The sequence below is a fragment of the Mytilus edulis genome, chromosome 13, assembly GCF_963676685.1.
Source record: "Mytilus edulis chromosome 13, xbMytEdul2.2, whole genome shotgun sequence".
Classification (NCBI taxonomy): domain Eukaryota; kingdom Metazoa; phylum Mollusca; class Bivalvia; order Mytilida; family Mytilidae; genus Mytilus; species Mytilus edulis.
In genome coordinates this window covers 72,969,857-73,093,879 of record NC_092356.1, presented here as the reverse complement: position 1 = coordinate 73,093,879, position 124,023 = coordinate 72,969,857, and the positions used below count along the sequence as shown (strand labels likewise).

The 124,023-nt window shown below is 32.2% G+C and overlaps 4 protein-coding genes and 1 pseudogene across 5 annotated transcripts; 4 read left to right on the top strand and 1 right to left on the bottom strand.

The window, feature by feature from the left end:
* The first annotated feature begins 3,474 nt into the window (after positions 1–3,474).
* Positions 3,475–26,708, top strand: LOC139501779 (putative leucine-rich repeat-containing protein DDB_G0290503). Its single transcript, XM_071290928.1, has 9 exons — positions 3,475–3,580; positions 8,168–8,866; positions 14,279–14,387; positions 16,310–16,396; positions 17,196–17,516; positions 18,137–18,182; positions 20,692–20,727; positions 22,841–22,876; positions 25,500–26,708. The coding sequence occupies exons 2-9, from the start codon at positions 8,183–8,185 to the stop codon at positions 26,386–26,388; spliced, it is 2,208 nt and encodes a 735-aa protein (XP_071147029.1). The 5' UTR covers positions 3,475–3,580; positions 8,168–8,182; the 3' UTR covers positions 26,389–26,708.
* Positions 26,709–34,458: 7,750 nt separating this feature from the next.
* LOC139501830 (uncharacterized) lies at positions 34,459–38,499 on the top strand. Its single transcript, XM_071291053.1, has 3 exons — positions 34,459–34,564; positions 35,567–35,697; positions 36,920–38,499. The coding sequence occupies exons 2-3, from the start codon at positions 35,571–35,573 to the stop codon at positions 37,099–37,101; spliced, it is 309 nt and encodes a 102-aa protein (XP_071147154.1). The 5' UTR covers positions 34,459–34,564; positions 35,567–35,570; the 3' UTR covers positions 37,102–38,499.
* A 7,705-nt stretch (positions 38,500–46,204) lies between these two features.
* On the top strand, positions 46,205–57,810 carry LOC139501828 (uncharacterized). 2 transcript variants are annotated; one of them, XM_071291051.1, is made up of 3 exons: positions 46,205–46,226; positions 55,912–56,049; positions 57,444–57,810. In XM_071291051.1, the coding sequence occupies exons 1-3, from the start codon at positions 46,220–46,222 to the stop codon at positions 57,689–57,691; spliced, it is 393 nt and encodes a 130-aa protein (XP_071147152.1). In that variant the 5' UTR covers positions 46,205–46,219; the 3' UTR covers positions 57,692–57,810. The 2 variants fall into 2 exon arrangements, with proteins under 2 accessions (XP_071147152.1, XP_071147153.1); XM_071291052.1 differs by lacking the exon at positions 46,205–46,226 and adding an exon at positions 53,692–53,832.
* Positions 46,479–49,802, bottom strand: LOC139501851 (uncharacterized; annotated as a pseudogene).
* Positions 57,811–72,995: 15,185 nt separating the features above from the next.
* LOC139501826 (histone-lysine N-methyltransferase PRDM9-like) lies at positions 72,996–94,361 on the top strand. Its single transcript, XM_071291049.1, has 6 exons — positions 72,996–73,215; positions 79,381–79,448; positions 81,755–81,946; positions 82,207–82,507; positions 84,480–84,650; positions 93,804–94,361. Exons 1-6 carry the CDS (start codon positions 73,131–73,133, stop codon positions 93,947–93,949), a joined length of 963 nt encoding a protein of 320 aa, XP_071147150.1. The 5' UTR covers positions 72,996–73,130; the 3' UTR covers positions 93,950–94,361.
* Positions 94,362–124,023: the final 29,662 nt, after the last annotated feature.

The following is a 124,023-nucleotide window of genomic DNA, read 5'->3' as shown; positions in this document are numbered from 1 at the left end:
TGATAAGGTCAGTTCAAGGGAACCATAATGTAGGCCAATGTTAATTGGTATTCAGTCGTAAAAGCATAAGCAAATAGCACATCTCATTTTTATGGAGAATATTTTTCCCTGGTCTCTCAGTCATTATTTAGTTCAATATTTGCATTATCAAAATAACAAATAAGCAATACATATCTTTGTGATAACAGTTTATCCGACCAAATGTCACTGATTCTTTTGGAGCATTCTTACTTTCTCCACCAATAAAAACTTAACACCATGAAATCGCCCTTAGAGGACCTTTCTACCCATCCAGAGCACATATCACCCCTAGAGGACCTGTCTATTGCTGAATGGGATGTTAAACACTATTCAATGTATCAATCAATCTCCGAAATGTGATCTAGAACATATCTGAAATGTTGATAATAAGCGCTATGAAAGAAACATGAGCATCAATAGAAACTCAGAAGATGAAGGGAGACCAGCAAAATCATAGCAAAAATTGAAGAAAAAAAAACAACAAAAAACAGCAGATGAAATACAATATAAAAAACTAAGGAATTAACAAGAAGTTTAATCAATCAACAATCTTAGATACAGGTCCTCTAAGGGTTATCTTAGGTGCTCTGGATTGGTAGAATGGTCCTTATATTTTGAAAGACTTAAAAGAGGGACGAAAGATACCAAAGGGACAGTCAAACTCATAAATCTAAAACAAACTGACAACGCCATGGCTAAAAATGAAAAAGACAAACAGAAAAACAATAGCACACACGACACAACATAGAAAACTAAAGAATAAACAACACGAACCCCACCAAAAACTAGGGGTGATCTCAGGTGCTCCGGAAGGGTAAGCAGATCCTGCTCCACATGTGGCACCCGTCGTGTTGCTTATGTGATTACAAATCCGGTAAATAGTCTAATTCGGTAGGTCACATTCATGAAAGGGAAGGGGATTGTAGTTACGACGTAAGGAACATATCCGATATCATTTGTGAAACGGTTATTCCATAACGGTCAACCAACTCGTGATGGCGTCCGTAAAATTTACGAAGGCTTCAAATTAAAAACTTAAAATAGATCTTGAATTATATTTATTATGACATATCTACCAACTTGAACTTTGATTTTGATTATTTGCAAATTTGAAAATTCGGTTTAAAGTAATTATTTAGATCTGCATGTGGTGTGTACATCAATTTTTTTTAAGATTTTGCCAAAATTAAAATTCTCTGATATTTGCATTTGCTACTTAAAATTGCCTGCGTTACATACAGTATAATATTCTCCTTGGGTCCATAACATTTGATTAGTAGCTGCAACTCGGACTTAATTGTGTAACTATGATCAAATTACTCCTATTAATGGTATACTGGTTGTATAATGTTTTTGTCTCGTCTGATTTCTTCCACTGAGATGCGAGACTTACATTTTTGAATATTATTTTGTATAAAGCTTTATATATCAGATGATAGAAGAGCTGGCTATTTATATCTTGTGTACAGCTCATGAGTTAAAAGGGCCCTTTGGTATCATTTGACTATTTTTTGCAAATGCCCTGGCCTATGTCCTAATTTCTCATTTGTCTGCTGTTTATTACTTTACTTCAATAGTCCTAAGATTGCTTGATATTAACAAAGTTTGTTATGTGATTTCGTCTGATGTGTCACAAAAGTTGCAGAATTTACGACAGAGTGAAACTAATCCAAGTGTGATGACACATTATTCTCCACTCACTTTCATGCTTCAGCAGCTGTCGAAAACATTTGGTGTATGGAAGGATTGTAAGGTGTGCATGTCTGCCAGACAGGTATTATTCGTCCTTGCCATTATGTTTATGGTTCATTTAAAATTTCTGTATTTTATCTCGGATACTAAAAGTTATAGGCTAACACCATTTGGTCTATGGGATGATATTGATGTGTCCATGTCTGTCTGACAGAGACCGTTTAACCTTGACCGATATCATTGGTCATTGGTTGATGTTAAGTTTCTGTAGTTTAGTTCTTTTCTTCTACTTAGTTATGCTTCAATGAACAAGGGTGTAGCTAAATTTAAAGACTTGTCTCATTTCAATCTTGAAATCCATTGATGATACTATCACTCTCAACATATCCCCCCCCCCCCCTTCCCAATTGACTTTTAATTCCATGATCACATATATAGTTTCCTATTAACTTTTCTTTCCCATCAATTTATTTTTGATATTTTGGCTTCATGTGACCTTGATTCCTTCACTTTTGTTTTCCAGTAAAAGTAGCAATACTCTTTTGATCTGAGCGTCACTGATGAGTCCTATGTAGACGAAACATGCGTCTGGCGTGTCAAATTATAAACTTGGTACCTTTAATAATTACAGTTAGTATTGTACGTCTTGAGTCATTTATTTTACTCTTTTAAGCGTTGTACTATTTTCATTTTTGGGTTTCCAATGATTTTTCTATACTTTTATATGATATACCGGTAGTAATTATAATTTGGCATGATATGTGATATTCAAATCGTTTCTCTTTACAACATAGCTATATAGGTTTGTGTCATAATTTGAGCTAATATTGGAAGTCAATAAATTGTAATAGTGATTTTTGCCGTGCAGGTTTTAAATAGTGTTTATCGGATTTCTGGTGTTAAATATTGCATTTGATGACGAGGTAAGATCCAGTAGCTAATAGACTAAAGCATGGTTTTGTTTTTTCTTCTCTTCAATATTTTTCATTCATTTGGATAACATCGATGTGTGCGAAATACCATTCTTTAGTTTAAACATATTTATTTATAGTGGATTGGGAAACGAGTTTGTCAATCTTATTTTACCGTATTTGCTATTCTGCTGTTTGTTGCTTTTAGGTTACCTTCTTCATTGTTGTCATTTGACTTTGATGCTAATGTATTTTGAAGCATTTCGGTCCGTAGCGTGTTTTCAATGGACTTCTCCATTCGATAGGTTAATCAAAAAGCAACAGATTTCGGAATTTTCTTGTTCTAGCGAGTTGACACACAGTTTTGCTTTGTTGTCATCCTTTAAGCACCATTCATTTGAGGTTTCTTCCGAGTAAACAATTGCATGGTATGCTCGATTGTACATCCAAATCATCATTTGTATCTCCTATGATAATTTCACGGATTTCGTTGTGTTTTTTTAGTGCTGAACTCTTATAACTGGTATTCTGATAGATAGTGCTTACTTCACTTTGCTGGAAGGTTTGCTGAAGTTTTAAATTTATTTCTATACCATAGTCATCATCTATTGGTTTTTGTATACTATTTTGTCATTTCTTCCATAAAATCGAAACTCCATTATATCCTCGAGGCAGGTTGTGGAATACAACTCGCTATTAGTGGATATTACAGCCCTTACATGTAACAAATTGTGAGACTTTAATAAAATATTTGTCTTGTTTTGTTAGGAGGTTTAAATCTATTTACCTGTACCGTCCGACTAGGAATATTATTTGCTACCAGATGTTATAATATAGGACTTTAATAAACGCTCCAACAAGCTTTAAAACGTCCACCTGTATTTCTATTAAATACTTCCACATACATAGCTAAAATGGCGTCTTCAGAAAGATATAATTCATAAGAGGAAACAGAGGTATGCAAATATTTTTTCTATTTGATTTTGTTTTGTGCAGGATGACAGTTTTATTTTACAACCTCATAAAATCGATTTATATTGGAAAACAATGATGTTAAATACTATAACAACATACTTAGTACATACACCTACATGACCATACTTGTATTGTAGCACCATTCGCTCAATGAATAAACTAAATCGGTGAAATGATACAAGGAACCAAGAATACCACTTTTAACAAAAATAATCACTAAAAGAGAGGGTTGTTAGGTAAAGAATAAGATATATGGCCTAGTCAGGTTTTGAACTATTACAATTTCATGGTTAGATGATTCCAAGTAAATATCTGAAATAACAAAATGTTAAAGAGTTCATAAGGTCAATTGTATTTTTATATGTCTTAGTGCATACGTGCAATATGATAGTTTAATATTGTCCTTGGTGACAACATAAAAAACCAATGTTTGAATATATAAAACATAACTTATAAGATCAATGTGAGAAAATTTGAACCTATATCCCATGAATTCCTCACTTTTCGTGAAATCATAAACTGATAAGTAGATTGTTAATATAAATAAATACAATACTGTTTTTTATGATGAATCTCAAATTGCTCAATCATTTACTTTTCAACTTGAAATTTCAGTTTTAAAATACAATACTACGATTAAAGAGTACAAGAGAAAGGCATTTTTGTTGCGTCTGCTATATTTCTGGTCTGAGATCAATGCTAATAAATAACCAAAACATGTTTTGAAATATTTCTCTTGATAGAAAGTTTAAAAATCGTGTGAATATTCGGTTTAACATATGTCTTTTGATCCTCTATGAAATTTAAATAAGGGTACTGTAAATCTTTGTGATAGGTTAACATTTTCGTAGGAGGCTAATACATAAATTAAAAATTGATACTCATATATCATAATTAGTCATGAAGTCTTTTATATGAATCAAATGAAGATGTATATTTGTCAACAAAAATTGTTTTGAAGTATGTTTACAGATAATTGTTTCTTAATAAGAAAACTGGATGTCACACTAATAAAAACTTGAAATTCGGCATGGAATTAGTTGTTTTAAATTTGTTTTAAATTTGTTATCAAAAGTACCTGGTTTATAATTTGTTGCACCAGACGCGCATTTCGTTTACATAAGACTTATCATTGACGTTCAGATAAAAATAATTTGAAAGCCAAACAGAGGAGCATTTAGGACCCAAAATTCAAAATAATTGTGCCAAAAGCTTGTTTATTTTATTTATTTTATTTATTGTGTTTATATGATATTGAGAGAATGTTTTGCCCTGCATTGTAGGTTTTGAGAAATTAAATTTATAGAAACTTATAAAAAAAACAGACGATGCCAAATGAACAGACATATAATAGAAAAGAAGGAACAACATACACAACAAAAGACTGAGCAACACGAATCTCACCAAACATGGGGATGATCTCAAGTGCTCCGGAAGGGTAAGCAGATCCTGCTCCATAAGTGGCACGCGTCGTGTTGAACATGTCAAAAAAATATCTTGACTTACATCTAGAAATTGTCAATGAGGGTCGGTTGAAAACAAACTTTACGACAAAAGAGATGATTTCAGCTTTCCAATTGTGAACTTTCCATTTCTAAGTAGCAACATTCCAGCAGCACCTGCATACGGGGTATATATCTCCCAGTTGATACGATATTCCCGTGCTTGCATTTCCTATCATGATTTTCTTGATAGAGGGTTGCTGCTCACAAGGAAGCTATTAAACCAAGAGTTCCAAATGGTGAAGTTGAAATCATCCCTTCGTAAATTTTACGGACGCCATCACGAGTTGGTTGACCGTTATGGAATAACCGTTTCACAAATGATATCGGATATGTTCCTTACATCGTAACTACAATCCCCTTCCCTTTCATGAATGTGACCTACCGAATTAGACCATTTACCGGATTTGTTATCACATAAGCAACACGACTGGTGCCGCATGTGGAGCAGGATCTGCTTACCCTTCCGGAGCACCTGAGATCACCCCTAGTTTTTTGATGGGGTTCGTGTTGTTTATTCTTTAGTTTTCTATGTTGTGTCGTGTGTGCTGTTGTTTGTTTGTCTTTTTCATTTTTAGCCATGGCGTTGTCAGTTTGTTTTAGATTTATGAGTTTGACTGTCCCTTTGGTATCTTTCGTCCCTCTTTCATTATACTCCCAGTAAATAGTTTTATTCGGTTGGTCACATTCATGAAAGTAAGGGTGATTGTAGTTACGACGTAACAATCATATCCGATATCATCTATGAAACAGTCATCCCATAACGGTCAACCGACTTATGAAGGCGTCTGTAAAATTTACGAAAGAATGATTTGAACTTACCCATTTGGAACTCTTTGCTTAATAGCATCATTGTGAGCAAGAAACCCCGATCAAGAAAATAATGATAAGAAATACAATCACGGGAATATCGTATCAATTCGGAGATATATATGGCGTATGCAGGCGCTACTGAAATGTTATTACATAAAAATGGAAAGTTCAAAATTTGGAAGCTGAAATCATCTCTTTTGTCTTAAAGTCTTTTTAACCGACCATCATAGATGTAAGTCAAGATATAAGGCAAACGTAAATGTATCTGTTGTTATCGTTTATCTCTATTTCGATAGGATAGAGGCGTTCAATAATTATCAAAGCTTAAAGGTATCAGGATAATAATTTGATACGCCGGACGCGCGTTTCGTCAACATAAGACTCATCAATGAGGCTCAGTTCAAAATAGTTCTAAAACCAAACAAGTACAAAGTTGAAGAGCATTGAGGACCCAAAATTCAAAAAAAGTTGTGACAAATATGGGTAGGGTAATCTTTGTCTGGGATAGGAAAGTCCTTAGTTTTTTTTAACAGTTCAGTTTTGTAAACAGGAAATTTATAAAAATGACCATACAATTGATATTCATGTCAACAACGAAGTGCTGGCGACTGGTCTGGCGATATTCTAGGGGACGAAACATTGTCACCAAATTTTAAATTATTCAGTCAGAAAACATCATTTCTGTAGCGGAACTCAAAGAACAAGGAAAATATTATCTTAGCTGTATTTGGCAAAACGTTTAGGTTTTTTGTTTTGTTCTTCAATGCTCTTCAACCTCGTACTTTGTTTAGCCCTTTAAACAGTTTTGATTCGAGCGTCACTGATGAGTCTTTTGTAGACGAAATGCGCGTCTGGCGTAAATATAAAATTTTAATCCTGGTATCTCTGATGGGTTTATTTTAGTGTTGTCAAATCGTACACTTTTGCCTAACCGGTTACTTGTATAATCGTTCGACCGATTAACCGGTTAACCGGTAGTTTAAGTTAATGTTTTAAGGCCTTATCAATAGTACCCTACACATCTATATAAGAAGATGTGGTATGAGTGTCACAATGTGACTATATTCCATCCAAGTCATACATTTACGTTTTTATAATACGATGAATTCAAGTTGGCCTTTGGGTTTATAAGGCTTGTTTGTGAAGATTCCTGTCGAAGTTTGACTTTTTATAATCAAATACACGGTATCAACTGTGGCGTATGTTCTAACTTCAAATTGAAAAAAAACCAAAACAAACAGTCTTAATCTCGTAGATTTAATAATTTATGAAACCGATGATTCTTCCATTTTGTCTTGTCTCCGAAAATAATGTGAGGTGTTTCAATTAAAATTGATTAATCCTGATATTCGTACCATCAAGTATACATTGATTATATTCACCTTGGTTTGCTTTTTACAGTTTTTGTGTTAGCATTTAGTTTAAAGTATGGCGAATACTTGTACGAGGGAGACTCAGATTGCTCATTCAGATGTAGGTCTGCACAATATAAGATCAAAAATGAAAAAATGAAGTTAATCGTAAAATTTAATCGTATTACTGATTAAAAATTACTGTTAAAAAAACATGAAACTAATTATGATTTCTTAAGATCTTGCCCCGAGCTGAGAAACGAGTTCTAATTAATTTTATATTTTTGGATTAACAATTATACCAAGCAATATACTGGACAATTGATCCATCAAATTAATTACCACGAGGACAATTTTTAAAGAAAACACAACTATTTAATAATTTTGATACAAATTTATATCAAATCTATTAAAATTGAAAAAAAAGTCCGGTTAACCGGTTAGCGTTTTTGGTATTCGGTATTCGGTCGTTCGAACGGTTAACCGTTGACAACACTAGTTTATTCATCTTAAGTAGTTTCTGTATAAAGTCAGCCTCGTAATGATAATAAAACAGGTCGACAAGAGGGGGCACAGTTGGTTATAATTGGAATGCCGACAGTCTTGAAAAACACGTCCTCAAACGTAACAAATATATCGCAATGCGCTTAATATCAAAAACATCAAACCCGTATAAAGCCGACTTGACAAACTGTTTTACTATTCAAATGACAAAATCAATCCAAAATATTAGAAAGCAATAACCGGTAACCACTCAAGAACAATTTTCTGACATATGGTATGTCTACAATATAACCAGATTTAAACTATACAATTATATTATCTAATATAAAAGGTGAAAAGCATTTAGTTTACTAGTATAGGTATATGTTTGCTCATTCAATGACTTATTTGGTTTCAGATATACTGTTGGAACATGAATACAAATGAAGAACGCAATTATTTGCGATTGCAGTTATTTTCAATCGATTTATCGACTGAAGTTGTTAGAGATTATGCAAAACGCAATTTGTTAGGAAAACAATCAACATTTAAAACTTTTCTCCAAGTCAACCAGCACGATATTTATCACATATGGTCATCAGGAATTGAGTGCTGCAAATGTTATACAAGTGGTCCCGGAAACGGCAAATATGGTAGATTTTCTAAAGAACAGTTCGCAAAATTGTACGATATAAGTGGAACTATCACTCGTGGACATATTAAAAGAGATAAAGGTGGTAAAGTCGTACAGACATGCTGTTGCAATATAATTGCTGTAAAAGAATGTTCTTTAGATGATATTGACATAAGCACCGTATTTCCCTTATTGTTAACGTTTGGTAACCCGTCGGCGCAAATTAGTAATTGGATAACAGAAATCAAAGCTGTAAGAAACAAGCTTTGTCATCCTTCAGGCACAAAAGATTTTGATGATATAAATTTTAATACTTTATGGGGAAGACTTGAAACAGCAGTTTGTGGTATTGCAATAAATACACAGTCCAGTAGCTGGGCAATAAATTTGCTAAAGACAAAAATAAATGAATTGAAAACTGAAGATCCAAATACAGAAAAGATGAAAACATTGAAAGATCAGCTTAGGGAAGACATCGAACAGGTATGTCAATAGGTTTATTTAGGTCGGCTGATATAGCAATAATATAGCAAACAACTCACACTTCAATACACAGACGATACGAGTCAAAACAGTAAAGATACAAATTAACATGGCAAGTACTAGTAAATAAACTCATCAAAGGTACCAGGACTAAATTTTGTATATACGCCAGACGCGCGTTTCTTCTACAAAAAAACTCATCAATGACTCTCGAATCCAAAAGGTTAAAAGGGCCAAAAAAATTACGAAGATAAAGGGCAGTACGGACCAAAATTCCTAACAGTTTTGCAAATACAGCTAAGGTAATCTATGCCTTAGAATTACAGAAATTCTAAATTTTGTAAACAGTTTATTTATAAATATAACTATATCAATGATAATTCATGTCAGCACAACAGTGCTGACTACTGGGCTGGTGATACCCTCGGAGAAATGAACCTCCACAAATGACATTAATGACAATAAGCCTACTATTGTTTTGGTACACACGAACTTCTTCAAATATAGAACTAGTCACTTCGAGTCCTCAACCCGAACCTTCGCAATAAGCTGTTGGAATGGTATTTGAGAATACATTTTTATATATTAGTACATACACAAAGATTGGTTTGTAATATTTCTTTGAAGACTGCTCGTGTAGTACAGTACTCACAATGTAAATACGGTAAGGTAAACCGTAATTTCAAATCAAGGCAACAGTATAATACAACTGTGTTCAAAAGTCATGAATCGATTAAGAGAACAAAACATGTGAAATTTGTCATGTTTATTTACTATGCTTATAAGCCAGACATCCCTTAATCTCGAATGAAATCGATCTATAAACCACACTGAGAAGGGTATAGGTTTACCAACTGCTTTTGAAAAGAGAGAGGTAGAGAGATACTAGAGAAAACGTTAGTAACATGATACCTTTTTATAAATGCTTCATTAGTGTTGACTATTTCAAATAGGCAAATGTATACGTGGATGCGACACATTACCTACTCTTTAGTGATTTTGTCACGTTGCCAGTTTGACCGTTATTTTGATCGGTTTAAATTCTTTTTACTTGACAATTCTTTTTCAAAAGAACATGTGATGCTTTTATGTTAATTCGGAGATAATACAATTATTATTATCGACATCATTCTTGATCGTTTAGGAACGTTGATTTATTTTACAAGATACTTGTTTGCAATAACAAAATCAATGACTGTTTTTTTTTTAAATCGGCAAAACATTTAGCAAATGTTTCACGACGTACCATAATCCTATTAAATGGGCACCAGCTACGAGATATATAAAAAACTAAAGTAAGATTTTTTTTTATCAATCAATAATGAAAGTGAAATAGTGAAATAATAATTCGCTTTTAGCAGCCAAAATGATCCCATTTTGTCAAATTAAGCGAAGAAACATTGATAATTACTCATTCACTTGCAAGTGAATTAGTCGACCGAATTATATCCGTATTCACGTGAACTTCAATTTAACCCCTTGCTAGAGATTGATAACGCATGCATTGTACGTGTACTGGTTATTTAAAGAAAAAGAATGTCAACAATGAAAGTGAAATAAAATTGAGAATGGAAATGGGGAATGTGTCAAAGAGACAACAACCCGACCAAATAAAAAACAACAGCAGAGGGTCACCAACAGGTCTTCAATGTAGCGAGAAATTCCCGCACCCGGAGGCGTCCTTCAGCTGGCCCCTAAACAAATATATACTAGTTCAGTGATAATGAACGCCATACTAATTTCCAAATTGTACACAAGAAACTAAAATTAAAATAATACAAGACTAACAAAGGCCAGAGGCTCCTGACTTGGGACAGGCGCAAAAATGCGCAAAAATGCGGCGGGGTTAAACATGTTTGTGAGATCTCAACCCTCCCCCTATACCTCTAACCAATGTAGAAAAGTGAACGCATAACAATACGCACATTTAAAATTCAGTTCAAGAGAAGTCCGAGTCTGATGTCAGAAGATGTAACCGAAGAAAATAAACAAAATGACAATAATACAAAAATAACAACAGACTACTAGCAGTCAACTGACATGCCAGCTCCAGACTTCAATTAAACTGACTAAAAAATTATGATTTCATCATATGAAGATCAGGCACAATCCTTCCCGTTAGGGGTTTAGTATCATACCATCATAACATACTGTGGATTCATTTATTTTCGTGGGTACCAATTTTCGTGGATTATAGAAGTGTTACAAGTTCGTGGATCTTTTATTTCGTGGTTTTAAAGAAGTCTGCATATAATCCTATTGAAAATCTGTTATTCGTTTAACATTAAATTCGTGGTTCACCTGTATCCACGAAATCCACGAAAATTGGTATCCAACGAATAATAATGAATCCACAGTATATGATGAACTATTTGATTACTGATTCGATTCATATTAAATCATTCTTATACGGTTAAAAACAATGAGAAACATCTATTTTTAATCTATAAAATAAACTCAAACAGACCTAAAAAAATCCAATTGCACGTGTTGGTTTAATCTATTCATATTTTTACTCATGTTTAGATCGCTTGTATAGTCATCTGAGGTCAAATCGATAGTTAATTAGATGACGTCTGGAATAAAATACACACGAAACGAACCTACACATTACCTGCCCCATGCTCTGTAAACTGTTTATTTAAGACTTTTGGTAGTTTGGATAAATATATTTCATTATTATAAATCAAATATGAAAATTTGAGTCAAATCGGTGACCACGAATTTGACAGCTAGTGCCCCTTTAAAATCAACGGATTTTTCTCGTATACATCTAGATACAAATGCAAGTAAATAGACTGAGTCCTAAAAAAACCGAATGAAGGTCTTGAGGGTTCTGAATGCCTCAAAGTTGAAGTTGAAATTTATAGTAATAATGCTAGATGATAGTTTGCACCATTGCGGATCAGTTGATTGACTTAACATTTAAATAGTATAGAGTTCAGCAAATGAAGTGAAATTTGAAAATTAAACAAAATTTGAAAAAAAAGAAAAGATAATTTATATATTACCAGTTATATATTTTATCAAATCATCTTTTTGATTATTGATATATGATAAATAAATCTTATATCAAAATAATGATCCTATCAACCAGTACATTACTTCAAAGAGGCAGCTTGACAATAAGCACTTACTAACGTAACAGCTGTTTTTTTATTTATTTTGTAAGTGTATAGCCCTTTTAGGTCGCGATTTGTAAATACAGCTGTTTCGCAAACCACGCCTCATTTAGGGAGATCTGGAATTTTCATAGAAAACTAATTTTGTGTACATACTGTTTCCCAGTTATGCTCTCAGTTATGCCAGCTGAAGGACGCCTCCGGGTGTGGGAATTTTTCGCTACATTGAAGACCTGTTGGTGTACTTCTGCTGGTTTTTTTTCTATGGTCGGGTTGTTGTCTCTTTGGCACATTCCCTATTTCCATTTTCAATTTTGTTTCTGTATTCCATCTCACAGAGACATAACTTTGGAATGTACCAGTAAATAAACATGTGCATATTGTTTATATCTAAATATATGGTAACTCTTCATTCGCGGTAAGGGAAGTTAAGAAAATAAGTGTAAGCTTTCAACTCTAAGAAGTTAAGGGCATATAAACGTTGAAAATATGCCGCACAGCCCTATATTTTGACCTTTGATGAAAAAAAATTGTAGTGGATATGAACTTTCAATTCGAGGATAAGATTTTGTTTAAAACATCATAGTAAAAATGGTACTTTTTTTAGCCTTAAAAGGGGTTTCTATGGGAAATTGCATTTTCAATATTTACAGAAATGCAACCTTTAAGTGCTGTCTTAGTTAAATAGGAACAGACAACTAATCATGTTCCGGTGAACTGTTAATTTTAATGAAAATTATATTAACGCATGTTTGTAAACAAAAAAAAAAGATGTGGACCTTCCTTCGTAGAACATGTATTTTGAAGTTGTATCCTCAACTTTAAATCTAGAAAGCACAACTCGTTTTATGTTATGACAAAGCTTTCAAAAGGATGCGCATAGACTGTCGGTTTCCAATGGGAACCAATTGTGTCCCTCTTCTTGTCGGCTTGTTTCTTTATTATTATGAGGCTGACTTCATACACTGTCAGGAACTTTTTGAGAAGAAAGAAGTTAGCGACATCCTTTAACTCTACTTTCCGCTATATAGAGGATACTAAATAATTCAAAATTGGGTGACTATGTAGACGGCATCTATCTCATCGAACATCGGGTTGCTGCTCACAAGAAAGCTATAAAACCAAGAGTTCCAATTGTGAAGTTGAAGTCATCCCTTCGTAAATTTTACGGACGCCATTACAAGTTGGTTGACGGTTATGATATAACCGTTTTAAAGATGATATCGGATATGTTCCTTACGTGGTAACTACAACTACTTCCCTTTCATGAATGTGGCCAACCGAATTAGACTATTTCTGGATTTGTTATAACATGAGCAAAACGACGGGTGTCACATATGGAGCAGGATCTGTTTTACCCTTTCGAAGCACCTGAGATCACCCCTTGTTTTTGGTGGGGATCGTGTTGCCTATTCTTTTGTTTTCTATGTTTTTTTTCATTTCTACTATTGTTTGTCTGTTTGTCGTTTTCATGTTTAGCCATGATGTTGTCAGTTTATTTTGGATTTATGAGTTTGACTGTCACTCTTGTTTCTTTCGTCCCCCTTTTAAGCAAGTCAGGGTAGACACAAAGGCTTATATATATTATTTTTGAATATTGTTTTATACTGATTGGTATTATAATTTATATTGTTATCAGTAAATTAAAAGCAACTAAATATAATTATTGTTACATACATATACACATTCATGGATCTACAATCTGTCGTCAATGTATATTGGCATTGAACAATGTCACATTTTTCTCTGACTGTTCATAGCGTCTGCTACTCAATGATGGATGCGTACTGATTGATAATTAACTCTTAGAAGGATTTTTTTTTATTAGTTGATAGTGGCTTTATACTAGCTGTCAGTATCTGCAAGTACTCTCAGATCAGTATTGAGTGTTTTAAGTTTTAAGAGTATACAAGTACCCGGCTAGGTCCACTCAGTGTATTTGTAAGTTGTATTTCTATTTGTATCCTTCTGACAAGTACTACATAAATTAATCCTTTAATTTTCATTCCGCAGATTAAACGATTTAAAGTTTAGAAGTTTAGTCCACACGATTGAAATTTTTGCAAACAAGATTTAAGGTCGTACTAACAAATATTTTACATTTCATTTGCTCCATAAAATTTATTGTTTGAATATCATTGTACAAAGAAGCATGCGAACTATACATGACTATACAATAATAAGAAACAGTTTATACACATACATCCCAAGTATATAATATATATACGATTGTTGAATATTTTAGTTGACTTAAAAAAAATTTCTAATTAATTGCAAACTTCCTTTCCAGATAGTTACAGAACAATCTTCTGTACAGAATACGGCTTTGCTGCAGAGTATTAGTGAAATGTGTAATCAAAACACGACTCAATGCATGAATACATTTATTTCTAAATTAGGTAACATATACTTATACTATCATATATAACTGTGTAACGTAAGACAAAAGCAGATGTTTTTCTATTCGCAATCAATGAATCTACTTGGTGTGTCCATGGAAGTATTATATTGACAGGAACTACAACGATTAATTAGCATTTATTTATAACCCGGATAGCCCTGTAGAAACGATATGGAAACTGGCTAATTAGTACGCTGTCGTTAATTATTTTTGTGACTATCTGCGATGCCGCGGTCATAAATTGACCAGAGATACTTCTTATCAATCACGTGGTTTTAATCGAGACAGCTTAACAATATTACCTGTCGGAAAACACCTTTACTTATTTCAATCGCGTCAATAGACCTTTATTCATGAACAACTTATTTACACAAATCGATTGATGCATAAAAAATGAAAATCGGCTCAGAATTAATTATTCTACAACGATTTGAAATAGTGAGTGACATTATTTTATTAGTTTGTGGGTGAAGTTTAAATCGCGATTGAGGTTTGTTACGGTTACCGCCGGTTAAAATTACATATACTTGATAAATATTAGAACTGTGAAGTTTAGAGTAATATATATGGTTAAGTTACTGGATAATCCTGGAAAGTAGAAATTTCCAGTTTACAATACAAACATTAATCGACCAAGTACCAATCAACACAATACAGCAGAAGAAAACAGAGATCTAACTTCGTTTTATAGCTATTTATATAATACATTTCGGTCCCCTAAAATATTTTATCACTATCCGACCAAACGAAACCGTCCAAATGATACTGGTAAATGTTATTGAACAATCGCACAAGTATTTGTATAATGTCACTATACAAATCCTTGAGTCGCAGTACTAAAACATATTTCAACACATCGGGGTTCAGCTGAACAATTCGTATATACCAACCAATGATCTTACCCTGGATTTAGAGCAAAGCTTAATAATTCCTACATTTATTAAATATCTCTTTGATCTTTTGATTTTATCAAAACGATCATTTACAATAGTCTTAAATATGCAGGAAATGTGTGCCACTCAATGGAGTAAACAGTAGTTATTATATAATCACAACTTGCGATATTTATTACATATAGTGCAATTTCTACCGAAAAAAAAAATCAATAAAAATGGGGTATTTATTCAATAAATTTGGTACAAATTTCCATCGTCAATGTGTTTTTCTATAGAATTAATGATGACTCTCATTAATCCATCAATCACTCAATCGGCACAGTTAGGTAACGGAATCTGCCGAGGTTTGCCGATTGCTGTTTCCTAAGAATTTATCACAACTTTCGATTTCTTCGTTTATTTCCGTAATCCCGAAATCAACCGAGAATGACAATATTGTAGGGCACCACACGCTGGTATGTAAATAACGTGCCATGTTTCAAGCTAATTAACATGTCGTTAAATTGGGCGCGGCATCGCAGATGAAACGTTTGAAGTCGGGTCTTAGTAGTTCCTGTCAATATAATACTTCCATGGTGTGCCAAAATAGAGAAAAAGGCAAAACATACGTATTTTTGTCAAATCTTTTCTTCTTAAGGGACATTCCAAATCTTCATAACAAAATCTAAAAACAGTGATTTCGTATTTTAAATCTCGGTTATCCTCACTGGCTAATGATAAAAATCACAGAATTATAAGAAACGAATAGGTATGTAAGTTTTAAATAAATAAAAAGAAGACAGCATAAATGAAAAACTAAACCAATGGATTACAGAAATAGAAAGAAGCAAACATTTTTTTCAGTTTCAAAAGGACCTAAAATAAGAAACCACATTTTTATGTGCGCTTAAAAATGAAATCTACAGATATAAGTTCTTAAAAGCTTATACCCAATCGCCTCGTAAATGAAAAAAAAAATGAAATATCTAATTGACCCGCGACCCGGCTATCCGACGTTTCAATTTGGTTTCAATTTGCTTTTCAGAAGAAATATCATTAAACTTTACATATGGTAAAAGCGTGATAAACATGGTAGGAGGGACACAGGATGCTTGTGGAAATGACATCGAAGGTAAATTTGCTAACTCACGAATTAGTTTGCAATTTCTGATTGTATGGCTTACATGATGAAAAATAATTTCGTTATATGCTTTTCATCGCAATTTGTAATATTGATTCTGCAACTGCCATTTTACATAGTTAATATGCCTGATCTTACCAAATGAGCTATGTTGGCCATTGGCGTATAAGCCTGGTATACGTGATACGTTCTGCAGAGGATAGTCAAGAATGTCGGATGGGAAAGAAAATTCAATTGTTTTTACCGTTTATAACGTCTTTAAATTTGGACACATTAAATAGTAGCACAACTTTTCGTTCAGTTGGAATTGATCATCATGGAGTTGCACATGCGTCCAGCCATGATCAGGTGGCATGTTTGACATTGAGTTGCGTTTTGTTCGACATTTAATGTTTTATTGCCTTTTTATACATTTTTACCTACGCTGTCTGTTTTGTTTTTGCATTGATGTCAATATAATTTTATTGTATGTAACTGTCAATCAAGTTTGGGGTTTTTCAGTTTTATGACAGTTGTTACCCATTCGTTTGTTTTAAGCTTTTGATTTTGCCATTTTATTATTGACTTACCATTTTGAATCTTGCATGGAATATGTTCTTTTGTTACTAGATTTGATAACTAAGATGTTTTTTCATCACATAAAAGTTGCAATATAACTTAAAAAATGTATGTAAAATATTAAGTTTTCTTATTCCTTTTTATCAAATAAAGACTCGGTATTCCAGGCTTTTAACAGCACGAAATTTTTATTATGGGTAATTCTACTTGTGCATACTCTAACTCTTTTCAGGGAACACGTTTAAATTTAAGTTAACAGTAAAAGCTAACAACATGGATTACAATGCTGCTGTTAAGAAATTACACGATGCCATTTCAACAATCAATGAGATGAAAGGATATTTCAATATAGAAGACGCCGAAACAGGAAGCATAATTATAACAACATGCTTGAAGGAAGATACAGTTTCACCCAGTTTTGATGAATTAAAACATTATCTGCAAGATTTTTTGAAAACAATTATCAGAACAATCGGATTACAGTACAAGAAGGCTGAGATTGAAGTGACAGTTTTGTTTCCTCCACGTGACAGATACCAAGATGTTGGCAATTGTAAGTGGTTTATCCTTTGGCAAATGTTTCTAACTGAAAAGTAATAATTTATTAAGGACAGACTTAAATGACTTATCTAAGAGTTCATTCTCTAAACAGCTTTGTCCAGTCAAGCAATCAACGCTTATTTTCAAAAGTTGTCATAAAGTTTCAGATTATGAATTTATCTTGATATAAACAAAAGTTTTTCTGTGTTTAGAAATCTATAAACATACATAGAACTTTTTACGTGACGATAAAGTAATATGGTAATGAGGAAAACGACCACTATACGTATCTTGTGACATAACAATATAGTATTTACAGTAGAAATTTTCATTTAAAGTTTGGTTAAATCTGTATGGTTCAACTATTTAACAGAGGATATAAAAAAAAATTAGTTGTTTTGGTAATCTGACTAGACACATCATTAGAAAGTTTGTAATGCACCCCTGGATTTTTGCATAGATACTTTCTCATTTTCTTGTTTATATAAGTCGCTCATGATCAATAAGTACCGGGAATGTTTTGCTGCATTGAAGACTATTGGTGACCTTCTGCTGTTGTCTGTTCTATGGCCGGGTTGTTGTCCCATTGACACAATTCCCATTTCTGTTCTCAATGTTATCAATCTTTTTCAGGTACTAGAAAAAGAAAACTTACTCATTCAAAAGACGAGAGTGAGAGGTATTTAAATATCATAGTTTGCAATTATAAGTGGGATGGAATAGTATCGTAAAAACTCTAATTTTACAAAACTGATGTCTTTAATTTCTAATTACACCTTATGTAAGAAACCTTGGTTTTGATTGGTTGATAGCCAGTGTATTTTTCACAAACTTACTGTTATCAAATGCATATCGTTCATTTTTTAACGCCGCCGGGGTATTTACAAAAAGGATATGCCTTTTTTTCCCTCTCTGCCGTGGTATTTGCCAAAAAATACTCTATTCGACTGGACGCTTGTAACTTCACGATCATCAATGCGTTTTTGAAAGTTAACATTCGGTGTAATTAAACAGATATGGTATACTACTGTTGTCTTTATATATCGGATCAAAAAGTTCTGCAATGTAGTAGAAAAGTTAATACAGCTTATAAAAATCAAAATTCATAATCCATAATTCACAATTCTTTACTACAATTATTAATTGTTATCTTCTGCTTATGATTCAATTATTATAGGATTAAACGCCTTTTTAAAGGAATAATGGGTGTATAAACTCGACCAATTCACTCACAAGCAAGGGACTTTAATGATATGTTTGTGAGTAACTTAGTCTAGTTTATACACCAATGCATTCCTTTAAAAAGACGTTTAATCCTCATTCATGAATATATTTGTTTATTAACGCAAAACTATGTACTCAATGAAATTTTCTATCTGATAAAGAAAAGATTAACAGCAAAAAATCTTATTATCAGTCAAAGGAAAGTTTTCTTTTTTTTTTCATTTTACTAAACGATTAACGTGCAGTGGAAATTAATTTTGTCATTGTCGATGTTACCATCGCCGCAATTTTGTTTACATTGGTTACGAAAAGAAGTTCTGTCAACGTCGTCTAATGAAAAATAACCAACTCCAAGATCAAATACCGGAAGTCCTATCGATCCATCATATCAATATTTTCCCTAATATGCAAATCTTATAAGAATTATGAAACTTTTTTTTATATGTAGTAGTAGTATATGCTTATTCGCTTTCCATCAATTCATGTCACATATGTATGCATTAATGTGTGACCAGGTGGAAAAGGCTCAGACGATTTTAATGCAGAATTTTCATATATTTTATTAAATATAACTTAGAAGATAATAACAAATAAATACAACTTTATATATAAATGCATATGAATATATCATTTTGTAGCAAATAATGTATATTATGTTTAATTACACAATTGCAAATAAGTAATAATGCAAAATACGATTAAATGACAACTCTGAATGTGAACAATTTGTTAATCAGTGCTAATGAAAACTGTTCACTAAAGTAAGTTGATCATACTACTATATGAAATACTATACAACATTGAAAGTTAATTACAGGTTAATCAGGTTAATCAGAAAAAATGTGTCGGTTAGTGTATAGAAAGATATATACTATGACAATTAGAGCGAGGGACTTGCCCAACTTGAGTAATAAAGGCAACAGTAGTATACCGCTGTTCAAAACTCATAAATCCATGGACAAAAAACAAAATCGGGGTAATCAATCAATTCATGATGAAAGAGCATCAATGGATCAAATTGTTTTAATTTTCCTTCACAAGGTTTCATGGTTCACTCTATTTTTGGGTACACAGTAATTACATGGAAGATAAATGATTACAGTTCTAGATGGCATAGTACTTTAATCTAGTTATAAAGAACTATAGTTGTTACTCTTTATTTAAATGAAGGAAACCTTTAATTTTCACACACATTTTTAGATCCAAAGATTAAATAATGGGATGTTAAAACATTAATTTGAAAACTATTTACGAACTATTTAGTTTAATTTGGAACACAACACTTTTTTTTCAAAATAGCCAGCAGCCGTTTTTATTTCAATATCTTGAATACGATACAATGACTTATTACCCTTGTGGTCATTCATGCGTAGTTACTTAGTACACGGAAAAGGTATGTACTATGAAATTTAGAAGGCAAATTTAAGCAATTTGATTGGACGAGAAGTTGTAAGTATGTGCTAAAAAAAATGATATACAATTAGTAAAGTAAATGAAACTAAATATAGTATTTAAGACAAAAACATTTAACTATAGACTTATTTGGAAAACCCTTAAATGTAAATACCTTATAATGCTGGCTACGGCTCTAAGTGTTATTTCTGGTGTTACCTATTAGACAATATAGTTGAAATATACAGTATATATAGTCAAAAAGTGAACTATTAAATTAGATAGAAGAAGATAAAACAACTATTAAGTTAAGTAGTTTGTCAAATAGCCAGTGGTGAGTAAATATCAAAGAGCCCACATAGAGTTTTGGGATTCATTGAACCATATAATACAAAATATGTTCAATATAGTAAGATCATTATAGTATAGGATAAACTAGATATAAACTAAGTACAAAGTTAGGAATAATATCAAATTGATAATTTGTATATAAATGATTGTGTTTACATGTATAACGTAAACTCTTTTTAATTTATTTAAAAAAAAACTACTTTTTTATATTTTTGTTTCAGACCGACAAAAGCGAAAAAATCCCCGAGTATTCAAAGGTAAACATAATTATGATAAGTCAAACGTACACACAAATATAACACCTACAAGAACATATTTTGAAAAGTTAACAAACCCACTGTTAATTTGCAGCTGTTAAATTTAATGCATCCGATTAAAATGTATACTGAGGATCTTCCGAACGACCGACGATAAATCAGTTTTATCTGTTCAAAAGCTTTGGTGTGATCGATCTGAGGTCACAAAGATGTCTAGGTGCCATGGCAAGAACACATTTGCTTTAAAACTAGAGGAAAAAAGGATTGCACACCAAGAGGCTTAATGTCTGTGTATTACTTAATCTGTGTAATTCACCTCATTAAACATCACACAAATAACGAAATACACTGGAAGATAATGGCAGACGGGATGACGCACTAATTAGTTATCAAAAGTTCCAGGATTATAATTTTATACGCCAGACACGCGTGTCGTCTACATAAGACTCATCAGTGACACTAAGTCGGTTGCAAGAAATATATGAATTTGAAACTCTAAAATTTAAATTGTGATTATGATGATCAAAATTTGCCTTTTATATTTATAAAACAGGACAGGTCTGATAAGTCAACTATCGAATTTATTCAATATGTTCAAAAGGCTATATGAACCAATATCTGAAAAAGTATAATTTCCATGTTCCATCTTTCATCAGCAATTACTTTTTTTTCTAGCATGTTTTTGGAAAATTTTAAATTTCAGTATTAACTACAGTATATCGTGCACCACCACTATTAACAATGTAATCATAATCTAAATGTTAACCCCCCCCCCTTAAATCATATTGTCCTGTGTTGTTTTCTGAAAACTAATTCATTCAAAGAATATCTTAATTAAGTAAACAGGCTTCTGATTTAACAAATATGATAGATTATATAAACAAAACCTGTTTCTAACTGGTTTGATTTTGTTATAACTAAAGCATGTGATAACATTTTGCCTCTGTACGGGTCTTTTTAATTTTATCCCAAGGGGTAATTTCCCTCCTGTTACCACTGGGGGTTTCATCTATGTAAACGTTTGAAAGTCTAAGATTCTATTTCTGGCTATGCAATGAGAAGAGCATCATTTCCTGAATGTATGACTCCATATGTAGGTGAATGGCAGCCAGTTTGTAAAAATTTGAACTCCCCAAAGATCAGAATTTAGAGAAAACATCTTTTGTTTTAATTTCCCTTCACAAGGTTTCATGGTTCACTCTATTTTTGGGTACACAGTAATTACATGGAAGATAAATGATTACAGTTCTAAATGGCATAGTACTTTAATCTAGTTATAAAGAACTATAGTTGTTACTCTTTATTTAAATGAAGGAAACCTTTAATTTTCACACACATTTTTAGATCCAAAGATTAAATAATGGGATGTTAAAACATTAATTTGAAAACTATTTACGAACTATTTAGTTTAATTTGGAACACAACACTTTTTTTCAAAATAGCCAGCAGCCGTTTTTATTTCAATATCTTGATTACGATACAATGACTTATTACCCTTGTGGTCATTCATGCGTAGTTACTTAGTACACGGAAAAGGTATGTACTATGAAATTTAGAAGGCAAATTTAAGCAATTTGATTGGACGAGAAGTTGTAAGTATGTGCTAAAAAAATGATATACAATTAGTAAAGTAAATGAAACTAAATATAGTATTTAAGACAAAAACATATAACTATAGACTTATTTGGAAAACCCTTAAATGTAAATACCTTATAATGCTGGCTACGGCTCTAAGTGTTATTTCTGGTGTTACCTATTCTGCATTGACAATATAGTTAAAATATACAGTATATATAGTCAAAAAGTGAACTATTAAATTAGATAGAAGAAGATAAAACAACTATTAAGTTAAGTAGTTTGTCAAATAGCCAGTGGTGAGTAAATATCAAAGAGCCCACATAGAGTTTTGGGATTCATTGAACCATATAATACAAAATATGTTCAATATAGTAAGATCATTACAGTATAGGATAAACTAGATATAAACTAAGTACAAAGTTAGGAATAATATCAAATTGATAATTTGTATATAAATGATTCTGTTTACATGTATAACGTAAACTCTTTTTAATTTATTTTAAAAAAAAACTACTTTTTTATATTTTTGTTTCAGACCGACAAAAGCGAAAAAATCCCCGAGTATTCAAAGGTAAACATAATTATGATAAGTCAAACGTACACACAAATATAACACCTACAAGAACATATTTTGAAAAGTTAACAAACCCACTGTTAATTTGCAGCTGTTAAATTTAATGCATACGATTAAAATGTATACTGAGGATCTTCCGAACAACCGACGATAAATCAGTTTTATCTGTTCAAAAGCTTTGGTGTGATCGATCGGAGGTCACAAAGATGTCTAGGTGCCATGGCAAGAACACATTTGCTTTAAAACTAAAGGAAAAAAGGATTGCACACCAAGAGGCTTAATGTCTGTGTATTACTTAATCTGTGTAATTCACCTCATTAAACATCACACAAATAACGAAATACACTGGAAGATAATGGCAGACGGGATGACGCACTAATTAGTTATCAAAAGTACCAGGATTATAATTTTATACGCCTGACACGCGTTTCGTCTACATAAGACTCATCAGTGACACTAAGTCGGTTGCAAGAAATATATGAATTTGAAACTCTAAAATTTAAATTGTGATTATGATGATCAAAATTTGCCTTTTATATTTATAAAACAGGACAGGTCTGATAAGTCACATATCGAATTTATTCAATATGTTCAAAAGGCTATATGAACCAATATCTGAAAAAGTATAATTTCCATGATCCATCTTTCATCAGCAATTACTTTTTTTTCAAGCATGTTTTTGGAAAATTTTAAATTTCAGTATTAACTACAGTATATCGTGCACCACCACTATTAACAATGTAATCATAATCTAAATTTTAACCCCCCCCCCTTAAATCATATTGTCCTGTGTTGTTTTCTGAAAACCAATTCATTCAAAGAATATCTTAATTAAGTAAACAGGCTTCCGATTTAAACAAATATGATAGATTATATAAACAAAACCTGTTTCTAACTGGTTTGATTTTGTTATAACTAAAGCATGTGATAACATTTTGCCTCTGTACGGGTCTTTTAAATTTTATCCCAAGGGGTAATTTCCCTCCTGTTACCACTGGGGGTTTCATCTATGTAAACGTTTGAAAGTCTAAGATTTTATTTCTGGCTATGCAATGAGAAGAGCATCATTTCCTGAATGTATGACTCCATATGTAGGTGAATGGCAGCCAGTTTGTAAAAATTTGAACTCCCCAAAGATCAGAATTTAGAGAAAACATATTTTGCTGTTCTCTCCTGTTGAAGCCTTTCTGATTAAATTGAGAATGGAAATGGGGAATGTGCCAAAGAGACAACAACCCGACCTAGAAAAGACAACATCAGAAGGTCACCAACGTCAATGCAGCGAGAAATTCCCTCAAAAGGAGGCACCTTCAGAATGCCCCTAAACCAATATATATATACTAGTTCAGTGATAATGATAATGATAATATTTCATTGTCAGCACTATAACAGTAAATGTGTTGGTATAGTATCTTATTAAACTGCTATGAGATGGAAGTAAACTTCTACATAATTCGAATAAAAGAACAAAAAGTTCTGCGTAATTCCTTTCTGTTATGTTCTATTATGTTACCTAAAACAGCACAATCATAATCAGTAACTTGAATGATGTTAAAGACAATTTCACTGGCGAATTACAAAGTTAATATAATCTACTATATATCAACCATTTTATTTAATATAAGTTATGATCATTTCATTGAATTTATCTCAGCAAAATATACACTATATTTAAAAGACAGACCGGGGTTTTACTTTTGATAACAGCAGATATCATTGTGCCATTCTAGTAAAGTAGATGGTAACAGAAAAGAATTTATTTTCATCTTGCAAATGCAGTTTAAAAAGTTAAATGACATTGTTTGTTATTACCTTCCCATTATGACCAATCTAAAATGATGTATTTTTCCTAAACTATGACATAAAGAATTTGTTTTGAAAAAAATGATTCCTTCCTATTACCAAGTCTGTCCTGTTACTTGTTCTTTTACTCAAGGTTCGTTCATGTAACCGACACATCGGACTATATTTTAGTATATTTTTTTAATCTTTTGTATTGCAAATACTAAAATGAATAATTGACATTTGATTAACTATTGCAGGATATACTAGTAAACCACATATAGTATCTTAAACATATTCCTTTTTACCATTAGAATTTTTTTTTAAATTGATTCACTTTGGTAACAGGAAAGAACTGGATTTTTTTCTTCCGTTTTTAATATTGCCATTGATAAAACATTCAACACGTGTTTGGATGACAGACAATAGTTCCAAGATCGCTTAATGTGTGTTCTAAAATACCGATTCTAAATACATTTTTGATGGTTTTCGTATTGACTTTTTCAGATATTGTCTCATATCTATTTGGAGCATCATTTAAGTTTTTAATTTATGTCATGTCTTCTGTATTTCAATGCAGATTTTAATCGTTTATTATATATAAAAACGATTAATATCTGCTTTGTTTGTATGATATATAGCGCTGGACATGAGGCTAAGCGATTGGTGCTGTAGTGTTACAAATGTGTGAGTTCTAATTCCGCTGATGGACGGACAATTTTTTTTTAGCCGAAAATCTAATTTTTTTACTGTTTGGTGTAATTTTCCGACAAATATACATGACTTGACATCAATTACTATGTGATTCCGTTTTCAATATATCTATTGTGTTTTGTAGTTATCCAGAAGGCAATGATGCTGATAGTTTTGAAAAGCAGATTCAACAATTAATACAAACTCATTATGAAAATGGTGCTGATAATATTGATATTGTATCGCACATATTAATCCAGAAGGAAAAAAACTGGGATAAACTTACTTCACAAGAGGAAAACGAAACTATAGCACCAACATTACAATTAGTTAACGCAGCTAATAACTCTTTTGAGTATGCTATTCAAATGTTCGCTGCTCTTGAGGAGCCACTTGAACTATCTTTAGATCAAGTTCGTTCCAAACAGACGAAGTTGTCGTCAGAATTAAGTTTGATAAAAAAACAGTTAGAAGATGAAAGGAAGTCGTTGAGTAAATCTGAAAGGTCGTTGAATCATGCATGCAATATACTCAAAGCAACAAACACCAAACTTGAAGAGGCTAAAATGCAACACCAGCGTCATTTAGATAAAAAGAAAAAAGGTGTTATTGGGGTAAGACTTCCAATTGTTGACTTCATAAAGGACAAAGTTTCGGGCATAAACACAAGTATATCACACGTACAAGACCAGTGTGTGAATTTAGAACAAACGGTAAATGAAGCCAACACAAATGTTCAAAACCTCGAAAGGGAACATGAGGCATTTCAGGATAAGGTTATATCTTTAACAAACACCAAGACGGAAGTAGAAAGACGTTTTGAAAAAGAGGCAAAGAAAATTGAAAATCTAGAATGCATAAAAGAATACCTTAAGAAAGTGGATCAAATACTTTCAAACTGCTCTGGTAAATGCCATGTCCTGTTCAAGCAAATGAAGAGTGAAAGCAAAATAAAATCGCTCCTCAAAACGGTTCAACAAATTGAAGGTGATCTAAGATCTTTTTGTAAATTAGAAATATTTGAAAAAAAATAAAAACTGAATTACGAACAGTTGAAAACTGCTGGATACCTGAGAGTTTATGAAAGAAATAACCATGGTTTCATAAACACTCTAAAAGTGATTCTGTTTCAAAACAAACCGCTAATTTACTTCCGAAAATAAATCAGGAAAAAATATTTTTGGATACTATTTATATCGTTCATCATAAACTGACTTATATCACACCCTTCTAGGGAAAAGAACTCTAGACAATCATTGTGGCCTGTTGTAAAACAGGAATTGATTGTTGTCAACAGATTTATGTATGGTGTTGTATATGTAAGTTATCTAATAATACTAATGACTTGTGTGAAGGTACATAAATAAAGAGAATAGATTTAACAAAAAAATTACACTTGTGTTTGATGTTATGAAAACAACATACACAAGTTTAAAAGATACAGTTTTAAGTAATTTTGAAAATTTTATACGCAATTTCAAATTGAAATGAAGGTCTCCCATTTTCATTAAGCAAAATTCAACAGCGTCTGTATATTTACTAGAGGTTTCATTTCATACTATATAAAAAAGAAGATGTGGTATGAATGCCCATAAGACAACTCTCCACACAATAAAAAAATGACACAGAAATTAACAACAAAAGGTCATCTAACGGCCGTCAACAATGAGAAAAGTCCATATGTTTTGTCGGATTAGGGTTTCCACATCCAATTCGGAAGTCATAATGACGAAATCATAATTTACTAAACTGATATGATGGTGGATATTGTGGTGACAATGAGTGTGTTCGAAAATTCATATTCACAAATCAGGTCTTCTTATTCACGATGGCAACGCCACAATAATGCGATTTAGTGCTGATTTTAAGTTGTAAGACGAGATAAGATAACAAATCTTATGCATAATTGTAGTTAATGATGTATTTGGGTTTAAGACATTATCCAATGTACTTTTATATAGAGTGTACTGCCCTGTATTGGCTTTCATTTTTTTGTGGTTTGTTTTGTATTTGCGACTTTTTGTATTTCTTTTGTTCTTATAACGTGACTCTGTACTTTAAAAGATCTCGTCAGTATGATATTGTTCTATTATATGTCATTATGATATATTTCTATTATGAATTACAATATACGTTGAACCACAAACGTCAAAATCATTCAATCGCGTAGTGGTATTAACTATTTTTGGATTCTTATAAATTCTATATATAACTTTTGGACTAGTTTAAATCTCGGTCTATTTCTTAAATTTATTCTTACATACTTTTGATTTTTTAACCCTGTATGCTAACATTCCCATGAAAATTTTAAAATTGTTTGTACGCACATTGAACGACAAATTTATGTGACGTATAAAATTTTCTGACGTCAGACACTCAATAAATGTGTTCGTAGATAGTAGATGTTTTTGTGTTCTGTTAAATTGTTCCTTTTAAAATTGTTAAACGATGATGACTGATGTACCCATATTTTAACTATTATATTTATTGTGTCTGTTTATTTAACGCATCAATGTAAAAATATCGGAAATTGATGAGACTGTCATTAAAGGGAGAGGGTTAGCGCTATAGAACCAGGTTTAATCCACCATTTTCTACATTTGAAAATGCCTGTACCAAGTCAGGAATATGACAGTTTTTGTCCATTCGTTTTTGATGCGTTTTGATATTTGATTTTGCCATGTGATTATGGACTTTCCCAATTGATCTTCCTCTAAGTTCAGTATTTTTGTGATTTTACTTTTTATATAACCTGTTTAAGTATTTCAAAATTACTTGTTACTGTTGTTTAACATGAGAAGAACATGACGAGTGTCACATGTAGAGCAGGATTTGCTTACACTTTAGTAGCATCTAAGATCAGCCCCAGTTTTTGGTGAGGTTTGTGTTGCTTATTTTTTAGTTTTATATGTTGTGTCATGTGAACTATTGTTTGTCGGTTTTTCGTTTTTAGCCATGGCGTTGTCAGTTTATCGATTTATGAGTTTTGACTGTCCCTCGGGTATCATTCGTCCCCTTTTGTGAAGCAGAGATGAGGACCCTCGGGTATAAGTTTGTACTATTAACGACATTTAAGCTAGACACATGTATACGTCTTATTAATGTTCTTTTCCACAACTAATGTAATATTTTGAATCTAAATCAACAGCGCAATATACATGTCTTTTTTATGAATTAAATATATTATCAATGTCCCTTGTCAAAATTTCCTCAAGTCTAAAAAAATGTGGGTTGAAATTGACTCTACCTAAAGAGATTTACTTATATACATTTCCCCTAGATATTAGAAATGTCGTGTATCTTTACAATGATAGATCTTTTAATAGCCTCAAGGGTAATGCCACTATGTTGATCATCATTTTATCTTCAAAGAAGTTAGCAGCTCAAAAGTCACCAAGTCCTGATTGACACCGATAGTGTTGATGTGGTTATTCGTCATCAATTTAATATTTATAATTTTGAATTAATTTATTTTGTTTTGCTTGTTTTGCCAGGATTGCATCAGGATAAGGACCTTCAATTTTTTTATTGCAATATAGCAGTGTACCGTATAGTGTTTTCTTAAAAAAAAATAATAAATCATATTCAGAAATTAAATCAAATAATAGAAATATATGTACTAATGATACAGGTCAGAGCTCAAAGACTCACGGTATTGTTATAAAATCTAGCAGTTGATTCCAGAGATGCATATGACACCGATACAGTGTTAAGGAGAAGACCATTTAATGTTCGGTGGTGGTAGCGTGTTTGTGGGGAGTGGAGGATTGTTTTGGATCGGTTATTTATTTTTGTTCAACAAATGGTCAAATCGTGCTATCTGAGAGTTTCCTAGACCCTTTCTTAATCTGAAAACGCAAGTTCTGTTTTAATCATTTTTTTTCCATAAAGCAAACAGTATAGATTCAGTGTAAGACGGACAACATAAAAACACCAATATGTAGGACAATGCATACATGTAATTCATATAGTTAAGTATGTGACTGCTGTTTATTGTGTTTCGGCTTGCAGATTTTTTATATTTTATACCTTTAAATTATGGTTTTTAAAAAAAAAAAAAAATCTAAGAGGGGATGATTATCAGTGATATAGCTATTTCAATAACAACTTAATGCAGCTCCTATAACTAGCATTAAATTTAAAATAGTTTTAAGGTGTAACATAATTTTGTAAGTCCTTATATAAAATAAAACGCATGATCCGATGATATCAGGGTAGAGAAAATGATTAACAAGATAATATGTATTCTGAAACAGGCAAGTCTGGTTGACTTAGAATCGCATCGTTTGAAATTATGATATATATCATGTGTTATCTTATATCATTTAATATACACATAAACATAACACAATATGAACGTTTCAAAGATGAAGAATAATTTTATGAACTATATTTAGATAATGTTTTTCTTTACAAAGTAAATATATTTGGACCAAAAAAGTATAACAATCTAATCATTTAACCAATTACAACTCAAAGAAGAAGACAGGGACGGAGAAAAACATTCATTAGAAGAGGTAAACAGTATACTCTATTTTATATTTTGTGAAGTATTGCGAATTTAAACAGATGGAAAACCTATTCAGGCCTTGACAGTTATTATGTATGGGTTATATGATTAAATGTATAGCTTTATAACGAAGAACCCATATCAACCTGTTAATTCCCTTCTGTAAATAGTAGCAACAGTAATTTCATACCTTACACATATCTTTAATTGTTCCTTTTAAAATTGTTAAACGATGATGACTGCTGTACCCATATTTTGACTATTTTAGTTATTGTGTCTGTTTAGTTAACGCATCATTTTAAATATAACTGAAGTTGATGAGACTGTCGTCAAAGTGAGAGGGTTAGCGCTATAAAACCAGGTTTAATCCACCATTTGCTACATTTGAAAATGCCTGTACCCAGTCAGGAATATGAAAGTTCTTGTCCATTCGTTTTTGATGTGTTTTGTTATTTGATTTTGCCATGTGATTACGGACTTTCCGAATTGATTTTGCTCTAAGTTCAGTACTTTTGTGATTTTTTAATAATACCAACTAAAGTGAAAAACAAAAGCAAACTGCAAGAGAAGCAAAATAAGTAACCTCGACAGGTTGTAACAATTGTAAATAAGAAGACTCTTCTGATATAAAAAGATCACAAACACATTGTGCTAGTGAGTTTAGACATACATACCGTATCGATCATCATATCTGTAATGGTGACTGTAAATATTCTGTAGTGTCGCTTTCAGTAATTCCTCCTAATAATAATCCGTGCAATTTATCATCCAACATTGTTTATTTTTTTTTTCACGCATTATTTAGACAATCTTTATGTTCGTATGAGCAAAGCGAGGTAGAACAGGATTCGTCCTATTGATTAAGTTATTTTTTTTTATAATCGGAGCCTCCCTCGAAATGAAGTCCATATAATGAAAAAATGTACGAGCGTAACATATCAAAGAATATGTGTAAATGCAATATGTTTTGCGAAATGGGTAGTTGACAATTGAAAAGATGAAATCATCTCGTTTATCTGTTAATGTCTGTTATTTCATGGTATAGAATATAGATGAGAGAATTTATAATATTATCATACACAGTTTTGGATCTTTTTATTTTAACATTTGGCCTCAAGCATATCAGAGAAAACTCGATCAATTATACAATTGGTTATGTCCGTAGATTTACGAATGAAACATTTTTCATGGCATACACTTTATTTTTATTGCTAACAAATAAAAAACTCTGATATATCTTAGAAATGGAATACATGAAAGTATTGTTGCATGTGTTTTCTGGAATGCCAAATCCCGAATGTAATATTGACAGCAAAGATCCCGATTACAATAGAATCAAGTCCATGTTACCAGAGGAAGGTAGTGTCCATCTACATTCTGGTAAATTTTTGTTATCATGCCATTTATATGAGTAAAAAATGAGGCACAAGTGACAAATTGGACATTCGAAACTAACTACACAATGGCTCAAAATTAAAGACTAAGAAAAGACAAATTATTCCACAAAACATTGCGTAAAAAACTTTGAATTTGAGCATGTTAATTTCATGTTTAGTTTTTTTTCGGAAGTTTAGATTTCATGACTGTTATTTTTTGTATATAGGGTTAACTCGAACAACATCTGATAAACAAATTTAATAATACTTTTAGATATTTGGATGATATTTTGGCTCTCAATAATGACGACTTCAGTATGTATATTAATGAAATTTATCCTGTTGAACTTACTTTAAATAAAGCTAATACTAACAATGACCACTGCCCTTTTCTCGATCTTGATATCTATATCACTAATGGAAAGCTGAATACAGTTTAATTGAAGTCTGGAGCTGGCATGTCAGTTAACTGCTAGTAGTCTGTTGTTATTTATGTATTATTGTCATTTTGTTTATTTTCTTTGGTTATATCTTCTGACATCAGACTCGGACTTCTCTTGAACTGAATTTTAATGTGCGTATTGTTATGCGTTTACTTTTCTACATTGGTTAGAGGTATAGGGGGAGGGTTGAGATCTCATAAACATGTTTAACCCCGCCGCATTTTTGCGCCTGTCCCAAGTCAGGAGCCTCTGGCCTTTGTTAGTCTTGTATTATTTTAATTTTAGTTTCTTGTGTACAATTTGGAAATTAGTATGGCGTTCATTATCACTGGACTAGTATATATTTGTTTAGGGGCCAGCTGAGGGACGCCTCCGGGTGAGGGAATTTCTCGCTACATTGAAGACCTGTTGGTGACCCTCTGCTGTTGTTTTTTATTTGGTCGGGTTGTTGTCTCTTTGACACATTCCCCATTTCCATTCTCAATTTTATTAACTATTTTGCTCAATATCCCTCACGTTTAATAGTAGACTTCAATGGCCCATAAAACGAAAAAGAAAATGAACTGACTTATAACAAACCAATAATCAAAAAACAAATAAGACTAACTATAACAAAGGTAACTGTTGAATAACAAACATCTGGTTGATATTAACACAAGTATACATGGGGTTCAACATGACATTGAGAGCTAAACCAATCCTTTAACCAAGGAGAGTGGAGCGACAGAGTTACATAAGACCAGTCTTTAAAACAGTTAAAAATGGCTTGATTCAAATTCGAGTGAACCAAACAAAAACAGAAATGGAAAATAAAACAAAAGAGCTTCCGACCCATGACTACTTGCAGTGATAGAAACCAGTCTTAGGTATTAATCAGTACACATACAAATGATTTAGCGGAAAGACGTCATGCCCGTCTGTGAAACGCATGACATAATATGATATCGACATTGTTTAGGACCATGTTTTTCGTAAATGTTACTTAAGCAATACATAAATAAATATATTTTAATTTATCATATACAGATGTGAATACATTGGTTCTATCTCACTGTACGTGTTTTAAAACCAGTATGTACAGCTTACTTTGTAACCAAATCAATCGATGAATTGATTTAGTAAACGTGAACATTTTTTTGTATGGTAACAAAATCCTAGATATTTCAGTTTCTCTAATTCTTCGTCAATTTATCCCTTTCTGCACCTATTGTATAAAAAAAAATTAATCAACGTGTGGTTCGTTTGATCTCAGTACTTCATTGGTTAAAATCCGATTATGACGTCGAATTTTCTTGCTTTCCGCTGAATTTCCTATTGTGACGGCTTGAAAAAAGGCGACCATACCTGACGACGTCACATCGAAAAAACACATCTTTTTGCAGATCTTTCGAAAAGAAGGAATAAGTTTGCCTGCATAATGTTAGAAAATCATTAGAGAAACAAATTCCACCACCAAATCTAGTGTAATACGATATTTATCCACTCTCGACAGTTAAATTATCAATTTTAAAGTCCTCGCCGAGGCGGCTCGGACTTTAAATTTGAAAATTTAACTGTCTCGGGTGGATAAATATCGTATTACACTAGATTCAGTGGTAGAATCTATATTTACATGTTATAGTTTATGAATATAATCTACTAGTCGCACGATATCTTTTTCAGCACTTGGATATCAAGGTTACATGATTTTTATCATGCCAAGTGGTAAAACGAAAATAAAGGAACGCTCTTCTATGATTGAAATTCCGCGTGGATATAATCCAGATCTTGAAAACTTGCTGTTTAACAAGGTGAATTTGATGAAGACTTAAGGAAATTAGTGTATGGTGATCAAGATGCAAGATCGGAATTCGATCAGCAATCAAAGAGACACTTACATAGAGACATATAGCATATATGATTTATAAAAACAAATCTTTATTAAACCTTTTTTCCTTTACCTTTATGTTTTGTACTGCTTTGTGCTTAAAAAACTGTTTTCAGTTTTCATCAATAAACTTGATTTTACTGCTCATTTTTGATTTTAAGTTTTCAAATTGAACATGTTGAACGCGCAGTACGGTATCTATTGTCAACTTAGCATGACATACTTTATCCATGAGCCTTTCAACACATGTGTTATAGCTTTACTTTGACTTTTAACACAATGCACTTGCTCCTATTGGACAGTGATTTATGTTGCTGTCGTTTAATTGATAATCAGTCTTCTACAACAGATTATCAACAAAATAGATTACTTTAAGTCGGCATATAAGATAACTCTATATCTCAGATCTGTTTATGGTGTCTTTTTGTGTCGGGATGTACAAGTACTCGGCCACGTTTATTTTTGTCCATCTGATGAGTTAAGCCTTTTTCAACTGATTTTTATAGTTCGTTCTTATGTTGTACTGTTATACAACTGTCCCAGTTTAGCGGAGGATTGGGATCCCGCTAACATGATTAGTCCCGCCATATTTTTTATGTATGTGCCTGTCCCAAGTCAGGAGCCAATTATTCAGTGGTTGTTGTTTGTTTATGTGTTACATATTTGTTTTTCCTTCATTTGTGATATAAATGAGGCCGTTAGTTTTCTCGTTTGAATTGTTTTATATTGTTTTATCGGGACCTTTGGTAGCTGACTACGCGGTATGGGCTTTGCTCATAGTTGAAGGCCGTACGGTGACCTATAGTTGTTATTAATGTCTGTGTCATTTTGGTATCTGGTGGACAGTAGTCTCATTGGCAATCACATTTTCTTTTTTATATATATTTTAGTTTAAAAGTAAGCTAGAATAGTACATTATGATAGTTCCGCAACTAAGCATAATAAAGAAAATCTACAAATACAGTTATACACTTTGAGACGATCATTGTTTACTTTCCATGAGGTGAAACCGAGGTAAGATATTATTAGATTTTGCCGCTACTGATTTCCCTTTCAATTCTTGAATTGATAAAGACTGAATTTTATTTATGTGGATTTTGTGGACTTTTGTTTATTATTTCATACTATGCACGAGTGTGAGTATCTCTAACTAGATGTACAATACTAAAATTTAGAATACTAAAATAGTTAATAATATATGACAAATAGTGTTGCAATCAGTTAACGAAGGGAACATTTCAAAGGTTAAAAACATCAATATACATGATACTCCTCATCATGATCAGTTAAAATTACTGCCCGATTCGTACGTTTGTGCTCTTTGGTAAAGCTGTTAATATATTCAGCTTAGTTTATATTTCCACAGGCATTTAATAAATAATCATTTACAAAATGAATTGTACAGGCATTATTTAAACTTTTATAAACAAGATCAAATGGAAAGAATAAGGCGTACACTTTCCAAATTATATCAATTGTAAATCATCTATTTTCATACCACGCAAGAGTGACTATTTGATTAAATGTTTCAATCTCTAAAATATTACAGCATCATAGTTTTCATGTGTCGTCTTTATCAGGTCGTTCTAAAGCAATAGTAGTTTTAAACACGGAACCAAATTAACAATACATTAACTCATGTTGGTTACTGGAGTTTGTTGTATATTTTTTGTAAAGAAATTATCAAAGAAGCTCGAGATCCAAAATAAGTGGAACGCTGTATAGCAGTTTTATTAGGTTCCGAAATCAACTAAACGGACCCACATCAATTGAACGGTTTGAAGCTTATTTCCTAAAGCTTGAAGCCACTTATATATTTCAAATTTGTCGTTTAAATAGTCACGATTAAAAGTAATGTGTAAGGCTCAAGGAAGAAAATCGAATTAAAACGAAAGCATGTGCATTTTTGCTTCAACACTTATTTAACGTAAAAATCTTTGAAAAGCAAGTATGAAACTCTCTAGCAGACCAAAACGTCGACGGATAAATTCAAACCATATCATTTAATTGTTTTAGAAATATGAATGTAACATTATGCGTGTTTTCTGGAATGCGAAATCCTGAATATAAGATTGAAAGCAATGATCCAGATTTCGAAACAATTAAAGCAGCATTACCAAAGCCGGGGAGCTTACAACTTCCGTCAGGTAAGTGTCTTTTTTTAAACCATAGCGTTGTCAGTTTGTTTTCGACTAATGGGTTTGAATGTACCTTTTGTATCTTTCGCCCCTCTTTTATGGAGAAATATATGTAGGAAAATATACGAATTGACATTGTAGTATGTTAAAAAGTAAAAATCACAAAAATACTGAACTCCGTGGAAAATTCCAAACTAAATTTAAGTTCCTAATCAAATGGAAAAATCAAAAGCCCAACCACATACAATGAATGTAGAACAACTTTCACATTCCTGACTTGGTACAGGCATTCTGCGTATGTAGAAAATTGGGGATCAAACCTGTGTTTTTTTCTCAATATACTCTGAATAATTTCAACCAATGTATGTGAATGTTCGGCTATTATTTACCAAGAAGTTATCATATTTGTGTTGACATGAATTATCAGTAGTATGTTCATTTTCTGTTGATTTACTGGTAGTATGTTAAAATATTTTAACTTTTTTTGAATTTTTGATCCTCAATGCTCTTCAACTTTGTATTTATTTGGCTTTTTAACTATTTTGATCTGAGCGTCACTGATGAGTCTTATGTAGACGAAACGCGCGTCTGGCGTATAAAATTATAATCCTGTTATTTTGATAACTATTAAACGCTGTGCAAGATGTGTCTATCATATGTTACGATTGCTGAATTTAGTATTACCTTTCTTAATGTTAAATAATTACACAATGTAATGCTCATCAACGTCATATTACTTCTATTTGATTTGAGGGCCATTGGTGAATCTTATGAAGACGAATCGTGAGTTTGGCGTACATTATGATTAGCCTGGTATTTTAGGAATATACTTAGGTGACGGTTTGGATTTTTTGTAAAATGTTCGGGCTCCTTTTTGCTTTGCCTACGATACTACGTAATTTTTTTTAATATTATGACTTCAATAGTACATAAAGTGTCATTTAACCAAATGAATGTAGATTCTAGATTTTATTTCTTCCAATTTGAAACCCAAAAACTACCAATGCAAAAATGAGGTAAAAGTCCGACTCGTTAATTTCCAAAATTAAAACGAAACACATATCTTGAAACAGAGATCCATAACCTAAAAATACTCAAAGCTTATTTTGTTCCTTAACTAATGCTCTTCTGCCTTATAGTATCAATTTTAACTTCTAGATTTATTTTTATTTTTTTCTTTATGAGTTGTCTCATCCGTGTAATATTAACTGTATTTTCTTTTTCTTTCCAGTTCTTGGATATCAAGGATATCTAATTAACATCATGGGTACTGGCAAATCGAACATTTCGCCGTGTTATTCTTCGATAGCAATTCCATGTCGATTTAATCCAGAACTGGAAAAAATGCTGTTTAACAAAGGCCCGTTTGGTGACACCTTGAGGAAATGGGTATTTGGTGCACTTGAATCGTAATCTGAAATGATCACAAAGTTAATAGGACACATTCAATGTCCATTTATTCAAAGTATATAAACAGTTGACATTTTGCTTAACCATTATCTTTTGATATGTTTTGACAATTTTTCAATGTTTTTTTTCTACATTCAAGTATACAGTGATGGGTACATATTTACCTATATATACAATAAGGAGTTGTTGGTTAATGTGACATCCATCCATCGATGAGACAGCACAAAACCAAAATGCAGTAATATACATGATATATCAATGTAGGTTTCGAAAATATTGAAATATGCCTTCTCGCCCAGACTAAAAGAAAGTTGTAAATCGATTTAAAAGAGGATATCATGATTCTGCCAACAAAGAGAAAAAAGAAAAAGAGAAGAGAAAAAGAAACAAAAAAGAAACAAAAAAAAGAAGAAAAAAAGAAAGAAAGAAAAAAAGACACATATCCATCGAAGTTCATATGTAGTGGACGTGTGAGCAATAGTGTATGCTATCGTCTTATCTTAAAATGTTATAACGTAACAAGTGAGTGTTTTTCAATAGAAGTATATAGTTTTCTAATTTTTTTAAATTGAAATAATTTGTTAACCTGCTATTAATCACTGTTACTTCTGTTATATTATTTTTATATTTTTAGTCAGAATGTATTGTTTATTTTTAGCTTACCTGGCCCAAAGGTGTCCGTCGTCCGTCGTCCGTTGTCGTCGTCCGTCGTCCGTTGTCGTCGTCCGTCGTTAACTTTTACAAAAATCTTTTCCTCTGAAACTACTGGGCCAAATTAAACCAAACTTGGCCACAATCATCATTGGGGTATCTAGTTTAAAAATGCAGTTTTTGGCGTATAACTCAAAAATCAAAGCATTAAGAGCAAATCTGACATGGAGTTCAATTGTTTATCAGGTCACGATCTATCTGCCTTGAAAATTTCAGATGAATCGAACAACCCGTTTTAGGGTTGCTGCCCCTGAATTGGTAATTTTAAGGAAATTTTCTGTTTTTGGTTATAATCTTGAATAATATTATAGATAAAGATAAACAGTGAACAGCAATAATGTTCAGCAAAGTAAGATTTACAAATAAGTCAAACGACCGATATGGTCAGTTGACCCCTTTAGGAGTTATTGCCCTTTATAGTAATTTTTGTACATTTTTCATAAATTTTTGTAGATTTTTAGAAAATATTTTCCACTGTAATTACTGGGCCAAGTTCATTATAGATAGAGATAATAGCAACAAGAATGTTCGGTAAAGTAAGATCTATAAACACACCACCATCATCAAAACACAATTTTGTTATGAATTTATCTGTGTCCATTGTTTAATATGCACATAGACCCAGGTGAGCGACACAGGGTCTTGAGAGCCTCTAGTTCTTCGTAATACAGGAAATAAAAGTGAAATAACTATTTTTTTATTATTTCTCTTCCGTACAGGAAACTGTCTTCACTAACTTTATTGAATAGACAAGTATAACTCTAATGATTGTGCATTTTTTTAAGCATAGGAGGGGCCAGGGAATGAATTTTTCAAATACTTGTATGCAAGGTTTCTAATTTGATACCTATTTTGACTTTGAAATTGAGTATTTTATAAATTTAATCATTGTTTCAAAAACGAAATTGGATTAAATTAAAAATTTGTCTGATATAAGAGGCAATGGTCGTCTCATTAATAAATGAAGACGATACACATTAAGGTAAGAACTTAACAAAAAGAATGGAATCGCATGGTAAGACTGGGTGCGTTCACATAGAATGCGTTTCTTGTAATGCATTTACGCAGCACTCAACAGTTAGAAAATAAAATTGAAAATGAACCACAAAATGTTATATCAACTCTTATTCCTGGATTTCTATTGTTGTACATGTGCATATGTATCTTCCATAGATTTGATTTTTAAAAGTTAAAAGGGTGAAATATTATTCCTTCTATGTTTATCCATTGCAACATTCTGCATTTATGTACCATACAATATTGCAAAAATGGGAGGGGGGGGGGGGGGGGTGCCAACAAGTGTGATCAAACTAGAATTTGCCTTTGAGTGTTACCTTTTTAGAAACTGTTACCATTAATCTTTATATTGATCAAATAAAAAGTGGGTGTCTTTCGCCTTATCTTTTTCTGTACGATTTAATCACAAAGGTCGTGCGACAGCTATCTAAAAATTAATTTTGTTTCACACTAACTCTCATATTTGAAAAATCCACAATGGCCAAAATGCGAAACTACACACCAATCTGTGGAGTGCTACCTCATATCCCAACATGCAAATTAACACGCAACCTAACATTCATATGCAGGTATAATGAAACTTTACGATACTTTTTAATCGAACTACTTACTTTCCATTTCGATAAGTAAAACGGGAGAGGGTTAGGTTTTTGCTTATACAAATGAAGTATATACGTATTGATGACTTCTTTTAACAACCGTTGGTATAGTTGATGTGACTCCGGTTAAACGTTTCCAACATTATCTTAACGGTCGTCATTTTCATGTATTTATCACATTGCTTTAATCTGATTTTAAGAAATTCAGAGGCCAAAGATGATTGATGGATTTGTATATTGTACGAATATTATTTTAAAATGCATCATCAGACTGCTCATTCGCTCTTATGACATGCTTGTGGAAAAAAACAACAACGTATAAAAGAGAGACGACATTTACTAAAAAGAACATGCAAGTTCATTTGTTGGACAATCAAAAACACTGAAAACATCGACAATGAAATGGCAAAAAGCACATTAAACGATCAAATGACTAACAACAGTATGTATATAAAACGATAACGATAGAAAATTAAACACTGAGCGACACGAAATCCACCAAAAAACATCGGGGTCTAGCTAAGGCGTTAAAGGGTATGTAGATCATTGCCAACATTAGACACTTTAAGAGCGCTAAAATGTAAAATGTAAGCACAGAAAGAATGCCAACAATAAAGACACACACCATGGGGTAAACAATACAGAAGGGATAGTCAATCATTATCATCTTTGGGAAGCCGAAAATATCTCTCAAAGCTTATTTAAAAAATGGAATTGAAAAACTATTGGCCTTCATTCTTTTTCTAAAAGAAAATAAAAAAATGGTGGAAGTGAACCTAGAAAAAAATGTATGTGTAAGGTCCCTTTCATTGGAAAGATACCTTTTCACGAGTTTTGTCGCATACTTAGTTGTATTCAAATTCGTAGGTTGGAGTGTTCCTGATGTCGTCAATCTGTATAGCCGTATCTGACTAATTGAAGAAATATTCCACAGATACCAATATAGTTGGATGATCTTTAATTTACCTAATTGATATTTTATTATAATATTATTCAAGATACTACGAATTTGCGCATTTGCGCACTTCGTTTTTCATTTGTGCTTTGTAATATTCTGCTTCTCTTTTTTGTCAAATTAACATTATTAATAAAATATACATAAAAATATCTCCTACTAAACGTCAAATGAATGCATTATCCCCAATCAACATTTCACGAATTCTGCATGTCGTTATGCCATTGTTCGTGAGACTATCTTCAATATGATAGCGTTGAATCAAATTGAGATTGAAAATGGGGAATGTGTCAAAGAGACAACAACACGACCATAGAGCAGACAATAGCCGAAGGCCATCAATGGGTTCCTAATGCAGCGAGAAACTCCTACACCTGGAGGCGTCCTTAAGCTGCCCTCTAAACAAATATGTATACTAGTTCAGTGATAATGGACGTCATACTCATTCCGAATTATACACAAGAAACTAAAATTAAAAATCATACAAAACTAACAAAGGCCAGATGCTCCTGACTTGGGACAGGCGCAAAAAGCGGCGAGGTTTAACATGTTTTTGAGATCTCAACCCTCCTCCTCTACTTGTAGCTAATGTAGAAAAAAACAAACGCACAACAATACGCACAGTAAAACTCAGTTTAAGAGAAGTCCGAGTCAAGTTGAAGTTTCTATTCTACGAAAGATAACTGTCGAAGAAATTTAGAAAAATAGATATTTTTACATTTTGAGACTTATATTGTTAACCTGCCTTCAGCATATTGAACTGTACTGAGGTATGTAGTACATGTACACATGTATTTTTAGATGTTATCGATAATAATGTTATTTTTATTACATTTATATATATGAAATTACTTAGTATAGGAATATATAAATGAAAATATAGTCAAGTTTTTGTATATTCTTCAAACATTTTAGCAGTTGTGTTTATTTTGTCAAAAGAAATAGTAAATATGATGATAAATTAGTAGTGGTGTATAACATTGATTGAAGGAACATTCAAAGATGAATATGTAATTAGTTTAGGTTCATTCACATCTATCGTATCTACGAATTTATATACTACTTTTAAATTCGTTATTTCTTTATATGTATTATTGGTTTTTGTGCTGGAATGCGTAAAATTAATTACCGATTCTTTCTGAATTCATATATTTTTTCGCTAAAAGAATCATTAAAAAATACAAAAATCCAATCTAGGGAATTACTTGATGATTACGTTATAGATAATGCATATTTTAAGGTTTTTCTTGTCGTAGAACACACCGAGGGGTGTCAGGATTGATCAAATGAAAGACCAACCGGAGGGAGGTCTTTCTTTTAACAATCCTGACACCCCGAGGTGTGTTCTACGACAAGAAAAACCTTAAAATATGCATTATCTGACTTATATACCGTCAAAAAAATATTAATTTTATTAAGATTTGTAAAATTTAGTATCCTATTTTACCGACAACACTTAAGTGGGATATTCCTTTCTTATGCGTTCATGTTTTAATACGCCCTGTGGCTCATTTAGAATGTGAAATAAAACTCACTAAATAATTTAAAACAAAAGTAATGCGGATGAATACCACGAATAACAACCCGGTGAAGTTAAATGAGAAAGACCTAGAGGATGTCGATACCTTCACTTACCTAGGGGGAATAGTTACAACAAAAGGTGGCTGTGACAATGATATGGACAACAGGTTCAAGAAAGCTAAAGGCCAATTCAGCAGGTTAAGAAAAATATGGAGATCATCGGTACTGTCTTTTAAAACAAAGGTCAGACTATTTAACAGCTTAGTCATATCAGTCCTACTGTATGGATGTGAAACCTGGAAAACAACTGAACAAGACAAAAAGAAATTAAACACCTTTCAAAATAGATGTCTCAGACAGATATTGAAAATAAGATGGCCCAATACAATTTCAAATGAAAACCTCCACATAAGAGCTGGAACAAAGAAGCTAAGCGATGATGTTATAGAACGGCGTTGGAGATGGATTGGCCATGTACTTAGGATGGATGCCAACAGTATATGTTCAGTTGCACTGACATGGAAACCAGAGGGGAAAAGGAAAGTTGGACGTCCCAAAACCACCTGGAGACGGACTGTAGAGACAGAACGAACATCACTTGGATGGAACAGCTGGGCTTCAGCAAGAACAGTAGCTTAAGACCGTGTGAGATGGAAACAATGTATCAGGGCCTTAAATGCCGACCGGCATGAAGAGGATAGGTGAGGTGAAATAATTTAGTTATAAACCTTTTAAAAATTATTATCCATACACAATACAAATATTACTGTAACTGAATAAAGTAAGACACAAATGTATTGTTACCATCCGATAACGGTGTATGACAAATACAAGACACATTGTAAGTAATTTATTGCACCACTTACCTTATAGAAAAGGAGGATTGGTATGTTTTTTTTCTATTTGTTATGTTTTTTCTATCTCGGAAAAGTGGTTATTTTTTTTAACAATTTTACTTGAATCGAATGAAAAATTCAGAAAGATTGTATTTTGAATAGCAAGTCAATTTTATTAAAAGATAATCAGGATATAAGTCTCGGTTATTGTATAGAAAGGTATATACTATGAAAATTAGAGCGAGGGGCTTTGCCCCAAGCTCTTATTTTCATAATATATACCTTTCTATACAATATCCAATTTAGCACATATTTACAACTTGAGTAATCCTGTAATTAGTCTATTGATATGTTTTGGCTGACTGGATGTAGCTCATTTACGTAGTTTTGTAAATCTACTCACTATAATATCATTGTAAAAATGGGATTTCAAAAGGCCCTTGACTTTAGAATGTAAAGAAGGTAGCTGCTGGTGTAAGTATGTTTTTTGATATGAACGAAGCGTTGTTTTACTATATATGTACTTATTTACATGGTAAGATGACAAAATGAATTGACCAAGAGCAGACAATTCTTAAATTGCAGTGAAAGCTTTACATTCTTGAAAATATTTTTTTTTGTTTCACATAAAACCTAAAACTATCACAAACAGTTGGATCCCCCTCCCACATCTTTGGTTGAAACACCTTTTAAAAATGGCTAGATCTGCCCCTGGTATGTATCCGTAGGTAGTCTAGTGGATAGTTTATATGCATGAAATATTTGTCACTGGACATTAGGCAACCAATTATCGACCAATTTATGACTAAATATATCAAATTGCTTTATTAATAATTTCCTTTCAAAAGATTCATGGTTGACTCTTTTTGTGTACAAAGTAATTGCATGGAAGATAAAGGATTACACATTTAAGATTTGGTTGTACTTTAATCAAGTTATAAAGCACCATTATTATTACTCTTTATTTAAATGAAAGAAACTTTTTTAATTGTCAAAACAAAATTTAGATCAAAAGATTGATTAGTAGGATGTTAAAAATCTGTTTGAAAACTAATTACAAACTATTTAGTTAAATTTGGAACACATCATTTATTTCAAAATAGCCAGTAGCAATTTTTGTTCTAATATCTTGATTACAATACAATGAACTCTTACCCTGGTGGTCATTCATGCGTAGTTACTTAGTACACGGAAAAAGTATGTACTATGAAAATTAGGAGGCAAATTCAAGCAATTTGATTGGACGAGAAGTTGTAAGTATGTGCTAATTATATACCCTCCAGTCCGCACCCGACCCTTTCGTGAGTTACGTTAATGTTATTCAATAGAATATAAGATTATCTTATTAGTTGATCATTTGATAGAGAAAAAGGTATACATAAATTTTAAATAGTTAAGAACTGACACGAAGACGAATATAAATACATGTAGGTCACAGTATGGTTTCCTATTCAGTGTGTATCGTTCTGAACATGCATGAAATCTTTACCACTGGACGTTAAGCAAGCAACCAAAAATCAATCAACCTATTCAGTTTGACTTAATAAGATTTTCAAAATCGTACACACGAATATGTTAAATCTGGATTTATTTTATGAAAGTCTACATTAAAATTTATCTGACATATATGATAACGTTTCTTTATTGTAGCGATAAATTAACGAAACTTCACGTACTTCACGTTATTTGTTTCTAAAATTAAAATGCGGGACTACAATGACGGTTTCTACACCTATCATCGATTGAACTTTAAAAAATAAATTTCCAAATCGGCAACAAAAAACTGTTAGACGAATTAAGTTTTGAAGTAAATCATAGATTGCATCATGTGCATGTTTATCAAGGAAAATAATGACCTCACACAGGTCATTTTTTTATGCCTTTGAGCATATTTCAATGAAACATGGTATCGTCCGGGTTGATTCTGAAAAAGAATGACCTGTCGTTCTGAAAGAAAATAACTCGATATAGGTATATAATTATAGTTATATCATTAAAATATGTAATGTTTCATTTATATATATTCTATTAAATATTCTCCGTGGACAAAGGATAACTAAAACACATGGACATTTAGGCTAATGTTGTTAGGATAGCATATTGTAAAACAGTATATAGTGCAAGACAGATTATTTCAATGTGTTAAAATTAGAATTTGAAAAAAAATGATAAAAAATGCAATTTTACTTCAAGACCATTGTCAGGAAACAACTGCCAACATTATGTTTCAAAGAAAGAGTCATTGCTCTTGAATTTATGAACTACAAAAACGAATACTTAAGCTGATATATTATTCGTAGAATATAAAATTAAATAACGAAAATAACATTTTCCGACTTTATGTGGAATCATATTGCTGTTGATTTTAAATTGTTCTACATATATGTCACAATAATAAATATTTAATATTTTTGCAACTCACATTAAAATATACTTTTTTATATGCAAAAATAATTCAGATCATATTGTTTTTCTTCAGCAATGAAATATATGAAAATAACATTGTGTGTATTTTCTGGAATGCCAGATCCGGAATATATGATCCATAGCAAAGATCCCGATAACAAAAGAATTGAAGGCCTGCTACCTACGGCAGGTAGTTTTCAACTTCCGTCTGGTAAATATTGTTTATATGATCCACATGTCTATGTCTGCCCCCCCCCCACACACACACACATTTTGCCTTTTTATGAACTTTTTATAAAATCCTTTTTACAAAAGACCATATATTGGTTATATTGGTTTCATATATCATACAAGTTAAATCATCAACAGTAATACAGAATAAATCGAAAAACAAAAATATTGAATCTGATACAAAAGCTTTAAACGAGTAATTTATGAACATCAGAATACGCTTTTCATATCGCGGGCATCTCCTTGGTGCTTATTTTACATTGATTTGAATATTAAAAATGGGTTAACGTGTTTAACTTCATTTTGTTATTTTCAATGATGATTAAAGATCACCTACGTTTGGAAAACATATACTATACCGGTTTATTTACTCTTTAGTTTATGCTTTCTATCTTTCCAGTGCTAGGCTATATTGGATATGTTGTTGAGATGAAACGGCCTTCCCTTTTAGCGTGCTGTTCATGCTATTCTAGGATAAAAATGTAATATACAAATGGAACAATTACTGTTTGATAAAGGCAAATTCGATGAAGGCTTGCGAACAATAGTGTTTAGTAAACAGGATCAAGTACCTAAATAAACTCTAAGAACTAGAGGACAATCATAATCATTTTAAGATGTAATTGTGGATGCGAGCATGTATTGTTAGAATGTGCAGACTATGCAGATTTGCGAACAGTATAGTTAAAGTAGAAAGTTTTTTTAATAATTTGTGTAATGAGGAACAAATTTAGTTTATGTTTCATGACGATACAATTTACTATTTCACAGCCAGAATCGTCCATGAAGTACTTGTAAAGAAAACGTGTATTTTATACTCGTAATGACTGAATATATGATGTGTTATGCTAGGTATGTTGATATATGTTATATATGAAATATACATGACGCCCGACAAGCAAAATCGACCCTTATGGCAAAAATTATGTATTATAAGATTTTATATTACGTCAACAGAAAATACTAATGCCAATCCAATGTAAAAAATTTGACAACGATCGTTTGAAAACTAGTTGAGAAATTTTAATTTTAATAACATATACAAATTTGTTCTAACGTAAATACAAATCAGTATAACGTTGGAATAATGTACTTGACGTCGATTTAAGTTTCAGTTGACATTCAAAAGTTTACTCTTCTCCTGGTGCTTGACAAAATGCAGCCTGATATTCCTTTCTAGCATATGGACGGACTTTTGAATATAGATATTCATGCCTGGTACGTGAAAGTCCGGCTGCAGGAATAACTTCAGGACGATCCAACGGATCGAACTCTTCTAAGGGACGGCGAAGAATGTTTATTTCTTTTTCAATCCCAACGCATTTTTCTTTAACGATAACAATACCCGGTTTGTCATGACGGAAGACGAAATGATGATACTTTCTGATACCTGGAACAGGTTTAAACAACGCAGATAAAAAAGATTTCTAATCTCTCCATTGCCAGGTTATTTCATTGTTTTCTTGGTTATCTTTTATATCTGGGCGTTATGTATTCGGGTTTAGTTTTCTGTAATTAGTTAATACTTCAGTTTCTTTATGTATATCTCTTTCATATTCATTTGATAAAATTTACTGTTTGCAATAGCATGAATTGTTCTATATAATAAAAATGTTCTTATCCCGGGCATAAAAACAATGCCGTATTTGGCGAAACCTTTTCAACTTTTTATCTCCAGTGCTGTACAACTTTGTACTTTTTTCACTTTCGATCTTGGCGTATTGAATTTTAAACCTGATGCTTTTTGTTATCTATTAATCATGTTTTTCTTTGTCTAATATGTTCTCCTATTTATTTGTATTGTAGTTCTGAAATATTATGTTGTCATTTCAATGTTATATTTAACTTTGCCATTAAAGTGCGAGGTTTGGCATGCCACAAAACCAGGTTCAACCCACCACTTTTATTCCCCTTTAAAAGTGTCCTGTGCCAAGTCAGGAAGATGGCCATTGTTATATTATTGTTCGTTTCTGAGTGTGTGTTGCATTTTAACGTTGAGTCGTTTGTGTTTTCTCTTATTTTTGAGATATTGAGATCAGACGTGGCACGGTACTTGTCTATCCCAAATTCATGTATTTGGTTTTCTTGTTATATTTGTTATTCTCGTGGTGTTTTGTCTGATGCTTGGTCCGTTTCTGTGTGTGTTATGTCGTTGTTCTCCTCTTATATTTAATGCGTTTCCCTCGGTTTTAGTTTGTTACCCCGATTTTGTTTTTTGTCCCTGGATTTATGAGTTTTGAACAGCGGTATACTACTGTTGCCTTTATTTATACTGAACAACTTCATTTGATGATGATGATTTTCGGAATATGTCCGCTAAATGAGAAACAGTATCACAGTTTGATCGGCGGAACAGTTTTTTTAGCTTGACCAAATCCAGCGTCTACCAAACATTTTGTATGACCAGGAAACTGCATCATTAGGCTTATTTTCTGATGTTGTCCAGTTAGCACACGCCAAGCAAGATAACCAGTCATATATCGATTTTTGTTTTCTCCAACAATAAAACAACAAGTATTAAACTACTTTTATTTGTTGGGTGTAAAATATATTTACGCTTCATTAAATTGGTAGTTTTATTTTCAATTTAATTCCTCTAAATTGCTTAGTTTTATCTTAATTAGAACAAATGTATTGAATAGCATGATCACCAAATACTCCCATAGCACTTTCGGTTTTTCATGAGGTTCGTGTTGCTCAATATTCAAAATTTAAATTGCAAGACGAAGAATTTCTTTTTTTTTAAATGGAACATATTAATTTTTTAAGTTGTGTTGTTTTATATTCTTTGTATCGGGGTCTTTTATAGCCGACTGTGCGGTATGGAGTTTTCTCATTGTTGAAGTACGTGTGTTGTCCTATAAATTCTTACATCCACTTTATTTGAACTTCAATGGATAGTTGTCTTATTTACATTCATACCACATCTCCTAATTATCCGATCGCAAACAATTTTGAGGTCGTATATTGCTAATTGGTATTATTTTTATATTGGTTAAGAGTTTAAAAATAAAAAAAATCAATGTACTGAAATATAAGTGAAAGTAACGTACCTGAACAATTATCACAATGGATTCCACATTCAGACTCATTCAGACCATAACACTCAACAGCATGGTCAAACATGGAAATTGTTGCGTTTGGACCCTTTGTATCGGCACAACTTTTAATATTCCCTCATCTTCATCAACCAAATAGTTATACTGTTTCCGTTTTCCTTCAATGCATACCCCAAAAACTTTAACCTTTCTAGATCTTTCTACCGGATAAAAAATACAGTTGACCGACTTGATCGGTATGATGTGGCAAACTAATACTTTGAGCAAAATCAATTGTATAGTGAACATTCTTTAAAACCTGTCCTTGATTATAGTTACTAAACTCGTCGCGCGATTTTGACAACCATCCGTTGTACAGCTCTCGTTCTCTACTTGCAGCTTCAATATGGGATATGTAATTTTGGGATGTTTCAATTTTGTCCTCCTCGGTTTGTGCTAGAGTGACAGATTCTCGTAACCTTTTACAAGTATTACACACATCAGAATGTAAAGACGCGAATCGTATGTGCGGACAGCAAGACGACCGGACATTTTTGAATGTTGTTAAGTGGACACTTCTAGTTCCATCTGCCTGACATGCTGATATATATGTGTCAAACACAGACTGTTTTGATTCACACGTAGGTAACAAAACATGAGGTTCTGAGTCATGTCTGTTAGGTGGGGCAGCTTGTGGTAAACCATGCAGACGAGCATAATATTTCAAGTATTGTACTATATTTGAAATTTCCTCAAATGAAAATGCATTTTTCGGACGTCTATTGCAATTTCCATGTTTTCGTGGAGCAATACCATTAGTATTCATGTGTTTGAGCAAAGAATTTAAATAGGACTCTCCAATATCATGAGTAAGAAGAAATACATCGCGACAAACCTCTCTGTCGTCAAAGGTATAAGTATATCTAGTTCGCTTTCGCTCTCCATATCTGTTAGGTGGGGCAGCTTGTGGTAAACCATGCAGACGAGCATAATATTTCAAGTATTGTACTATATTTGAAATTTCCTCAAATGAAAATGCATTTTTCGGACGTCTATTGCAATTTCCATGTTTTCGTGGAGCAATACCATTAGTATTCATGTGTTTGAGCAAAGACTTTAAATAGGACTCTCCAATATCATGAGTAAGAAGAAATAAATCGCGACAAACCTCTCTGTCGTCAAAGGTATAAGTATATCTAGTTCGCTTTCGCTCTCCATATCTTGAACGGGATTTATCGACTCCTTTTGATTTCAATTTACCCATTAAGTACATGTCTTTACCTTCTTTTGGTAGTTCACGCATAGAAAGTATGTGAGTTATTATTTCATCTTGTTCAAATTGGTTTATACATTTTGCAAGACAACCACAATCTCCAGTTATTTTGGCCATATTCAAATCTTCATTGTTTATACATATATTATCTCCATTTTGATGTTGAACGAAAGCTGCAGCTGCTTGTGCAATTTCATCAGTCTCGGATATATGTTCGACAGGTTCTGTGTCTTCAAGTTCTTGTTTTCATTATCATTAATATTATCATTGTATTCATCATTGAAGTTATTTGGTGGTACATGTAGATATTCCCGATAAATTTCATCTAAATCCTGCAATAAACATTTATTCATTTTAAAAGTGTTTACCAAACAAACAAAAATGTAAGCTAAATTAAATTATTATATACGAAAAATAACAGATGAACACTTTTTTCTCTAACTAAGAACAATGCCAATGTATCTCTTGTGCAAATTCTCAATCTGTTCATGTTCGTCATCAATATCGACTACTTGTATGGATTATAATAAAACGTTTCGCCTAGATATCCCTTATAAGAACATTTGTAAATCTGAATAACAACAAAATTATTTGATGTGGCCTGACTTTACATTTGTTAAGCTTCACTGGTTTCAATTATTTATTGCCCCGTCTTTAAAGATTATTTTATTATTTCCAGCATCATATTGATCAAAATCAAAATACGACATTATATTTTGTGAGTTTCTGTTTTTACATAGCGTAAACAAATACCATTGAAAGTGTATGATATGATTGTAAACCCGATCTTATCGGGCGCATTTTATAAAAGCCAATATTTGTTTTAATGCCGTACGGTTATCTATGTTAGCTTTCGTCCTCTTCATTTGAACTTTGGTGGATAGTTGTCTCATTTGCAATCAAACCACATCTTCGTATTTGTATATAGAGGAAATAAATCTGTAATTTTTTATGACCACGCATATGTTATCCAGTGGACACGAGTTCATTCGAGCCTTTGCTTACACGTCTTGTGATACAAACAAAATGTTTGGTTTTGATCCAGTGTGTATACTGCTTTATTTCAGCTCAAAGTTTATTCTCTCGTTATATAGTAACAGAACTGAGTCTGTGTTTTAACATTATTAGGAAAAGTCTCTTCTTATAAATGTATCAGTAAATAGTGCTTGTATTATGGTTACGATGACTGATTTTACTGGGAGGAATATTTTTAATATGCAGTAAAAAAAAAAAGTGTTTTAAAGTTATTATTAAAAGTATCTTTCGAATGAAACTATTTTTAAACGGTTTACCCGTATTTTGTCGAAAATAAAATGTTTTCTTTTAGCGCAAATGTAAGATTATTTGGGCGCCAAATCAAAGCGCCTGGTCTTACAAATAGTTTTAAAGAGCTTTACTACGGGTGTTACATTAAATGACTTTGATTCATTTAAAACACTAACTTCAATTAAAAATGTGTCTGTTTAGTAGTCGTGGTATCACCTTTTGCACTTTATAGACCAGAGTATTTATTTTAAACAAAATTAGATAATTGTTAGTCAAAATATATCCCTAATCTCTTTTATTCATAATCAATAAAAAGTTTTTGAACTGTGATTTATGACTGCTATATATAAAACATATATTTGACAACATTGTAACAGTGATCAACCAGCTGAAATAGTCTCGTGTATAAATCCAGAATTGTTCTTCAAACAATTTTCGAATCGGCACAACCCTCTATCATTACGTAATTCTAATAACTTGTGTTCTGATGGTTTGTCTTCCTTTCTTTGTTGGTTTGATTATGAAGGGCCTATATAGAACACAGACTGTTCATCTTATGTAGGGGAATCACTCAGTGGGTAGTGCATTACTCAAAGTATTACTTGAAGAATAAAGGAATTAGTGACCGAAAGAAACGATTCGAAAAAGTAAAGTTTGCATACTTGCAGAAAAAGTAAAGGAAAAACATTAATAGCAACAACACTTATTCTTTTAGTTTATTGACATTTTTTTTTATTTCATTTTTTTCATGTGTCCCGATACATCATTGCAGCCCCTTATCACTTTGATAATGAGTGACCGGCCCTCTTGGTGATTCGACTTAACTTCAAAAGGGTAAAACATTATGAACTGATATTTATTTGTGCACATTTTATATAATAACAGTTTAAGATGCACTGCAAACCTTGTGATATTATAAAATACTTGCAGAATGTTTTCATGAAATCGATTTATTATTTTTCTAATGCAGAAGTAAATGATTATTATCATCCGATAACGGATTTTGCATATAATACATACCTCAATTTCCATTATTGTAAAGTACAATACATGTAGTTCTTTCTTTTAGAGCGTGGTTAAAAAGACGAAAACATTCAGACAGGCCTTCTTCTCTGCCATATTGGATTTCTTTAAGCAAACGCTCTCGTGAAATTAGCCATGCACAAATTCCCGCCATAGCATGCATTATTTCCCGCCATATGTTAAATCATTTTTTGTGTTCATACAACAATTTGGACGTATCAAAAATAGAATAGTAATCTAGCTTTGGAAAATAACTAATAGTGTTTTTTCGTAAATATTTCAGATTTGTCATTGTTTATATATAGTATAGAAGAAAATACATTTAATGTATTGCAACATTTAGATATCGTGGTACTATGAGACAAACTTTGTGTTTCTTTTCTTTTGTTTGTTTGGTATTTTTGTTTGTTTTAATATTTGTACTTTTAAAAAACAAAAAAGACATATACATTGGACACACAAACAAGAAGATGAAAGGTTTTAAATGAACTTTATCACAAAATTCAAATCATTCTGTTTAAATTTCGGATCGTAAATAATACGGTATTTTTACAGAAAGAATGTACCATTAGACACACGCATTAGAACGTCAAGTAAACAATATCTCAATTCCAACGTGAAATTTATCGGTTTGTCGTACGTTACCTTCTAGCGTTAACTACCGATATCGACGTCAAATGCGATAAGGTTTGTTTTTGCTTGACGGGCGTCACATGTATTCGCATGACTCTTTTTATTATATTGTGTTTTATACTAAATTTTTGTTTTTAGAAGTGAGACTTTAATAAAGTATTTGTTATTAATTATAATGTTTTTTTTAATGAATCATCATAGACATGTATTGCGCCTTTTGTGTTTTCTCATAAAGTACTGCATATTTTCTTAATCTAATTGCCCAGTATTGTGTTCTCACCTCCACAAAATGTCATTATCAAAGCATTGGAAAAGTTGATTTTGTTGTGCGTAGAAAAGACTCAAACCCCGTTGTATATATTTAGGAAAACCTTATTTCCAGTTTGTGATAAATGAGTTCCATCTCTTCTGTATGAAGACACTTCACTTACCCTAATATTCTCATGACAAACAGCTTTACCCCTTTTTCTATTACAAATTTTTGACGTTAACGTAGGATACAACATTTGACATTTTCTATAAAACCCTTCCTTGTCAATTCTAAAACTGTCAAATCATTATCTCTACAGTGAATAATTATAAAATTAGGAGAAGGTAAAACTCTTCTTTTCACATCCAGTACGGAATCCAAATTTTTAAACTGTAAACCAGGTTGAACTTGTAGCTTGTTAGCATTTTGTAACTAGAAAAATTGCAACCTAATATAGCGAGAATAAGCATGCGATTTCCTAATTTCCTAATTACCTCTTCTGAGACCCCCAGAAAGTGCTCTTATCAAGATCATAGATTTATTTGTACTAGCATTAATTTCATAACTTGTTGGCATCTGGTAATGATTGTGTGTATAGTAATGAAACTCAAAATCGTTAACATTTCAAGTAAATTAACTAAATCTTCTAATATCCTTTAAAACATTGTACAGATATGTATGCAAAAGCAATACTGACAATTCCCAGCAATTGTATCGATTCAATGTAGAAAAATAAAACATGAAACATGTGTGCGTTCCATAGAGGTGTACAAGGTTTAGCCAAATAATCCTCTTCTGACATATATGTAAAACTCATTAGTTAACCATCATTGACCATGCTGTCTGAATATATTCAAGGCAGTAAGATTATGTTTTTATTGACATTCTACGAAAGACAACTGTAATACAAACTGAAATTACGCACATTTACACTTTGAGATGACCTTTGTTTACGTACCAGAGGCAGAAATAGAAGTAAGTATTTAGTTCACTTTCATCATTAATGTAGATATCAATGAAATTATTTTTATCAGGGTACAGATTATAATTATCAAGATGATATGTATTCTAAAGCAGGCGTCTGACTGACCTCAAATTACATCGTTTAAAATTATAAATATATCATGTGTTATTTTATATCGTTTTATACACATAAACATAAAACATAGAAGGAGCATGTCAAAGATGAAAGAATAATTTTACGAACTATATTGAACAATAAAAAACCAACAAAAATCCATCAATTAATCAACCAATCATAACTAAAAGAGGAAGACGGAAACGGAGAATAAAAACCCTTTTATTAGAATCTGTTAACATTATACTCCATTGATATTTTATAAATTCATGGAGTGTTTTGAATATATACAGATGGAAAACCTATTCAGGCTTTGCGTTGCCTTGACAGTATTTACCTATGGGTTATATGAATCAATTTAAAGCTTTATAACTAAGAACTCATATCAACCTTTTTTTTTAAATACTTTTTTTTTTATATAAGCCGATGTATTTTAGCAACTTATTTTTAAATGCAAAACAGTAGTAGTATTCAGGAATTTTAGAAATATTCAGTTAAGATAACAAGTATTGAGATTTTTACTTATTCTTCTATAATTATTTAAAGTCATTTTTATCCAAGTAAATGAAGTTTGAAGTTATGTTCCTTTTTATACGAACTTGTGTATATTTGTTTTAACAAGTAAAGCGCTTAGAGTAATTAAAAAAAAAACCGAAAACTGCAAGAGAAACAAATTAAGTAGCCTCGACAGGCTAGAGTAATCGTTTTCTGCTACAATTTAATGGGCCATAAGCAAAGCGAATCTTAACTCTATAAAACATCACAATTGGTGGACTTCTAAATAAGAAGACTATTCTGGTATATAAAGATCGAAAACATTGCGCTAGTTAGTGTAGACAGACACACCATATCAATCATCATATTTGTAATGGTGACCGTAAAAAAATTGTAATTTCTCTTTCAGCACTAGTAATTTCTCCTAATAATGATGCGCGCAATTCATCATCCCACATTAGTTTTTGTTTTATTTTACGCATTTATAAGACAATCTTTATGTTCGTATGAGCAGAACATGGTTCTTCCTAATAATTAAGTTTTTTTTGGTGTAATAAGATCTTTTGAATGAAGTCAATGTAATGGGAACATTTGAACATTGACGTCTTTACACTAAATCCATTGGATGTTGGATGTCAGATCTGTTCCTAGTGTCTTTTTTGTCGGGATGTACAAGTACCCGGCCACGTCCACTTGTTTGTATGTCAAACTGATGATTTAAACCTTTTTCAACTGATTTTTATAGTTCATTCTTATGTTGTACTGTTATACCACTGTCCAAGGTTATGGAGAGGGTGGGGAGACCGCTAACATGTTTATCCCCGCCACAAGTATGTGCCTGTCCCAAGTCAGGAGCCTGTAATTCAGTGGTTGTCGTTTGTTTATGTGTTACATATTTGTTTTTCGTTCATTTTTTTATATAAATAAGGCCGTTAGTTTTCTCGTTTGAATTGTTTTACATTGTCTTATCGGGGCAATTTATATCTGACTATGCGGTATGGGCTTTGCTCATTGTTGAAGGCCGTACGGTGACCTATAGTTGTTAATGTCTGTGTCATTTTGGTCTTTTGTGGACAGTTGTCTCATTGGCAATTACACCACATCTTTTTTTCATATGTACAAGCGTAACGTAGTAATACATATTTGTAAACGCAATATAATATGAGAAATGGGAAGTTGACAATTGAAAAGTTTAAATTAATTTGTATATCTGTAAATGTCTGTTTTGCATTATATAGAGTATAAAATGAAAGAATTATTAATATTATCATACACAGTTTTGGATATATCTTCTTTTTTTTATATTTAGCTTCAAGCATTTCCGAGAAAACTCGATCATTATACAATTGGCTTTGTCAGCAGAATTACGAATGAAACTTTTTTCATTGCACACATTTTATTTTGCACAATTAAAGCAAATAACTTATAATTACTCTCGAATACACAAACGAATAATTCAGATCATTTCTATCTTTTCTTAGAAATGGAATATATGAAAGTATTGTTGTGTATGTTTTCTGGAATGCCAGATCCTGAATATAATATTGAAAGTAAAGATCCTGATTACAATAGAATCAAATCCATGTTACCAGAGGAAGGTAGTGTCCATCTACATTCTGGTAATTTTTTTTTAACATGACATTTAAGTAAGTAAAACATGATGAACAGTGACCAATTGGACATTTGCAAAATTCGAGATAAACTAACTACACAATGGCTCAAATTCATAGACTACGAAGAGACAAATTAATCCACAAAACATTACATAAAAAACTTTCTACTTTAGTATGTAAAATTTATGTTTAGAATTTTTTTTTTCGGATGTTCAGATTCCTTGAGTGGTTTTCTTAATATATAGGGTAAACTATTTTGCCCAATATCACCAACTTTTAATAAGAGACTTCAATGGCTCATAAAGGTCATCGAATTCAATAAAACGAAAAAGAAAATGACCTGATTTATAACAAAACAATAATCGAAAAACAAATAAGATTAACTGTAACCAACGGTAACCGCGGAATAACATGCATCTGACTGATACATACACAAGTATACATGGGGTTCAACATGACAATGAGAGCTAAACTAATTTGTTAACCTAGAATAATGGTGTAACAAAGTTACATAAGAACAGTCTTTAAAACAGTTAAAAATGGCTTGATTCAAATTCAAGTGAACCAAACAAAAACAAAAATGGAAAAAAACCAAAAGAAGTTCCGATCCATGAGTACTTGCAGTGAAAGAAACCAGTCTTAAGTATCAATCAGTACACATCCAAACGATTTAGCGGAAAGACGTCATGTCCGACAGCGAAACACATGACGTTGTATGATATCGACATGATGTAAGACAATACTTTTCGTAATTCTAAAGCAATGCATAAATTAATATATTTTAACATATCATAAACAAATGAATTAACAATGATTCCATCGCACTGTACGTGCTTTACAACCAGCATGTAAAGCTTACTTGGAAACCAAATCAATCGATGAATTAATTGAGGAAACGTTTATTTTTTATGGAAACGAAATCCTAGAACTTTTTTACATATTATATTGTATGTATATAATCTACTAGCCGTATCGATATATTGTGTAAGGGGAGTTAACTATGTATATAATATACTAGTCGTATCGATATCTTTTGTAAGGGGAGATTACTATGTATATAATCTACAAGTGACATCGATATCTTGTTTAAGGGGATATAACTATGTATATAATCTACTAGTCGTATCGATATCTTGTGTATAAAGGGGAGTTAACTATGTATATAATATACTAGTCGTATCGATATCTTTTGTAAGGGGAGATTACTATGTATATAATCTACTAGTCGCATCGATATCTTGTGTAAGGGGAGATAACTATGTATATAATCTACTAGTCGCATCGATATCTCGTGTAAGGGGAGATAACTATGTATATAATCTACTTGTCGCATCGATATCTTGTGTAAGGGGATATAACTATGGATGTAATCTACAAGTCGCATCGATATCTTGTTTCAGCTCTTGGATATCGAGGTTATATGATTTTTATCATGCCACCTGGTAAAAAGAAAATAAAGGAACGCTTGTCTATGATTGAAGTTCCGCGTGGATATAATCCAGATCTTGAAAACTTGCTGTTTAACAAGGGTGAATTTGATGAGGAATTAAGGAATATGGTATATGGTGATCAAGATCCAAGATCGGGCCAAGATCCAAGATCGGGATTCGACCAGGAGTCAAAGAGACACTTACATAGAGACATATAGTATATATCTATTACATAAAAACAAATCTTTTTAAAAACATTTTTTCCTTTATCTTTATTTTTTGTACTACTTTGAATAGCTGTTTTCAATTTTCATCAATAAATTACATTTTTACTGCTCTTCTTTGTAAGTTTCCTTATTGGACAGTAGTAATCTATTGTCCACTTAAACATGACATAATTCATCCATGAGCCTTTCTACACATGTATTATAGCATTACGTTGCCTTTTAATACAATATTATACATGTTATATGCACCTGCTCCTATTGGGCAGTGATTTATGTTGCTGTCGTTTAATTGATCATCGTTCATCTACAACATATTATCAACAAATAACTTAGTTTAAGTCGGTATATAGTAGTTTCAAAGTTAGCTAGAATAGTACATATGAAAGTTTCTGCAGCCATGCATAATAACGAAAATCTATAAATAAAGTTATACACTTTGAGACGATCATTGTTTACTTTCCATGAGGTGAAATCGAGGTAATTGATAGTGTTAATTTTATTAATGTGGATTTTGTGGAGTTTTGTTTAATATTTCTTACTATAAAAGAGTTGTGTATCTCTAACTAGATGTACAATACTAAATTGTTGAATTGCTAAAATAGTAAATAATATATGACAAATAGTGGTGCAATCAGTTAACGAAGGGAGCATTTCAAAGGTTAAAACATCAATATACATGCAACATCCTCGTCATGATCAGCAAAACATCTGACTTAATATAACACTACTGTTCGATTCGTAAATTTGTGCTTTTAGGTAACGCTGTTTATATATTTTCATAATTATTTAATAAATAATATTTTACAATATGGATTGTACAGGCATTATGTAATATTAAAACTTTATAAATAAGTTCAATATCATGTTCAAATAGAAATAATTAGTCGTGCGCCTTGATAATATATACTTTCCCATTTATTGAATTTTATCATAACACTCCTCTGATATTTAATGTGTACATCAGCCATTTATATTAACTCACCTGGCCGAAAGGCACAGTGAGCTTTTCTCATCACTTGGCGTCCGGCGTCCGGCGTCGTCCGTCGTCGTCCGGCGTCGTCCTGCGTTAACTTTTACAAAAATCTTCTCCTCTGAATCTACTGGGCCAAATTTAACCAAACTTGGCCACAATCATCATTGGGGTATCTAGTTTAAAAAATGTGTCCGGTGACCCGGCCAATCAACCAAGATGGCCGTCATGGCTAAAAATAGAACATAGGGGTAAAATGCAGTTTTTGGCATATAACTCAAAAACTAAAGCATTTAGAGCAAATCGGACGGGGGTAATATTGTTCATCAGGTCAAGATCTATCTGCCCTGAAATTTTCAGATGAATCGGACATTTCGTTGTTGGGTTGATGCCCCTGAACTGGTAATTTTAAGGAAATTCTGCTGTTTTTGGTTATTATCTTGAATATTATTATAGATAGAGATAAACTGTAAACAGCAATAATGTTCATCAAAGTAAGATCTACAAATAAGTCTTCATGACCAAAATGGTCAGTTGACCACTTTAGGAGTTATTGCCCTTTATAGTCAATTTTTAACCATTTTTCGTAAATCTTAGTTATCTTTTAGAAAAATCTTCTCCTCTGAAACTACTGGGCCAAATTTTACCAAACTTAACCATAATCATGATTGGGGTATCTAGTTAAAAAATGTGTCTGGTGACCCGCCTGATCAACCAAAATGGCCACCATGGCTAAAAATAGAACATAGGGGTAAAATGCAGTTTTTGGCTTATAACTCAAAAACCAAAGCATTAAGAGCAAATCTGACGTGGGTAATATTGTTCATCAGGTCAAGATCTATCTGCCCTGAAATTTTCAGATGAATCAGACATTTCGTTGTTGGGTTTCTGCCCCTGAAATGGTAATTTTAAGGAAATTTTGCTGTTTTTGGTTATAATCTTGAATATTATTATAGATAGAGATAAACTGTAAACAGCAATAATGTTCAGCAAAGTAAGATCTACAAATAAGTCAACATGACCGAAATGGTCAGTTGACCCCTTAAGGAGTTATTGTCCTTTATAGTCTATTTTCAACCCTTTTTCGTAAATCTTAGTAATCTTTTACAAAAATCTTCTCCTCTGAAACTTTTAGGCCAAATTTAACCAAACTTGGCCACAAGCATCATTGGGGTATCTAGTTTAAAAAATGTGTCTGGTGACCCGGCCAATCAACCAAGATGGCCGCCATGGCTAAAAATAGAACATAGGGGTAAAATGCAGTTTTTGGCTTATAACTCAAAAACCAAAGCATTTAGAGCAAATCTGACGCTTTCGTTGTTGGGTTGATGCCCCTGAACTGGTAATTTTAAGGAAATTCTGCTGTTTTTGGTTATTATCTTAAATATTATTATAGATAGAGATAAACTGTAAACAGCAATAATGTTCAGCAAAGTAAGATCTACAAATAAGTCAACATGACCGAGATGGTCAATTGACCCCTTAAGGAGTTATTGCCCTTTATAGTAAATTTTTAACCATTTTTCGTAAATCTTAGTAATCTTTTAGAAAAATCTTCTCCTCTGAAACTACTGGGCCAAATTTTACCAAACTTGGCCATAATCATCATTGGGGTATCTAGTTAAAAAATGTGTCTGGTGCCCCGCCTGACCAACCAAGATGGCCGCCATGGCTAAAAATAGAACATAGGGGTAAAATGCAGTTTTTGGCTGATAACCCAAAAAACCAAAGCATTTAGAGCAAATCTGACATGGGGTAATACTGTTCATCAGGTCAAGATCTATCTGCCCTGAAATTTTCAGATGAATCGGACATTTCGTTGTTGGGTGTCTGCCCCTGAAATGGTAATTTTAAGGAAATTTGGCTGTTTTTGGTTATTATCTTGAATATTATTATAGATAGAGATAAACTGTAAACAGCAATAATGTTCAGCAAAGTAAGATCTACAAATAAGTCAACATGACCGAAATGGTCAATTGACCCCTTAAGGAGTTATTGTCCTTTATAGTCTATTTTTAACCCTTTTTCGTAAATCTTAGTAATCTTTTACAAAAATCTTCTCCTCTGAAACTACTGGGCTAAATTAATCCAAACTTGGCCACAATCATCTTTGGGGTATGTAATTTAAAAAATGTGCCCGGTGACCCGGCCATCCAACCAAGATAGCTGCCACGGCTAAATATAGAACATAGGGGTAAAATGCAGTTTTTGGCTTATAACTCAAAAATCAAAGCATTTAGAGCAAATCTGACTGAGTTAAATTGTTTCTCATGTCAAGATCTATCTGCCCTGAAATTTTCAGATTGACCCAACAACCGGTTGTTGGGTTGCTGCCCCTAAATTGGTAATTTTAAGGAAATTTTGCCGTTTTTTGTTATTATCTTGAATATTATTATAGATAGAGATAAACTGTAAACAGCAATAATGTACAGCAAAGTAAGACCTAAAAATAAGTAAACATGACCAAAATGGTCAATTAACCCCCTAAGGAGTTATTGTCCTTTATAGTCAATTTTTAACAATTTTCATAAAACATTTTGCACTGAAACTACTTTGCCAAGATCATTATAGATAGAGATAATTGTAAGCAGCAAGAATGTTCAGTAAAGTAAGATGTACAAACACATCACCATCACCAAAACACAATTTTGTCATGAATCCATCTGCTTCCTTTGTTTAATATTCACATATACCAAGGTGGGCGACACAGGCTCTTTAGAGCCTCTAGTTTCACTCACGATTGATTACTTAATTAAGTGTATCAATTTCTAAAATACCACAGCATCATAGTTTTCATGTGTCTTCTATATCATATCGTTCTAATACAAAAGTAGTTTATTAATAAGTTTGAACAAAATTAACAGTACATAAGGAAGTACTAGTCCCAGACTGGAATTAACTCATTTTTGGAGTTCGTACCAGCCCAGTAGTTAGCATTCTGTGTTGACTTGAGTTATCATTGATATTTTCATAATTACAAACTGTTAACAAAACTTTGAATTTTTACCTTAGCTGTATTTGACCAAATCTAGAGGAATTTTCGGTCTCCAATGCTCTTCAACTTCGTACTTCGTTTGGCCCTTGAAACACTTTTTCCTTCGAACGTCACTGATGAGTCTTTTGTAGACGAAACGCGCGTCTGGCGTATATATAAAATTTTAATCCTGGTATCTATGATGAGTTTATTTGCATTGTTTTTTTTTTAAATTATTAAAAAGAGCCCGAGATTCAAGAAAAGCGGAACACTGCTTAGCGTTTTAAATATAAGTATATATCTACACTAATTGTACTTTACCTATTAAACATGATTATACAAATATTCTATTTAAAAAAAAACAATATTTAGACATGCAACATTTTATAATTAGTAAAGTATTTTTTTATGTAGTCCGGATTTGTTTTCTCTAAATCTATTTATGACTTTTGAACAGTGGTATACTACTGTTGTCTTTATTTAATGTGACTTTCATACAGTCACATGTCGATAAATGAACCAATACAATACCGTAGTTTTCATTCTAAATTCATAACGCTAAGAATCGAAATCATCTGAAGGGACCCACATCAACTGAACGGTATAAAATTTATTTTTAGAATTATGAAGTGTAAAATTAAGCGTGTTTTCTGGAAACCGAATTCTGAATATAAGATTGGAAGCAATGATCCAGATTTCGAAACAATCAAACCAGCATTACCAAAGCCAGGGAGCTTACAGCTTCCTTCTGGTAAGTATTCATTTTAACCATAGCGTTGTCAGTTTATTTTCGACTTATGAGTTTGAATGTCCCTTTTGAATCTTTCGCCGTTCTTTTACGGACAAATCTATGTAGGAAAATACATGAACTGCCATTGTAGTGTCTTCAAAAGTAAAATCACAAAAATACTAAACTCCGAGGAAAATTCAAAACGGAAAGTTCCTAATCAAATGGACAAATCAAAAGCTCAAACAAATCATACGAATGGATAACAACTTTCATATTCCTGACTTAGTACATGTTTTTTACCTAGTATGTAGAAAATGATGGATTAAACCTGTTTTTTCCCAATATACTCTGAGTGATTACAACCACTGTATGTGAACGTTTGGTTATTGTCGGGATGTACAAGTACCCGGCCACGTCCACTTGTTTGTATGTCAAACTGATGATTTAAACCTTTATCATCCAAGAAGTAAGCACAAACTATCAGTGGGATGTTAATTTTCTGTTGAGTTACTATTAATATGTTAAAATATTCCAAACGCTGTGTAAGATGTGTCTATCCTAGGTAACGATTACTGAATTTTATATAACCTTTATTAACGTCAATATTTACACAAAGCATTAATCAACTCATGATACTTGTATTTAATTTTGTGTCGCAATTGTTTTTTAATTTGAGTGTCATTGGTGAATCTTATGAAGACAAATCTTTTGGAGTACATTATTTTTAGCCTGGTATTTCATTGATGTACCTAGGTGAGTTTTTTTTAGAATTCTTGTCAAATGTTCTGGCTGCCCTTTGCCTTGTTTACGATACTGGATAAAATGTTATAATATTTTGACTTCTATAGCCCATAAAAGGTCATTTAACCAAATGTATGCAGATTTCAGATTTCTTTTCTTCCGATTTGAGAGCCAAATAATACCAACACAAAAATGAGGTAAAAGTCCGATTCATTCGTTTCCAAAATTAAAAAAATATATAATTGATCTCGAAACAGATCTCCATAACCTATAAATACTCCTAGCTTATGTTGATAATGCTCTTCTGACTTATAGTATCAATTTTAACTTCTAGATTTTTTTAATTTCCTCTTTAAGAGCGTTATATTAACTGCATGTTCTCTCTTTCCAGTGCTTGGATATCAAGGATATATAATTAACATCATGAGTACTGGCAAATCGAACAATTCGCCGTGTTATTCCTCAATAGAAATTCCATGTCGATTTAATCCAGAACTGGAAAAAATGCTGTTTCACAAAGGCCTCTTTGGTGACACCTTGAGGACACGAGTATTTGGTGCACTTGATTCGTGATCTGAAATGATCTCAAAGTTTATAGGACACATTTAATGTCCATTTATTCAAAGTATATAAACAGTTGACATTTTGCTAAACCATGATCTTTCGATATGTTGTACATTGATTGGGTGCGGCAACTTATTATGTTAAGACTTGAAAAGGGAGAGTGATTTTATGAACATTGATTTGGTAATTTAAAGCAAAAGCGTATGGCAAAGAATTCTATCATTGCAGATACTGGGAGGGCGCGGAGTCATAATATATCATGGAACATCGGTTGAAATTAAAAAAAATATATATTCGTCTGGCAAATAATAATATAGAATTATTGAAGTTCACCTATGCGATCTCATACTAGTTCTTTTACATGTTTTATAAGCTGATATAATTACAAGTCAAAGATTTACAACACATGGCATTCTTGACCTTGCAACACATTCAAAACAAATTCTTTTCTCTGGGTCAGAATTGATGTCACTCACAGCATGTATTCCGAGGATTTATCAATGCAATACGGCAGATAAGAAACATGTGTGACCATAACAAATTAATACACAATGATCTGTCCATTTTCAAAGTGGTCTATATGATAACGTCTAAATAGATGCTTTATCAATTGACCGTATTGAATTATTACAGCACAAAAAAAGTCAAGGAAATAAAACAAATATTCTTTTATTTTTAATGTCTAAACTTAATCATTATGCATGCAAATGAAAATTAAATAAGACGTATCACGAAAGACTGGAATATATTGCAGTTTGAAGAAAAATGTAAACACAGGTTCAAAGTTTAGCAACCATGCCGATAGTATCTATTGATGAAAGATCATGAAAACATTAGATGTAAAGTATGACATATATTGTTTCTCGAGATGAGTGACCTTCAAGATCTTGGTGTTTGTGGTGCATTATTGTTTCTCAAGATGAGTAACTGTCAAGATCTCGGTGCTTGTGGTGCAGTATTGTATCTCAAGATGAGTGACTGTCAAGATCTCGGTGATTGTGGTGCAGTATTGTATCTCAAGATGAGTGACTGTCAAAATCTCAATGCTTGTGGTCCCCCTTGAGAGGGAAAAATTGGTTGATTATATATAATGAATCACTGAAGCATGACTTGAGCCCCCCTCCCCCTTTCCCTCTAGTAAACATTCAATGGACCCCTTATGAAATTTCAGGATCTGCCACTGATTCCAGAATCATGTTTGATTCTCGACTGGACAAACTTCCCGTAATTCTACAATAATAATTATTAGACTTGAAGTTTTTCAACCAATTATTGAAAAAATGTAAGATCACAACAATAGATTATAGTGATCTCCGAGGAAAATTCAAATCAGAAAGTCCCCAATGAAAGGTTTTGGATGTCCAAATTTTGTAAGCGTGTTTATTTATTAGTTCAGGAGGGAATTAATAATTTGAAAATGCTGTAATTAGATAAACGTATTTTTTGTAGATGATGTCTTACCAAAAAAGCCATGTCTTTAAAGTACATCTCGGGTAAAAAGAATAAATATGCCTATGGTGTCCAAGCTTGACCGATTGAAATAATAAGAGGTGAGTATTGAAATATACACCATTGTTTTTTTCACATAAAAGTGTGTGAGATTTTGGTCACAATTTTCTTTTAAATTGGCCCTGCATCTTTGTCTACTAAAATCTTTAGGTTTGTTTTTATTAAATTGATTTATTATTTACTATCTGAACTCAAGTTTAAAAAAAACCTGTCATGATAGCTATTGATAAATATTTAAAGAAATAACTATATCATTCATATGACACTAGTGTTCTTTATTTGGGCTGCATAATGAAATTAACCCAGTTATGTAAAAGATAGTACAATATGTTTTTTGTCTGTTGCAGATGCTGTAGTAACAACTTTCGAATGTAAAAATTAGAGACCACAATATGGAACAACAGTACAAGATGTCTAGCAGATGGACTATTTAAAAAAAAATAAAATTAAGTAATCAGATTAATTGTGTTTGTTTAACATTGTAAGGGGCATATGTGGGTAACTTGTTATATAACTACTGTGTTATGTCACAAACATATTTTGAGTGTAAACATAATAGTTATAGGTAAAGCAAGATCATGTCTATTAAGAAAAGTGAAGGCACAAAAATGTATACCAACAGAACTACAAACTACATGTACACCAACCACCAACATATAGTTGTACGACAGTTTTATTACGCATAAAATGGCATTGATGGATATAATAAAGAGTAATAATTTCAGCTGTTAAAAAAGCTCAATTCAACCATTGTTCAACATCCTATTCTCCACATTTTCCACATTAAAAGTTTACCTGGGCACACATCCAACCTATTTTCAACATACACTGATCACAGTATAACAAACATTCGACCTGATTTCAACATACACTGACCACAGAACAACCAACATTCAACCGGATTTCAACATACACTAACCACACTTCAACCAACATTCGACCTGATTTCAACATACACTGACCACAGATCAACCAACATTCGACCTGATTTCAACATACACTAACCACAGAACAACCAACATTCGACCTGATTTCAACATACAACAACCACAATTCAACCACCAATCGACTTGTTTTCAACAAACCTCGACCAAATTTAGACCAAAATTCAACCTATTTTCAACGTTGAAATCTGACGTTGAAACAACGCTATGTTTTCAACGTCATATCAATTTTCAATCCAACACTACTTTTCAACATGAATTCAACGTTGAAATCTGACGTTTATTCAATGCTGATTCAACGTTGTTGTGTCTGCTGGGGAAATACGACACTACAGAAACACAACTTAAAAATGTAACACACAAAGAAACGAACTATAATATAACAATGGATTTGGTGTTTGAATTGATTAAAATTGTCGTTTCGGGGCCTTTTTAAGCTGCCTATGTGGTATGGGCTTAGCTAATTGTTGATGGCCGTACAGTGACCTATAGTTGTTAATTTCTGAGTCATTTGGTCTGTTGTGAATAAGTGTCTCATTGGCAATCATACCACACCTTCTTTTTTATATTCAATTTAAAAAAAACACCTTAAAGGGCATTTAAGTCCATTCGTTTGACAAAGAAAATCACTAACAATATCGACAATGTAATGGCAAAAAAACACATTAAACGATTAAATGACAAAAAACAGTATGTATATAAAACAATAACATTGAAAGTTAAACACTGAACGACACGAGTCCACAAAACGTCGGTAGCGGTCTAAGGCGTTAAAGTGTATGTAGATCCTTCCCCACATTAGACATATTTAGAGCGCAATGAAATAAAATATAAGCACAGAAAGAGAGGCAACAATAAAGAAACATACAGAGGGCCTAACAATACAGAAGGGATAGTCAATCATTATCATATTTGGGTAGCCTAAAACATCTCTCAAAAGCTTATCTGAAAAATGGAATTGAAAAACTGTTGGCCTTCATATTTTTTCTTTGAAAATAAAAAAAAAAGGTGGAAGTGAACCTAGAATAAAATGTATTTGTAAGGTCCCTTTCATTGAAAAGATCCCTTTTACGAGTTTTGTCGCATACTTCGTTGTATTCAAATGCGTAGGTTGGAGTTTTCCTGATGCCGGTCAATCTGTATAGCCGTAAATGACAAATTGAAGAAATATTCCTCAGATACCAGTATAGTTGGATGATCTGTAATTTTCCCAATTAATATTTTGAATATATTTGTAATGGAATATATAAAGCATTGACTTCCATATTATAGAGAAGTGGAACATCCCAATATTGACAACTTTCCTTAACCAAAACGCATTATCTAAATCTAACTATTACGAATTATTCACGATACTACACATTTGCGCACTTCGTTTTTAATTTTAAGACGGACTTGGTACTCTAAATTATGAGTTTGATTGTGCCTTTGTAATTTTCTGCCTCTCTTTTTTTGTCATATTAACATTATTAATGAAAAATACATAGAAATCTCCTACTAAACGTCAAATGAATGCGTTATTCCCAATCAACATTTCTCGAATTCTGCATGTCGTTATGCCTTTGTTCGTTAGACTATCTTTAATATGATAGCATTGAATAAAATTGAGAAAGGAAATGGGAAATGTGTCAAAGAGACAACAACCCGACCATAGAGCAGACAACAGCCAAAGTCCATCAATGGGTCCCCAATGCAGCGAGAAACTCATACACCTTGAGGCGTCCTTCAGCTGCCCCCTAAACATATATGTATACTAGTTCAGTGATAATGGACGTCATACTTATTTCGAATTATACACAAGAAACTAAAATAAAAATCATACAAAACTAACAAAGGCCAGAGGCTCCTGACTTGTGACAGGCGCAAAAATGCAGCGGGGTTAAACATGTTTTTTGAGATCTCAACCCTCCTCCTATACTTTTAGCTAAACCCAAAAAAAGCAAAAAAACGCACAACAATACACACAGTAAAATAAACTCAGTTTAAGAGAAGTCCGAGTCAAGTTGAAGTTTATATTCTACGAAGGACAACTGCCGCAGAAATTTAGAAAAATAGATATTTTACATTTATAGACTTACATTGTTTACTTGCTTTCAGCATGTTGAACTGTACTGAGGTATGTAGTACAAATGTATTATCAAAATTTATCGATAGCAATGTTTTTTTTATTTTGAATATACATAATTTTACAATGCAAATATATTCAAGTTTTTGTATACTCTTCAAACGTTTTAGCAGTTATGTTTTTTTTGTCAAAACAAATAATAAATAGGATGATAAATTAGTATTGGTGTATAATAATGATGAAAGGAACATTTCAAAGATGAATATGTAATTAGTTTAGGTTCATTCACATCTATTGTATCTACGAGTTTATATACTACTTTTAAATTTATTATTGGTATTGCAAAATTTGATGCAGAAATTCAGATATCTAATGTGCATTTCATTTAAAAAAAAACAATTTATCAGAGTATAACTTATGAATATTAATATATTTACAAGTGTAGATTATTTTTTGTTGTTTTTAAATGCTTTAAGATTGGCATTTTAAGGGGAGGTAACTCTTAAACAGTGCATTTTCTGAAGGAATCTGCATGCAATTTTCCTATTTTGTATTTAAGCCGAAAAAAACGTACGGTGACCTTATCTTTTCTTTTGATATTCTCACCGCATTGTCTGAAAGCTATCTTTTCTAATTTATTTTACAATTCTATCATTTTGTTTAGTTTCTAATCCCAAAATGGTGTTTTTTCCTGTATAATCAATACAAAATGTGTCATTTTGTCACAACCTATAGCTTGATAAATGCGCGGTGATCTATGAGGCTCCCACAGGATACCCCCTCAGGTCGCAAGGTCGCTTTTAAATTCGTCGAGAGGTCGTTTTTAAGAGAAATGTACAGGTCGCAGGTTGTTTTTTCCAAACACAGAGGACGGAAGTCAGTCGGAGGTCGTTGTTTTTCCAAATTTTACAGGTCGCAGGTTGTTTTTAAAAGGCCCTCCTCAGGTCGGAAGTCGCCTCTTAAAAGTCTAGAGGTCGCAGCTCGTTTTTTACCCTGCGGGACCCTCATCTATCATTTTTATTATATTTTTGACCATATATCAATAGATACAACGTTTTGGCAAAGTATGAACAAATTCTATCATTTTTATTTTAGACTCCCATACCACCTTCAATGTTTTAACATAAAAATTTGAAAAAAATCAATATTGATAAGAAATGCAGTTTTAATTCAAGATCATTATCAGGAAACTGCTCTTAACATTATTTTTCAAACGGGAGAGTCATTGTTCTTGACTTATATAAACTACATGTTACACTCATAGATATTATAAATATTTTATTATTTTGCAACTTACATTAAAATATACCTTTTTATAGGTAAACACAATTCAGTTCATATCTATTTTCTTCAGCAATGAAATATATGAAAATAACATTGTGTGTATTTTCTGGAATGCCAGATCCGGAATATATGATTCATAGCAAAGATCCAGATTACAAAAGAATTGAAGGCATGCTACCTAGGGCAGGTAGTTTTCAACTTCCGTCTGGTAAATATCGTTTATATGATCCACATTTCCACGTCTCCCTTCAAACACTTTTTTTTTTTAACTTTTTATGAACTATTTAGAATAATGACACCTTATGTAAGAATCCTGTGTTTTGATTGGTTGATAGCCAGTGTATTTTTCACCAATTTTCTGTTATCAAATGAATAACGTTAATTTTTTAACGCCGCCGGGGTATTTGCAAAAAGGATATGCCTTTTTTACCCTCTTTGCCGTGGTATTTGCAAAAAATACTCAATCCGACTGGACGCTTGTAACGTCATGATCATCAATGCGTTTTTCAACATTAACACTCGGTGTAATTAAAAAGATATAGGATGTTCTTGAGGGGTATTTGCGAAAAATACCAGTCTTGAGAATGAATTTCCCTTGACTTACGGCTCGTGAAATTTTACATTCTCTCGGCTGTTATTTTTCGCAAATACCCCTCCTAAACATGATATATCTGTGCAATATATTTTAACAAACGACCATATATTGGTTACATACATCATATAAGTTAAATCATCAACATTAATACAGAAGGAATAGAATAAAAGTTATTGAATCCGATACAAAAGTATAAAGCGGGTAATTTATGAACAACAGGATATCTCAGGCATCACCTTGGTTATTTTACATTGATTAGTACATTATAAAATGAGTAAACGTGTCTTTATTTCATTCTGTTGTTTTCAATGATGATTAAAGATCACCTTAGTTTGGAAAACATATACCTATACTGGGTTTATTTACTCTTTTTATGTTTTCTATCATTCCAGTGCTAGGCTATATGGGATATGTTGTTGAGACGAAACAAACGGCCTTCACTTTCAGCGTGCTGTTCATGCTGTTCTAGGATAGAAATTCCGCGTGGATTTAATATAGAACTGGAACAATTACTGTTTGATAAAGGAAAATTCGATGAAGGCTTGCAAACAATAGTGTTCAGTGAAAAGGATCAATTAACTCAATGAATTCTAAAATATAGTAGACAATCATAATCATTTTAAGATGTAATTGTTGTTGAGAGCATGTATTATTATGCAGACTATGCAGATTTGTTATGTTAGTTAATGTAGAAAGTAGTTTTTTAAGGATTTGTGTAATGAGGAACAAAATCTAATTCATGTGTCATGACTAAAAAAGTACTATTTCTCAGCCAGAATTTTCCTTGATTACTAATAAAGAGAACGTGTATTTTATACTCGTAGTGACTGTATATAATGTTTTGATTTTTAATCGTCTGATTACAAAAGAAATGCTTAAAGGTTTTTAATATTATGATGTTTTAAGCTAGCAATGTTGATATTTGTTATATATGTAATATATATGTATTCTTATTGTTCTCATGACTCTTTTTATTATATTGTGTTTTATACTAAATGTTTTTAATTTAATGTGTATAAAGTAAAGGTATACAGACGATGACATTTGCATTCTCAATTGAATGTTTCTGCTTGAGAATGATTCGTAATATGTGTATATGTACTTATTTTCGATACATTGCGACTTGGGTGTAGAGTTGTTTAATTGGCCCTTATACCAAATCTTCTTGTTTATATTTGTTCTTACTCATACATGATTGCCAATGTGACAACTCTCTACAAGCGACCAAATGACACAGAACTTAACACGTATAGGTCACCGGACGACCTTCAACAATGAGCACAGTCTATGACGCAAAGTAAACTATAAACAGCTATATAGTACACGTTTAGCCCTAGCCGTATTGGGTACAACTTTTTTGGAACTTTTGCTCCTCAATGCTCTTCAAATTTGTACCTTTTTTTTTGGCTTTCGAACTTATTTCATGAGAGCGTAACTGGTTAGTCTTGTGTGGACGAAATGCGCGTCTGACGTATTAAATTGTAAACCTGACATCTTTTGTTAGCTAGTATTTGTGTGTTTCTCTGTCCTATATGTTCTCCCATTTATTTGTATTGTAGTCCTAAATGTATCATGTAATGTTGTCATTTCATTTTAATGTTATATTTTACATTGCCATAAAAGCACAAATAAAGGCAACAATAGTATACCGCTGTTCAAAACTCATAAATCCATCGACAAAATCAAAATCGGGGTAACAAACTAAAACTGAGGGAAACGCATTAAATATAAGAGGAGAACAACGACACAACATTAACATGTAACACACACAGAAACGGACTTAACATTAGACAAAATCCTATGAGAATAACAAATATAACATCAAAACCAAAGACATGAATTTGGGATAGATAAGTACAGTGAAAGGTCTTATAGTAATGTGAATTCACACTCAAAAATAAGAGAAAACAAACGACACAACTGAAACACAACGTTAAAATGTAACACACACAGAAACGAACTATAATATAACAATGGCCATATTCCTGACTTTGTACAGGATATTTTTCACGGAAAAAATGGTGGGTTGAACCTGGATTTGTGGCATGCCAAACCTCCCTCTTTTATGGCCATGTGAAATATAACATTAAAATGGCAACACAACATTACAGGACTACAATAAAACCAGGTTTTTGAACAATAATCAGGTTAAAACGTACATACATACATGTATATGCAACAATAAGATAAAACGCATTAACACATGTGCCAAAAGGCTAAACGTAATTCCATATGTTAAAATATTTTGTTTGACCTTGGTTGTCACGACTACGGCCCGACTGTTAGCCCGATATCTCATTATCAGCTCAGCCGCTATAGTTTACACCTCAGTACTCACATAAATAAAGTCACCAGTAGTAAACCGCGATTAGAAAGTCATAAATCGATTGAAGGAAAACAAATACGGATCAAGCGAAATCCGTGGGAAACATGAACTATACGAGAAAGTGTAACAAATAACAAAAGACAATGCAACACACACAGAAACAAACTTAAAAGAAAGCAACTACCATTTTCCTAACTTGAGACAGGACATAATTAATACCTTTCTTAAGTTGTCTACTTAAAAATTCAGTGATTACTACGAGATTTCCCTAGGCAAATTTATCTTGGCTGGTTTTGCTATTATTATAGTTTTAGTTCAATTTGGATATATAGCCTCCTATGTGTTTCAATAATGATACACGTTTCGCTGTCAGGTTTTGTACTTTAAACGCAACATTTAAATTCACCTAATGTGTATGCGTTTTTTTAATTATTAGATGTTTGTGTACATTAAACAGCTTGTTGTGTTTTTTTCAATTTGACATAAAACTTCTTATTTAGTTTTGTGTCATCATCTAACATTAAGGTAAATAAATTTATTCAATACGATTGATTTAACAATGATATACATTAATGGTAAGATAAATTGTGACATCTGCAGCTTTTTTCTTCTAAACGTATTGCTTTTCGCTTATCAAAACGTTTATAAACATAAGAAGATCTTTGTCTGAAACAAACGACAATTATTGTCTCATAAAATATTCTTTGTTGGAAGTGATTGGTACTAATATGTATAACTTTTTTAATCGAGGAATATTGTTCCCTGTACTATTCTATTATATGATATACAGTCACTGTTATTCCATCTTTACCGGTAAGGTTTCAGTTAGTTATACTGTATTTATTTACTATTATTTTAAATATGCTTCTTTTTTCTTTAACATTACTATCCGGAACAAGTGTATATAAAAAAGAAGATATGGTATGATTGGCCCTGAGACAACTCTTCTCAAGAACCAAAATGACACAGAAATTAACAACTAAAGGTCACCAGGGTAATATTTAACAAAGGGCTACATCAAACCGAGAAGTAGACAAAGCATTTTTCAACTGATTTTTATAGTTCGTTCTTATGTTGAAATGTTACACAACTGTCCCAGGTTAGGGTGAGGGTTGGGATCCAACTAACATGTTTAACCCCGCCACACTCTGTATGTATGTGCCTATCCATAGTCAGGAGGCTGTAATTCATTGGTTGTCGTTTGTTTATGTGTTACATTTTTTTTTCGTTCATTTTTTGTACATACATTCTTCTTCTTCTTCCGAATACGGGAGTAGACTCCTAGGTAGGAGTGTAAAACTTCCCGGAACTTGTGTGCTATGTACATATGGACTTAATTTAAAAATAATATGACAAAGAAAAATCGTTATCAATAACATATATACATTATGTACAGTGGCTTTAAAGTTTAATAAGTTGCTGTGGATCCTTCAAGTGTTAGAGTGGATATGCCACTTTTGAAGGATTCCAGGGTGTCAGACATACCTATTGCTTCAGGTAGTGAGTTCCAGTCCGAAATAGTGCGAGGATAAAATGAAAATTTATAGAAATCTTTATTTGTGGATATTTGCCTAAATTTATGTTTCCCCCTAGTGCGTCTATCAGAAATTGTTAAGTTGTCCTTAGGTACTTCTACTAACCCCCAATTTATTTTATACAGCATAGTTAATCTAGCCTTTTTCCTTCTTAATTCTAAATTTTCCCATTCCAATGATTTTATTAAATTTGAAACTGCTCCAGGTGATCTGTCTTTATAATCATTGAAGACAAACCTGGCTGCCTTACGCTGTACCTGCTCAACCTGAGTGATGTGTTGTTTTTTGTACGGGTCCCAGACAGGGGAAGAGTATTCGACGACCGGACGGACAAGTGATGTGTACGTAAGGTTTTTAACCTTACGTGTGCAGTTTTTTAAGTTCCTACGAAGAAAACCTAAGGTTTTATTTGCCTTACAAGTAATATTGTTAATATGCGTTCCCCAATCAAGATCATGGCTTATAGTTACGCCTAAATATTTACTGTCTTTTACTGCTTCTAAAATATGATTATGTAATATATAATCAAAAGTGGAAGGTTTACTTTTTTTAGAAATATGAATTACATAACACTTCTCAGGATTAAAATTCATTTGCCAATCCTCTTCCCATTTTACTAAACTAGACAAATCTTTTTGAAGTAATTGTGCATCAGAACTATTATTTACATTTCTATATAATAAACAGTCATCTGCAAAAAGTCTTGCATTGCAAGTTACATGTTCGGGTAGGTCATTTATAAAGAGTAAAAATAATGTTGGGCCTAAAACTGTTCCCTGAGGGACACCAGAATCAACTGCTAATTTTGAAGATTTTACACCGTTTAGTAGTACTTGCTGTTGCCTGTCAGCTAAAAAGTCATTTATCCAATTTAAATTTTGATTTCTAATACCATAAAATTCTAATTTCTGGGCTAATCTTTTATGGGGGACTTTATCGAAAGCTTTGGAAAAATCTAAAAGTATGACATCTATTTGGTTACCATATCCCAATGATTTAGCAAGATCTTGTATGCTGATGATAAGTTGGGTCTCACAAGACCTTTTGCTTCTAAACCCATGCTGACTATCATTTAATATGTTATTAGTTGTAAGGTGTTTCCTTATGTTGCTTGTTAAAATATGTTCTAAAATTTTGCAACATATTGCAGTTAATGAAACTGGTCTATAATTAATAGCGTTATGCTTGTCACCTTTTTTAAATATAGGTACAACATTAGCCTGCTTCCAATCATTTGGGATTTTACCAGTATCAATAGATTTTTGGAAAAAGAATGTCAAAAATGGAGACAATTCTTCTGCAAAATTATGTAAAAAATATGCTGGCAGATTATCAGGGCCAGTGGCTTTATGTGGATTTAAGTTTTTAAGTAACTTTAATAAGCCATTATTACTAATAAATATGTCTGGCATAGTGGGGTGGGGACTTGTACCTTTATTTGGCATAGAGGATGTATCTTCGGTAGTAAAAGCCTTTTTAAATTGTTCGTTTGGGATGTTAGCTTGTGTATTCGGCTCACTATACAATAAGCCATCCTTTCCTCTTAATGGTGACACTCCAGATGTTTCTGTTTTTTTGCTTTTAATAAATTGCCAGAAAGATTTAGGTTTTTCTTCTAACTGGGGGCTAATTATTTCTTGCATATATGTGCTCTGGGCTCTTCTTATTTCTCTTTGAGCAGTAGCTTTTAACTTTTTATATTTATCTTTATGTTCTTGTTTACCAGTTTTTTTTAGCTTTGTTGTAAGCTTTACGTTGTTTTTTACATAAATGGTCTATATCCCTATTTGCCCAAGGGTTGGTGTACTTAGATTTAGTGATTTTGCTAGGTACATTATCATCTATTATTTTATTACTACCTTCTTTGAATTTATTCCATAATTGGTCAATATTTAAATTTTCATTAGTCTGAGATATAAGTTCAGATATAAAATGAGATGTTACGTCTTTTATCTTTTTAATATCTACCTTTTTCCATAAATAAATTTTATGTTGTGATTGTTTAGATCTTTGGGGCTTGCAGATTGCATCCACTAAAACTAAAACAATATCATGGTCAGATATACCTGGTATAGATTTTATTTTTGTTATTAATGCAGGTTGGTTTGTGCAGAAAAGGTCAAGTATATTATCTTTCCTAGTTGGAAAATCAACCATTTGTTCAATGCCTAAGTTGTTCAGCATATCTATAAATGCTTCATTCAGCTCCTTAGAATACATTGAGCCAGATATATTTTGCTCAGGCCATTTTATGTCTGGAAGGTTAAAGTCACCACCAAGCCAGAAAGTGGAATTTTTAAATTTTAACTTAAGTTCATTAATTTCAATGATCATTTGTTTGAGATAGTCTATATCATTTTTATTTGGTGGTCTATATGCAGAAATAATAACTAAGGATTTAGTATCAGTTATATTAATTTGGGCAGCAATAAGTTCTACATTTTTGCTTTTATATACTTCTTGGCAAATAATACCTTTTTTAATGGCGATTAATACACCTTCACCTTCTTTTCCGACCCTGTCGTTTCGGAATACATCTTCAAATAGTGTGTTTGGAAAAATTTCAGAAGATAATACATCTTTGTTTACCCAAGTTTCATTACCAATAATAATATCTGGTTTAGATGATGTTAATAAATTTTCAATTTGAGGAACTTTATTTTTACAACTTCTAAAATTAATCTGAAGAACTCTTAATGAGTTTTGTCTATTAATATTCTTATTTCATATTAGGCCGTTAGTTTTCCCGATTGAATTGTTTTACATTGTAATTTGACCTTTTTTAGCTGACTATGCGGTATGGGCTTTGTTTATTGTTGAAGGTCGTACGGTGACCTATAGTTGTTTAACAAAACTTAATTGAAAAGTTATTTTACTTTCATTAATGATTGAACCCAAACCAATCTCATTTTAGCTTTTTTATATATCTTGTGCTAGTGCCACTTTAAATCTGCTTCTTTTTTCATTAACATTACTATCCAGACCTTGTTAATCCATTTCTTGGTTTAATGTAGCTCTTTGTTTGTTATAATACAGGATTCAATCTTACAAAAAATGGAAAACAACACGTTTAATTATTTATGGCGTTCTGAACGCTTTTCTTGATTTACCTCCATCAGGAACGCTCAAAGTCAAACATTTTAAATCCGAAGATGGATAAGTACCGAAAATCGTTGAAGAGCTATATTTCAAAAATACCTAAAATACTAGACAAACTCATCTACTATCAACTTTCAATTGCCTGAGGGATTTGAAACCTTAAATTTATAATAATTTCAAAATTTATAAACGGACAATTTAGTAAAATTTGTTAAATCATGTCAGTACCGAAGCACTCACTACTGAGCTGATGATATCTTCGGAGACTGATAGTCAACCAGCAGAGGTATCGACCCAGTATTGTAAAAATGGGAAAACAACACGTTTAATAATTTATTGCGTCCGAAGCGCTCTTCTGGATTTACCTTCATCAGGAACGCATAAAGTCAAACATTTGTAATCCGAAGATGGATAAGTACCGAAAATCTTTGAAGAGCTATATAATAAAAATACCTAAATCAATAGCTAAATTCATCTAAAGCCAACTTTGCCTGAGGGAGTTGAAACCTTAGTTTTAGAATAATTTCAAAATTTATAAACGGACAATTTAGTAAAGCTTGTTAAATCATGTCAGTACCGAAGCACTTTGAGTACTTTAAGTTGAGGGCTATGTAACCAAGTGTTAAAATTCTTTTGATAAACTTCATATCAATTGTAATTAATCTCGCCAGATGCTGTCTTTTGTCAAATCTTAAATGTATTATATAAAAGTTACTTTTAGTCAGTCCTAGACAAACTGTTTGGTCAACAAATATAAGTTCATTTAGTAGTATAACAACGGGCGTGTGGTAGAAAAAGTATAATCACAAAACAATTGACTCAAAACGGACAGTCACTAATCAAAAGCTCAAACATATCAAATGAATGGATAAGAGTCCACATTTTGTTTGAAAAGAAATATTAAAAGTAGAATTGTATTTGATTAAAGTTAAATATACATATTTTTACTAGAATATCTGTAAATCTGCTGCATCAATAAACATCAATAAACATATTGATTTTAAAATGTCTGTACTTTGAACGTAAACCTTGGTGAAAAAATGGAAAAGTACTGGAGCATGTAATAATCAGTTTTCGGTTAGAAATTTAATAGTCGAAGTAAACGAAAAATATGTTGTATTAAGCGTTTAAGGGGGTAGACCTTGGTTCACTGAGATAACTCTTTAAATCAGATATGTATGCGTTTGTAGAAGTCAAGTTGTATCTGTGTATTTTAAGCATTTATCTGAAACGGATTGGAAATAATCTTTTTTAACATAGAAGCTTAGAAAATGGTTGAAATAAACGTACTGATAATTTCAAGAGGTATTACCCTTGACCTATGTCTACCTCCTTACGATTCTTTCCAAACTAGTTCATTTGTAGTTGAAAAAGAGATTAAAACCTAGGTCCGAAGCTGAATCCTGTAACCAAGGACCCAACAAAGCTTTTAGTTTAACCGAAATATGAACAACAGAACATATCCTTGGGTTACATCTTAACATTTTATATATGATAAAGGCAACATTAAAATTGAGAATGGAAATGGGGAATGTGCCAAAGAGACAACAACCCGACCATAGAAAAAAACAACAGCAGAAGGTCAACAACAGGTCTTCAATGTAGTATATCGGTGGTCAAAAGTCATAAATCGATTAAGAGAAAACACATCCAGGTTACAAACCAAAACCGACGCAAATGCAGCAACTATATAAGAGAAAAACAAAGGAACAACTGTTACAGGAACACCGAAATGCAAAAAAGTCAAACGCCAAAACACATGCATCACAATATGTATGGCTTTCATTTATGAGGAATACACATGCTGTATAGTTAACGATCAAAGAAAACAACACGACAAGATCAGGTATATTTCAAGGAGAAACCAACAGCCTGATCCATTCTTTACAAACAATAAACGAACAAACAAATGACAGACAACAAGAAACCAACGACAACTACTTAATCAAAACCATCTGTTGTTATATTGATAATTTGTTAATGTGATCCTGATGGCAATATATTGATGATGTCTAGTAAATTCAGTCTCTTTTTTCTACACTTGACGCGATTAGAGGACTTGTGATTTTGAACAGATCTTTTCTTATTTGATGTTGTTTGGTTGCTATTGCATCGAAGTTTAAGCCACTTTTTTCATTCAACTTCTTGGTAGAACTTCTAAACTTGGAAAATGTAAATATTTTATTTTCAAAAGAAGTGTTTAACAAACTATAAGTTTTTCCTTTGATATGAACACAGCTCGATAATTGAAATATGTGGCTAATTAATTATTTGCTAATAGTTTTATAATTGACATTAAGCATTTTTTTTTAAAACCCACCTTAAGTTGTTTTGATTATTTCAGAATGCTATAAATGTTTTGAACCTGATTTACCAGTTGAACATGGACTCTATGTTATAAGGAATGTCAAGGTAATTAGTAGTGCAGACCTACAAAATGTTAGTGAACCAATTAGTATCAACAATAAAGGTGCAACCATTTAACTTCAAAAGGGTGGGGTTTTCGACTATGTAGAAAAAAGTAAAAGAACAAATATATTGAACTCCGTGGGAAAATCAAAACGGATGTCCCTAATCAAATGGCAAAATCAAATGACAAAACACATCAAACGAATGAAAAACAACTGTCATATTGCAGACGTGGTACAGGCATTTTCAAAGATAGAAAATGGTAGACTGGACCTCGTTTTATAGCGCTAAGTTGTATGACAGTCGCATCAAACTCCATTATATTTACAACGATGCGTGAAAAACAGTAACAACAGGTAAAATTGTCACAACAGGAATACATCAGTCATCACTGTGTCACAAATCCAACAAACATATAAAAAGATCAAAAGATGAAAAGTCTTGTTTCATAATAATTTCTGTTTCTGCTTGAACAGAATATTAAACACATCACGACAACTGCGACACTCGCTGCCACAGCGCTAATTACTAAACAATCTTTACATATCAATATTGTTGGGGCCCTTTATAGCTTGTTGTTCGGTGTAAGCCTAGGTTTCGTGTTGAAGGCCGAACTGTTACCTATAATGGATTACTTTTTAAAAATTTTGACTGGGATGGAGAGTATTCGCACTCATACCACATCTGATATCTATATATATTTTGCAAAGAACGTGATACACAATAGATAATATGGTGTGATGTGAACAACATTGACAATAAATTCAACTTACTGAAATTGCAGAACTTTTTTAATTCTTGATTTTAAGAAACACATATCCCAAAAAAGGTTAAATATGTCTGTTGAAAAATTATATTTATTCAAAATCAAGTACCTAATTAAATTTGTCATATCTTCTTTTTATCCTTAAATAAACTCATCATAGATACCAGGACTAAATTTTGTATATACGCCAGACGCGTGTTTCGTCTACAAAAGACTCATCAGTGACGCTCGAATCCTAAAAAGTTCAAAAGGCCAAACGAAGCACGAAGTCGAAGAGCATTGACGATCAAAATTCCTAAAAGTTTTGCCAAATACAGCTAAGGTAATCTATGCCTGATTAAACAAAGATTTTAAATATGTGTGAATACTGGCTCATGTCATTATATTTTACATTTTATAATAGCAATACACAGTCATATTTAAACGATCTTACACTATTCCAGTGTAAATATATATCAAACATCATCAGGTTAAACGATATTTCACGGTTGATAAAATTTATATTTGGTTCAGCTTCTTAACATATTCTGGTTCATTAAACATATATGTAATGATCTGCACCAGCTTGAAAGATTTATATATTTTCCATGTAACGACTTATTAAAGATCATAGGTTCCGATTGACCCTTTAATGTTCTTAAATGATGCAAACATATTATTCAATGATTAGATTACGGAATACATCAGTTATTCAACTATGGATCGACAAATGTTTTCTTAACGTTTAGTGGCAAATATTTCATGAAAGTTTAGAATGAGAACAAATAAATATAAAAGGTAGTATGCCTGGTTATAGAGGCTGCTGTTATGTTGAATGGGAGAATTTAGACTACCATTGAAAAAATAGTTTATATTGGATGAGGATAGACATTTTCTCTTGGCAAAGAGTTGTTGTGGGATTCACATGTTTAGAGAATGTGACACACTCTCTAGACTAGGCAACATATATAACGTCACAATTGTGAACGGACATTGATACGTACTTACTATACCGAACATCTGAACCGACTCCCCACTTTTTCCTAGGTTGTACCAAGTCAGGAAAATGGACATTGTTACAGTATAGTTCGTTTCTGTGGGTGTTATATTTTAATGTTGTGTTTCTGTTGTGTCGTTGTTCTCCTCTTATATTTGGGACGTTTCCCTCAGTTTTAGTTTGTAACCCGGATTTTTTTTTCTATCGATTTATGAGTTTCGAAGAGCGGTATACTACTGTTGCCTTTATTTACTGTTGGTCAAAAGTAGAGCAAAATGTCAATATTTGTATTCCTCAGTCATTTTTAAGGACTATAATGTATTGACCATGCAAAGTCCTGTTACTGTAAGGATGAAAATAATATGCTTCAACTGTTCTATTGTCAGATTGCTCTTAAAAGAACTGGTATTATAATCATAAACTTTATACAAGTATTAAAACAAATAAGAAACCATTATTTAAAAAAATCAATTCTACTAGGTGTATATAAAGGTACGCAAGACCTTCTTTTTAAAGTGTGTTCTTTGTTTTTAATCCATTCTGCTTTTATTTTATTTAATCAATTAGACAATGATAGATAATGAAGATCATGTATTAGCAACAATTCCTCCAGGGTTTTCTGTGAGACAATCCACAATACCTAACGCAGGCCTTGGAGTATTTGCAGAAACGACCATTCCTAGTGGTACCAGACTTGGACCTTACAATGGTGCCTTATCAAAAGACTTCCATGGCGACGACTGGACATATATATTTCTGGTGATTATTTAATTGCGCTAATTTTCTTCTTTCAATGTAAAACAATCTTACACAAAATCTCATATCGACACCTCTCTTTGTAATAAAGAGAGAGAGAGAGAGAGAGAGAGAGAGAGAGAGAGAGAGAGAGAGAGAGAGAGAGAGAGAGAGAGAGAGAGAGAGAGAGAATGCCGGCCATTTATTTGCGTTTTTCTAGTTTAATCCTAAAATTTGATCGTACGATACCTAATTAAGCAATACTGACACATTTTCATCTTTAGGTCGCATATGAAAATGGAGAAACAAAACATCATATAGACGCCAAAAACAAGGAATCAGCTAGCTGGTTAAGATATATAAACTGTGCACGCACGATTGACGAGGAGAATTTAGAGGTGCATCAATATAACTACGAGATATATTATGTAACTAACCAATGTATAAAACCTGGAACAGAGTTATTAGTTTGGTATGGTGATTCCTATGGTAAATTGTTAGGTCTAAAAAGGACACTCGATGATGATGATTATGCTGAATTGTATGGACGAAATATTATTGTAGGAACAATGAATACAATAAAGGGTAAGTATGAATCCAAAGTAAAAAGAAATATGCTAATTGGGTATTTCAACACCTTAAGCTAAAAAACAGAACATATCGTGTTAATAATGTGGCAATCAAATACTATAGAATTGAGAATGGAGATGGAAATATGTCAAAGAGACCCGACCCAAAGCAGATAACAGCCGAAGGTCAACAGTTTAGGTCTACGCAGTGAGACAAGCAAATAAAACAGAAAATTATAATGATGAAAAAAACCAAAACAACTGCGAAAAATAATAATCGAGCAATACAAACACAAATTATCTTAATATTCAAAATCTTACTGAACCGGCACTACATGGTGAATAAATAAAAGCAACAGTAGTATACAGCTGTTCCTAAGTTATAAATTGTTTGATAGAAAAAATATCCGGGTTACAAACTAAAACTGCGGGAAACAAATCAACTATAAGAAGAAATTAGCACAACACTGAAGTGCAACACAAAACAAACGACAATGCAACATACTTTGACACGAAATATAAGATAACAACTGTTATATTCCTAGCTTGGTCTTCAACTTCGTACTTTGTTTGGCCTTTTTAGAATTTTTTATTCGAGCGTCACTGATGAGTCTTTTGTAGACGAAACGCGCGTCTGGCGTATTTATAAAATTTTAATTCTGGTATCTATGATGAGTTTAATTGGTACAAGATATCTTTAGAAAAAATAGTGGTCGAACTTGGTTTGATGGCTAGCTAAACATCCGTGCTTTATGGCAATGTTAAATATACCGTTAAAATGACAACATTACATGACTAGAATACAGTACGAATACAGTCAAGAACCCACAAGTGAAATACTCAAATAAATTATATAATGGTACATTTCGACAATAACCACAGAATGACAAAGAATAAACAAAATCAATCTAGGGCAGTACAGAAAAACAGCTAGATACAATTACGAATTGTGTGTGTCACACGAATGCATCAACGCCACAAAAAGTAACTTCACATGTACATTTCTACATATTGGATAAAAATCTAGACAATAATTCTATTTTTTTGTTTATATATTTTATAGCAATTACAAGAATATTAATATATGATTGTGTTAGTAAGAGTGCAACATAAGTACATGTATGTCGGCCTTTCTTTCTAAATCGAACTGTGTAAAAGAAATAAATCCTGTGCACATAGTTGCTTTAAACTAAAATCATCCAAATGAACGTGTTGATTGATAATCTTTACTTTTACATACGAATACAAAATCAAAAATAGAATCACAACTACAAACAATAAGAAACAAAACAACTTAATATTGATAAAAGAGGGACCAAAGATACCAAAGGGACAGTAAAACTCATAAATCGAAAATAAACTGACAACGCCATGGCTAAAAATAAAAAAATAAAAGACAAACAGACAAACAATAGTACACATGACACACCATAAGAAACATAAAGAATAAGTAACACGAACCCCTCCAAAATGTAGTGCTCTGGAAGGGTAAACAGATCCTGCTCCACATGTGGCATCCTTCGTGTTGCTAATGTGATAACAAATCCGGTAAATTTTTCAATTTGGTAGGTCACATTCATGAAAGGGAAGGGAATTGTAGTTACGACGTTAAACGGTTATTCCATAACGGTCAACTAACTAGTGATGGCGTCCGTAAAATTTACGAAGGGATGATTTCAACTTCACCATTTGGAACTCTTGGTGTAATAGCTTCCTTGTGAGCAGCAACCCTGTATCAAGAAAATTATGATAGGAAATGCAAGCACGGGAATATCGTATCAATTGGGAGATATATACCCCGTATGCATGTGCTGCTGGAATGTTGCTACTAAGAAATGGAAAGTTCACAAATAGAATGTTGACATATCCAGTTTTTTATCAAAGAGTACATTTCGATATTGCTATTTAAACGATACACAAGAGCACGGTTTAATTATATTCGACTATATAATTTTAATTTGTATGCACACATCTCTTTTTATACACAGAACCAATTCAAAGATACAGTTCAAGTTGTTATAAGCTGTACGAACAAAAACCGTTTCTGAAAACAGGTTACTCAGAATTTTGTGTCGTTCAAAAGAACTTTGAACTATGCAAATTTGTTCTTTGTGAAAGAAATCCGTGCTCCAAACAGTTTGACTGTAATCAATGTAAAGGTACGTACATCAAACTGTCTTAAAGATTAATTATATAGTATGGAAACTTCATACGAATCATCCATTATCATGATTTTGATTGGTAGATATTTTTGTCTATTTCGTTTTTTTTTTTAACATAATATAACTTACTATGATTGATCATTCATACTTTTACTGTGCCTATTTGACCAGCTGTAAACATCTGTTGCATTTATTCTGATTGAATGTTTCGTATTTGCTAGGTACATGTAAGTACGTGCGCCGTGTAAAATTAAGGATTGCGATATCGTGAGGAATTTGATTTATGACGTATAGTCGCCGTCATGTAAAATTGGAACCTAGTTTGTTTTCAAATTGTTCTGAAATGGCCAATGCGTTTATTCTCGACGACTTTTACTTCTAGCGGTAAATGAAATGAACCAAAATACAACTAATTACTACTTTGTACCTTTAAAGAGGGACGAAAGATACCAAAGGGACAGTCAAACTCATAAATTGAAAATAAACTGACAACGCCATGGCTAAAAATGAAAAAAGACAAACAGACAAACAATAGTACACATGACACAACATAGAAAACTAAAGAATAAACAACACGAACCCCACCAAAAACTAGGGGTGATAGCAGTGGTCCGGAAGGGTAAGCAGATCCTGCTTCACATGTGGCACCCGTCGTGTTGCTTATGTGATAAAAAATCCGGCAAATAGTCTAATTCGGTAGGTCACATTCATGAAAGGGAAGGGGATTGTAGTTAGGACGTAAGTAACATATCCGATATCAATTGGATATAATATGTGATTGCACTGACTTTTTACATGATGGCGACTATTATTTGTTTGCAAAATTTGTATGCACACATAACGAAACTGTAATTAATTGGATACTTTAGTTGGCTTGAAAAAAAGTCTAATATTGTGTACTTTTATTTTTATGAAGCGAAAACAAACATTTAAATCAAAATATAAAAAGACAATGAGTCAATGAAACAATACAAATAAAATTGTATCCCATGAACTGACAATGAAGTGATAACGGATGTAGAGAAAGAGACATAATACAAGGCTATGTATGGAACGCCAACACTGTCTTATTATGCCCATTTTTCATTATATGCTGTGCATTTACCTTTATTTGATGTGCATTTACCTTTATATGATGTGCATTTACCTTTATATGATGTGCACTTGTCATCATATGATGTGCAAACACCTTTATATGATGTGCAAATATCCTTATATGATGTACAAATATCCTTATATGATGTACAAACATCATTATATGATGTACAAACATCATTATATGATGTTCAAACATCATTATATGATGTGCAAACATACTTATGTGATGTGCAAATATACTTATATGATGTGCAAATGTTCTTATATGATGTGCAAACGTTCTTATATGATGTGAAAATATACTTATATTATGTTGAAAGATCCTTATATGATGTGCAAATATACTTATATGCTGTGCAAATATACTTATATGATGTGCAAATATACTTATATGCTGTGCAAATATACTTATATGATGTGTACATATCATTATATGGTGTGCAGTTTCCTTTATATTATGTGCAAACATCTTTATATGATGTGTTTGTGTCATTATATTATGTGCTTGTAATCTTATATTATGTGGTTAGGTTTACTTCATTATATGATGTCGAAACGTCATTATATTATGTGCTTTCATCGTCGTTATGGTCAATGAACATGATTACGATTAGAATGTTTACTTCTACGTCATAACTGATTCCGATCTGCTTCTGTGAAATAACCGTTACTTCTACTAGTAATTAGGATCAAATCTGTAGCTACCGTTTGGAAAATGGTTGAGACTTGAGATAAACCTTGGCATGTTAGTACCTCGTTTTAAGATGCAAAAAATAACATCTGATATTGTTGGAAAATTGTAAAAATATATATGAATTGCAAATTTTTGTTTAAATCGACGGGTCTTTAATAATAAACATACGAAGTCTACAATACGGTTAAGGTTATTAAATTTAAAAAATAATACTTTTATGTCATGCTTTATGATCGTTTTAACGAGGGAAGGCATTATATTTGTCAATTTCGGTATACCTAACGTTAGCATTTTTTCTATTAGAAATACACGAAGTTTAGTATTGTCATTTATGTAAACATTGCCTTTCTGATCATTTTAGCTGTTCGAGTTTCTCTTTATATATTCTCAAGATAGACACAAACAATTGGGAAAAAAATCCGACTCTGATAGAGTAATGGCTCATATAAGGAACCGGTCATTTGTTACCCCAAAAAAAAAAGGGGGATAGGAAGAAATAAGGGGGCCTTTCATTTTACCATTTTTGGAATGAAAAAGTGGCATTCAATTTTATATAGTTATAAATTTGCCGCGGTATAATGTTATGGCGAATTCTTCGTCAACCGTAGGCATCATTCTTTACGCCTCGTTTCGCTCATCTGAATTGTTATAACCTGAAAAATTAGTTTCAACAATTTCTTCTAGCAGAGAACTTTTCATCTGGTGCAATTATTGAATGAAGGTGTGGTAATTATTAATGAAACCACAAACGGAAAATCCAAACGAAGTTCCCTGAAGTCGCAAACAGCTTTCATACTTCAGTATTTTGATTATAAATGTTCTTGTCTATACCTTGCAAGAAAAGGTTTCTCTATTATTAGTTTTAAAGATAATAGCAAATAAAACAACACATATCTGAAAAACCAAAAGTGCCCAAAAGGTACCTTTACTATAGAGTATAATTCAGACACACTGCACTATTTTGTTTTTAAATCTATTATGTTTCCAGGATAAACGCAAAATATTGAAAGGCCGCTGCCGTAAATCTTCACTTTGAAAAATTCAAAACATCACTCTCTATCTGTAAGATAACAACAGGTCTCAGTAAAAAATAAATAAATGCAGTATTTAAGTTCATTTAGACACCAGATTAAAAACGCCCAATTCTCTGCTTTTGTTGGATTGATACACACCTTCAAAAATTTGAAGGCTGAAATTTCATTGGCTGATATAATATACACAAGGAAGGAAAATAAAATGACGTGTTGTAAGAACCTTGTATCCAAAGCTTAAACAGATAATCTGTACATTATATATTAATAAATAAATGTGTTAGACACCGACTCTAGTTTGAGGGAAGGAGCACGTGTATTTTTTTTGTACGAAATTAATAATAATAAAAAAAAACAAAATGTTTGGTTTTTTTTTAATTTCCTCATTGTTTCATTTTTTCCTCATTTTAAATGAAAACAAACTATTTCGCTTCCCTTCTGAAAAACATAAAATCTCTTTCAAGAAATTTAGATTCAAACATTTACAAAACAACTTGCCCCCACCCCCACTCACATGATAAAAATATGATCAGTCTAGAGGTGTATACTAGTATATAAGCGGCTTCCCACGAAACCTTTTATATTGCGGGTTACTGCATGTCTAGTGGTGGTACTTTCGTCGTAGCATGTTCGCCTTGAGTAAGGGAGGTCGGGTCAAAACCAAAGACTTTAAAATTCATATTTACATGCTGCTTCCCGGCTAATTATATAAGCACGCGGGATTAAGGATTAAGAGCAAAAGCTGGTCGGCTCGGATTCAGAAAAATGTGTCTGAGTAGGGTGATATAAATGTCTTCCTTCGGAATGCTACCTTTTCAACTAGCATGTTAAAAAATCCGGCTCAGGGTGTCGGTCTAGTACAAAACAGTGCTAATAATCATATCACATTAACATGTTCTAATAAAGTATCTTATCTTATCTTATCTTATCTGTACAAATATGCATATATCAATTTGCCGCTGGATGTCAAGAATCCACCCATAATCATCTATAGTTGAAACTGTGAAATATATGCACAAAACCATGATAAAAAGCTGCACGTAAATATAATGCATTGAGTTCAGGTTCATTCCATATCTCCTTTAATCCAATTCGGTTGAAAGTGATGGGCGCTAGGTGGTCAAGTGGTTACATTGTCATTTCGGGGCCTTTTATAGCTGAATATGCGGTATGGGCTTTGATCATTGTTGAAGGCCGTACGGTGACCTATAATTGTCAATTTCTGTGTCATTTTGACCTCATGTGGAAAGTTGTCTCTTTAGCAGTCATACCACATCTTCTTTTTTATAAGTAGTCGAACTGCTGTATCACTAGCATGTCAACACTTAGGTGTGCGATTTCAAATCCCGCACGTGGCAGGTAAGCTCGATTCCAATCTTAATTGACCAGAATTGTCTGTTTTCCAAACGAAGGTCAGTGGGGTCTCTCCGGGCACTTCTGATTTCTCCACCAATAAAAACTCACCGCCACGAAATAGCACGAAAGTGTTGAAAGTGGCGCTAAATAACAGTTAATCAATCATCCATACCGATATACTTAGGGAGCTACCATTTGATTTTTATGGGGGGCTAGGATGAAAAATTTTGTACTGCATTTTTTTTTTAGCTGTAATCTCTGTCCTGCATTTTTATTTTTCACTCTGTTCGGTCCTGCCTTTTTTTTTTAGTTTATCCTGACTTTTTTTACCTAAATTGTCGTCCTGACTTTTTTTTTTTTGCAAGTGTCTCATCCTGCCTTTTTTTTAATCAAAACTCCTGTCCTGCCTATTTCTTTCAAATTTCATCCTAGCCCCCCCCCCCCCCCCCCCCATAAAAATCAAATGGTAGCTCCCTTATGGCCTCTAAATCTATATATTAAGTCTCACAAAGTCAATGTATGACATCAGTATACAGAGATAAAAATGATAACTATTTACAGTATATACAAAACAAGAGAGAGAGGTTTCAAAATTACTAAGCCAGCTGGAGGACAAACGCACGTGACTATATTTTTTTATATAAGCGAACAAGCTGAAGTTGACATTTTATAGAAATCTTTGGGATTAAACGTTTTTGGGATTAAACAGAAAAAAACATCCTTCCTGTTTTCAAGTTTTCGTACAGGGCTTAAAGCCTTATCGGATAAACGTTTTTTGTCATATTAAAATTTCCCGTTTTAGTAACAACAATTTCCAAACAGTTATATTGTTTTATCATCTCAATGTTAGTATCATTGTAAGAAAATTGGAGATTTTTTGGCTTCCGTCCATAAAAAAAACCCCACTAAGACTTTAATTTTGTCAACTTTCCTTTCAAGTTCCAAGCCTTACAATAATCATGGAAAGCATTGAGGTGAGTCTGCAGGTCCTGTGCTGTTCCATCGAACAACACCGTGTCATCTGCAAACAATATAACAAAACACTTAAGATATATTTCTAATTCTCTTTCAAGATCTTCTGGTATAGTTCTGTTAAGTTCTGTGATATTTCTAGTCACAAAGAAATTATTTTAGTCAATCAAAGTAAATAAAATAGGAAAGGTGATAAGTTTTCTCCTTGTCGAACACCATTGTCACAAGCAAGCAAAGTATTCCGAATTATAATTACTACCGTGTATCATCGGTACAGTGGATATAGCTTTATAGGTACTTCGAAGCGTGAAAAACTATATACCGTACATTCATTTAACTATGCACCGTACAGAAGGATTCATGTGGTCAGCTATACACAACGCCAAATTTTGAAACAGCTATACTTATTAAACACAAACAGTGGCCTTCTATCAGAAACAGAGTTGCAATGAATATAGAATCATATCGGATGAGACGAACGCCAACTTCTTTGGCAAGTATTTGCACATGTTTTTAGGAAGGATTCTTTTTTTGGGCAAATAGTGAGACTTCTCTTATCACCAACCCACGACCAAATCATTTCTTAAAACAACAAATATGTTTAGATTGAAGTAAACATTGATATAATGTAAACAAAACAAAGATTTTCGTACCTTGTCAGAAGAAAAATCGATCACGACCCCTTGGTTTGAACCTATATCCGCTATACCGATGATTCACGGAGATGCCAACGAATGGACAAGAGTTGAAACAAAGAGTGGTGACATAGTAATGACAAAGTTAATGCTTTTTATTCTCTTTTTTTTTAAAGAGACGAAAAAGAGGAACAAAATGCAACAGACGGGCGTCACCCCATTCATCTCGGTTGGAAAATAAAAATATCAAATACCCTGAATTGGAAAAAGTGTGGCAAAGTGTGATTTCAGTGGTTCTTTTCCCCCTTTTCACTGAATAACTGTATCGTCTACGTAAATTCCGATGCCATTACCGAAAAGGATCAAAATAAGTACCACAAAGGGAAAATCCGATCTAATCGGACGAAAAAGTAAGTCTTAAACACTTCATCAGGAATCAACCCCTTGTATCTCAGAAATCGTTGACGCTACTCCAAATCTGTTGACATACTGGTACTCATGTTTCAGAATTTTATTAGCAATTAAAACAATCTCCATTAAAATAAGTTGAAAATAAACAATCTGTATATGTCAATATGTGCTCATTGTTGAAGACCGTACGGTGACCTATAGGTATTAATTTCTGTGTCATTTGGTCTGTTGTGGAGAGTTGTCTCATTAGCACAGATACCACTTTTTCTTTTTCTATAATTACCCACATAGGCATTTCATATTTCGCGGGCACTACGTCGACTAAGTTTGCTTGGGTACTTCTTCACATAATTGGCGTTTTCTGTGGAAAAAAGGTTGGTTCAAAGACAAATTAAAAGTAAAAAAACTACATGTAAACGTCATATCACAAATATGTCCAACTTGGTATGGTTTTAGAGGAGTTGCGGCTCAATGAAATCGGTCTCTTCCTTTAGTAGCATAGATAATATGATATTCTAGATTTAATATTATTGTAAATATTCAATACTTCATTATACATCTTACCATTTACAGATTAATATATTATTCAATAACATTTTATAAAACAAATCATCTCGCCATATTATGCATCAGTAGATAATTTTATAGCTATTGTTATGAAATATTTTTGAAACAGACTGGGATTTCAATGGTGTCTTTTGCAATGAATAGAAATAAGCAGATGTGGTATGACAGCCACTGAGACAACTCTCCATCCAAGTCATAATTTGTATTAAGAGGAAACAATTAAAGGTCATTGTACGACCTTCAACACGGATCCTATGCTTAAACCGAAAAGCAAGCTATAAAAGGCTCTTAAATTTGTTATAATATTCCATACCTGTCAACCTGTGACGATGAAAATGCAGGTCATATTCTGCATTGAAGAATCAAATATCAGGTCATAACGCGTACGAACTTTTTTTAGCTGAATTTCAGTATTTATGGTACATTTTCTTATAATGTATATCAGAGATACCAAAACATCATTCAATGCATGTTCACTTGGTTAAGTCATTTTAAATCCTATTAATTATTATTTCATTGCACTTTTAAGGATTTTTATAAATTTGTGTAACACAGTCTTATGTTCCTTACTTTTTATTAATATAAGAATTTATTTTTGAAAGGTAATATTTAAATGTTTCCTTTGTTAATACTACAATTCATTTTTAATTGTTTGAGATACTGGCTATGTAGCCTTTAAACATACCATCATTTAAATCTACAGGAAATTAGAATATGATAAAATATACTAATACAGTTAACATGGTTAAAGGAAGTATAAATGCAAAAAATAATTTTCAATTTTGTTTTAAAAATTGTATAAAGGTATAAAAATAATGGAAAGTTATTTTTCAATATGTATTTGATTTTTATATTTTTATGATTTTACCTTTTTCACCCATAAAACGTAAATATAAGGAAGTATTTTGAATGGTGACAAATAAGGGGAAGTAACTGTCTAGTTGAAATATGACTGAATAGTGCAATTTATTTACGACCTAAAGCTAACTTAAAGGTAATTGGTGTTAATTAACAGACTGTGTTTGACACCAAAGCTGTCGAGTGAAGCCATGCACTTAATGGGTCACTTAATGTGACAGTTTAAATAGCTAGATGATCTTCCTGTTCATTGAAGAATTACGAATTTGCCGGTATTTCAAAGAAATATTACTTATGAAATCAATCTCAAGGCTAAGAAATACGGGTGAAATCGGGTCATTTTCTGAATTCCCGGGTTATTTTAATGACCCGGCGGGTGTCCCGGGTGATTCCTCAGAATTGTGAAAATCTCGGGTGACACCCGCAGAATACGGGTCAGTTGACAGGTATGATTTTCTCCACAGCCGGGAATTTCTTCAATTAGCTCCTACACTGTCAACATTTAACTGACTAATCTTAATCTTCAACCGAAATTTTTGAAACGTTGATTTTGTTAAATTGCTTTGTCTCATTTTCCCCATAAATTGCACTTTCGCTAGCGATAGACACATATTTAAGCCGGGTTAATAGTTTACAGAAACAGATCGGAATCAGTTATGACGTAGACAGTAATCATTCTAATCGTCATCATGTTCATTGACCATAACGACGATGAAAGCACATCATATAATGACGTTTCGACATCATATAATGAAGTAAACCTAACCACATAATATAAGATTACAAGCACATAATATAATGACACAACCACATCATATAAAGATGTTTGCACGTAATATAAGGATATGTACACACCATATAAGTATACTTGCACAGCATATAAGTATATTTGCACAGCATATAAGTATATGTGCACAGCATATAATGATATTTCAACATAATATAAGTACATTTGCACATCATATAAGAATGTTTACACATCATATAAGTATATTTGCACATCATATAAGTATATTTGCATATCATATAAGTATATATGCACATCATATAAGTATATATGCACATCATATAAGTATGTTTGCACATCATATAATGATATTTGCACATCATATAAGGATATTAACACATCATATAAGGATATTTGCACATCATATAAGGATATTTGCACATCATATAAGGATATTTGCACATCATATACAGGTGTTTGCACATCATATAAAGACAAGTGCACATCATATAAAGATAAAAGCACAGCATATATAGGTAAATGCACATCATATAAAGGTAAATGCACATCATATAATGAAAATGGTCATAATAAGACAGTGTTGGCGTTCCATAGCTATGCATGTAAAGTCGTCGTGTATTTCAAATGTTGCGGAAGGTACCAAGTACATATTAAAACAGAACTTATATTTGTCTGCATATTAAGAGTTTCTTTTTTAGAGGACGATAGGTAAGGCACAGGTAATATCAGCTGTTTATACAATATTATGATACCCAGTTAAGTCCGACATCTTTATTTCAGGATATTGTTTTCACTTTGGAAGATACAAAAAGAAAAATCAAGAATTTGTACATACTGATAACGTGAATAAATGTGAATGTCATGTGACTGGAAGATGGAATTGCACTGATGCGCATGCAAGCGTTGAAGCTATTTGTACATACTGATAATGTAAATAAATGTAAATGTCATGTGACCGGAAGATGGAAATGTACTGATGCGCATGCCAGCGTTGAAGTCATTTGTACATACTGAATATCAGTCAAACTTTATGATATATGGTTGGTTATGTCAATCTTATGGAAGATGACGTTATTATAGAGCGTAGCTCTGTATTGAGAAAGCTTTTTACTATTTTGATGTTTCATCTTTTATATTTTTTCATGTTTATTTGCAATCTTTTTTTACTGATCTATTCTATTCTTTCAAACATTTTCAACATTTGTATTTCTTTCATGTTTAATCTAACGTTCACAAATGTAACCCTTAAAACAAAATATATAACTTACCATAATAAATAAAATTATTTTACCTCTTTTAGCTTTTATAGGGATATGATTGGTTAAAGGACTACATGTGGTGACTATGTATATTTGATATAGAGTGTTCTAAAACATATAGGGTTAGTCACCATACATGGTTAGTTATAGTTACCAATTGGGATTAGTAAGGAATTTCAAAACAAAAAAGTAGGCACAACCCTGTACAAAAACAACACGGTGTTATGGAACAGCCTGAAAGGTAATGACGGAGAAATTGATTATGGAAGATTGAAATATACTCATAAAACATAATTCAAGCTAACACATTGTTATTGTTGAAATTAAGGAGTAATTTCCATTTCAAAAAAAAATCTGAAAAGTCACAGACGAAGAAATTGAAACATGTTATGAGCTATTGAAATAAATTCATAAAACAAAATTAAAGCTAAATTGTTATTGTGGGCATTTGTTTCCTGTATAGACACATGTTAGTAGGATCTTATTAGACATGTTCACCATAAGCCAATACCAAATTTCATGGATAGCGTTATATATATTTTTTTCGGGACGATATATTGCAAATATTGTAGAACTATGTACAGTTCATTCCCCTAGACGAAACTTGATGCATAATTAATGTACATCATCAATAAAAAATGTACATCAAAAACTGTAGATTAATTACTTAAGTGTATTTTTAAAATACTTGTTAAATTCAATTGAGCCTTTTAAATAGATTCGTGTTAATTTTTGAATGAAATAAATACTCCATCTAGTGTTTTAAATTTCAAACTATAAAATGGAGTAAAAGGTTTGAGTTAATTAAACATTATGAACATTTACAACCTTACTACTTTTTTGGTTTCGGTTTCGGTTTCGATATCGGTTTCGATTTCGGTATCGGCTTATGGTGAAAATGTCTATTACTAGGTATTTAATATTTTAAAATCACTTCCATATAAAAAAAAAGTACATGTAGATGTGTTATGACCACAAGCGACCACAACTACAACGAAACAACTATAAATCACCGTACGGCTTTCAACAATGAGCAAACCTCAAATCACTTAGTCAGCTATAAAAGGCCCCGAAATGACTATATAAAACAATTCAAACGAGAAAACGAACGGCCTTATTTATGTACAAAAAACAATAACGAACAACTATTATGTAACACATAAACAAAAATCAAATTACAGGCTTCTGACTTGGGACAGACACATACATACAGAATGTAGTGGGGTTTAACATGTTAGAGGGATCCCAACCCTCCACTAACCTAGGACAGTGGTAAATGTAAAACATAAGAACACATTATAAAAATCAGTTGAAAAAGGCTTAGCTCATCAGATGGACAAAAATACATGTGGACGTGGCCGGGTATTTGGACATCCCAACAACCAAATAAACACTATGTACATATTTGAGACTACTCACAGTTAACTTACAGCTAGTTCAAAGCAACTAAGAAATAATTAAAAAATAATGCATCTAAGACTAAAATATCAATCCGTACACATCCAACATTCAGTGGATTTACTGATAACAAAATCAAAATTTATACCAATAAAAACAATATTCAATGACCTCATTACAGTGTTGAATTGGTAACCTTTTAAAATATTTGTAATAAGGATCGATAAGTTTACCAGGATCGTTTCTACATTTCTGTGCACGACTAACAACATTTCCGTAAAAATATGCTATCCTGAAATAGGATTTCTACAGGTACAAACTTCAAAACAAAATCTTTATAACTATGGAAAAAATTAGTAAAGCTCTTAAGTAACTTATGGTAACGAAATCCCTGGGTTAATAATTTACCAGTAATACATAGATTACGTTCGTTAAAATAAAAAACTTCACCACAAACACGGGCATAGCGAACGAGCTGTGAAATATATACACTTTCAGATGGTGCCAAAGGAACATCACCATCTAAAAATGGAAAATTAACAACAGAGAACGAAAAATCGTTCCTTTTGTCTTAATTTTATCATGTTTATTGTGAAGTTTCCGTTTAAGTCCGAAATATCTAAATCTAGGATAGGACAGTTATTACCGTTTTAATTTGATTTCTTTTGGGTAAATTTCCGCAGTGTATTGAGAAAATTCTTGTTTATTCAACGAAAATATATCATTCCAAATAAGAAATCTTGTCAGAGGTTGTCTTTTGTCAAATCTTAATGTATTGTATAAAAGTAAGAAACGATATATATATGAATTTTAATGAGAGAACTATCAACCAGATCCCAAAGAACGAAGATTTTAACAGCTTTACTTCACAATATGGCATTCATTTATTTAGTATGAGGAAAACCTAAACGGCATAGTCAACTATAAACACTGAGTAAACAAGACAAGATGTGAAATATTTCAAAAAGAAAACCAACGGCCTGATTCATGCTGGACAAACAGTAAAAAGGCAGGCAATAAACGACATTCACTTAATCAAAAAACTGCTGTTCAATTTATTTATTATATTCTACACTTGCCGTGAATAAAGACTTGTGTAGTTGTACAGATCTGTTTGTTTTTTCGTTGTCTGGTTGACTGACGCCTTATCAACTACTTCTTTAATTCATATTCTTTGTAGAATTTCCGAAACTGGAAAAATGTAAAATAAAAAATCGTACATAGTGTTTGTCAAATGATTATAGTAGTTATTACTATGATATAATCTCAATTCGATAATTGCAATATGACGCTAATCAATTATATGCTAATAGTTTTATAATTGACATTTAACTTGTCAAAATTCACCTAAAATTGTTATGATTATTTCAGAATGCTATAAATGTTTTGATCATGATTTACCAGTTGAACATGAACTATATATTATTAAGAAGGTCAAGGTTATTAGATTGCAGACCTACAAAATGATAGCGAACAAATTAGTATCAACAATAAGGGATCCACCATTTAACCTTTAAGGGGGGTTATTGTTTTTGTCTTATTAGTTTTCTGACGCTCTCAATCAAATTTGTTATCTTCAAAATTCAACACTGTAAGCTACGGAATCATCTGGATTCAGAATACTAGTGATGATCTGTTAATTTCTGGGTCATTTTGGTCTCTTGTGGAGAGTTGTCTCATTAGGAATCATACCACATCTTCTTTTCTTATATTGACCACTATTTTTGTCCATCAAATTGGGGATTAACATATGTTTAAGGAAAAATACCATATCTCCAACCCCCTTTCAAGTAAAATAGTCGTTGACATGCGGATATCACAACGAATCACAAGTAACAAAGAACTAACACCACAGATAACAATTAGACGAACAACGTAAAATCTGCATATTCAGGTAACAATATTTTGTCATTTCCTCGTCACCAGAATTTAAAATCATCGTGACGGCTTTGACTGTCCTGGTTATAGAGCATTTTGCTTAACCATCTTCAATATCAACATATTTTGTTTGAGAAGAACTCAAAGCACAATAGCAAATATGGTATACTGTGATGCCATCGATACCAAATGCAATTTCTTGCTATTGCAAATTAGAGCTTATATTTTTAATGTCTTGATTTTAGGAGACAAATATCACAAAGTGTATTTACATTTTCTGCATAAAACAAATTGAACAAATAGATTTATTCTTATATCTCAAACAAATATATAATGACATTTGTCATATCCTCTTTGTATCCTCAATAATACATGATCGTTATGCATTGTCGCTTGTCATTATAAAGTTATAATGTAAATAAACAATCTGTTTAAAACCAACTTACAATATTCCAGTGCAAATTAAGATCTAAATATAATCAGGTTAAACGATATATTACGGTTGATGTAAATCATTATCTGGTAAGCTTCCTAACACATTCTGGTTCAATAGGCATTTATGTAATGATCTGCACCAGCTTGAAACTTTTAGACACTTACTATGTTATTACTGATTAAAGACCATACTAAGTGAAACCTTAACTGTTTCAGATAATTACAATGTAACTACTGATTAAATATTATAGTTTGTAAATGACCATTTAATGTTCCAAACATATCCAGTGAAATAAATACGACAAAAATAGTTCATTAAATTATTGATAGATACATGTTTGCTAAACGTCGAGTGGCAAATAATTTTATTAACTATGTATTTGCATTCAGGTATCGCATATCAAATGTTTTTATTCATAGTGTGTTAATTTATGTTTTTTTAATGAGTTAAGCCTTCCAATTTATATTTTATCGGGTGTTTTTCTATGTTGTGATGTTATACTATTGTTTCAGAAAAAAAGGAGAAGGTTTGGTACCATTAAAACGTTTAATTCCGCTGCAAATGTATGCGCCTGTGCTAAGTCAGGAATCTGATGTACAGAAGTTATCGTTTGTTTTTGTGATTTATACGTGTTTCTCGTTTATCGTATTTTTTATGTAGATTAGACCGTTGGTTTTCCCGTTTGAATGGTTTTGCACTGGTAATTCTGGGGCCCTTTATAGCTTGTTGTTCGGTGTGAGCAAAGGTTCCGTGTTGAAGGCCGTTCATTAACCTATAATGGTTTTCTTTTATAAATTGTTATTTGAAAGGAGAGGTGTCTTATTGGCACTCATACCACATCTTCCTATATATATGAATGTTTTGAATAAGAACAGAAAAACCATAAAAACAAAAATTAGTAGGTATGTCTATAGAGGATGTTCGGGGGGAATTTGGAAAGCCAACCATCAAGGGTAGTTCCTGGATTATTTACGTGCAGAGAATGTGGCACTCTCTCTAGATATATGGCAACATATGTAACGTCCCAAATTTGACCGGAAGTTGCTACGTACTGTTATATCCCGAACAACTGAATTGATTCTCCACTTTTGCCATGGTTTTACATTCGGTCGAAAGGAGACCAAAGTGTGCATATGTTCATTCCCCAGTCATCTAAGAGGACTATGATTTAATAACAATGCAAAAAAAATTACTTAATTATTCTATCATTTTGTTCTGAAAACTGGTACTATCATAAATTTTGAACTACAAAATACGAAACAGATATTTTGAAAAAGCTCATAAAAGATAATAGGTTTATAATAAGGTTTGCAAGTTTTTTTTTCTTTTGAACTTTATTATTTGTTTGTCATCTATTCTGCGTTTGCTTTATTTGATTGTTAAGACAACGATAGATAATGAAGATCATGTATTAGCAACTATACCTCCAGGGTGTTCTGTGAGACAATCGACAATATCTAATGCAGGCCTTGGAGTATTTGCAGACACGACCATTCCTAGTGGTACCAGACTAGGACCTTACGATGGGCTCATATCGAAAGAATTCCATGGCGACGATTGCACCTATATATTTCTGGTGATTATTAATCATATGCTGTTGAGAGAGAGAGAGAGAGAGAGAGAGAGAGAGAGAGAGAGAGAAGAGAGAGAGAGAGAGAGAGAGAGAGAGAGAGAGAGAGAGAGAGAGAGAGAGAGAGAGAGAGAGAGAGAGAGAGAGAGAGAGAGAGAGAGAGAGAGAGAGAGAGAGAGAGAGAGAGAGAGAGACTGGTAAGGTTTAAGGTTCAAATAAATAAAGACACTTCTTATTCAGAGAGATATAAAGAGAATTATAATGTCTCGAAAGTTAAATTTTGAATATTTGAAACGCTCGTCCAGATATCTGTGTTTTATTTAGTTTAAAATTCAATCTTACGATACTTGATTAAACAGCGCTGACACATTGTCATCGTTAGGTCAGGGAGGGAGAGAGATTTGGGTTAGATATAGGATGTCATCGGATGTCGTATATAGCATTATAGAAACTATTAGTCACTATTTACTAATACATCTGGCAATAAGATGTCCCTCATGTTGTAACAGTTGAATCTCAAGTATTTGAAATGGTCAGCAAGCTTTGCGTTTTACCGATTTGAAAATGAAATCAAGTTTATCAATTAAATTCAATTTAATGAAACTTAAATAAGCAACGTTGACATGTTATCATCTTTAGGTTGCATATAAAGATTGAGAAATAAAGAATTATATAGATGGTAAAAACAAAGAAAACGCTAGCTGGTTAATATATATGAACTGTGCACGTACGATCGACGAGGAGAATTTAGAAGTCCATCAATATAACTATGAGATATATAATGTTACTAACAAATGTATAAAGCCTGGGACAGAGTTATACAATTCCTATGGTGAATCATTGGGTCTAAAAAGGACACTCGATGATGATGATTACGCTGAATTGTCTAGAAGAAATATTATTGTAGGAATAATGATTACAATAAAGGGTAAGTGCTTCTGCTGTAGAAATGTAAATATAAAAATGCTAAAGAAACAATTAAATAGATACAGACAACAGCGGTATATCGAAACTCATAAATTGATAGAAAAAAACAAATCCGTGTTACAAACTAAAACTGAAGGAAACGCATTAAATATAAAAGAGGAGAAAAACGACGCAACATTAAAATATAAGAAGTTGTGGTATGAGTGGCAATGATACAACTCTCCATCCAAGTCACAATTTTGTAAAAGTAAACAAAACTAAATCTGACGTGAAAGACAATCCTAAAACAAAAAGGCTGGAATGCTTAATGGTGAACAATAGTCCTATCTGCTGGTGGAGATTTATTTCCCTGAGAGTATCACAAGCACAGTAGTCAGCACTTTTTGTGCTGACATGAATTGTCATTGATATGGTTATATTTATAAATTTACTGTTTACAAATTTTTGAATTCTTTGAAATACTAAGGCATTTCTACCTCAGGCATAAATTACCTTAGCTGTATTTGGCAAAACGTTTAGGAATTTCGATTCTCAATGCTCTTCAACTTCGTACTTTATTTGCCCTTTTTATTTTTTTGGGGATTCGAGCGTCACTGGTGAGTCTTTTGTAGACGAAATGCGCGTCTTGCGTATATACTAAATTTAGTATATCTATGATGAGTTTATTTAATGTTACCGAATTAAAAAAAACACACTTTAAACTAACAAAAGAGTAATCAGTGTAGATATCTATGTCATAATTAAACAATATAAACTAGTATCAATTGAAAGCAACGTTCAAACCTATGAGTGCGTTAGATAGAAATCGCAATTTGTATACATGTTCATGAAAAAAAAAGCACATCTAAAAATAGCACAAATATAATATTCCAAAAATTCAAAAAGAGAAAAAGTATTATATTTTAACAAAACACATTTGATCATCAGTTGGGACAACGGTTGTTCTTAAACCCTGCTGACTGCCATTGGTGATTACCAAATAAACGGATTAACAGATGTAACAAAATGGATCTTATCATCAATGTAATACCAAAACAGAAAACAATAAACTTGCGGAAAAGATGGTATAAATAAAAAAATATATATAGACTAAACATTCTGATACTAGCAGACACTTTAGTTTAATTGATGTGTACGTATAAACTGAAGTAACTACGTCCATTTACCTAATCATGCAAAAACAAGATTAACATTTAATTTGATATTGTTAAGGTGGTAGGCCATGGTGAGACCAAAATTTTCTCTAGCTTACTTTTTCTTATATTTGCATAATTAAAAAGGAAGAGGTCAATGCATCATCTGTCAAAGTCTTGGTGAAATTCACTGTTTCATTTTATGTTTAGGGTATATTGAATATGACCAGTGTTTGGGTACCAGAAATAACGGTCGAAAACAATAGTAGGTATATATCATTTTGCGTTTTTGCACATATTGTTCTAAGAAATACACATGACTGTTAAAATGCATAGCAGAAACATATTTTTAAACAAATCTGAAATATTATGGTAATTCTTATAGCCTGAATGTGACAAAAATAGTTTTTAATTATTAATTAGGCTGAAATACTGGTTACATTGTAGCTCAGATAAAGTCAAAATTGTACGGTCCCAATACTATTGTTATAAAGTTTATAAGGACAATAATAATATTCAGTACTGGACGAGTGCCCTTGGGGGCGAATAGACATATCACAATTATGTATTGGTTTTTCTCCCAAGAGTACAAAATTCCCCTGTCACCAATAACAGGCGCTATCATAATTCATTGTTTTGACAGTCTGTCACTATCTAACTACTAGCTTTGTGGTAATGTAAATTTTTTATTCGCATAAACTTGTACTTGGGTTGATGCCCAGATCATATCTTCTAGAATAGTGCCCTTTATATTTGAAAAAACCCAAAGACAAACAGGTAAGTACAAACTTTGTATCACTGACTTAGCATTAAAAACATATGATTTCATTATTTTATCCATTTATTCTAATAGAAATTTCCCAAACTTCCACAGTCAGTGTAGTTTTTTGTAGAACATCTCAGACTCAGTACAATGGTGTTTTTAAAGCATGTCATGAATGGTAATTTTCTACCTTTTCATCTACATTATTAACATGATGAAAGAAATATTTCCCTTTTAAAAAAAAGCTTGGTGGTGTCAAATATGTACACTTTACTGGATATGTTTGCTTCATTCTTATTGAAACCAAATATAAACAACATAAAAGATTGATCAATGTTTAATTTACTGCCAAGTTAAAACGCACGAATAACGTTCAATACTTGTGTAAGAGTTGTCTTCCATACCCCAGATCTACCCCCTTAACTGACATATCCAGTCTTTTGCCATTAAATGATTTCAATTTTTATGTATTTTGTTTTTTTATACACAGATCCAATTCAACGATACAGATACTGTACGAACAAGAACCGTTTCAAAAAACAGGTTACTCAAAATTTTGTGTCGTACAAAAGAACTTTGAACTATGCAAATTTGTTCTTTGTGAAAGAAATCCATGCTCCAAACAGTTCGACTGTAATCAATGTAAAGGTACGTACATCAAACTTTCTTAAAGATTAATTATATAATATGGAAACTTCATACGAATCATCCATTTTCATGATAATAATTGGTAGACAGTTTAGTCTATTTCGTTTTTTTAAACCTAAAATAACTAAATATTATTGATCATTCATACTTTTACTGTGCCTATTTGACCAGCGGTATACTACTGTTGCAGTTATTGAAGTTGCATGTTTCGTAATTGCTAGGTACATGTAAGTACGTGCGCCGTGTAAAATCAAGGATTGCAACATCGTGAGGAATTTGATTTATGACGTATAGTCTCCGTCATGTGAAGTTGGACCCTTGCTTGTTTGTAAAAGGTTCTGAAATGGCCAATGCATTTGTTCTAGACGACCTTTACTCCTAACTGTAAATGAAATGTACCAAAATACAACTAATTTCTACTTTGTACCTTTAAACGTGATTGCACTGACTTTTTACATGATGGTGACTATTATTTGTTTATAAATTTTGTAATAACGAAAAGTGTAATTAATTTGAATACTTTAGTTGGCTTGAAAAATGTTTAATCTGGTGTAGTATTACTTGTATGAAGCGTTAACAACATTTAATTTCAAATATAAAACCCAGTGAAAACTCATGCATCGACAAATTCGAAGTATATGCGTGGAAAGTCGTCGTTTACTTCAAACATCGAGGCATGTACAAAGAATAAATTCAAAAGAGAACAAAAAATGTATGGATTCTAAGTGAAAAAAATATTCAATGAAATACTAATGGACCAATACAAATACGTAAGTCGAATAAAATCTGTAAAAACAGACTATTTTGCATCCCATGATCTGACAGTTAAGTGATAACGCGACGGAATCTAAGGCAATGCATGTAAAGTCGTCGTGCACTTTAAACATCGAGACATGTTCAAAGAATAAATATTGCAAAATTAAATAATAAAACTCATCACACGAATGGACAACAGCTGTCATATTACTGACTTGGTACAGGTATTTTCACATAGCATGCATAGAAAGACACAGTATCCAAGGATGTGCATGAACAGTCGTCGTGTATTTTGTATGTCGCAGAACGTAACAAGCGCATATTAAAACAGAACTTCTTCAAATGTCTGCATAGAAAGAGTTTCTTTTTTAAGAAGGAGAAAGGTAAATTATTGCACAGGTAATATCAGCTGTTTATACAATATCGTCATAATTAGTTAAGTTTAATATGTTTTCTTTCGGGATATTGATTTCACTTTGGAAGATATATAAAGAAAAATCAAGAGTTTGAACATACTGATAACGTTAATAAATGTAAATGTCATATGACCGGAAGATGGAATTGCACTGATCCGCATGCCAGCGTTGAAGCTATTTGAGCATACTGAATTTTGTGATTGACGTTTATTCTCACTGAAATAGTATACATATTCGTTAAGGGCCAGCTGAAGGACTCGTCTGGGTGCAGTAGTTTCTTGCTGCAATGAAGACCCATTGGTGGCCTTCGGATTTTGTCAGCTCTTTCGTCGGGTTTTTGTCTCTTTGACACATTCCCTATTTCCATTCATTTTAACCCTTTAAAACCAAACATTTCAATTACTTGTATATTTAATATATACGGACATGTTTAAACTTAGTCGGCATTTCATTAGGTTTATTAGTAAAAACGCTTCATATTGATATCTATAGTACATTTCGTTGCACAAAACCAATAAAATTAAATAATTAAACGCAAATAAAAAACCGAATTATTCGGTTGAAGACTTATATTCACACAGTTATTGTTGAGCATACTACAAAAGAATGTAATAATACATTATGTACAAGTGTGCATTTTTTATTTTACATATATTACATACAGTCATCATATTTACCAGGCTTTAAATATTTTTTTCAAAAGACGCGCGTTTCGTCATCATAAGACTGATCATCAGAAAAAAGTTAAATAGGCCAAAGCAATACGAAGTTGAATAGCACTGACGTTTCAACAATCCCGACAGGTTTTGCCAAACATTGGTCCGGTAATCTGTTTCTGTATTTTGAATTCAGCTATCTCCCTTTGGCCTTTTTTTTAATTAAATTATATATATTATAATTGGAGTTTATTATCAACTTGTCATCTCACTCTATTGGGTAGTTAATCTTCTTTGCACACGATCTATGACGTCACAGTGCAAATTCCATTCTAATCTAATTTTGCTACGTCATAACTTCACAGGATGTTTGCGTAAGATATGTGTCTGCAATTTATACATGAACTTCAATTGCTTCGGTCAGCTTATAACTGTGTTCTTGGTTTCTTTATAAATCAAGAAGGATTTAGTATTATAAAGAATAACTCTGTGTATAGTGATGTTTTTATATAACGGGACATATAATTATCTGTGTAAAACGTTCGTCTCGTTATGGCTTCCAAAAGGAGGGATACTAGAAAAAGAACACGTGGTCCAGAACTAGACCCTAATAATCCGAGTAATTTGACATCAACAGAGCTGAAAGATAAACTTGCTTCGCTAGATATCAGAATATCCGACAGTGGAAATACTGAAACATTCATCACGAGTGCAACTGTGAATGCTTCTCTAGCGTCAAATGTAGAAGACCAGGCTTATAATTTCAGACGCCAGACGTGCGTTTCGTCAACATAAGACTCATCAGTTACGCTCAGATCAAAATAGTTAAAAAGCCATACAAGTAAAAAGATGAGGAGCATTGAGGACCCATTATTCAATTATATCGTCTTCAAATACGCAAAATTTCGAACTTTCCAGCCTAATTTCGAAAGAATCTACCTCGCTGATGAATACAGTGGAGCCTACGCCTTAACCAGTAGTAGGTGCTTCTGCACATCAAAACAACGCATTTATGCCCAGGGCTGATGTCAATACGTTTGACTATGATCTTGTCAATAACACTTTATATTTATGTCAGCAAGTTATTGCCGGAGTTCCTAAACAGACTATTAAATACAACTTACATTCCGCCATGAACTTTAACCCTGGGCCTTGATCAACATTTCCAGTTAACCCTTATACACTTGGTGTTCAAACCCTGTGTTGGGACTATAACACCAGAGGCAGAGAAAGCAGCAACTTCTTGTCCAACCCTGGAAGAGATTATTTGGACATCACAGTAGAGAATTTACAAGCTTTCACTGTTGCAGATTCAAATAAAGCTTTGTACAACGTTGGATATAAACATTACATAAGTACTTACCACTACAAGGATCAACTTGGTCAACTTGCCAGTTACCACCTGTTTATGAGAGAACTGGTTGATGCGTTTTATAGTCTTTCGCGAAACTCATAAGCATCTGACATATTCCACCATTAACTCCTACCTATTTGGCATACGTTTCTTTTAATAACTAAAAGGGGCGCTAATCCAGAAGAGAACTTCTCGGTAAACCATTGCCAAAATTATAATCAGTATTAGTAGGTTCGAAAAAGAAGCATGCCATTATGACGAAGAGAATTCGTTTATCTATAACTTTTGATATTTTAAACAAAATTTGTTTTTTACTTTTTTATAGTTTTACAGATGTTTTGATATAAGCTGCATGTGTAACATTTTTTTTTCGGGAAAAGGTCGGGTAGGGAAACATAAAATGCATTCGACGAGGTGCATAAAAAGTTGATCGACGCTTTAACTACATATCTTCAAATTTGGAGAATAAAATTTAAAATCAATTAAGTATACAACTAAAAATAGAAAACAAACCTGCCTAGTTAACTGTCTAGGTAAATAATAATATTACTGGTGTTTATATTTACAAAGAAAATCATTCAGCCAATTGCTATCAAAATTCGTTTGGTGTGTTTGAGCTTTTGATTTTGCTATTTGAAAAAGGACTTTCCGTTTTGAATTTCCGGTATTTCGATATTTTTTTCTATTTTACTTGTGTTACGGTTGAGAAAAAATCAATGATGAGAATTCATTAAAGTATGGAAACATCTTCTTATTTCAATTTGCAAAAAGTAAAAGTTAATAGTGTTTTAATTTTTCGATAACTATTTACTTTTATTTGAATAGAAGAGAGATTTTACGGCCCTCATTAGAAATTGGAAGTCATTATCCGGATGTGTCTTATTCCCGATCAAGATTGAGTGTGGATTTGAATGTCGGGTGATGCATGCATAGCAAGAAACGACTTCCCTTATCACATAGACGGTTACGCTTCTTTTTCAATTCCGCATTTGTTGTTTTTTACCTTGATTCGTCTATTTACTCAATTAGATTTGAACATCGGTGACTACTCTTACCTTCATTTCTGTACAAAGCAACAAACTTCTTTAGATATTCCGTTATTGATTTGAATTTGACATATCGAGATGGATTTTTTTCAAATCCTAGGAAGCTTAAATGATCAAATTTCAACGTAACTTTTAGTCTTGTAACATCATGGTTATCTAATTTAATGTAAATCATAAGTGAAAAGATTTATTTTTATTTTAGACACCATACATTTCTATTATTTGACACTATTTGTCCGCTAGACTATCTATAATATGATAGCATTGAATTTCCTATTCAACGAAAGACAACTGTCGAAGAAATCTAGAAATCTAGATATTTTACATTTTGAGATGAACATTGTTTACATGCCTTCAGCTGAAACCATGGAAACCGAGGTATGTATTACACATGTATAATTAGATGTTATCGATATCAATGTTATTTTTATTTCATTTATATATATATATGTAATTTTATAAATGTAGATATAGTCAAGTGTTTTTTTATATCCGTCAAGGTTTTCAGTAGTTTATTTATTTCTCAAAAGATATAACATATAAGAGGATAAATTAGTAGTGGTGTAAAAACGTTGATGGGAGGAACATATCAAAGATGAATATGTAATTTGAACATCTCATTCACATCTATCGCATCTATGATGAGTTTGTATACTATTTTTTATATTCGTAATTTTTTTTTTGCCGAAAAGCACAATAGCGTAAAATTAATTACCGTTTGTTTCTGTATATAATTTAGTTTTCGATAACAGAATCATTGAGAAATAAAAAAAAATATGCAGATTTATAAAAATCTAAAGAATGACTTTATAACTACTTACATTTATGATATTAAAATGTGCGATGTTTTCATTTATATATATTCTATTAAACTCTTTTGAATATATGATAACTTATAAACAGGAAAAGCCCAAATGCTGTTTGTTAAGTACATTAAACGGCATATAGTGCAATAAATATTATTTAATTGTGTAAAAAAAAAAAAAACCAACAAATACTGGTAACAAATGCAATTTAAATTCAAGATCATTATCAAAAAAGTCATCTAACATAAAAACAAATTGCAAAGAGAGAGTCTTTGGCCTCGTATGGATTACAATTCGAATACCGAATACTATGTTTTGTTTTGCAGACCGTTGTTTGTATTTTAATCTGGTTTTTTTCGAAGTGGCGTTTGGCGTTGTCATGTCAGTTTATATTCGCTGTATTAGTTGATTATCCTTTTGAAATTATCCGCGTTTTCTTAACATATCAAATGTTACCAATTCCAAAGTACTTCAAGAAGACCCTTCATCGAGTATATCCCATATTGAACAGCAAATTTCATTAAAAATTAAGAAGGATATTGCAAGCAATTAACCTGGTATAATAAGTAAATAAATGTATTCAAGCTAAGGTATATGCAAGATAATAGGGGAAATGTGACACTGAAGACGTCTTATACCCTTCCGAATTCGATAATGCTGGGAAGTCGTTTATACTTATTATGACTACCAATTTTGATAGGTCTTTCAACACTTTCACTATAAATATTGTGGATCAGGGTCTACTCATCCTTCCTGAGCACCTAAGATCCCCGACCAAAATATTGATAAGCTCTTGTCCTACACAAGTAAAAAAAAATTAATAGCATAAAGATTATGATGAACGTAATCGAGATAAAATATATGAAATATACAGTAAAGGATTTTTTTTTTAAAACGAACTACAGTAAAGGATTTTTTTTTTAAAACGAACGTCACATCTTTTGTCAAACAGTGAATTTTCCAATTATATATATGTAGCAACATTCCAGGAGCGTCTGCATAGGGAGTATAAATGTATAAGGTGATACGATATTTCAAAGTTTGCACTGACTATCGCGATGTCCCTGAAAAGGAATTATTTAAAAGTATTATTGACGCCTTTTAAATGATTCTGTCTTAGACGACTACAGATGTGAACTTATTGTTGTAGACACAACGGAGCTTCGTGATGCTCGGTCAATTTTCTTTGTAATATTTTGTAAACTCTCGTTTGTCTTTTCGTCTTTTTTCCTTTTGAAGAGATTTGTATTTTCGACCCCATGTTGTTGTTTGTCCCATTTATATCTTTTTCCATTTTGTTTTTACTTATTTCAACTGGTAATATCACCTTTCTGATTTTCACATTCGTAGAATATAAAATTAAACAACGAAAATAACTTCTTCTGACATTATGTCTTATCATATGTCGCTGTTGATTCTGCATTGTTCTATATTACAATCATAAACATTTTATATTTTTGCAACTAATATTCAAATATACTTTGGAATAGGTAAAAACAATTCAGATCATATCTTTTTTCTTCAGCAATGAAATATATGAAAATAACATTATGTGTATACTCTGATCTGCTAGATCCCGAATATATAATCCATAACAAAGATCCAGATTACAAAATAATTGAAGGCATGTGACCAAAGTCAGGTAGTTTCCAACTCACGTCTGGTAAGTTTAGGCTATATGACCCACATGTCAACCCCCCTCCCCCACGTGCAACTTGGTGAACTCAGCAACTTTTTAGAAGTTTCTTTCAACAAAAGTCTTTCTATTTTGCTATATATATGAAGCAAAATAAAAATTTCCTGTATTTTTGTCGGAAAAATTACAGACATAATAGGAGGTTCGAATTGGAAATAGGAATTTCGAACAACCTTAGTATAGACCACGACTATACTACTTTGACGCGTTTATGCAATTCTAGAAAATAGAAAAAAAATGACCATAAAAGAATATTTGGAAAATTTCTGAATTTGATTTCTGAAATCTTTGTAGATATGGTATCGTACGCTTTATAGATATAGGAAGATGTGGTGTGAGTGCCAATGAGACAACTCTCCATACAAATAACAATTTAAAAAGTAAACCATAATAGGTTAAAGTACGGCCTTCAACACGGAGCATTAGCTCACACCGAACAACAAGCTATAAAGGGCCCCAAAATTACTAGTGTAAAATCATTCAAACGGGAAAACCAACGGTCTAATCGACTTATGATTCTGATCACCCCATTGTTTTATACTTTCTTTTTTTAAGTGGTGATTATAAATAAATCAATGTTTTGAGAGAGAGAGAGAGAGAGAGAGAGAGAGAGAGAGAGAGAGAGAGAGAGAGAGAGAGAGAGAGAGAGAGAGAGAGAGAGAGAGAGAGAGAGGTCTAGTGTTTTATATATTCAATAAGTCATCAAAATTAATTTAGGATGGTGGGTCTCAACAGGAGACGCTTACCATATCGAGGCGGTATTATCGGTGTTCATTTTACCTCGACTTGTATATTTAAATTAATTAACGAGATTTTAACATCATTCTATTGTTTTCAATTTCAATATCGTCTAAGTTTGAAATACTAATTATACAAGATTTACCTACTCTTTATGTTTTATTTCTTTCCAGTGCTTGGCTATGTGGGATATGTGGAAAGAGACGAAACGTCCTTCACTTTCATCGTGCTGTTCGTGCTGTTCTAGGATAGAAATTACTGTTTTATAAAGACAAATTCGATGAAGGCTTGCGAACAATAAGTAACTCAATGAATTCTGAGATCTAGCGGACAATTTTAATTAATAAGACGTAACATGTGTTCTTAAAATGCGCAGAAAAGTTTCTTTATCTTTTTATATTCCCGCTTACCGCATCCATAAATTTAGTCATGTCCATTTCCCGCACTGTTTTTTTTGGTAAATATTATAAATTGATATCAACATATGTTTTTAAAATCACAGTCTAACCTGTATATAACGATTTTAAACATAAAAGCACGTTTTATGTCCATTTTTTCTATGTTTAGCCTTTTTGCACTTATTTTCAGAGGTCACAAAATCTCTTGGATGGCCGGTGACCCCATTTTTTATTCCAATTTCATAAAACATATATATCAAGCTTTTTTGTATGAAAAAAATGAGCAACTTCTGTCATTTTGTTTGCTGTAAAAATTCAACCAAAGACGTTTTATGTCCATTTTCCCTATATTTAGCCTTTTTGCACTTATTTTCAGAGGTCAAAAAATCTCTTGGATTGCCGGTGACCCCCATTTTTTATTTCAATTTCATAAAATATATATATCAAGCATTTTTGTATGAAAAAATTAGCAACTTCTGTCATTTTGTTTGCTGTTAAAATTCAACCAAAGACGTTTTATGCCCATTTCCCCTATATATCCATATAACCTATTTGCAATCATTTTGAAAGGTCAAAAAATCTCATGGACAACAGGTATCTTCACAACTATAGGTGAGTTGAAGAGTTTATCTGAGTCAGTGAGTGGATTATATCAAAGTAATGTAGGTGTTTGTTTATTTTTACACCTTCTGCAGAAAGGAAAAAAAATGCCCATAAAAAACCAAGAAAGATTTTATCTTTCTTAAACACAAAATGCATTTAACTTTTATATATCTAGTGGATGCTAGGCATTAAAACTTTCCAAACAGCACAGGTAAGTCTGAACACAGAGTAGTTTTTGAGGTGAAAATACGGCCATATTTGTTCATTTGTTATGATGAACCTTAAAATGAAAGTCAACGCACAAACTGTGGTCTTGCCCATCATGCTTCAATAATTCCTTAATCAATAACCATTTTTTCCCACAAAAGAGGTCAGCCCCCTCCCACCTAAATTTACCTCTGACCAAAAGCTTAGTAAGGTATTAAACCTGGTTAGTAAGTTTCTGTTAGACTTGTATACCCTAAAGAAATATTGTTTTCTGCCAAGATTTGCAAGATTTCCATCCTATCTTACGGACCACACTAAAGTGGATGCTATGCTTTTTTACTATTTTTTGTCGTGACAATTAATTGTGGAAAGGCAGATCATTATTGACATTAGGCGTATGGCCGTAATTCTACAGAAATTAGAATATTTAGTCATTAGATCATTTGATAGACATAATAGAGTAAAAGTATACATTGTAGGTATCTTTCGTGGTAATAAAGTCAGAACTGACACGAATACAGCGTAAAATCGTGATACATGTACATATAACACGAAAAACTTATATCCATAGGTCAATGTATGATTTTCACAGACCAATTGTAACATCTTTGTATATTTTCAAATTCCTTTATCTGTTTATTGCCCAAAGATTGGCATTATCAATCATAACAAAATCAGAGATGCAATAAAAGCACTTTCATTCATAAAACTGTCATAATAATAATAATTTTCACAGTAGCCAAGCTGGATGTGTTCAGATGGGGACACATAACAAGATACTATTCAAAAAGCGTAAGTAAAATGGTCAAATGTTAAATTGCCAGTACCTTTTTCAACAAATAGATAGCACTTTTTATTTCTTTTATTATATCTTTTATCTGACTAGTTAGTGTTGGTTGATTGGTTCTAAGAAAAAATCGTTTTAGACAGGTGTATAATTACGAATTCTTTGAATGCTTAAATACAACAAGTATGCGACTATCATACAAGTGAGAGTTTTAGCGCTATAAATAAAGGCAACAGTAGTATACCGCTGTTCAAAACTCATAAATCCATGGACAAATAACAAAATCGGGGTTACAAACTAAAACCGAGGGAAAAGCATTAAATATAAGAGGAGAACAACGACATAACACTAAAATGTAACACACATAGACAAAATCCCACGAGAATAACAAATATAACATATATATATAACATCAAAACCAAATACATGAATTTGGGATAGACAAGTACCGTTACACGTCTTATCGCAATGTGAATTTAGACTCACAAATAAGAGAAAACAAACGACACAACGTTATAATGTAATACACACAGAAACGAACTATAATATAACAATGGCCATATTCCTGACTTGGTACACGGCATTTTTAAAGGAAAAAATGGTGGGTTGAACCTGGTTTTGTGGCATGCCAAACCTCGCACTTTTATGGCCATGTGAAATATAACATCAAAATGACAACACAGGACTACAATATAAATAAATTGGAGAACACAATTGACAAAGAATCACACGAACAACAGCCAACAAAAGGCAACAAGTTCAAAATTTTAATACGCCAGAAGTGTATTTTGTCCACACAAGACCTACGTTTGACGCCCAGATACAAAAGTTTGAAAGCCGAAACGAGTACAAAGTTGAACAGCATCGAGGACCAAAAGATCAAAAAGGTTGTGCCAAAAATGGCAAGGGTTTTCTGTTAGTTACCAGAAAATCCCTATAATTTAGAATAATTTATACTTTTGCAAACAGTAAATTTTATAAAATGAATATTCAAAAGATGTACATGATAAAACTGAAGTATTAACTAATTACAGGAAACAACTGAAATACATTTACATAACCAGACATTTGAAACACAAAAGTAGACACATCCGAATAAGTTTAAACCTCTACGCCAAGTGACGTCCTATTTGAAACTGAAAAATTACGAAAAAATGACGTTATTCGAATTTGTAAAACAGATCATCAAAAAATGAAAAATGACGTCACATAAGAATGAATAAGATAGAATTAGGTTTGATTTAAGATTATATATTTGGACTAAATACTGATATTGCATTTAATAACAAAGCACATTTTAATACTTATTAATATCAAACTATAAACCAGGTTCACTCCACATGAAACTATATAAGAAAATGTCTGTACAAATTCAGGAATGTGACAGTTGTTTTCCATTCGTTTGATGTGATTTTGTCATTCGATTAGGGTCTTAAGCTTTCTGTTTTGAATTTTCGTCGGAGTTCAGTATTTTTTTATTTAACTTTTGATAACAAAAATATATCAATTGGGTTTATGGGTTAATAGGTTTAAAGTTTAAGGTTGGGTTAATCGATAAGAAACATGTCCCAGCACCAATCATGCCAGCATCCTTAGTTTAAGTGCACCTATCTCCATTAAGGAAAGAAAATCTGTTAATTTTATTACCATCCCAATAAATATTAATCAATCTTTTCTTTGGAAATTGATACTTCCCTTAAGCTATTCTTTAGTGGTTTGACGATACAATCTGTGATTTGTTATTTAAAAGCATCACTTTTTCATGAAACATTAATACATATTTGTACTTGGAGGATATAAATTCATTTATCATATAGCGACAAGTGAAACACTGTTTGAAATACATAATGTTTTATTCAAAGACGTTAATAATCTGTAAACCATGTTGAGTTTTGATGTGTAGATTCACTAAATAATGAATGTGCTCTTATAACTTCTAACGTTTCTACGTGTTCATGTATCTATGCATCATGCATCTATGAATACAAATTTAAAGATAGGTAAATTAATTTTTTTTCGACGCACGATATTTATTAATAGTAATTTTTATATGATGTCGAATAAAAAAACATAACATTATCATACACTGTTATCACACAAAAAAATAAAAAATAATAAAGTTTTGAATGTATTTAAAACTATATAATTTCACCAAATGTGAAATCAAAGATTTTATGATCAGACTTATCTTTCAGTTTCCTGTCCAGTTCAGTGGTCACTAAAAAGTAATATATGCTATCTTCGGATCATATCTGTCAAATGCATTAGTGTTCAGGTAAAAATATAGAAGTTTATAAATATGTAGATTAGAAACTAACGAAGGAAATTACATCTGAAAACCTTATTTACGTGTATTTAGATATATTGTATCATATGAAAAAAATCATTATCTGTATTCGCTTTTTCTTGTGTCGTTGATTATGTAATCAAATTATGATATTAAAATCTTGCTCATAATATGAAGATGATATTTGTAGAAGTGAGCATGTATTACAGAGCGTTTAAAACATCATTACAAACTTTCCGATGCCACTGCTGGTGGACGTTTCGTCCCCGAGGGTATCACCAGCCCAGTAGTCAGCACTTCGGTGTTGACATGAATATCAATTATGTGGTCATTTTTATAAATTTCCTGAATATAAAACTTTGAATTTTCGAAATACTAAGGATTTTCTTATCCCAGGAATAGATTACCTTAGCCGTATTTGGCACAACTTTTTGGAATTTTGGATCCTCAATGCTCTTCAACTTCGTACTTGTTTGGCTTTATAAATATTTTGATATGAGCGTCACTGATGAGTCTTATGTAGACGAAACGCGCGTCTGGCGTACTAAATTATAATCCTGGTACCTTTGATAACTATTTCCGTTTTGAATTTTCCGCGGAGTTTAGTATTTTTGTGATATTACTTTTTACCACTTGAATAGACACGGAACAAGTTAGAACTTTACATATATTAATCATACCTTCCTAAGGTCGAAATGTGTTGCATTCTCTAGAAGTTATTTGGTTAATCATGCAAAAAGGCTCTTTCTGTATGACTTGTTGTGTTTCTTTTGTACAAATGACGTGGCTCTGTACTTCTATACGTCTCGTCATTATATTATTGCGCTATTGTAAATTAGTGTCTTTCTTTTTTGCTATTGTGCTTTGTCTATATGCCTATTAGTGCTTCTTTGTTACATTATGGTTGTTTTAATAGTGATTTAGATTATAACCTAATGTTGACTGCTGTAACCTCATTTCAGACATGTTTACCTATTATGTCTGTTTGTTTTGTTTACAATAGTGTCAACATAATGGAATTCGATGCGACTGTCATACAAGTGAGAGGTTAAGCTAGCTATTAAACCTGGTTTACTACACCCTTTTCTACATAAGAAAATGCCTGTACTAAGTCAGGAATTTGACAGTTGTTATCCATTCGTTTCATGTGTTTGAGCTTTTAATTTTGCAATTCGATCAGGGACTTTCCATTTTAAAATTTCTCGGAAATCAGTATTTTCGTGATTTTACTTTTTGTTGTTGGACTGGTGCCTAACTGACATATTCCACTATTTTTTAATTCATATCTAGACCATTGGGCCATTCAAGGGAATATCTGCTAAAGGGGGTTGGATGGTCCTTTCTGAGGGGTGTAAAATTCATATATCTTAGGGGTAAAAATTTGTGTTTTTTCATCTGACATGTACACTTATACGCGAAAAACTTCTGAGGGTCATGCAGCAGTAAATAATTTAAAATAAGTACATCTGAGGGGTTTCAAAAATGCCTATGTTAGATCTTAGGGGAGCTTCTGAAAGTAGACAGTTACGTATCATGCATTATCTGGTATTGTATTTAAAATTCTGATGGGTACAATTCTTGTAGTAAAAAAAAATTCTGATAGGTCATTTTTTCCCATGGAAACCCATCCACCCAATATAAACAGAAACCCTACATCTGATAGGTCTTAATTTTTAGATCTGATAGGTAGTTTTTCATGATGTTTTTTCTGATATGTATAAACAAAATTCTCCCCATCCATCCCCACCTGTCAGAAATTAACTGGAATGGCCCATTTGTTTAGAGTTCTTTGGTGTACATATTTTAGCTGTAGATGGGTAATCACTTAAAAATATTGTTGATGGTTTTAAAACGTTTAAATAAAAGTAAATAAAGATATTTAGTCGCAATATAGTTATCCTACAATTTTCCATACAATTTCTTTTTAAATAACCTGGTATACTTGTATAATTAGTTATTTGGCGCTTATTATTGACTTATCAAAGGCATGATCAATATGAATATTTAATGTAAATTACATCTTTGATGTGCATCGTTGTAAAAATAACGGAATTTGATACGATTGTCATATAAGTGCATGAAATTTTTAGCGCTATTAAATTCGGTTCAATCCATCATTTTCTACATTTGAAAATGCCTGTACCAAGTCAGGAATATGACAGTTGTTGTTCATTAGAGACTTTATGATTGAATTTTCCTCGGAGTTCAGTATTTTTGTGATCTTACTTACATGTGAACCTGTTTTTGTTTTAACTAGAGTGCATGCCAGAACGTTGGAGGGATTTCAGCTGTATTTTACAGTATAGAAGAAATGGATAATGCTCCAATCAGTGGGAAATATATTGTATATTTCGTTACGTATCGGATTGTTCGTCTTCAAGTTTATAAATCTCTCGATATAGATATACAAACATACTTGTCCATTGATAAAACCTGAGATACAGTCTAATTAATCCAATGCAATGTTTTGTAAGAATATATGATGTAGAAGGAACTGCAGATTCAATTTCGGTAATTAACTTTCGCAAGTCTGGGATAAATGTATGACAGTTATTATTCATTCGTTTGATGTTTTTGAGCTTTTAATCTTGCCATTGGAATAGGGACTTTTCGATTTAGGTTTCCTCGGAGTTCGGTAATTTTGCTACTTGACTTTTTGCTAATTTAGATAGGGGAGAAAAAGTCTTCCGGTCTTCTATGAAAACTACGCTTCTGTAAATATCTCATAATAAATCCATTTTTGTGACGCGATTCTAGCGTTCTAACTGGAGAACATTTCTTAAGAACCCATTGTCAACAAAAAGATTTAAAATTCTTACATTTAACTTAGAATTGTTTATCTCTCACAAATGTATAAATTTTGAGGTACGAACGTTTTCATAATTATTCACAAATAGCAGTGGTGCTAGTATCAAGACAGTTAGAAGACCAAATGAATTCGGAAGTTTAGAAGAATTGAAAACAAAAAAATAATAAACAGCGTAAAACAATAGAGACAAAAATAATTATACATAAACTAGCTCTAAAACATGCTGCGCATATATGTTTGCTTTACAGATGACTTATATGTAGGTGGTTCTAAACAAAATGGCGTTTTCCTATGGGACGGTTCTCAACAACAGATTAATAGCACACTCTGGTTTCCTAATGAACCAGATTCAGTGGGAGACTGTGTTCAAATAATGCAGATTAGCCTTCGTCTTGATGCTTAGGAATCAAGGCTCAAAAGGGTTGTCTTGTGTGAGAAGGTAATATATAGTTATATCTCAATTTCAAAAATAGTTTTTTCCAACAATATACGATTTTTTATATGGAACACTGGAAAAAATATTCACCCAGTAATATACGTTGTACACACAAACAAATGATATTTACACAAGTCACAAGGATTTTTCCTGTCCTAGTGCTCATGGAATACTGACAAAAATGCGAGAATGTGTGCTCCTTTATAACTTTCACCTCTAATTGGAATAAATATCTCACTAAATTTACTTTTCTTTACATTCCAGAGACTGTTTTATTGGGTTTGAACTTAAAAGAAAGAAAAAGCCCAACCCCAGTGTTTAAATGTTCATTTTTGGTTTGACTTGATGATACAGAAAGAAAAAGCTTCATTCCAGTGTTTTAATTTTTACTTTTGGTTTGACTTGATGATGTAGAAATAAATAGTTCCACTCTAGTGGTTAAATTGTCGAAATGTTTCGTCCATTTTATTCATAAATAAATATTATTATCATTACTCAATATTTAAGGAAATATGTTCCTGCTATATATATATATACATGTACAGAACGATAGGGACGTTGAACTGCGACGGTCCCGCTGAGGTGTGATGGGCCTTTCGCTGATGCTCAATAGTTTATTAGACGTGAAATGCTAGTTTTAAATCAACAGACTTATTGTGACAGCTTCATTTTTTTTTTTTAAATAAGTACATAAATACTAAAATTTTAATATTTTCTCCATCTGCTGTATAAACATCTGTTATCTATCTCATACACATCAGCCGTTGACATTTTTCGTTTTTTTTTTATCCCAATACCGAGGTACTGGCTTTTTGGAATATCAGTCCACCAGCAGAGGCATCGACCAAGTGGCAGTAAAAACATAAAAATTATTTTTGTATACGTGTCATATTATACTTGAAGATCTGGTAAATTTGATTTATTGAAAAAAACTGTCATCCTTTATTAGTCAAATAGCAAAAAAGGATTAGAAAAAACAATGTTCTATCTGTAGTGCTTTCGTCCAATAAACATATAATTCCTATTTTGAAAACAAATACGTCAGCAATAAGTGGTAAATATTTATGATACTTATACATTGTTTCCATAAGCGTTATATTAGTCCATTGAAATATTAGTATAAGGAATAACATATTGTTTGAGAATGAAAAATATATCAATAAAATCGTTGAATTTGCCAGCAGATTTTTTTTTTTAGTTATACATAATAAATTATGTGCTAGGTACGAACTTACTGTGTTTACGAACAAATGCATAAAACGGAAAATGATACATTTAACATGGATTGTTTTTCAAATAATTAATTAGTATTACACCTATATGCATTTAGTATATTTGAGTAAAATGTTTTAGTTCACTGTTGGAATATAAGTTATTATAAAACTATATAGACGAGTCTCATGTAGACGAATCGCGCGTATGGCGCACCAACATAATAACCTACAGGTATCTGTAATGAGTTATTAACAGGGCAGTATTATTAACTTCCCATAATAGGTTTGGTAACACAGAAATGGACAAAAAGGTTAATTTTGTTTAAGGTGAGAGATTAAGGCTGCTTGTATTACAATTTATATGCGAGTTCAGATAATAGATGCTAAATGACCTATGGTTCCATGTATTGGTTCTTATACTGACAGTACCAATTTTAATATCTGCCTCACTCAAAAGTTTTATAAATTGTCAGGATTTGGCTTTACTTTAAATCATTCTTTTGTTTAATCAGCTTTTCGTCGTTGGTATTCAAATTTGAGAGTACATTGCATTTATTTAATATATCTCGTTCATAACACTGATATTGTTTATTATTTTCCTCGTTTACGAAAATTTGTTCAAATGTTGCTATGCTAGGAAAATCCTCACAAGGAGATTTAATATCGTGGTTTTGACAAAGTCTGCATATATTCATTTAGGAAATTTGTTATTCGTTGAAAATTTAAATTTTTTGTTCCCCTGCACCCACGAAATCCACGAGAATCGGTACACAACGAAAATTAATGAATCCACAGAACAAGATCTACATAAATTCTATCTGACAATTCAATGCCTTAAAATATGATGGTATGTTATGTTGAAACCTATATATCAGTAATACAAAATATACAAGTATGAGATCAAAACCATTAAAACGATGTGTAGATACTGAAACACCACAAGTGATCAGAAATAAAAGATTTAAATAAATTTATGACAAGATTCATTGGATGTATCTGTATTTTTTTATTTTCCTAAAAAGGCGTGACCGATTCAGGCTTTTATGAATCTTTTCTTTATACATCTTTTCACACGTGTGGGACGTCAATGCTACAAATAGCATTATCTTTCGATTTGACGTTCCACGAAACATGAAGTCCTATCAATAAATAATTCATAGATATTCAATTCAATGCTTGCATCAACCGAATCGGTAAATTAAAAAGCCATAAACATAATATAGATACAGTTACGACTGCTTCATACCTTGATGGTTAGAACGGGTTAATATACATAAGAAATTTCTTGAAAGACGGTATGTATGTTAATATTTAAATACAAAATTGAGAACACGAATGCATAATAACACATTATTTCTACATGTTCATGTTATCATTTAGTGAATTGTCGCACGTTTTTGTGAAATGTTATAATTTTATAACGGATACCTATTAATCGGAATTTATACTATACATATAAACTATGAAACCCACGATACGGTAGGTTCAGTATGTAGAAGACATTTATTCTTGTACTCACCTTATTTTACAAACATCTTTTGTTGATGATGTTTGAATATATATAAAAAATAAGTTCTTGCAAACATATATGATAAAAATTTTATGAATAAAAGACGCAAATGTCGCAATTAATCTTTAATTTCACAATTTCCACTACATAACGATAACACAATTTTATTGAATATTTTATTGTTAGTACAATTAATCAAGTAGACCAAGTTACTACATTTATGGCACCATTTTTTCTTACATTGCAATAATTGTTTTTTACAATAATCAATGGTGAATGGTAAAATTACGAAAATACTGTACTCTGAAGAAAATTCAATCGTAAAGTCCCTAATCAAATGGCAAAATCAAATGACAAAACACATCAAACGAATGGACAAAAACTGTCATATTCCTGACTTGGTACAGGCATTTTAAAATGAAGAAAATGGTGAATCTATTTTATTATTTAACAATTATTACACTGTGGCATACTGTGTTTTGTCGAAATTTGTAACTGTTATTAATGCTGTAAATCTTTTTTTGTTTACATTTTGTTCTGTTTAGACTGAATACTTTGTGTCATGTATATATATATATATATAAACCTACGAAAGCGTATATTGGGCACGCGTTATTAGAAATTTCGACGTAAACTTGTGTTATTTTATGAGAATGAATGCTTTAAAAGGTGATAACATAGGATTATTATAAAACAATTATTCCATAATTGATTCTAATGTAGCTTCATTTTTCATTAGGTATTACTTTATGATATTAAAAACGATTGAATTAAACTGTCGACATTATCATAAATATTAAAAGTCATTGATTTATTCATGGTGATCGTCAACTACACGCTAAAAACTCATCTTTATATTATTGTTATGGGAAATATATGGTAATGCACAATATATTAACACATTTAAAAAATAGTTAAATCATTTTTTTGGTCGGGTTGTTGTCACTTTGACACATCCCTATTTCGAATTTCAATTTTCGATTACTACTGAACAGAAAAACCTTAATGATGGACGCAGTGATCGGGAAGTAATTGGGCATTGGCCGGGTCGGTCTGGACCCTAAATCAACTTAGATGGCGCTGATCGGAAAGTGATCCGATATTGAACAAGTTCTGATCCGTAAAATATTTGTATTTCGCCCAAACCCGTTATCTACACAATCATTTACCTATTAATTCAACTGCTTATCGATGCCTACCCGATATTTTCTCAAATGCCTTGTTTTTGGTTTCTTTCTCGAATATTTTTGACAAGTCAAATGTTGTCAGGTAGAAAGTCGTAGCGATGCCAACAAGGCAGACTACTCAGAACATTATTGACGATCCAGTCAGCTGACCAGTTTCCCGATGGATCAATTTATTTTGATCGGACTTGATCGAGTTGGTCTGATCGGCAGTGTGAACCTAGCTATAGTAATATATTTTCAGGACTTTGCAATGCATTTGAACCATCATTTTATTGTAATGGAAGGACACGCTTAGCCAGATTTTAATGTGCTTTCACACAATGTAATACTCATCAGGACATGTCATCCTACCTAATCATAAATTGTATATCCTGGGCGAAAGGGCAGTAAAACACATTGTCAAGATCCTGTCTGACCTGACCAAAGTCGATACCACGACCAAAACACTCGACAAAAACAGGCTACCATGAGACCATGAAATCTGTTACCAGACTCAAGCTAGCGAACAACAATAAAGCGATCAATAAGATGCATCAAGCCAGCAATCAATAAGATGCATCAAGCCAGCGAATACATGTAATAAGATGCATCAAGCCAGCGAAAAATAAGCATCAAACCGAACATGCATTAAAAAACCGAAAATCTGATGACAATCGTTTCCAGTAAAAAAACGTCTTGTTCTCTGATTAGAGATGGGTTTGTTGTCTTATAATAATAAAACAATTGAAAACAATAATTTACACGAAACTAGTGGAACGATACAATTAAATCTTTTAGAAAAAGAGGAACTAAAGATACAAGAGGGACAGTCAATATATATATATATATATATATATATATATGTTTGAAAACGATTGATTTTGGAACGTCAAGTAATTTTTGGTAGATTTTCTATAGAAATAAAAACTGTTAATTTTTATACGAAGTTCTCTTCTTTTGTCAAAGAATTATTCATATAAAAAATTTGTATCTATAACAAGCTGTTTTCTGTTTTCCAAACGGACCATTTTGTCCCGCCAGCAACTGAATTAGCTAAAATAACATCGTTAAACCACCGATGCGGTTTTTGTGTTTTTGGTCTATATCTCAAATATAATAAGCAGTTAGTAAACTTGGTATATGTATTTGGTTAAAAACTTTTTTGTTACGTGTTCAAATATGTCAAGTTGGTTTAACTTAACCTTGGCTTCATTTTCAAGGTGCATTTGTCAATGTTTACCTTATGTAGTTTAGTCCCATTTTCAGTTACTATAAGAATAATATGTGGTGTATGGAAATTCAATAACTGTTAGATCTCTTATGATGTCTGTCAAACAGTTTACATCTGACTGTGGTCCCATTTTCATTGTTCATTGGTAACTTTTAAGTTTTTTAGGGTTTTTCTTCTTCTGAGGTAGAATAATAAATACGTAATGGTTTCTGATTTATCAAAAGATTGTAAGGTGAACATGTCTGTCTAACAGGTGTCATTTAACTTAAGCTTATTTCATAGAAGATATTTTTCTTGGGTGGTCTGGTTTTTAGATACAATAAGAAATGCATCAAATATATTTGATACGTCAGTAATATTGTTTTATGAAATGATTGTAAGATGTATAGTATGTCTATCTGGTAGTTTCCATCTTATCATGACCTAAACTTACAATGAAACACTCAAATTTCAGTTTTCGGTGAGGTTTGTTTCTAAGATACTATAAGCGGGGGAAAGTTAACAATAACATTGAGAATGGAAATGGGTAATGTGTAAAAGAGACAACAACCCCACCATAGAACAGAAAACAGCAGGAGGTCACCAACAGGTCTTTAATGCAGCGAGAAATTCCCGCACCCGGAGGCGTCCCTAAGCTGGCCCATAAACAAATATACTAGTCTAGTGATAATGAAAGCCATACTAAACTCCAAATTGTACACACAAAACTAAAATTGAAAAAAGTACAAGACAAACAAAGGCCAGAAACTCCTGACTTGGGACAGGCGCAAAAATGCGGCGGGGTTAAAATGTATGCTAAAAAAGGATAAGATCTGAAGGATGTTTTTCACCTTAACTTCTTGTACCTGGATCATTGATAATGTTAATTTTAT

What these genes read in the sequence shown, in the direction of transcription:
- LOC139501779 (XM_071290928.1), top strand. Translation starts at nt 8,183, where the DNA reads ATGAATACAAATGAAGAACGCAATTATTTGCGATTGCAGTTATTTTCA. An exon ending in TTAGGGAAGACATCGAACAG is followed by an intron (nt 8,867 to 14,278) that starts GTATGTCAATAG and finishes CTTCCTTTCCAG; the next exon opens with ATAGTTACAGAACAATCTTC. An exon ending in ATACCAAGATGTTGGCAATT is followed by an intron (nt 17,517 to 18,136) that starts GTAAGTGGTTTA and finishes AATCTTTTTCAG; the next exon opens with GTACTAGAAAAAGAAAACTT.
- LOC139501830 (XM_071291053.1), top strand. Translation starts at nt 35,571, where the DNA reads ATGAATGTAACATTATGCGTGTTTTCTGGAATGCGAAATCCTGAATAT. An exon ending in GAGCTTACAACTTCCGTCAG is followed by an intron (nt 35,698 to 36,919) that starts GTAAGTGTCTTT and finishes TTTTCTTTCCAG; the next exon opens with TTCTTGGATATCAAGGATAT.
- LOC139501828 (XM_071291051.1), top strand. An exon ending in TAGTGTCCATCTACATTCTG is followed by an intron (nt 56,050 to 57,443) that starts GTAATTTTTTTT and finishes ATCTTGTTTCAG; the next exon opens with CTCTTGGATATCGAGGTTAT.
- LOC139501826 (XM_071291049.1), top strand. Translation starts at nt 73,131, where the DNA reads ATGTATAACTTTTTTAATCGAGGAATATTGTTCCCTGTACTATTCTAT. An exon ending in CTGTTATTCCATCTTTACCG is followed by an intron (nt 73,216 to 79,380) that starts GTAAGGTTTCAG and finishes TGATTATTTCAG; the next exon opens with AATGCTATAAATGTTTTGAA. An exon ending in TGACTGTAATCAATGTAAAG is followed by an intron (nt 84,651 to 93,803) that starts GTACGTACATCA and finishes TCTTTATTTCAG; the next exon opens with GATATTGTTTTCACTTTGGA.